At 49.0% G+C, this 112,422-nt stretch overlaps 6 protein-coding genes across 8 annotated transcripts; 2 read left to right on the top strand and 4 right to left on the bottom strand.

The window, feature by feature from the left end:
* Positions 1-395: 395 nt before the first annotated feature.
* On the bottom strand, positions 396-18,594 carry ADCK5 (aarF domain containing kinase 5). Its single transcript, XM_033155978.1, has 15 exons — positions 18,522-18,594; positions 12,620-12,723; positions 12,025-12,174; positions 11,190-11,265; positions 10,490-10,690; positions 10,171-10,311; positions 8,972-9,085; positions 6,967-7,098; positions 5,620-5,703; positions 4,148-4,229; positions 3,645-3,723; positions 2,590-2,681; positions 1,601-1,859; positions 1,246-1,362; positions 396-809 (listed from the first exon to the last, which is right to left on the bottom strand). Exons 1-15 carry the CDS (start codon positions 18,537-18,539, stop codon positions 695-697), a joined length of 1,764 nt encoding a protein of 587 aa, XP_033011869.1. The 5' UTR covers positions 18,540-18,594; the 3' UTR covers positions 396-694.
* Positions 18,595-21,657: 3,063 nt separating this feature from the next.
* Positions 21,658-31,079, bottom strand: MFSD3 (major facilitator superfamily domain containing 3). The gene is made up of 6 exons (XM_033155976.1): positions 31,006-31,079; positions 27,040-27,739; positions 25,568-25,715; positions 24,426-24,532; positions 23,466-23,575; positions 21,658-22,105 (listed from the first exon to the last, which is right to left on the bottom strand). Exons 2-6 carry the CDS (start codon positions 27,716-27,718, stop codon positions 21,938-21,940), a joined length of 1,212 nt encoding a protein of 403 aa, XP_033011867.1. The 5' UTR covers positions 27,719-27,739; positions 31,006-31,079; the 3' UTR covers positions 21,658-21,937.
* Positions 31,080-33,789: 2,710 nt separating this feature from the next.
* Positions 33,790-58,244, bottom strand: RECQL4 (RecQ like helicase 4). Its single transcript, XM_033155975.1, has 24 exons — positions 58,054-58,244; positions 57,910-57,943; positions 56,421-56,530; positions 55,340-55,483; positions 53,758-54,869; positions 52,846-52,945; positions 51,287-51,416; positions 49,495-49,626; positions 49,094-49,243; positions 48,676-48,768; positions 47,317-47,453; positions 45,669-45,752; positions 45,251-45,439; positions 44,965-45,147; positions 43,857-44,058; positions 42,365-42,642; positions 41,452-41,589; positions 40,224-40,380; positions 39,217-39,346; positions 37,936-38,102; positions 35,695-35,881; positions 35,216-35,369; positions 34,403-34,511; positions 33,790-33,977 (listed from the first exon to the last, which is right to left on the bottom strand). The coding sequence occupies exons 1-24, from the start codon at positions 58,135-58,137 to the stop codon at positions 33,856-33,858; spliced, it is 4,326 nt and encodes a 1,441-aa protein (XP_033011866.1). The 5' UTR covers positions 58,138-58,244; the 3' UTR covers positions 33,790-33,855.
* A 2,988-nt stretch (positions 58,245-61,232) lies between these two features.
* On the top strand, positions 61,233-78,380 carry LRRC14 (leucine rich repeat containing 14). Of its 2 annotated transcripts, none has more exons than XM_033155974.1 (4): positions 61,233-61,335; positions 71,148-71,502; positions 71,634-72,272; positions 76,974-78,380. In XM_033155974.1, the coding sequence occupies exons 2-4, from the start codon at positions 71,180-71,182 to the stop codon at positions 77,542-77,544; spliced, it is 1,533 nt and encodes a 510-aa protein (XP_033011865.1). In that variant the 5' UTR covers positions 61,233-61,335; positions 71,148-71,179; the 3' UTR covers positions 77,545-78,380. The 2 variants fall into 2 exon arrangements, with proteins under 2 accessions (XP_033011865.1, XP_033011864.1); XM_033155973.1 differs by lacking the exon at positions 61,233-61,335 and adding an exon at positions 62,169-62,191.
* A 909-nt stretch (positions 78,381-79,289) lies between these two features.
* IQCN (IQ motif containing N) lies at positions 79,290-84,907 on the top strand. The gene is made up of 3 exons (XM_033156162.1): positions 79,290-79,571; positions 80,713-80,797; positions 83,211-84,907. The coding sequence occupies exon 3, from the start codon at positions 83,212-83,214 to the stop codon at positions 84,742-84,744; it is 1,533 nt and encodes a 510-aa protein (XP_033012053.1). The 5' UTR covers positions 79,290-79,571; positions 80,713-80,797; position 83,211; the 3' UTR covers positions 84,745-84,907.
* A 2,233-nt stretch (positions 84,908-87,140) lies between these two features.
* Positions 87,141-111,884, bottom strand: LRRC24 (leucine rich repeat containing 24). Of its 2 annotated transcripts, none has more exons than XM_033155971.1 (5): positions 111,760-111,884; positions 92,085-92,259; positions 90,923-91,201; positions 89,784-89,952; positions 87,141-88,646 (listed from the first exon to the last, which is right to left on the bottom strand). In XM_033155971.1, the coding sequence occupies exons 1-5, from the start codon at positions 111,792-111,794 to the stop codon at positions 87,628-87,630; spliced, it is 1,677 nt and encodes a 558-aa protein (XP_033011862.1). In that variant the 5' UTR covers positions 111,795-111,884; the 3' UTR covers positions 87,141-87,627. The 2 variants fall into 2 exon arrangements, with proteins under 2 accessions (XP_033011862.1, XP_033011863.1); XM_033155972.1 differs by having other exon boundaries at positions 92,085-92,256; positions 111,760-111,883.
* Positions 111,885-112,422: the final 538 nt, after the last annotated feature.

Here is a 112,422-nt window from a genome sequence, read left to right as displayed (position 1 = left end):
TGGGGGGAGCAAGAGGAAGCACAGTCACCAGAAGCAGAATCGTAGCACAGCAATGCAGGAGTCACAGCTAAAGCGGCCACCCAACCTGTGTGTAAAAACCTCCAACGAAGGAGAATCCACCTTCTGCGGCAGACTGCTCCACTGCTGAACAGCTCTCACTATCAGAAAGTTCTTCCTACAAGACTGTCTGTTGGGTGAGAATATGCTGCCAAGCTACACCCAAAACTCTTCGCATCCAGAGAAACCCAATTTGCTTTGTCATCAGATGAACTCCTCGCACACGCCTCCCTCCCTGGTCTCTCTCTCTCTCTCTCCCCCACTCCATTCTATTAAATTTCATGCTACGTGTGGGGAAGATTCCCCATCAGAGTTTGAGCCAACAGAAGATGCCAACAGAGGATAAAAACTGGGCATTTATTATCACAAGCTGTTTGTTGAAAGGAGGTGGGAACGTGGCTCCCATTCAGCCCTGCTGCTAGCAGAATCTGAGGTGCAGGAGGGCTGCAGCCCTGCCTTACAGATGACTGCAGGCAAGTCCTGCATTTCTCACCGATATTTTTTAAACAGAAAAGAGGGAGAGCGCCTTGTCCTCCTCTACAGGCATGAAAAGCACCTGCTGTAGGATCAAGTTGGACAGGCCTCCAGCTTCCCTCTGCCCTGGAGGCTGCGATCCCGCCTGTCGTAGCAGCCCCTCTTATGCCTTCAGGAACTCGTAGAACTCCCCCGGCTTGTTGCTGTCCTCCAGGAAACCAACAAATGCCAGGAAGCGCAGGACAGAGGTAGTGAGCCTTATGGCGGTGACCTGGAACCTGGTTTGGTTTTTTTAGGGTGGTGGTGGAAAGAGAGATAAAAAAGAAGTCAGCCAGTAACTGAGCCAGAGTTTTGAAATTCAGCATCCCTCATGAAAGCAGATGATGCTGGACTGTGACTCCCATCATCGCCTGCTGTGCTGGCTGCAAGTCTCGGTCCAACAACAGCTGGAGAGGAACAGGGTTGGTTATTTAAATTGACTGAAGGTGGGTAAGCGGCGTTTCCATGCGCTGCTCTGGCTCTCCAGAAGTGGCTTAGTCATGTTGGCACCATGACCCGGAAGCTGTACGCCAGCTCCCTTGACCAGTAACGCGAGATGAGCGCTGCAATCGTTCGCGACTGGACCTAACGGTCAGGGGTCCCTTTACCTTTTTAGGTGTCGTTTGCCAGGGCTCCCAGCCCAATATTTGGGAGGCACACAAACATCCCCCTTACCTGAGCGAAAACTCAAACACGAAGATGTTCCAGGCCACGCGGATCCAGCGGATAAAGAAGATGTTGTTGATCCCTCCAGATCTTTGGCTAAGCATTTGACTCCAGCATCTCACCGCACTTTAAAAGAGACAGACAGACAACAGAGTCTGAATCCGGGGGGGGGGGGGGTGTTGCAGGGAGCAAGAATCACGCAGGGCATAAAGACATTAAGAGGTGGTTCCTGGATCAGGCCAAGGGGAGCCCATCTAGTCGAGCCTCCTGCTCTCACAGTGGCTGAACTAGATGCCCGTTCTGGGAAACCTGCAAGCAGGATCCGACCACAAGAGCCCCTCCTAGCAGCTTCCCACCCCCTCACCTCCGGGCCATGATGTAGTATCGGTCCACGGGGGTCCCCAAGGCCACGTTGATGCCCCGGACGGTGTTGATGTTGCGGAAGACAAGCAGCATGGAGCGGGGCAGGTCCTTCAGCACCTGCATGATGCGGTCAAAGCGGTTCTTGGCCATGTCCTGCATGTAGGCCGTCTCCTCGCGAGTCAGCACGTTGGACAGCACCAGCTGCGCCATGTTGATTGGCCGCTGCAGCAGGATCTCGCAGAACAGGAAGTAATCCTGGGCTGGGAGAGGGGAGGGGAGGGGAGGAGCTTAAGTGCCAAGGGCCACGCCCACAACAAGCACAGGGCAACTGCGCAAAACTACAACTAATCCAGAATGCTGCAGCTAGACTGGTGACTGGGAGCAGCCGCCGAGACCACATAACACAGGTCCTGAAAGATCTACATTGGCTCCAAGGTTGTTTCTGAGCACAATTCAAAGTGTTGGTGCTGACCTTTAAAGCCCTAAACGGCCTCGGTCCAGTATACCTGAAGGAGTGTCTCCACCCCCATCATTCTGCCCGGACACTGAAGTCCAGTGCTGAGGGCCTTCTGGCGGTTCCCTCACTAAGAGAAGCCAAGTTACAGGGAACCAGGCAGAGGGCCTTCTCGGTGGTGGTGCCTGCCCTGTGGAATGCCCTCCCACCAGATGTCAAAGAAATAAACAACTATCTTAACTTTTGGAAGACATCTGAAGACAGCCCTGTATTGGGAAGTTTTTAATGTTTGATATTTTTTTTATATGTTTTACATATGCTGTAAGCCGCCCAGTGTGGCTGGGGAAACCCAGCCAGATGGGTGGGGTATAAAGAATATAATAATAATCATCATCATCATCATCATCATCAGCAGCAGCAGCAGCACCTCCCACTTCAAAGAAACACAAAATCCATGGGGAACATGACCCTCAGCCAACGTGTGTGCATGTGTGTAAAAGGGGAAGGATTCTAGTGGCTCCCAGTTGCCCCCTCACCTTTCACACCCAGCTGCTTGGAGTACATCTGCATGCCTGCGTTATCGTGCAAGATGATCGCGTGCCACAGCTTGCACAGCGCTTCCCGTTCGCTGGAAGGGACGGAGAGAGAAAGAGGAGGAAAAACACAGGCCTGACATGTCTCGTTTTGCAGGTCATGGGTCTATCTCATACAGGTTATCGTTCCATGTTTGACTCACGCTACTTGTTGAATGATTCATTAATCCAATTTGTTTAGATATAGTTGTATTTTTATCCATTCCATGTTTTCAGTGTTTCCAGGTCTTGACTAGCACATGGCACATTAGTATGTTTGTGATTTGAATGGTTACTAGCCCATTTCTATTCTACAGGTGAAACTCGAAAAATTAGAATATCGTGGAAAAGTCCATTTATGTAAGCAATTGTTTTCATTAGCTACTGGAGTTTAATATATGAGATAGACTCATGACATGCAAAGTGAGATATGTCAAGCCTTTGCTTGTTATAATTGTGGTGATTATGGCATACAGCTGATGAGAATCCCAATTTCAACTTTGGTGTTTCCATCAGCTGTACGCCATAATCATCACAATTACAACAAGCAAAGGCTTGACATATCTCGCTTTGCATGTCATGAGTCTATCATATGTTTCACCTTTTAAGTTGAATTACTGAAAGAAATGAACCTCTCCACGATATTCTTCATTTTCCGAGTTTCACCTGTATATTGCCAGAAGAGCTGGTCTTGTCTATGAGCTTGGCAGCTCAAATAGTCTAACGCAAAACAACCCAAAATCCTGTAATGGACGTTGGTACCACTCACTCTGGGATACAGCTATAATGGAGAAAATCACACACAGGTTTTGAAACAGCACTAGATCCTAACTCCCACCTGCTGTTATAAAACGCTCTCTCTGTTTTTATATACATTGTAAAGCGGAATAAAAACTTATTTAGCTCCGCAAAAGATGGGACGACGATGACGACACACACACACACCACATCCAAGTGGGATGCTGTTGCACCAGCCCGATCCCCACCCTGAAATTACTCGGGGCCTTGTGCCGACTTACTTCTCGTGAAGGATCTCGTACAAGCCGTGATCGAGGAGGATGAGCTGCACCTTTCCGTCAGGCCCCTTATGCACCAGCACTGAGAGAACGGGGGGGGGGGGGGAGGGAGGGAGGCAGGTGGTGAAGATGCTTCTCGCCTCGGTTATGGACCATGTTGTCCAGGAAATGGGGGGGGGCGCGAAAAGGGCCCCAGCAACTAGGTCTGGCCTGCTTCCCAGTTTCGGTTCTTTCCCACCCTCAGAAACAGGTAAGCCTGCACAAGCTTCTTAGATAAGGTCAGAGCACCGGACTCCCCCCCCCCCCAGAATGCCCCCCTCACCAGCATCCCCATCTCCCCCTGACCCCACACTCTGTACATGTATCTCATCTCATCCTTTGGCCAACAGCCACTACAAGCAGTCGGAGCCGGGAAGGGAAGAGCCCCCCCGGAGGGGCAGCTCCCCAATTCAGCCCACATGCCCCCAACTAAGCCTGCCCTCTTCCCTGGCTGCAGCCCTCAGTACCGTTTCCTGGGTGGGGGTCGGCATGGATGAATCCGGTGAGGAAGATCTGCTCTGCAAACGCCTGGACCAACTTTTGTGCGGCCTGCAAGACAACACAGGAGGGCAGGGGGGTGGGAAAGCCCAGGCTCATGAGCGCGGACAACCCAAATATTAAGAGGCAACCCCTCCCTCAACTTACCTAGGGGGGGTGGGATTACCTGGTGGGGGGTGCTAAGAGGCAAGGGGGGGGGGCAATGGAGCTGCAAAAGCCTTTCAGACTTTGGAAATGTTGCTGGATCAAGTCCATCAATTCTGTTGAATTAACTGAACTAAATAGTTTTAACTGTCTTCTGAACGAATGTGCAATTTGCTTTTCTGAATCTTATTGTGCGTTCATCTTCCTTGCTGGGTCCTGCAAACTGCTGTTCTGGACAATGCTTCTGATAGTGTGGGGAGCAAAAGGGATGAGTTATGGAACCAGGGGGGGGGGGGCGGTGGTCCCCAAAAGTTTGGGAAGCACAGATTTGAATGCAAGAGAGATTTAAACAGATGGGGAGGAATCATCGCTCAGGGATGGGGCCCATTAGCCCAAATGCAGATGTTCCAAGGTGGAACCCCTGCCGCCTTCAGTTGAAAGGAGTCAGTGGTGGGGAAGACCCAGGGGGCTGCAGCTGCCCATCAAGAAGAGACAAGAGCCCAGAATTCTAGGATTTGAAGGAGGAGGAGCGTAGCATATGCAGTATTTTTCCGTGTATAAGACTAGGATTTTCTTCCTTAAAAATAATGTCAAAAATTAGGGGGTGTCTTATACACAGGGCCATCTCCTCCCATCTTCTTAAATCTGAGTCCCCCAAAATAGGTGTCTTATACATGGGTGGCGTCTTATAGACGGGAAAATACGGTAGTTTGGAGCTGGAACTTCTGCGTCCAGAGAAAAGGGTGGTGAAAAGGACATAATCCTGCTGGATCAGGCCAGTGGCCCATCTAGTTCAGCATCCTGTTGTCACAGCGGCCGACCAGATGCCTCAACTGGGAAACCAGGGAGCAGGATTTCCAGCCACTGGGATTCAGAAGCAAAGCCATCCTGGCCGGTAGACTTTGATAGCCCATGCCTCCACTGTGAATTTGTCCAGTCCTCTCTTAAAGGCATCCAGGTTGGTGGCCACCCCTGCCTCCTGTGGCAGGGAGTTCCACAGTTTAGCTAGGCGGAGTGAAGAAGAGATTTCTCTTATCTGCCCTGAAGCTTGCAAGACCCGCCACAGCTTCAACCCATCAGGGGAATCCACACTGGCCTGAATGGTTGTGGCGGCAGGAAGGCCGCTTCCTATTTCCGCGTGAAAAACGTATAAATACACGCCCCCCCCACTCCCTTGGAGGCCGTGAAGCGGAGATGCCGCTGTCTCTGGGGTGGAGCATGAAGGAGGCACGCTGTTCCACCCAGCGTGGGACGGAGCCTCTGCTGTCCGCCTGGCGCTGCCCCTCCGCCCACTTACGTCCTTGGCGTGCAGGCCTCGCCTCTTGATGCCCTCCATGTCGTTGACTTTGCAGCCGTCGTAGAAATCAGCCGTCAGGACCCTCTTGGGGCAGAGAGAGGGAGGAAAGAGGACGTCAGATGTAGCCAGAGAGCCACAAAACACAGTCCCGTTTTGCTGTCCAACCTGAGCCATGGACTGCTGAGGCCCCAAGAGGGAGAGAGATCTGATATTATTAATTATTATTATTAATAATAAATTTTCTGTTTCACAATTTAAAATACTAATTTTACACCCTCAACATATCAATGACTTCCCTTCTTCTCTTTCCACAGTTCATTTTACACATCATAAATCCCTGCATATTTTACAAAAACTGTACCATTCAGTATTCCATTATTGCATCCATCAAAACTTATTGACCCTGTTGGATTTATCTTAATGCTGCCACGTTCTCGGCTGTACACAGTTATTTCCCATACAGTCAATAAACGTAGTCCAATCTTCTTTGAACGTATCTGATTTTTAGGCCCAAAGCCATTAGGGGAACGGGACTCGCTGGCGACCCTCGAGCAAGGGCTTTTCCCACCTGCCTCGCCCCACCTCCCATGAATATTTGTGGTGTAATTGCGATGGCTTAAAGTGTTATTATTCGTTGCACGTAAGACACTTTGCGACTCGTGCAAGTGAAAAGCAGCATAGATACAGAAAATAAAAATAAAAATTGTATTTCCACAGAAAATCAATAATAATAATAATAATAATAATAATAATAATAATAATAATAATAATAATATGCCACCCATCTAACTGGGTTGCCAATCAGAGAATTGGAAGGGTACCCCAGGGGTCATTTAGCCCAACCCCCTGCAATGCAGGAATCACATGCAAATATTGGCTCAGGTGTTTGTGTGGACACTACCTGGAACCCCGAGAAGATGTAACGTGGGAACAATGCGAAGCTGGTATTTTCAACACACACACTTTAATGCAGAAAATGTACTTGTCTCAGCTGGGGGGGGGGTTGTGTGCACAGAGGGCAGGCTTCCCCAAGCTGGTGCCCTCCAGTGTCTCAGGCCACAACTCCAGCAGGGCTGCCTGATGCTGATGCAAGGTGGAAACCAAAACCCCTGGAGGGGCACCAGGTTGGGGATGGTGGGGATGCTCTTTCAGCTGGCATGGGGGAGGGGGAAGAGAGTAGGAATACAGTGTCCCCCCAAATGATTTCACTCCCTTTGGCTGGAAGTGGCCACGTTCCTTCATCCGTTTCTCTGCTCCGCCCCACCTCCAGCCATCAGCGGCTCTTTTACACACAGACACCTCCCTCGCCGCCACATGATGACGCCGCCATGCGCAGAGAAGACACACCTTGCTGCTTCTCTCCCAGTACACCCGAGGAACCACCACGAAGTCAAAGTGCTTCAGCTCCTGGGCGCAGCGCTCCGAGTTGCGCCCCTCATTCTCGAAGTCCAGCTCCTGGGCCAGCGTGTCCTTCAGGTCCTGGGGGGCCAGAGAGGGAGCTTTCAAAGGGGACGGAAGAGTTCCTTGCAAGGACACAGAGGGTACCAGGGTGCCCTTCTGAGACCGACAACCTGCCCCCCCAAAAAAGGACGCTCACATTATGCAGCGGAAAGTCTTGGGAAGGGAACCTATGAGCCAGGAGCTGGGGGGGGGGGTGAGACCAAGACACTAAAATCTGGGGCACCCAGCAACTGATTCTACCTCCCCTTACTCTCCCCGCTCCGGATCGGGTCCCTTGGCTAACTAAGACGAGGCCACAAGCGCAAGATCTAGCACCCGAGAATCTCAGCTTCCAGCTAGAATCACAGAATCATAGATTTAGAAGGGACCCCCGGGAGTCATTCATCCAACCCCCAACAATGCAGAAATCCCAACTAAAGAATACCCGGCGGACGGCCCTCCAAGCTCCGTTAAATAACCTAGAACGAAGGAGGCTGAGCTTATATATCGCCCTCCGAGGAAGTCTGCTCGCAGCTGAACAGCTCTTGCAGCCAGAAAGTTTTCTCTAATGTTTCGCCGAGACCCGCAGGCAGGATCTGAGAGCAAGAGCAACTCTCCCTGCCTGCGGCTTCCAGCAAATGGCATTCAGAAGCATCTCTGCCTCCGACTGCGAAGGGACAACACGGCCGTAACAGCAAGGAGCCACTGACAGCCTCGCCCTCCATGCATTTATCCAATCCTCTTTTAATCCCTGTCTGTGCAATGCTCTCCCCAGAGAAGCTCTCCCGGCGCCTTCATTCTACACCTTTAGGCGCTGGGCAAAAATGTTCCTTTTCAACCAGGTCTTTGGTTGGTCTCTTTGACATCCTATACCCTTTTAAAACGTGGCTCTTTTCTGGGAGGGGGGGGAGGTCATTGGGTTGTTGTTTTTATTCCGATTACCGTCATACCTAGGGTTACGGCCACTTCAGGTTGTGCGATTTTGGTTTGCGCACCGCGCCGAACCCGGAAGTAACAGAACGGGTTACTTCCGGTTTTCAGCAACCGCGCTTTGTGCATAAGCGCCAAATTGCATCTCACACACGCGCGCGAAGACGCAGCGGTGCAGGTTGCAAACGCGCCTCCCGCACGGATCGTGTTCGCAACCCGAGCGTCCGCTGTATACATGCTGTGATCTTTTCTGTGAACTGCTCTGAGACCTCCGGGTCTAGGGCGATATATAAACTCAATAAATAATAAAAAGCTATCCAAGCTGGAGACCGTCACTATAATAATTTAATAAGAATTTATTATTTCTACCCCGTCCATCTGGCTGAGCTTCCCCAGCCACTCTGGGCAGCTCCCAAACAAATGTTAAAACAATACAGCATTAAATATTAAAAAATGTCCCGAAACAGGGCTGCCTTCAGATGTCTCTTAAAAATAATAATAATAAGAAGAACTATTTAAGAAAATAGGAGCCTGCTGGGGGCCCATCTACTCAGGCATCCTCTCCTCACGGGGGCTGACCAGATGCCTGTGGAAAACTCTCAAGCACAACCTGAGCAAAACAGTATTTCCTATTGTTGTTCCCTATTATCCAGAATTCAGAGGTAGACTCTCCCTGGGCATGGAGGCTCTGCCATCCCAAGAGACCTCCTTAAGAAGAACCCTGCTGGATCAGGCCAATGCCCCATCTGGACCGGCATCCTGTCCCCACAGTGGGCCACCAGATGCCCCAAGGGGAAGCTTGCAAGCAGGATTCGGGTGCAAGAGCCCTCTCGCCCTCCTGGGGCTTCCAGCCTTCAGAAGCCCTGCTGCCTCCAACTCCGGGGAACATCCCTTCCAATTCCACCGCCACCCCCCATGGCGATCAGTGGGGGGAACAGTAGGGGAACCCCCCCCCCCAAAGCTAAGAGCCCAGCATGGCGACCTTCAAGACCCAACTGAACCCAAAGCTGGGGTGCATCAGCTCCACGATCTGCAGCAGGAACTCCAGCGTGCGAATGTCTCCGTCAAACCGGTCCCGCAAGTCAATGTATTGGACCTGCAAAGAGGCGGAAAGGGAGAGCCTGGGAATCTGGGGCGGGAGACCCCCAGAGCCGCCCCGCAAGGCCGAGAGTACAGGGGTACCCTTGGTTCCCAAACGCCGAAAACACGGAAGTAAGTGTTCGGGTTTTCAAACATTTTTCTGAAGCTGAACATCTGATGCGGCTGTCGGCTATTGTTTCCGGGGCGCATACACCAATCAGAAGCTGCGCCTTGGTTTTCGAACATTTCAAAAGTCCAACGGACTTCCGGAATGGATTCAGTTTGGCGCTTTTGTTTTTGCTATTCATTTTGCGTTTTTGTTATTGAGGCTTTTCCGGTTATTTTGTTTTTGTGACTGTGCGGACCCCAGTTCAGCTCCTGATTGATTTGATTGTGTGACTGCGGAAAAGGATAAAAGCCCCCCAACCAAACAATGACTGTCATCAGTGCAGATAAGAAAAGAAAGTAATTTTAATTTACATCATCTACAATACCGTCTTTTTATTTTATAGTACGGTATATTGATTATTGCTTTCATTTTATGGATCAATGATCTCGTTAGATAGTAAAATTCATTAAAAAAATTCCTTCCAGTAGCACCTTAGAGACCAACTAAGTTTGTTCTTGGTATGAGCTTTCGTGTGCATGCACACTTCTTCAGATACTCGTGCATGCACATGAAAGCTCATACCAGTAACAAACTTAGTTGGTCTCTAAGGTGCTACTGGAAGGATTTTTTTAAAAATTTGTTTCAACTACGGCAGACCAGCACAGCTACCTACCTGTAACTAGAACAGTTTATTTCAGTTATTGTTATGCTGCATTCTTATTGAAGTTTAGCTTGTAAACCATCCAGAAAAATATTGATATACAGCTACGTAAAATACTACTAATAATATGCTATAATACTTAAGGAGCTGTTTTGGGGGTTGTTTTTAGAAGTCTGGAACGGATTAATCCATTTTGCATTACCTTCTATGGGAAAGCGCGCCTTGGTTTTGGAACGCTTTGGGTTTGGAACGGACTTCGGAACGGATTAAGTTTGAGAACCAAGGGACCCCTGTGATGGGGGAGGAGGGAGGGTGCAACAGAGCCACGGACCTTGACGGCAACCGGGGTGCCGTCGGGGAGCTTCGCCTGGTGCACCTGGGCCAAGCTGGCAGCGGCGATCGGCTGGTAGTCGAATTCCAGGAACAGCTGGTCCGCCCTGGCCTTGAAATCCTCCAGGAAAAGCTCGTCCACCTGCAGCCAACGACACAAGGGGAATGCGCACGCTCAAGCCTGGGGCGCTAGAGAGGTTGCACATTCTACTTCTTTATTTCGCAAGATTCATTCGCGAAGCAACTGAGTGAAGTGGCCGGGCTCCGTCTCCCACCCAGCCGAGCCCGCGGTGGGAGGAATGGCAGCAAACCCGCTTTACCTCCTTGTAGCCGCGGGTGAGGGCGCGGTCCTCCAACGTGCGCAGGGTGTTGATGTACTCCGGGGGCAGGAGGTGGTTGAAGGCGCACAGGCCTTGGCCCAGCTTGACGTAGAGGCCCCCGTTCCGGATGGCGCCGCGGACGATGCTGTCGGCCGCCCGCTGGTGGCATTGCGAGAGGACGGCCTTGTACCCTGGGCTGTTCTGACGACAGGGAAGAGGGGGAAAGGGGTCAGAAACTGGCGGCCCCGAGGGTGGGGCAGGGGGGTACGCCCAGAGCCCTTTGGACACGGCGGGTGGACTCCCAACGTCTTGGAAGCCACCTTGAGATCCTTTGGGGCCAAAAGGTGGCATGTAAACCATTAGATAGACTGTAGCTCGGCTGTTCAGGTGCTGATAACGCCAAGGTTGCAGGTTCGATCCCCGTGTGGGACAGCTGCATCTTCCTGCATCACAGGGGGTTGGACTGGATGACCCTCGGGGTCCCTTCTGACTCTACGGTTCTGTGATTCTAGGACTCCCCTTGCCACCCGGTTCCCCTGCATTCAGCATCCGGCAAGGAAACCCTCAGGGTGATGAATCCAGCTCCCCCTGCCCCACTGAGACGCGACCCTTATGGGCCTCTCAAGGCTGCTTGGCAATGAGCTGGCTGGGTTCCTTTGAACGGCTCAGAGCTTCAGAGAGAAACAGCAGGGAACTGTACCTCGTCCAGGCCCCGCAACGAGACGTGGTGCGTCCACCAGTAATCCAGGGAGATCTGGATTCCCAACTGCAAGGACCTTTGCAAGAGAGGAGAAGGCAGTTATGTTCTGCACCCGACAGAATAAATGGGTTTTTCTTCTGGTCCGCTGTTAGGCCTTAAACCTGAGCAGGAGAAAGGTCTGTCCAAATTCAGGATTCTAAATGGGATGGGCTATGGTCAACTGAATCATATTAGGTCAGTCTCAGCTTACGTGAGTGTGTGTCTTTGAAAATCCTACAAGGATGGCACTGCACAACACGGCAACCGGCCCACATGACATCCCAGAACTGCTGAAAGGGTTGTGGGAAAATAGGCACTTTTCTCAGCTATGGTGGGACCGCCCACAGGGATTCAAATTCCGGGCAATGGGTTTTCGAGAAATGTCCGAAATGCTCAAACATCCCACGGCAACTTCACCGCAGCTCTGTTTACTGAATCTTATGGGATAATCAGCTGAAAGGGTTCAGCTCTCAGAAACTATTGACATGGATGCTAACGGCTGCCGGAACCTCAATCGCCCCCAAATGGGGGGGGGGGGAATTCAGGACTTGTGACTTTCGCTTTTGGCATAAATATATGTGGACCTTAGCATCAGCAACTGAAAAAAATAACTCAGGGCCACTCACTCTCAGCCAAACGTCCCTCCCTTGCAGGGTTGTTGTGAGACTAAAGGGGGAAGGGGAGAACAAGGCATGGCCACCTTGAGCGGGAGGATGTAAATGCAACAAATAAATGAATTAAAGAAAATCCCTCCCTCCCTGGGAAAGGGGAAAGGAAAGAGCATGTCGTCAGCCACCTGGTAAAGCGCCCCAGTCCCTCGACCAGCAGCCTCATCCTTCGCCGTTCCGGCTTCTCGGCCATCCCATAGCGGATCCCAGCTGCGAGGGGGAGGCCCACAGACAGTCCCAGGAACACCTTCTTCACCAGCCCCCTCTGTCGACGAGAGCTGCAAGGGGGCAGCAGATGGGGAGAGGCGTGAGCAGAGACCCACAGCACACACACACACACACACACACACACCCAAACACCTGGCCCTCATCCTGCACGGAAACCTCCCCTTCCCCATCCACTGAAAAGCAAGCACATTAAACAACACTTCAGAGTTGGAAGGGACCCCCAGGGATCATCTGGAATCATAGAATCTTAGAGTTGGAAGAGACCACAAGGGCCATCCAGTCCAACCCCCTGCCAAGCAGGAAACACCATCTGCATTGGAGGGGGTTGGACTAGATGGCCCATGGGGTCCCGGCCAGCTCTACAAATCTGCGATGGCTTTGGCCAACCTGGCAGCCTTCAGGTGTTTGGGACTACCAACATATGGATTCCTAAACATGCGTAGGATGCCGAGATGGTCAAGGCTGCCCCCTCCTCCCCTTAAATCCCAGGTATACCTGGATGGCTGGGAATCGGAGCGCTGCCTGCACTGGGGGGCAGAGATCAGCCAAGGGCCCTTCTTGCGCCGCAAAAGCAGCAGGTGAAAGCGGCAGATCTGGACCTGAGGAATCGGAGGAGAGAGAGGGGCTTAGCATGGCTGGGAGTCCCAGGGAATGAAGGCACAAACCCCTGGGCAGGGTCAGCCCAAGTTTGGGGGCAAATGTGGCAGCAAGCAGCGTCAAACCGGGCTCCCAGAAGCCGAAAGAAGAGCCTGTGCTCTCGGATGGAAACCTGCAGGCACGCTGGTTAATCCTTTTGTGTATGCAACGACAGCAGCAAGAATATTGCACACTCGAAAATGCAAAGAGGATGTTTCAACGAAGGAAGGACAGCCCATGGAAAGGATGGATTAAGCAGAACCGGCAAAGCCAGCAGCAAAAACCAGAGGTCGAAATGACGAAGCGTTCTTTTTTTTTTTTAATTCCACTGAAAAACGTTTATTAAATAACTTTGTATATTTACAATAATTACAATAATAAACACCATTATCATATAGTACTTTCGTGTGTCTTATTACAACGAAGCGTTCTTTGGGGAATGGGAACTTTTCGTAGAGTATCTAAAGAACTATTGTCACTGAATGAAAACAAGAACAGGACTTGAAATAGGAGCAACGGTAGAACGACAAGGCGGCTAATAATTTAGGGTGTATAAATGGAGTATTGCAAGTTAAAATATGCAGCATCGGTGGATAAATATCATGGAGGGGGCGATGGGAAGTCAATGGAGAAAGTACAGGTGAAACTCGAAAAATTAGAATATCGTGGAAAAGTCCATTTATGTAAGCAATTGTTTTCATTAGCTACTGGAGTTTAATATATGAGATAGACTCATGATATGCAAAGCGAGATATGCCAAGCCTTTATTTGTTATAATTGTGGTGATTATGGCGTACAGCTGATGAAAACCCCCAAGTTGAAATTGTGAATTTGGGGTTCTCATCAGCTGTACGCCATAATCATCACAATTATAACAAATGAAGGCTTGACATATCTCGCTTTGCATGTCATGAGTCTATCTCATATATTAGTTTCACCTTTTAAGTTGAATTACTGAAAGAAACGAACCTTTCCACGATATTCTAATTTTTCGGGTTTCACCTGTAAACATCGGCAATGGCAATGTGTGTCAACTTTTGAAAACTAAAAGAAACATTGATTTCAATAGAAAGGAACTTGCTGGCACAGGGGGACATGGAGACAACAGAGGGGGCGGGAAATGTCTTGGCCTTCTGTTCTCATTCCCTGGGATGGAGGCAGCTACCAAGGACAGTGGCCTTTATATCAGAGAGAACATCTGCAGGACAACAGACCAGGCCAAGGACAGGGCTAGGCCAGCCTGCAGCTGCCGCCTTCCTCTCCCATCCGCAAAGCGCCTCTAGAAAGCAGATAGGAAGCAAAGCTACGGAGCAAAGGTCCCTCCGCAGATGCGTAGGTGACGGCGATGCACAGACAGGCAACCTGCACGCTGGCGTACAAAAGGTGTTCAAAGGTTGGCAATCCTTGCAATCCTTGGAAAGAGAGGCAAACAGGATTGCTCCCATTTCACAGATTGGGAAGACTGAGGCAGAGAGAAGAGAAGCTTGCCTAAAGGCACCAATGGAGAATCCGGAAGAGTTGGGACTCAAGTGGCGCCTTTCCCAAGCTCACACCAGGTCCCTGAACCACACACACACACCCAGACGCAGTTTCCCAAGAGCACTCTGGGCACTTGGGCCTCCTCACATCAGCAAACGACTGTTTTGTTTCATTTGGGGCATTTATGTGCTTTTTGTCATCAGAAAGGTTCTCTGAGTAGCTTACGAAAATTAGCTCTGAGACAATCCTGGCCCACAGGTTCACCATCTTAAAAAAAGAAAAAAGACACGACACAAAAGGAAAAAAGGAATGGGCAGGAGGAGGAAAAGAGTTGGATGAAGCCCAAACACTTAACAATCACCGTTCTTAAAAGCTGCAAAGTGAAGGCACAGGCAGAAACCATAGCTATGGATTATGCTTTGAGGGAAGTCCGTAGCACCAGTAGCCAAGCAGCCCTGCAGGGAAGGCCTCTCTCTATACCCCCCAAACGGTGATGATGATATGTAGGAGGCAGAGAAGCCCACCTCGGAGCCCGTTCTGCCCACCTTCCTATTCTGCCACAAACAGCCCCGCAGGTCCTGAGGATTTGCAGTGGGATTTTTACTGTTTTTTTAAAATGCAGTTTCTCAATACTGTACTGGTAAGATACACTTTGGAACTCCTTGCCTCTTGATACCAGCCAGGTGCCCTTCATTGTACTCATTTTGGCACCTGCTAAAAACATTCTTGTTTAGAAATGCCTAGCCAGATGTTTAGAAAATTGGTGAGAGTCTCCACCTGTTCTTAGTCTACTGTTATTTTAACTTTCTGACAGTTTTAAATTATGGTTGTTAATTTTTCTGTTTTCTCTTTTTGTTCTTGCAATCAAGCAGTATATAAATTTCATGAAATAAGCAAAATATGAAATAAGCTGATTTGGAAGGCTTTGTATTATTGTGCCCAACTATTTATTTATTTTATTTATTAAATTTTTAGGCTGCCCTTCTTTCTAAGGATCACAACCGGGACTTTAAGGAAGAACGGGAACTTTTTACAAAATACAGTATCTGAAAAAAAACAAAGAGACTTAAATTCATTGGCAGGGTTTGAATAAACATACACAGACATTTTATGGGTAGAATGTGGATAAGCAGGGAAATGATACGTACAATTTTTATAACATGCAGAAATAACATGAATAAGTAAATCAGAGAAAGGAGCTGAGGGAAGTCCGGGGAGGGTGGGAGAGGGTGGGGGGAAAGGGGGAAAACGTAATAATAATAATAATAATAATAATAATAATAATAATTTATTATTTATACCCCGCCCATCTGGCCGGGTCTCCCCAGCCACTCTGGGCGGCCCCAACCAATAAATAATTGGATGCAATACTGAAAAATTGTATGGATTTAAATTTTGCTTAATAAAAAATATAAAATACAAAAAAAGAGAGAATCTTCCTGCTGTGCTGGAAACAACCAGGTCAAGACCAAGATTGCAAGCTCTTTGGGTGGCCCTTTCTCCCTCCAACCTCACGCCCCCAGTTTGTCCTTGCAGGCAGGAAAGCAGCACAGGGACAAGAGGGGTCCTGGCTCTCCCCACGCTGGGAACATCTCAAGGCTGGAAGAAACCACAGCTGAGACAGACGAAAGTATCTAGCAACCCGTTGCCAAACTTTTTCAGACCACCCTGGGTTCCATTCACTCATCCCCACTGCCCCTATAATTATTATCGTTTACTAAACGTGTTAGTTGCTTCATTTTTCCCAGGGCAACTTACAACCAAACAAGCATCGTTCAGAACGGTTGGTGCAAACACAGCAGAATTCAAAACAGGAAGAATTAATTGCACATTTATTCAAAACCCAGCTCCAACTATTTCATTCAACAAAACTGATGAACCTGATTCGGGGATACCAGCTTTTCAAAGTCATTTGCACTTCTTGCGCACGCACCCTCCTGCCACCCCCTTGCCACTTAGAGCCCCCCCCCCACAGTAAAATCCCACTGCCCAAGGGGGCGCCACCCACCCACCCCCCACTTTGGGAAAGGCTGGTGTCAGCGCAAGTTTTGGGAAGGAGTTGACCAAGAAGTTCTGAACATGCCAAAAAAGATCTGAGCGGCAATAAGCAGGAGAAAAGTGCGGAACCAACAGGCGGCTTGGGAAAAAGTAACTTCACAACATCTGTGAGGTCATTTGCAATCAAATTCCATATGGGGGGGGGGAGGAAAAGGAGCATGCCACAAAAAACACATTTGTTTCCATGCGCAGCACACAGAAGGGGCCACCGCATTTCTGCCAACGTTTCCAGCTTCCCCCACTCTGCCAAGGGTGTTGTGCCACTCGCGGAGGAAGAGGAGGAAACCGCAAAAAGCCCCCCACCCCCACCCCCCAGTCCTCTGCACCAGCATCCACCCAGCACAGCCTTCATTGGGCGGGCAGGCGGGGGGGTGCAGCACCCACACTGAGAGGGGCCCATGGGTGCCACACTGCCCTGGGCAGGAGAGAGGCTCTGCTGTTATATTAATAACAATAAATATTATTTATACCTGGCCCATCTGGCTGCGTTTCCCCAGACACTCTGGGCAGCTTCCAGCAAAATATTAAAATACAATAATTCATCACAGGTGGGTAGTAGCCAGGTTGGTCCGCCATAGTCAAAACAAAACAAAATAAAAAATAGGGGTATGCACACGAAAGCTCATACCAAGAACAAACTTAGTTGGTCTCTAAGGTGCTAAAGCCCCACACCCCCACCCCCCAGTCCTCTGCACCAGCATCCACCCAGCATCCACTCTAAGGTGCTTTCTTGGGTTCCATGATCACTGCAGATGGTGACAGCAGTCACGAAATCAGAAGACGCCTGCTTCTTGGGAGAAAAGCAATGACAAACCTAGACAGCATCTTAAAAAGCAAAGACATCACCTTGCCGACAAAGGTCCGTATAGTTAAAGCTATGGTTTTCCCAGTAGTAATGTACGGAAGTGAGAGCTGGACCATAAAGAAGGCTGATCGCCGAAGAATTGATGCTTTTGAATTATGGTGCTGGAGGAGACTCTTGAGAGTCCCATGGACTGCAAGAAGATCAAACCTATCCATTCTCAAAGAAATCAGCCCTGAGTGCTCACTGGAAGGACAGATCCTGAAGTTGAGGCTCCAGTACTTTGGCCACCTCATGAGAAGAGAAGACTCCCTGGAAAAGACCCTGATGTTGGGAAAGATGGAGGGCACAAGGAGAAGGGGACGACAGAGGACGAGATGGTTGGACAGTGTTCTTGAAGCTACTAACATGAGTTTGGCCAAACTGCGGGAGGCAGTGAAGGATAGGCGTGCCTGGCGTGCTCTGGTCCATGGAGTCACGAAGAGTCGGACACGACTGAACGACTGAACAACAACAAGGTGCTACTGGAAAGAATTTTTGATTTTATATTTTGTTTTGACTATGGCAGACCAACACGGCTACCTACCTGTAACATCCAAGAACAGATCCTCACTGTGTATCTGAAGAAGTGTGCATGCACACGAAAGCTCATACCAAGAACAAACTTAGTTGGTCTCTTAAGGTGCTACTGGAAGGAATTTTTGATTTTATATTTTGTTTTGAATAATTCATCAATTATGTTACGAAGGGGGGGGGGGCAAGCATCTGAGCCTCAACAAGGGTCCAGAGAGCACCAGGATCGGGGGGTGGGGTGGGGGGTAGCTAAGACCCCACCTCCTTTTTTCACTATCGCACTGTTCTCTGTTCTCCTTGTTCCCCAAACACATGAGCTGGTTAAGATTCTCCCTGCAGGAAAGAAACAGGGCTGCCCCCCCCCCCAGCCAGGAGTGGGGTGCCCAGAAAGTACCGTAATGTGCAATGCAAGGGGCACTCCTGCCATGCTTGCAGCTGGGAACGGGGGGGGGGAGGAAGGTGCATAAAGGAGGGGAAAGCCCCCCACTCGCAAGGAGAGGGGTGGCTAGATATGCCATTCAGTGGGGCAGATGGAGGGGCCTGGAAGGGGGCGGGGTAGGGTACCGTAATGCGCCGCGACGAGCGCACTCCGTAGCTGAGAAAGTTAGGGGACCCTACCGTAATGCCCCGGAGAGAGAGGGGGGGGGACCACGGGATTTACCGTAACTCAGCCCGAGAGGGGCAGCCTGAAACAGACCGGTGGGGGGGGGGAAAGCCGCTTCTACCGTAATGCTCCTAAGAGACGCCCGCGGGCAGAGGCTGCCGTAACGACCTTGCGGAGGGAGAGGACGGGGAAGCGGGAGGGGGGGTCGGTGGGAAGGGGGGGGGCCAGCCGAGGGTCCTCCTCACCGTCCGCTGCAGCTCCATGGCGCCCCTTCCTTCCTGCCCGCCCGGCGGACGCCCAACCACCGCCGCCGCCGCCGCCCGCCCGCCCGCCAGCTGCTACTACGACCGAAGCCGCCGAGCCTTCGGGCCGCGCTCCCCCCGCCCAGCAGCGCTCCGATTGGCTGCGCCCGGAGAGGGGGGCGTGTCCACGCCTCGGCGTCCTATGGGGAGGAGCCTCGCGGGAGTGGGCCGATGAAGCTCCGCCCCCTGCACGCGACGTCATGACCCCACGGGGGGGGGTTGAGCTTCGGCGCCGGCGGAGCGCGGAGGACTAGCGCCTTGGAAACCAGGGTTTGAGTAAACCCGTTAGAATTAGGGGGGGGGAAGTGTAACAATTGGGGAAAACAACAAAAAGTAAGATGTAATTGGGAAAGATAGGGTATAAAAACGGTAAGAATATAAAATATATTTTAGTTGAAGGGTTTTAAAATTAAGGAATCAAAATAAGCAGAAGTAGAAAAGACTTAAAGAACCAGAAGAGGAGGTTGGGGGAAGCCAAGGGAGGGGGTGGCGGGAGATTTGGATCTGTGAATTTTCATTGTGTTCATGGTGGTTTTGTTGAATATAAAATTGTAAAACCCAATAAAACTTTTTTAAAAAGAAAACAGCTGGGTTCGAATTATGATTATTGTGATTATTATCAGTGCTTTTTTCCCTAAAAATAATAATAATAGGGGTATACTCTCATTTTGACTCAAGAAAATCACCATGTTATAGTTCAAATTAGGGAAAATATATACAGTAAATGGGCAAAAGTACAAAGATTCACAAAATGTTTAGGGGTATGTGTACCCCTGCATCCCCCCCCTCCCAGAAAAAGGCACCGGTTATTATTTAATGGTCAGCGTTGGCAGACCGGATGCTCCCAGTGGGAAGCACCTTTTTGGCGGCAGCTCCCACTCAGAAATGGGGAGCAAGATGATTTCTTCACTCGTTCACTTCTCACCATTGACACACCCCTCAACTGAGCAGAGCTGTGCGGAAAAGAAAAGGCACTATAATAACAATAATAATAAAGATGATGGTGATGTTGATAATACGGGACGCGGGTGGTGCTGTGGTCTAAACCACTGAGCCTAGAGCTTGCCGATCAGAAGGTCGGCGGTTTGAATCCCCGTGACGGGGTGAGCTCCTGTTGCTCGGTCCCTACTCCTGCCAACCTAGCAGTTTGAAAGCACGTCAAAGTGCAAGTAGATAAATAGGTACCACTCCAGCGGGAAGGTAAACGGTGTTTACGCGCGCTGCTCTGGTTCACCTCTGCCAGCAACGCGAGATGAGCACCGCAACCCCAGAGTCGGACACGACTGGACCTAATGGTCAGGGGTCCCTTTACCTTTACCTTTTAATGTTGATAATTATAATGATAATTTCGCAAGCCTACTTTAGAACATCCGAAAGTTGGACTACCAAATGAGATTAGAACGACCTGAACTCTCTGAAGCGGCTGCGTAGGTTTGGGTGAACAGGAACGCTTTGAGCCAGTGGCATTCTGGCAGGTGGAGGAAACCTCGTTGCTCCTACAGCCGTTTGGAAACGGACTGCTTTTAATTATAGGGCTGATGCCGCGCTGTTCCTATTGTAATTATCTGTCTGGTTTTAATGGAGCATATGTGTGTGTGTAAAATGGCTTTTAAATTATCGTTTTCCCCTGTATTTTAAGCAGTTCTTATCTTTCAGCCACCTTGAGTCAGGGAAAAAGTCAGGTATATAATAACATTAACAATAATAATAATCACACAAGATTATTATTAATCTGAGCCCTCTCTCCTCTGTGGCTTCCAGCAACTGCTACTTAGAAGAGTTTCCTTCTCTGACTGTGGAGGCAGAGCGGAATCATTGCGACTAGTAGCCATCCATAGCCCCTCTCCTCTTTCAGGCCCTCCAGCCTCATCAACTGGATCACCTCTGCCTATACGCTTCTGTTCTTTCGTATGCTTAGAAATCATAGAATTGTAGAGCTGGAAGGGACCCATGAGGGTCATCTAGTCCAACCCCCTGCAATGCAGGAATCTTTTGCCCAACATGGGGCTTGAACCCACAACCCTGAGAAGACGAGTCTTGTGCTCTACTGAATGAGCTGTCCTTGCCAGCAATGCTATCTTCCATAATGGTTTCTGCCAGGATGCCCTCTGAATTCCCCCCCCCCCTTTTTAAATGATGTTACTTTCTTGTCCTCAAGTTCAGGGTCAACCTAATGGTTTTTGTTAGCAGACCAGCAGTTTCATGTATGAGTTCTTAAAAACCTCTAGAGTGGATGCCATCTGGACTAGGTGATTTGTCCGCCAGTGAGTGGCCTCTCCTTTGTCCGCCAGTGAGTGGCCTCGGGTCTAGTTAGGCCTGTGAGTGGTCGCCCATTCACAGGCCTAACTAGACCCGAAAGGCTTCAGAGGTTGGCACACCGGGTGGTTCTGAGCAAACCATGCCCACCTTTCTGACTTGACATCCTATATGGCAGTTATGGGAAACTTGCAAGCCCTGGCTAAGTGGAAGAAGAGTCGGAAGCAGACTTTAAAGTGTTCCTGAATCCTCCTTTGCAGCGGTGGCTTGAATTCAAGACAGAAATGCAAAGGGGGTGGGGGGTGGGAATATTCCATTGCAGGCGCAACCTGAACTCAAGACACACCTGCAAATGAAGAACTGGAAGTGTACTTTGGAGTCTTTCCTCTGACATTTGGGTCACCTGGCGCTGTTGGTGACCATCAGGTGATTAACAGGTGGGGAGAGATGCTGTGCCACTCAAGAGGTCCAGCTTTTGGGTCCCCCGTTGAGGCATCTGGTTGGCCTCTGTGAGGACAGGATGCTGGACTAGGTAGGGTTTGGGCCTGATCCTGATCTCATGATGTCCCTTGGCATTATCCAGGACTCAGAGGGGCTTGCTGCTCCAGGACCCAAGCAAAGCTGGGTTCAAGAAGCCATCTACCTTGCATCCCAACCCTAGGAGCATTTCCTCAGAAGTAAATCCAACTGTGTGTTTTTTTTATTTTAAAAAAGTTTATTTATTTGCTCTCACACCCTGCTGCAGACAGCGATCCCGCCCTCCTTCACTTCTCCGTCGCCGACAATGAACATTGAAGCATTAACTGACCTCAGGATTCGGTCTAAACACAATTCTTACTGGGGCCCAGTTTGTGTGTTTAGCCTGAACGAAGAATTGTGGACTTTCCCCGGCAAATAGAAGTAGAGTTCCTGAGGCTTTGAGGGAGGTCCTGGCCAAGTCAGCTCCCTCCATCTCTTCCCCCTCACAAAGGGCTGTGAGATCCCTGAGGAATCGTGGCTTACGGGGCTGAGGAGACCTGGAAATCCCCCTTGGCCGCCTCTGGCCCACAACGACCCTGCTTCCTGTCAGGTTCTCCTCTTCCTCCTCCTGGTGGCAGCAGCCATCACCTTCTGGAAGAAGACAGTATGTAGGCCACAGAGGTGCTGGAGAGGGCGAGGAAAACGCTAAAGGCCCCGACGAAGCCCAGCCAGTCCACCAGGCTGCCTGCCAGGCTGCTGAATACCAGTTTGCCCAGCACTTCCAGGGTGGCCAGCAGGGAGTAGTGAGTGGCCTGCGGAGGAAAGAGGGGCATCGTAAGGAGAGCAGGGGATCCAGGCCACAGAATTGTTCCCCTCCCCATTTATATTTGAGGAGAGCCTAAAGCAGGCATAGGCAAACTCGGCCCTCCAGATGTTTTTGGCCTACAACTCCCATGATCCCTAGCTAGGGATCATAGGAATTGTAGTCTCAAAACATCTGGAGGGCCGAGTTTGCCTATGCCTGGCCTAAAGGCTCATTTCCACACACCCCTCTTGAAGGCACAGCAAGGGAGGAGCAAATGTTAATTCATTTGTTCGTTTGTTCCTTACCCTTCACCCGAAGGTCCCAGGGCATTAAAACACAACCTTAAAGAAAAAAATTAAATGAATTGCCATCCTCTCCCTCCGCTCCCTGCTAAGAGTCAGCAGAGAAAGAAGGAAGAGTCCCTCCTTGAAGAAGGGAGAAGCAGAAGCCCCCCCCCACTTGGAGGGTGGGGAGGAAGAGACTCAAGGAGGCAGGGCCTTCTCAGCAGTGGCATATAATAATAATAATATAAGAAGAAGAAGAATTTATTATTTATACCCCGCCCACCTGGCTGGGTTTCCCCAGCCACTCTGGGCAGCTTCCAACAAAATATTAAAAACAACACAGCATCAAACATTAAAAACTTCCCTAAACAGGGCCGCCTTCAGTTGTCTTTTAAAAGTAAAATAGTTGGCAGTGGAGTTGTGGTCCCCCGCCCCTCCTTAAGGAAGCTAAGCCCGGCTCCTTCCCTGCTAGACTTTGCATGTCAGGGCTTCTTCCAGAGGCCTTTTCGGATCACCTGGCCGCTGCTTCTGCATGCAAAGCATGGGCTCTCAGGATTCATGTCTGGCACAGTTTCGCCTATGAGGTTCCTCAGCCCTGAACTAGAAGGTGGTTAAGGCTAGAGATAGAATCCTAGAGTTGGAAGAGACCACAAGGGCCATCCAGTCCAACCCCCTGCCATGCAGGAAACACCATCAAAGCATTCCTGACAGGTGGCTGTCAAGCCTCCGCTTAAAGACCTCCAAAGAAGGAGACTCAGGATGGGAAGGCCTGGAAGAAAACTGGGGAAAATGGGGAGGGGACCAGGCCCCCCCACCCCCCACCCCAAAATTGAAAACAACTGTTTGATATGGTTTGAATATTCCACACACAAACATTTTTCTGGGGGGAAATGGGTTTGGGGGGAAACGGAAAAAGCCTGCCCCCCCCCCATTTTTCTAGGGTTATTTTCCAGGCCTTCTCATCTCCAGTTAAGACATTACTAGTTCATATTAAGTGAATTGGCTATTTAAAGAACCAAAGCAAACCAACACATGTTCTTTGGGCAAGGGGTGGGGAGCAGAACGTAGAGGCAAGAGTTCTACCTGTAGGCTCTCCTGGGCCTTTTGTGCACACTGCATCATTATGCTGAATGTTAAGGTGGTTACCAGGCCAGCGATGAAGTGCTGCAGGAAGATGCTCAGCAAAGCTGCCACTGGAGAGAGAGAGAGAGAGAGAGAGAGAGAGAGAGATCTGTTAGTCTAGAAGCAGCAAACAGGGGCAAGTGTCTGGCTGGCTTCCAAAAGCCCGAAGAAGGTGTGGGTTAAGGATTCAAGAGCTACAGTCTCTTTACCTGCTGCTGGGCCTGAACTCTTAAGGAACTCAAGAGTTTCCATTGCTTAGCAAAATTTTGGCCTTCCTGGTTGCAAGTCTGCATGTGCAAATTTGTGGAAGAAGAAGAAGAAGAAGAGTTTGGATTTGATATCCCGCTTTATCACTACCCGAAGGAGTCTCAAAGCGGCTAACATTCTCCTTTCCCTTCCTCCCCCACAACAAACACTCTGTGAGGTGAGTGGGGCTGAGAGACTTCAGAGAAGTGCAACTAGCCCAAGGTCACCCAGCAGCTGCATGTGGAGGAGTGGAGACACGAACCCGGTTCCCCAGATTATGAGTCTACCGCTCTTAACCACTATACCACACTGGCTCCAAATTTGTGGAAGGATGGTGAGAGAGGCTGCATCTAAGACAGGCTTCCTCAAACTAGGCCCTCCAGATGTTTTTGGCCTACAACTCCCATGATCCCTAGCTAGCAGGACCAGTGGTCAGGGACGATGGGGATTGTAGTCTCAAAACATCTGGAGGAAGCCTGATGTAACAGCATTCCCTCTGCACTGCCATTAGAAAAGGTCGTCCTCATTTAAGTCCCTCAAACTGCAAACTGCAAACACTCAGATTCAGGGTGGGGAGAATAAACCACAGTAAACACATTTGTGACTCTTGGATGAGATCCGAAGTGAGACTGAAGCAGGAGAAACAGCTGCTGTGTTGGGCCGCTTTCAGCTCACCTTCAAAGACTGATTTTTTGTCCTCATAGGCAACCAGCAGGAGTGTTTGGAAGACCAGGCTGAAGAAGCGGAATACCATCAAGGCCTTCAGCATAGAAAAGGGGTTCCTGGGGAGAACAAGGAACAAAGGAAAGTCAACAGGGATGGCAGAAACTCTCAGGAACAGCACAAGAAGAGGTTCATTGCAGGGCGGCAAGGACAGAGGCTGAAGTGAAAAGGCTATGAATCAAATGCAGAGAAGTCAGGCTGCCCTGGAGAGAAGACCCTGCCTTCAGCATCCTGGGGCACCTGTTCCATGCAGGGCAAAAGATGTGCTGCGGAAATGTTTGCTATTTCTAATTGAGTGCAGAGGAAGTCAAAGGATAATAGGTAGCAGGTGGGCGTGTTTTCAAAGGCATTTGCAAATGGCCATTCAACCCTCTGAGGATCCATAGCTAGTTTTTTGTTTTTGTAAAATGCTTCTGGTCCTTGAGGCAGCAAAAAGATACAGATTTTGCCAGAGGGCAAATCAGGCATTCCTGATTCTCTTTTCTCCCCACTTCTCAGTGTATGGCATTCTCATAATTCTGCATAAATGGGACAAAGCACGGCAGGAAGAAAGGGCCTGCTGGAAGTGAATCATAGAATCATAGAGTTGGAAGAAACCACAAGGGCCATCCAGTCCAACCCCCTGCCAAGCAGGAAACACCATCAAAGCATTCCTGACAGATGGCTGTCAAGCCTCCGCTTAAAGACCTCCAAAAGAGGAGACTCCACCACACTCCTTGGCAGCAAATTCCACTGTCAAACAGCTCTCACTGTCAGGAAGTTCTTCCTAATGTTTAGGTGGAATCTTCTTTCTTGTAGTTTGAATCCATTGCCCCGTGTCCGCTTCTCTGGAGCAGCAGAAAACAACCTTTCTCCCTCCTCTATATGACATCCTTTGATATATTTGAACATGGCTATCATATCCCCCCTTAACCTTCTCTTCTCCAGGCTAAACATACCCAGCTCCCTAAGCCGTTCCCCATAAGGCATCGTTTCCAGGCCTTGGACCATTTTGGTTGCCCTCCTCTGGACATGAAACGTTGTGCAGAGTAAGATGAAAAATCACATGGAGAATCCAGAGCATGAAACCCCATTTGAAGGCTGATGGCGCTTACCCCTGTTTTGACATCAGATAGCCTCCAAGTGAGGAGCCTATAATGGAGATGATCATGGCCACAATCCCATTCCAGAAGCCAAGCTCCTGTGGGGAAAAGGAATGGTCCAGGAGGAAGAGGGGAAACATGGATATCGCCCCTTGTTCACCTGCAAGGAGAATGAAGGTTCAGTTTCCAGCAAAGCCTGCCCTGAGCTGGGGAACCTCAGCTGCTGCAAATATTAGGAATAGGAATAACATTTACTATTACAGACAGCAACCACTTTGCGCAGGGACTCTATTCCTGGCCCCTACATGTGTCAGTGGGGCAAGCATAAGCCTGCCCACCTTGTTATGCCCCACCCCATTCTGCCCTCTCCCAGGTCCAAAATGATGCATGCGTTGGCGTTCACACGTCAATCAGACACATGTGTTGCAAGAATCACATGCAAAATGGTCGCTGCCTGCATGGGTGAATACAGCCTTTCAGATAGCTTGGGCTAGAATCATATAGGGCAGAGTTTTCCAAACTTTCCATGTTGGCGACATACTTTTTAGACATGCATCATTTCGCGCCACAGTAATTCAGTTTCACTAGCAAACCGGAGGTTAAACTAACCGCTTTCCAACCCCAGGAGGAGCGCGGGGAACGTTTGCGCGACATACCTACGCACTGCAGCAGACATGCTAATGTGTTGCGACACACCGTTCGGAAAGCTCTGATATAGGACTTTACAGGTCATAACCAGCACTTTGAATTGTGCTTGGAAACAGGCCAGTAGCCAGCAGAGGTGTGTCAGACACACAAGCTGTAGAGGCCTAACTGCCAGAGAAACTATCTCTGGGGGTGGGTCACAAGACGCAGGCTCACTCGGTTACTTAAAAAGCACATGACGTAAGACAGCCTCCTCGTGGCTGATGGGGGTTGCAGTCCAAAACATCTGGAGGTCACCAGGCTGGAGAAGGCGGCAGAGCTAAGAAGCTGAAGGTGCTTCAGAGGAGGTGCATTCAAAACTATAGTGTCCTCGCTCTCACCTCTCACACCTGAAACGGCACCAACTTGGAAGGTCTACATCAGGCACGTCCAACAGGCAGATCCTGATCTGCCAGTAGATCAATGGACGTCTGTGGTAGATCACTGGCTCCCCCCAAAGAAGCTCAACAACTTTGGCTCCCCTTAAAAAAAGCTCAATTTTTCCCCCTGCACCCCCCAAAATGGGGCTTTCCCCCTCCCTAAAAAAGCTCACCAACTTTGACCTGAACCCCGAAAAAGGGGGTAGATTGCTGCCAGTCTTTAACTCTGTAAGTAGATCGCAGTCTCTTGGGAGTTGGCCACCCCTGGTCTACATCATGTGACTTTGCTGAGCTGCACACAATACCCCCATGTTTACCCTCTCCCCAGTAGCCTGGACCCCTTTCCCAAAGACACACTAACGGATCAACATTTTGGCTCCCCAGCATGTTCTGTAGCTGCTAGTCTTTAGGAGGACTCACCCAACTTATAGAGGAGCACCAAACCAACAGTCCAAAGAGTGTCCGGCACCACGAGAAGCTCTTGGAGGAGGATCCAGGGGTTTAAGCTTCTGTACCTGACCCAACTGTGTTGAGGATCGAACCTCACTTTCAGTTTTAGGTTAGCATTCCAGGTGACTCCAATGGCCACAACGTAAACAAGGGCCAGGCCCACAAAGAGTGTCTGCCAGCCCAGATGATGGAGGAAAGTGAGCAGGCCCCCTCCTGCCAACGTGGAGCCCAGCTTGTAGGACACGACCTGGATGGTGTTGCCGTACCCAATCTCACGCTGCGTAAGCAGCTGGATGGCCACCGCGTCCACTGCAACGTCTTGGATGGAGGCGCAGAAGTTCATGAGCAGGAGGACGACGGCCACCGGGAAGAAGTTTGTCTCGGGGGCCATGAGGGAGCAGGCCAGGCAGGTCAGCACAAAGCCATACAGGGTGAACAGCAGCCATGACCTCTTGCTGAAGTACTGGTCCACCAGGGGTGCCCAGAGCACCTTGAGAACCCAGGGCACATAAAGCACCTTAGACAGGCTGATCTTGGTAAAGGAGAGGCCCAGCGTGCGGAAGTAGATAGGCAGCAGCCCAGACTGGAGCCCATATGGGATGCCTTGGACAAAATACAGCATTGCGAGTACAGCATACTTGGCGTTCATCCTTCAGGAGCTGCCATCCACCTGCAGGGAGCACAAGCAAAGATGGGCAGAGTTCGACAGGCTGGGGAAGGAGGGATCTGTACCTTCACATGCATCCAGGAGAAGTGTAGGTATTCAGGACCAGAGAGAGAGTTTGCCCACTGGTAGTTGTGGAAAGACCTCAGAGGCTAGACATGTTATACACAAATAATCAAAATGAGACGGCATGGATTTAGCTTTCTCTGCCCAGCATAATATTTTGCAAGTTATGGGCGCTGTTAGAGAGGCACAATGATTTTCCAGGTAGCATGACTTCACAGAATGGAATCGCCCTGGTAGATGAAAAACGGGACTTGAAAACGTTTATTGTTTTTATTTAAAAAAATACCTGCAAGCTGCCTCTGGCCAGTAACCTCCAGATTGCTAATGAAACTTCCTGAAACATAATAAAGTCACAACAACTTTATACATATATTTCAGAAAACCCGTAAGATCTCTTCTTGTATCTTAGCTTTTTGATTGGCTGAAGAAGCCAACACCCTCCCCCACGCTGCTCTCCTGTCATTGGTGGAAAATAAATTACAAAGGGTAATTTCAGTCTTATTATTATTGTTTTACTTCTGATATAATTGATTTCATACCCTTTAACATGGTAAGGTGAAAATTGGGTAACACTGCATTTTAATATTGCTTGTAACCTACCTAAAGGCTTTACTACAATCAACTGGTATATAAATTTTGTTAAATGAATAAAATAAGATTTGGGGTCTTTTTTTTACATATTCTTGTTTAGCTTTAAATGACACAATATGGTACTGGAATCGTTTTATTTTACCATGGGCTGTAAGCAGGAAAGGCATAACAGACCTGGTGGCTTTCACGTTGCCTACATAACCAACATAACCAATCTTCAATAAAAACCATTAATCATCTCCTGCCTACCTTCTCTGTTGGGCACAACAATGTATTCAAAACACCCACTTTTCCATGAGATTTTACATGTGCTCAGTCCTTAATGTATATAATTTTATCAGCAGTTAGCATTTAATCCTTAGAGTATGCTAATAGAATCTGATCAGAGTTTTACAATAGGATAGAGGTATATAAATTTATGGTGCTGGAGGAGACTCTTGAGAGTCCCATGGACTGCAAAAAGATCAAACATATCCATCCTTAAAGAAATCAGGCCTGAGTGCTCACTGGAAGGAAAGATCCTGAAGTTGAGGCTCCAATACTTTGGGCACTCATGAGAAGAGAAGACTCCCTGGAAAAGACCCTGATGTTGGGAAAGATGGAGGGCACAAGGAGAAGGGGACGACAGAGGATGAGATGGTTGGACAGTGTTCTCGAAGCAAGTAACATGAGTTTGGCCAAACTGCGGGAGGCAGTGGAGGATAGGGGTGCCTGGCGTGCTCTGGTCCATGGGGTCACGAAGAGTCGGACACGACTGAACGACTGAACAACAACAATATAAATTTATGCATGATATGGAGAAAATGGGTAGAGTTTTTCTCCCTTTCTCAAAATACTAGGAATGGTGGACCTCCCATAAAATTAAATGTTGAAAGATTCAGAAAGCATTTATTCATGCAGCGCACAGCTAAACTACGGAATTTGTTCCCACAAAAGATAGCGAAGACCACCAACTTGGATGGCTTTAAAAAGACAATTACACAAATTCATAGAGAAAACGGCAACCAGCGGCAACTAGCCACAAGGGCTATGCGCTGCTTCTGCTGTTAAAGGCAGTGTGTCTCTGAATAACAGCTGCTGGAAGCCTCAGGAGCAGAGCATGCTCTTGCATTCAGGTCCTGCTTGCAGGCCGGCTTCCCATATTGGGCATCTGGTTGGCCACTGTGAGAAGAGGATACTGGATACATTAGATCTTCTTATGCCTGTAACCTAGGAAGCTCCTTTCTAGCATATCAGAATATTTGTTTGACCAGCCCAGTGGAACTGGCACTGTTGCAGGTTCCACAAAACACCCGTTCCACGTTTGTAAGAACTTGATCTTTTAGTGTGGTGGCACCTACACTGTGGCACTCCCCAACCTATTGACATCAGGCAGGCTCCTTCACTGTACTCTTTTCGGTGCCTGCTAAAAACATTGTTTAGACAAGCCTACTCAGATGTTTAGAAAGTAGGTGCGAGTTTTTATTTGTTTTTAGTCTGCTGTCATTTTAGCTCTGTGAAAGTTTTAAAATATTGTTGTTAATTTTTACTTATTGAGAATTTAATTGCTTTACCTTTTTTTGTAAACCACTTTGAGGTTTGGCGGTTGTTTTACAATCAAGTGGTGTATTTTTATTTTTATTTTTAAATACATACCGGTACATACATACATACATACATACTGTCCTTTCTAACAGTCCTAGATGCTCAGGACCCTTTTTTAAACTGGGGTTGCCATATTTAGGAACTGTGCCTGCTAAAAACATTCTTGTTTAAACAAGCTTACCAAGACACTTAGAAATGCTGATATGTTTTTTAAACCCCCCCTCTTTTTTCAGGGGGGCATCAAGGGTAGCCAGCATGATGCCCTCCAAATGATGCCGGACTCCCTACTCATACCAGCCCCAGCCAAGCTGTAGTCCATCATCATCATCTGAGGTGCATCCCGTTGGCTCCCTGTGCTTCAAATTGTTTTAAACATCCTTTCAGTCCATTAGAAAGGACTCCCTTAACTATCTGCCATCATCAATCTGTCATCTTTTCTTTGCGTTGGAGTCCGGTGCTGGTGTACTTATTTATTCATATTCATTTCTTACGTCTCATTTTTAAAAATCTATTATGTGTTCTCATTTTGCATGTTTACGTTGTGAACTGCCCTGTGATCTTTGTGGTATGCAAATTTAATAAACAACAAAACTTAATAATTTTGTTATTTTGACTTTTTGTACCTTTTATGCCGTTGTTGTGTTTTTTTATTGTTTTAACCTTTTATCGTAAACCACTTTGAGGCACTGTTGTTTTGACAATTGTGCAGGGTATGAATTCAGAATAGCTGCATAAATGCTAACGAAGTTCGGGTTTGGGGGTTCTCCTGCCTGCCAAACATACACAGAAGCTCACAGGTCTGCATTGTGTCATCCCCCTACTCCCAAAAACGAAGCTTCCCCTGCCGCCCCTCCCTCCCTGGCAGCATCAGCAGCATCCCAGAGGCGAGTGGTCCAGCATCCCCTCCGTTGCCATAGCAACCCCTCCCCACCGGCCCTCCCTGCTCTTCCGCGCTTCGGCCGCCAGAGGGCGCCGCTGAGCCGCCCCTTTTCGCCCCCTCCCTCTCCTTCCCCGCCGCTCGCGGGACCCACATAAATGTCCAGCCGCTCCGCTCCGCGTTTCCACGGCGAACAGCGAGAGCGGAAACGCCGCCAACGCCGCCTCCCTCAGGGAAACGGAACAAGGCCCGGACCACGAGCGCAGGTACACTTCCGGTAAAGGAGAGAGAAAATGGGCAAGCGTTCCTTTCAGACCGGAAACGGCGCTCCGTCGGTGGGGCTTCGCGGCCCTTCTAGGTGGTGCCTCTCGGTTGACTTCGCTTGGCAAGGGGCCGCGACATTTCTCCCTAAAGGGCACAGTCTCTCCGAGACTTCCGGTTGTCGATTGAAAGCGGACTTTGGCACGGGATTAGAGTGGCGCCGTTCTATCCTTTTTACCTCTCTAGCGGTGCAGGATTCAACCCCAAAAAGCCGCTCCCCTCCACTGTCTCCCGAGACAGACGGATGCCAACAACGGCGTAGGCCCGCTCTGCTTTGGAGAGGCCGAGTTCGACCGAGTACCGGCAGTGTTCATAAGGACTTCATTGAAACTGTGTCCCCCTTGGCTCAGGGGACCATAGAGGTAGAAAACCTCAAGAAGAGGTCATCATCCCGTTTCAGCACTTACCAAGCTGCATCCAGCGCTGCCAATAAAGGGAACTATAGAGCAGCCTGGGTTTCTAGATGTTGCTGGACTACAACGCCCATCATTCCTAGCCACCTTGGCCAGTGGTAAGGGATGATGGGAATTGTAGTTCAAGGACATCTAGGGACCCAAGCTTGCTGTGTGTCCTTTATTGGCTGCCCTGCACCTTCAGTTGGGAGCCGGGAGCGCCTCCCCAGTTGCAATGGGATTCCAACCCCCCTTGGCTTGGAGGCAGTTGCAGGCTTGCACATGTGCCTTTTGTTATAAGAAAAAACTGCTCCTTTTCCCCTTATGGGGTACCAAGAGACTGAGCTCGTATAGAGTCCTTATGTAGATTCTGTATCGGTAGGAGAAAATAATAGAGGCTGTTCTAAGAAACTATACCTCCCCAAAAAGGGTCACAGCCTCGTAAGGAGGTCTGAGCCCACTTGGAGGAAACCGCAATTTTCTAGGTTCAACCTCGGTCGGGAAAATGACAGAGACCAACTCAGCATATAAGGAAAACAAGTTTGATCCTTTATTATAAAGAAAAAAACTGCAGCTGCAAGATCTCTGCCTCCCCTGTAGCTCAAGACCACCCCCAAAAACATCATACATACATCACAGAAGGAGGCAGTCTACAAAAGAAAACCTGTCTGCCAGGATATCTGCTAATGGTCACTGACTGCTTTTACCTGGGCATCCTGGCCGTTCTTTTGTGATGGCAAATACTCAGTTCCTGAACCCAGGTCACAGGCCCCCCCTATTCATACACAAATACACCCTTAAGACAGGATTTGTGATCAAAGAGGCAATGGGGAGGCTTTCCCATTTCCTTCCTCCTTGCAGAGAAACATTTAAGGTCAATTTGGGAGAGTCAAAATGGTTTCAGGATTGCTCTCCTGTACAATTTCAGACACGTGGTTTAAGTACTTATGTATGTGTTTGCCTTGTAAATTTATGAACATTTATGTATTTGAGTCCTTAAATTCTTATAACACTTTTTTCACAGAATGAGGTTGAGAGAAGTGCAATTCTGGCTGCCTCAGTGGGGGAGACGGGACGCAGTAGCACTCACTCATTCCATCCACCTTGCTGGGGGCCTACCTGCATCAGGCACCTGCCTGTGATCTGGGCCAGCTGATCATTACAGAAACCTGTATAGAAACCAGTGTGTGAGTTTTCCTCTTCCCTCCTTGTCCCTTTTACCTTGGGTGTTGTGGGTTTAATTGTAAGTCAGAGGATAGGGACTGTCTTGTTTTGATGGTATGGAAGCTGCCCTGGGAACCTTTTTGGCTATAGAGTGGGACTCAAATGCTCTAAATAAATAATACTACTATTAAATTCTTCACCTGATCAGTTCCTGCTCAAATAGATGGGAAGGCTGCATATAAACTTCTTTGTATATTTATTAAGGCAAATGTACAAAAAGGATGTGGGGGAATTGAGAGAGAAATCAGTGCTAAATTAAGACGGTCAGTTCACGATCAATTTTATAACAATGCAAGAATTCCTCAGCTTATTTAAAAATACGTTAAAGGCCCCTGCATACAATGAAATAGGTTTATTGCAGGTGAAGAGGTGGCAGCAGTCAAACATTTAAAGCATTATATTTCTAAATACCATATAAAAGCAAATCCTCACAATTCTTTTATGGAAGAGGATCTACCTATCAGTTCTTTAAGATCATGCTTGCTGACGCCAGTCCCTCCTGTGTGTCTCCCAATTGTATGTGCATGCTCTACCCTTAATCATGGGTCCTCCTTTTTATACATATTTTATTATTATCGTTATTTATGAATGGCACCCTGGAGGAAGGAGGGAAGGCATCCATTAACACACTTCAAGATTTGCAAAATATGTAGAACTCCAGATAATAAATAAAAATAATAAAAATTCTTAGAAGAAGACTGAACACTCTTCCTTGCGTTAAAAAAATATTTAAAAATCAGGAGAATTTTGTAAAAAAAAATCAAACATAAAAAGGAAGCTTTGCATACAACATTGGGAAAGGCTTGGAGATAAAAACAAGCCATTTCCCCCCAAACCTTTGCTTATTTCAGGGCAACAGAGAAGTCCATTCAGATGCCCAGCTTTCCATCTGCCTTGCAGAGAAGTTCTACAAAACCTCAAGGGGAGCAGGAGGTGCTATTTTGGCTCCTGGGATGCTAGCTGGTCAGCTGCATCTTGCAATTAAGAGCAACCTGCACACAGGCCTGAGGGAACCCAGAAGCTCTGCTCTGGGGTTTCATCCCTGGAGATGGCAGCACAGCCTCAATTCAGTTCCAACGGATGATCTCTTCCGTGGCCATGCGTATAATCTTGTTGAAATCAAAATGTATGTACTTCCTCCAGAAACGCCGGTCTCTGCCATAAACCTGGGCTGGGTAGCGTGGGCTTCCTGTCCAAACGAAGAAAACTCAATCAGCCAACAAAAGAATTGCAAGTGCTTGGTCATTTCTCAAAAACAACAGAGCAATGCCAGCCATTAGAGGGCCCAACAGAGCCCCCAGCTAGGCCTACATTGTTCACACAGAGTTAAGGATTACCAGTTTTGTTCACTTTGCAGCAGCCTTTGCCAAAGTGGTAGCCTCCAGGTGTTTTTAAGGCTACAACAACCACCAGCCACGTCCAGGGAGTTGTACTCCAAAACATCTGCAATGCACCAGGTTGGAAAAGGCTGTCCTATAGCACTGTGGCAAATGTGATGCTCAATTGCCTTTGCCCTTAAGAGACCAGATCGTGAGCGAGCAGAAGTGCCCTCGGGAGGTTTTGGTGGATTTCAGCAGAGCAGACCACGGAACAGCTGGAGAATGACATCCTCACCTATGCCGTGGAAGATCCTGGCCACAGCCCTGCCAGTGAACTTCTCGTCTTGGCGGATAGACAGGAAGTTGCGGACGTCAGCTCGTATTTGCTCTTCCCAGTCCCGGAGCTGAAATTGGGAAGCAAAGCATACTGGGAGTTTAGTTACCGATTTGGACATGTTGAGCTGTTTTGTACCAAGTCAAAACACTGGGCTCATCTTTGCTCAGCATTGTGTACTTGCTAATTGGAAGTATCTCCAGAAAGGAGTTTTTCCCACCTCTGGCTTAAAAGGGAGAAGAGAGCTCACTTCTTTGCACAGGTAGAAAAGTGGGCAGGGTAAAGCTACTGATTATCTAGCTCAGAACTTTCTGGAACTTTCCAGTCCCTTGCTGCCTGAGCCCTTTTTAAAACGGGAGATTTCTGCCTGCAAAGGAGGTACTCTGCCACTGAGTTATGACCCTCTCCTTTGAAAAATAAGAGGCGTAGCAGGATTAGAACCCTCCCCATCTTCAGAGCAAGTCCCTAACCACACATCAATGGAGAGCACACAGTTAATATGAACAAATCTGCCAGAGGTTCCCCTACCCACCCATCGTTATCTCAGGAGGTATTTAGAAAGCCTACTCAGACCCACATATAGCATTATGGAACAGATGAGGACCATGAAGTCCCAGGAGCATTGCAGGATTAGGGTACAGGAGACAGTGGCACATTTCCACACATGGTGCCTGACTGTCTTGGAAGCCACAATCTGGAGAAGCCCAATAGACACGCCTGTGTCAATCTATGCTTCTGTGCCATTAAGAGGAGGAGCAAAACATCATCTCTCACTTTAATGTCTTGGAGATCCTCAGCGCCCTGCTCTTCGTTTGGGAGTGCATCATCTGTATCCTTCTCAAAATAATCCATCAGCAGAGACTTCAGCTGGGCGCTCTTTTCCTCGCCCCCGTGGTCGCAGCACGAGGCACAGGCGCGGAAAGCCACACTGCTCAACAGACGAGGGAGAGAGAATACTTTTCTTTTTGCAAATCTTTCTTGGCTGCAAAGGGAATCTTTGTACGAGTTAACACTTTATTATCCCTTTGGAAGGGGGCTGTGCCTCCCACCCCTCCTCAGCATCCAGCCAGTCTGTGACAAGCACCTGTTGTGTCCATTAAACGCAAGGTGGTTCTCCCTCCCTGTTAGAACAGGAGCTCTTTCTCCCCCCCCCCCCCCCCCGGCCACCAGACTGAACACATCCTTCTTTCGCCCAGCTTCTCACATGCAGCAGAGCCCACCTTTTAAAGTGGCGCCAGTTTGTGCCTACCCACCTCTGAAAGGCCTGGAAGCAGGCCTGCAGCTGGGAAAGGGCAGCTTTTTCGCGGCCCGTCACTCGCTGGTGCAGGAAGTCACACACCGAGTCCAGCTCATCATCGGTGAGATCGCTGTAGGAGCGCAGGTGGAAAGCGAACTCGCTAAATTCTACGAGGATCCCGCTCTTCCTAGACACATGGGAACCTGTGCCGCAAGAGAAGGGGAGAATTAAGAAGAGGCCTGCAGCGGAATCAGGCCACTTGGACCAGCATCCAGGTCTTGGTGACCAACCATGTTCCCCTTGGGGGAGGACACAAGCAGGGCATAAGCAGGGCAACATCACTCTCCCCACTTGCAATCCCCAGCACCCAGAGGCTACCACTTACGACACTAAAAGTAGAACACAGCTGCTGCGGCTAGTAGCCACTGACAGTCTTACCCCCCTGAGCCTGTCTACCCTCTTTTAAAACCATTGAAATTGGTACACCCTACGGAGAGCTTTCACCATGGCCCGTTTTCAAACTATCCCTACGGCCTATCTGTCAGGCAGATTTGCAAAAATCCCGGTAGAGCACTGTATATGTCCTTGTCACATGAGAACCAGAGAGGACCTCACGCATTACTTGTTGTACTGTCCCATCTATTCGGCATTCAGGGATGTGATCTTACAAACTATTCCCAAATCAATAGTCAACTCTGAGGACCAAGTAAAATTTCTGCTGGTGGACACTGACCCACGGATTTCCCACATGGTAGCGGTCTTTGTGGCGAGGGCTATGAAAACTAGGGTAGGGTTCACGGATGATGTAGTGAGGGCCCTCCCATTGCTCTCCTAACCTGTTGTTGTATCCTCTTTCCTGTATGGTGGGGGGATTTGGGTTTTGTCTCCTTTGCTGGGACAGCGCGGTAGGAATTTTAACTTATTTTAATAATTTTATTGTTTATCTTTTAAATAATGTTATATGGTATTTTGTGTAAAGGCATGGACCTCACAAATTTAATAAACTTGAACTTGAACTTGAAATTGGTAGACAACGCTAGCATTTGTAGCAGCCCGCAGTTATGCACTGGGCAAAGAAACCATTTCTTGTGTCCGAGTTCTGAATCTTCCAACGTTCAATTTCACTGGATGGTTAGGTAGAAATCATGCAAGACCCATTATCAGGGAGGCCGGCGCCATGTACGCCACAGGGTAGCCTGGCCACAAAATCGGCAGGAACCGAATGGCTGAATGGTAGAGTGAAAAACAACTCCAGCTAAGGTGCAAGGAGGGCTCTGCATGTATAGTAAAAATATCCTGGTTGTGGAAGCGTTTTCAAGGATCGTGGTTAGGTGAAGAGATGGTGTAGCAACAGGGGTGGCAGGTGGTTGGCTAGGAAATAAACAGCCAAAATGACACACATTTCCTCTCTATGGTGAGTGTTAAGGGATACGCTCTCACATTCTTTTGGACTATGTCTGGCAAGGCATTGTGGAATAGTCTGACTGTGAGGATCTGAAAGGGTTACACACAGATCTAGCTACGCCGTCCCACAGGATCTGACGTTATGTTTTACTTTGTACATAGGACTTCTGTAATTCTCAGACCGAGTGTGAAGGTTGTTTTCGTTTTTGCTTGTATCGGAGAGGAGTCATGAACGCCTCATCTCCTGGCATTTGATTTATGCTACGCTGTAATAAATCTGCTTTGCTGACAGAGAAGGAGTCAGTGTACGTTTGTTAAAGACTGCTGTTTTTACAAAGACGATATTGCAGGAGGCTGTGCTTCGGAACGCTGTGCATTTCGACTCTGCTGGTGAAAGTGAAAGTATTTTTGAACTGCGTAATCGGGAAGCCTACCGGACCCATTTTGGTGATTTATGGCTTCTGAACGCGGGGGTTTTATTGCTCCTGACCCCTCGCAACACAAAACTGACTAACTGGGAATTTGGTGTGAGCCTCCACCTTAAGCCCCCAAAGGGAGTTTTCTCCCACTGTTGGGTCAGATATTAAGAGAGTGAGGATTGCCTTGGAATCACAAGTTCCTCCATCCTTGTCACTCAGAAGGCCTTTCCCTCTAAAGAACAGCCCCCCCCCCCCAAAAAAAATCCCCAACCTTCCAGCCGAGATTAAACAAGGGATGAGCGGCCGAGAAGATGTGGTTTCTCTGCTTCCTTCCCGAACCAAGACTGGCTGGGGGCTTAGGCAGAAGGCCTGGCTCTCTGGGACAGCTGTTCCCATCCCAGCCCACTTAGGCAGGCTTCCCACTGACTGGCTACCGTTCTGAGTGCTCCACTGCAGCTGACGGAGAGCTCGTTTCACCGGCAAGACCTCCCATCCCATGGAGTCGGCCAGCTCAATGACGTCAAACTCCACAGAGCTGGCATGAGCAAGGTCCACCCCTTTCAGGCGCTGCTGGGCCAGACAGACGGCAAGAGGAGGGCACCTGGGGGAAAGGAGAGGAAGGGGTCAGCACGTGAGAAGTCCGTGTAGGCCTTTCTCACTCCATATATTTTAGGACTGTGAATTGTTTTAGCTTACTTTTAATATTGTGTTTTTAAGTCGCTGTAACTGGACCTGAGACAGTTTAGGGTGAAAGGCAGGTAGGACAGCTACCTAACCAGGTTCACCTAACTCGTCCTATTTGTGGAAGCCCTTTGCAACAGGGCTCTCCTCCCCCTCCCCTGCATGCCCTCTGAAATTAGCTCTGGGTTGGTTGAGACAACCCCCATAGTAGTGTAGGGGAGCAGAAGAGGGTCTATCATTTCATCTGGCAAGCATGGATTCAAGTACAGATGGAACGATTGGAAGAGTGCAGAGTTCAAATCCACCCCTAATAAATTATCGTAATCATCAATGGGACAGCCTCAATTCATCCAGCGAAATTGATTCAAGAACGCAAGGAATACCCAGCTCCAGTTAGGGCCCTGTATGTACTCCCCCTGATCACACCAAGCTGCGAGCATGAAAACTCACACCTGGCACAGAACGTAGGAGGCTTCTAGCCCTCATGTTTTCCAGCTGAGCTGTCACTGCAGCAATCTGTGTCACTCCTGGGGACACCTCAGAAATGGATTGGAGGACAGCTGTGCCAAACTCCAGGGGGCTGCAAAGTTCTTTATGCTCCCTTTTCTGGCCTAGCAGGGGGTCAGTTATTATAATTCTTATTATTTCGATTTACATCCTGTTTCCCCATCAGGAATGATACTCTTAACAGCCTGTGCAAAAACAGCTACACAACGACAAGCGATTAGAACAGCAAAACCATATGTGCAGGCACACAAAGACAAAACCTACAATTTATTGTATTATTACAAGTGTGAGAATGAATCAGCTTCATGAAAATGTGCTTTGCTTGACTCCTTTAACCAGGCAACAAAATCCTCAGGTTTGCTTTAAGGCTGAGGGTGTCAAGCGACCCCCCACCATAATCCAGACTCTTCCCTTGGGTTCTTTCTGGGTCCCTTAGAAAGCTTATCCACGTGCCATCCTTTCCCAGTGCTCAGTTTCCCCCAGGTCCCTGCTCAGAGCGATGCAAGAAGCCACCTTCCCCTCCGTACCTTTGAGCCACTGCCCGCAGCTGCTGAGGGCCGCCGTAGCAGACCACCCGGCAGGAAGAGAAGGTGGGGTGCAGGAGCTCCACCCACTGGCGGGGGTGCAATTCCAGGTAGCACAGAAGCGTCTCTATACCTGAACCAAGAAAGAAGAAAACACTCAAGCTGGAAGGGGGCATCTACTGCTGCTGCTGCGCATCCATCTCTGGTGAAAATCCTTTCATAGAACCATTGAAATGTAGAGTTGGAATTAACCCCAAGGGTCATCCAGTCCAACCCCCTGCAATACTCAGGGAATGTCTGGCCCAACGTGAGGCTTGAAGCCACAACCCCAAGATTAAGGGTATCATGCTCTGCTGACTGAGCTATTTCACTCCAAACAAAACCCCATTTTTTATGCCTTCTGTTTGCAAAGGAATCAGAGCCAGTGTTCATTTAAGCTTGATATAAAAAACAGTCTAGCAGAGAGCGCCACTGGCACATCTGCCCCCCCCCCCCATATTTTGCAATGACGCAGAGGGATTGTGGGCAGACTGTGAGAGGAGATCCACCTGGGCCCAGGGCAAGGAGGCCCCTGGGGGCGCAAGGAAAAAGGCAGGAACTCCATCCTGCTCCCTTCCAAGCCCCTATTAACCGCCATGTGGCCCAGCAGTGTTGTGCAGTGGTTAGAGCACCCGGGAGAGACCAGGGTTCAAATCCCCCATGAAGCTGACTGGGTGGTGGCCTTGGGCCAGTCATTGTGTCTCACCCTAACCTACCTCACAGGGTGGCTGCTATTGTGGGGATTAAATGACAAGGACCTGGGAAAGACCATGGTTCAAGTTCCCCACTTGGCTAAGAATGTCTTAGTGCATGAGTGTGCCAAAGGCTCAGAACCAGCAAGAGGAGGAAGCTGGGCAGCCACCAGCAAAGACACAGGGCAAGGGGTGGCTCAGCAGTTATGGGGCAGGGGCTGGCCCTGCCCTCGTCCTCCTTTGGGAGCAGGAAGTTAACCACCGGTCCGGCCTCCTCACCTTCCTCTCGGAAGTCCAGGGCCTCCACAGTTTGCTGAATAGGGATCGCTCGCTCGTGCTTGTAACAGACCCGAGGACGGCCATCGCCAGGATCAGGCTGCTCTTCGCCGCTCCCTTCCAAGGCAGCCAACATCTCCGCATCGCCCACTTCACTGCCCTAGATGTAAAAAGTGGCTTTACTGCACACAGGAGAGACCAATGGCAGACCGGCAGCAGGGAAAGGAAGAGACCACAAACGGGATTCAAATGACAAAAAAGGAGATTCCGACTGAACATTACAAAGACCTTTCTTTGTAATATTATTACAAGCCGAGCTGCGAAAGCTGCAGCAGCGAGGCCAGCATGACTATGTGTCTGTTTTTATCCTGGGGAAAGCCACCAGTTCTACCAGCTTTCTCACACACGTGATGTTTTTGTACTTTACTATTGTACTTTACTTTCGTTTCTGGCTCAGAGATGCCGGACATGCTAATGCACAGCTCTGACTTAATGAGCTGGAAAGCAGAGGCATACTCTGCATTTTATCTGCAATAAAGTAGTTTTAGCCTTAATGGCTTGTGTGTGTTGTTCTTCACGCTGGGGAACAATCGCATATTATCAATGTGCCCCTGGACTCGAGTAGCCAGGAGTGCACGAAGGCTTCGTACCAACCTGGGGGTCAGTCTCACAACTTGCCCCCGCGGGACGTTTGCTAACAGGCAATAGCTCTTTGACAGAGGAAAGGACTCCCTCTGGAGGTAGTGGACTCTCCTTCCTTGGAGGTTTTTAAGCAGAAGTTGGACGGCCAATTGTCATAAATGCTTCAGTTGCAATTCCTGCTCCCTTGGCCAGTAATGCAAGATGAGCGCCGCAACCCCAAAGTCGTTCGCGACTGGACCTAACGGTCAGGGGTCCCTTTACCTTTACCTGGCCTTGAGGCCTGCACTTTGTTAAAGAGGAAATGTTAACTTCTGGTATTGCAATTTTGCTTGTTTACCCTATGATAGAATTGAGTTGTTTATTGATCCTCTTTACACAATTTTGTAATTTTTGTATATTGTTTTGCTCTGCTTACTTATATAGCTTTGTGCCCTGCTCTGGGATTGAAAACATTCAATCAAGAGTGGGCAATAGATACTGCAAATGAAGAAGTGGCGGCGCCTGCCAGCACTCTTGACCCTGTGGGCTATCAGGAAGAGAAATGCCACCCCCAGAGATCTCTGCCTTCCTCTCTTCTCTCTCTCCTGACCTTGCTGAGCTCCTGCTGTTTCTCATGCAGCTCCCGGCACTTGCAGGGAGGGAAAACCTTCTGTACGAGCCTCTTCACAGTGAAGAAGTCAACCGTGTCAGCATAGATGTGCCGTCTCAGCTCGTGCAAATCCTCACCCTAGGGAGAGAGAAGGGCAGCCGTGTGACCTTGTGGGGGAAGGGGGAAAGGAGACACGAGTGCAGAAGCGGCTGCCACCAGGCAAGGCACACCCACAAGGACCAACCCGAGCAGAGTCCAGCATTTGGGATGTCAGTCAAGTCCAATATTCTAAGGGAGGACCAACTGCCACTGTGTCAGTTAGCTTTGGCTGTAGGTCTGTAAGGCTGCTGCTGCTGCTTAAAGATGTGCTAAGAGACTCACTAATATAGTTTATATATTTTGTTCTGTAACCTAAATATGTACATGAATGAATCTGTCAGTAAATTATTTTTGTTGTTGTTCAGTCGTGTCCGACTCTTCGTGACCCCATGGACCAGAGCACGCCAGGCACCCCTATCCTCCACTGCCTCCCACAGTTTGGCCAAACTCATGCTAGTCGCTTCGAGAACACTGTCCAACCATCTCGTCCTCTGTCGTCCCCTTCTCTTTGTGCCCTCCATCTTTCCCAACATCAGGGTCTTTTCTAGGGAGTCTTCTCTTCTCATGAGGTGGCCAAAGTACTGGAGCCTCAACTTCAGGACCTGCCCTTCCATTGAGCACTGCATTACTTTACTTTGGTTATTAATCAGATGCATGTGTATCTTTATTTTGAGGGGGATGAAGGGATTGACAATCAAGAAAGGACGAAAGACTCAAACGAGTCAGCAAGCCGTTTGCCGCTGTGCAGGTTTAAATAAGGAACGTTTAACTCTGCAACTATATTATATAAACATTCCCACACAGCAGGCCTTACCTCTGGGTGCAGGAAGAGGTGGCATTGGGCTGGTTTGCCATCTCTGCCCGCCCGCCCAATCTCCTGCACGTAGCTCTCAAAGTTCTTGGGCATGTTGTAGTGCACCACGCCCCGCACGTCCGACTTGTCCAGCCCCATGCCGAAGGCCACCGTGGCCACCACCACCCGCAGCTGGCCGGACATGAAGTTGTTCTGCACCCGGCGGCGCTCAGCGGCAGACATGCCGGCGTGGTAGGCTTCAGCGATCCACTTCAGGGGGCGCCGGATGCTCTTTTTGGCTATGAGGAAATTGGGATTTAAAAAAGAGAGAACAGGAGCAAGGCTCACTTGACAGGGCTCCGAGAGGCTTTCGGTCCAGAACTGCTCTCCGGCACTGGGAACTGCAGCTTCTTCCTGGAGAAATCCAACAAGTGCAGCTCCCAATGGCAGCACAAAATTTTGTTTTTTTAAAAATAATATAATAATAAACTTTTATTTATATCCCGCCCTCCCTGGCCGAAGTCGGGCTCAGGGCGGCTAACATCAAATATATAACATTAGTATGAAATCGAACAATAATTAAATTACCTCCTAAAAACAGGTCAAAATCAAATCAAAGTCTAATTAGATGGCTTTCCGCAGGGTTAGGGTTGGGAACAGTGAATGCTCAATGGCCCAACTGTTTACGCTGATCTTATATGGGCCTGTGAGAATGCTGGGAGGCTTAAAGATATCCGATGTATGGTAAATATTATTCGAATACTATCTAAAGTAATATAGACATTTTCTTATTGATAATATAGCAAAGAGCTATGGAACAGTAACCAAGCAAAGTGATGACAATAAGTGTTAACCGCTTTCTTTCAAAGCTTTTTTTTTTATTTGTAATTGGAATATTTACCGTACATTTCTGTAAAATACTGTGTAAATGACAAATAAAAAATATATTCACAAAAAAAAGAAGAGAATGCTGGGAGGACTCTTTCGTATTAGTTCTTATAGAAAAAGAAAAGGGGAGTCAGGCTGAGCCCTGACCAAAGGCCTGGCGGAACATGAAGTTGCCCTGTTTGACTTCTGCATGCTGCGCTGCTGTTAAAGGCTGCTGGCGTGAGTAACCTGAGACAGCGCCCCTGAGTTCGCTGCCCCATTGCAAGGATTCCTGGGGTGCATGGATATTTCGGTGTGTGCCTGAGTATCTCCTTCGGACATGTGGCACTATTTTTCTCTTTGGCTGACTCTGAAGCTTGGGGTTCAGTGCAAGGTAGCCACTCTGTAGCTGGAATTTAGGTGGTAAAATTTAGTAATTTTAGTTATGTTTTTACAGGGTATTTCAGCTTTTAAAAAAAATTGTTATGACACACTCCAGGCCTCTGGAGTGGAGCCAACTATAAATAAATGCATTTTCAGTTTGGCCTGAGAAGTGGAAGAAATAAACCACCAGCTCTCCTGTTTTCTGACCCCACCATTTCCCAGCCTGCCTCTCCCAACAGGCAGCCAAGCCACTGACCACCACCTTTTGCTTTCTTCCTCTTGCTAGCAAGGCTGCTGCTGTCCTCCTCCTGCTCCTCAGCATTGGGGGGTTCTTTGAGCTTCACACCCTGGAGGCACGTGCGGATAAGGGCTGCGATCCGGACTGTCTCCTCGCGGCGTGTGCAGTAAACTATGACTGAGTCTAGGCTCCCAAACCTCTCCCCTTGCAGCAAGGTCACCAGGGCCTGGAATCAGAACAAAGTTGCCAACTTTGAGGCGCAGGACTGCCTCCCTAGATGCTCGAGGGAAAGTGACATGCATTGCTCAGCATGGAAGAAGGGAATGCCAAAAGACCATCACCGGAGAGACAAGGGACCCTCCCAAGACTCCACAACATATACGATTTTCTCTATTGTCATTGTCACATACAGAACAATGAAATTGAAATATCTACATCGGACATGCAAAAACCAACAAGCCTACTACCCTGAAAATGCCTGTCGACTCATTCCCCATCCTGCCTATGCATAATTAAACTCCTAAACTTTAATACTCTACCTGATTAGCCCCCTAAAAACTCTGGTGCCCTACCACTAAAAACAAACACTCCCTTAGTGACTGCCTTACACTGCATTTAAAATTGCTTTTGGATAGAAACTGTTTCTCAGGCGGCTAGTCCTGGTCTTTATAACCCTGTACCTTCCAGAAGGCGGAAGCTGAAAGAGATCGTTTCCGGGGTGCGCACTATCCTGCAGCTTTCTGATGGCACCTGGAGGCATAGATTTGATCCAAGGTGGGAAGAGGGCACCCAATTATTCTCTCCGCAGTCTTTACAACCCTGGACAGCATTGTTCTTTCCCTGGCCGTGCAACTCCCAAACCACAAACAGAGTCCATAGGTTAATACACTCTCAACAGTACAATGGTAAAATGCCATCAACAGGTCCTTTGAGAGGTTATATTTCTCAAAAAAAATGTAACCTTTGCTGTGCTCTCTTCATCAGGTCTTCACTGTTTTCTCCCCAGGTTAGGTCATCTCTCAACATATGGCTGGAAATCAGCAACCAGAAAGACTTCTAAAGATGGAGCCACCCAGCCACCCACACTCTTCCACACAGTAGCGATAGGCGGCAAGTCAGACCCCAGACTCACCTGGTCCTTGTCTCTGTCTGCAGAGACAGAGAGATGCAGGTTTGGAGGGACAGCCGCAGAACGCACAGCAATCCCCTTGGCCTCCGGGATGCCCAAGTGATGAGCCACATCCCGCGCAGTGGAGAGGGTGGCGGTGGCTGTGAGGCCCAAGAAGCAGCGCACGCCCAAGCGGTCCCGAAGAACCTGCCGGAGAGAAGGTGTCACCTAGCCAGGCTCTGCTGCTCACAGGTGTTCCTCGTGCACACACCTGCGTTGCATCTTGCTTCTGTGCGCACAGATTCCATACCTTGCAGAGGCGAAGGTAACAAGGGCGGAAATTGTGGGACCACTCTGAGACGCAGTGTGCTTCATCGATGCAGGCAAAAGCTACTGGGGGCAGCTGATCCGCTGGTGGGAGGCAACTGGATGCCGAGACGCCTCCCCCAACCAAGGCCTCGGGGGACAGCAGGAGTACATGAACCTTCCCAGCCTTGACCTGCAAGCATGGAAAGCCGGCAAGTCGTGAGCCATAATTTCCCATTTTAACATTTCTTTTAAAAAAGACTACAGGTAGAAAAGGCATGTTGTGCTTTGAGCATTTGACAGCATACCACAAATTTATTACTGTTTACAAGTTGCAAACCGGAGGCTGGAAGGAGCCCAGGACACCCTAGAATTTTGCAGTTACATCAAGAGTTACGTAGCATCTGCATCAGTCGCCTCACCTTGTCCATAGCAGCCTCTCTCTGGGTCTTGGACATGTTCGAGTGTATGCAGACGGCTTTCAGGCACTGGGGAAGGCCAGAGACCTGCAAAGGAAGCACAAAATGTGTGTCACTGAAGGAAGAACCAATGGTGGACACAGAACAGTCAAAAGAGATGGAGATCCCCTCAAGCCACATTCAGGCTCCCAGAGCTACCTCCTTGAAAGCTATTCCTCCTCTGTAACTTCCTCCGAGGGGGTGAAATATGCTGAGGTTCACGCTAAACTTACTCCCTAATGCTAGGATCATGTCATCCAACAAACTTGTTGGAGGAGGGAAATGATTTGCAGGCAGAGGATCTAATATCTGAAGGAGCGTCTCCACCCCAATAGATCTACCCGGACACTGAGGTCCAGCTCTGAGGGCCTTCTGGCGGTTCCCTCATTACGAGAAGCCAAGCTACAGGGAGCCAGACAGAGGGACTTCTCGGTAGTGGCACCCGCCCTGTGGAATGCCCTCCCACCAGATGTCAAAGAGAACAACAACTACCAGACTTTTAGAAGACACCTGAAGGCAGCCCTGTTTAGAGAAGCTTTTAATGTCTGATGACGAGGATGAGATGGTTGGACAGTGTTCTCGAAGCGACTAACATGAGTTTGGCCAAACTGCGAGAGGCAGTGAAGGATAGGCGCGCCTGGCGTGCTCTGGTCCATGGGGTCACGAAGAGTCGGACACGACTGAACAACAACAAATATTGTGTTGGAAGCTGCTCAGAGTGGCTGGGGAGGCCCAGCCAGATGGGCGGGGTGGGGTATAAATAATACATCATTATTATTATTATTATTATTATTATTATTATTATTATTATTATTATTATTATTTATTTTCTTGCTTAAGAACCAGGAACAAACTAGACTGGAGTTGGAAATCTTTTCAAGGAAACCTGCTTGCAAATAATTCGAAATTATATTCTTAGAAGCTGAACTCAACATTTGTTCTTACAGATATACCGCTGCATGTGAACGCCAGGCCAGAGAGTCCATCTACCTGAATATTACCTCCTCTCACGGGCAGCAACTCAGACAGAGGGTCTTTCCCAGCTCTGCTACCTGCCATTACGACTTTAAAAAACTGACCAAGAAAAAGTTGCTTTATTGAAAGGGAGTTACTGGGTGGTTGTTTTTATTTTGATTATATACTTTGTGGTTTTATATTTTGATTTTGTTCTGTCAACCACCGGAGACCTCCGGGTATAGGGTGATATATAAATTCAATAAATAATAATAATAAAGCAGTTTTGTGTCAAAAATTGGTTTGTTAAATAGACAAGAGCTGCCTGCAGTGTCTGGCTGAGGCCTTGCTCCTCCGCTGTCGCAGCCCAAAGCAATCACAGCAGAAGACCAGAAGCACACTGCTAAGGTCTGGGAGGTGGAGGTTGAATGCAGAAGGCCCCAGGGAGGGCTAGGAAATGTCCGAAAACCAGGGGAACCGCTACCAGTCCTTGTAGACAACCCTGGGCCAGATGGACCCATGGTCTGCTTTGGATATAAGGCAGGTTCCCTGTGTTCCTAAATCTAGAGCCTGGAGAGCTCCCCCCCCCCAATCCCTGGACCACAAGCAAGGAAATGACACCACCCTCCTCCAAATCCAAAGGCACCAGCAAACTTACTTGGTCATCCATAAGCGATACCAATGGTGAGATCACCAAGGTGATGCATTTGGACCTCTTGCTGTACAGGTACGCAGGGAGCTGGTAACAGAGAGATTTCCCCATTCCTGTGGACAGGACCACCAGCGTAGAGAGCCCTAGAGAAGGGGCAGAATTAAGAGCAGCAGCAGCAATCTGCATGGGCTGCCTACAGCAGTGATTCCTGCACTGCAGGGGGTTGGACCAGATGACCCGTTGAGTCCTTTCCAAGTATAAAATTATATTGTTGGTGGCATCCGTCTGCAATGGACTGCGCGTACGGGGGTGAAGTCAAACCTCCTCGGAGCACAAGCCTGGGCTGTGTGTCTGGAGGTCCTGGGCTGCCCAGACAACAAGACCCCCTTCTCGGACTCGCTGACGGGGTCCAAAGGAAAGCAGAGCAAGACGTTTAGAACCAGCTGAGCTGCAGGACTTGCCAGAAGGAGGCGTATAAGACGTCACCCAACCGCCTTAGGGACTCTGCTCCACATTTGTGTAGGGTTTACTCTTTAGCCCTTTCTTCTCCTGAAGATATCCCGCAAGGCAGCTGATGTTCAGGATCAGTTTTCCTTCTCCTAGATGGGCTACCTTCCTAGGTTGATGAGCCCTAACTGTCCCTCACCTATCTCTGCAGCATGTGCAGGAACTGCCTTCTTGACTGTTGGACCCGCTCTCGGTCTCGTCCACTCAATCCACTGGAGCCTATCTTCGCATGCAGGGGAAGTCATACAATTTGATGACTCCATGTTATTGGGCCCAATTCAAGGTGCTAACATTAATGTATAAGCCCTTAAGCAGCTGGTACCTCTCCCCATATCAACCAGCCCCTATATAAATCCAACCCTTCAGTGTTGCTTGGAAGTTGCATCTGGCAACAGCCTTCCCCCACCTAGTGCCCTCCTGGTGTCTTGGACTTTAACTGCCATCAACCTAGTTATAGAATCCTAGAATCATAGAGTTGGAAGAGACCCCAAGGGCCATCCAGTCCAACCCCCTGCCAAGCAGGAAACACCATCAAAGCATTCCTGACAGATGGCTGTCAAGCCTCCGCTTCAAGACCTCCAAAGAAGGAGACTCCACCACACTCCTTGGCAGCAAATTCCACTGTCGGACAGCTCTCACGGTCAGGAAGTTCTTCCTAATGTTGTTCTTCCTAATATGGCACAGCCATATTGTAGTTCAAAACATCTGGAGGCCACAGGGTTAGAAAAGGATGCAGCAAGACCACATCTGGTCACCAGCAACAATTGCTTGGCTGCACATCCAAGTAAACTGCATCCCTTTTTTTCACTCTGCATTTCCTGCAAGATGAGGAAGTGTCTTGCAAACAACCCTTCTCACCTGAGAGTATCCGCATAATGGCTGCTTCCTGTCCTGGCCGGAAGGTGGCGTAACCCAACTCAGCCAACGCTTCCAACACTTCTGGAGGGGTCTCTGCATAAGACACAGAACAGAGATCCAGTCAGGAAAGGGGCAAGGCCTGTCCCCCGCACACTCATGGAAGCATCAGGAGAAAGAGACGTAGGCAGAACTTCTGCAAAACCCCTTATCAGTGAGACTGAAGCCTGTCCACAAAACTGGCAAGAAGCACTTTAGGAAAACCTCACAGCAACTGTTAAGAGTGAAGAACACACAGGGCCTTTTAACTGGGGATCTGACGCACAAATTCTGCTGCAAGTTCTGCCTCACCACAGCATGGAGGCTGGTGACAACCAGCCTTCGGGGGGGGGGCAGCAGAGGCACCCTTTTGGAAACTTACCTCTCACCTTCCCGTCCTGCCCCAGTTTGTAGAGAGGTTCTGTTGGCAGAGGTGGCGGGAGAAGTTCCAACACGGGCCTCTGCACACACAGGTGAACCTCTTCCTCCTGAGCAAGCTGCTTCAGGTCTCCTTGGCTGCTCTTGCTTTTGGCTGGCGAAGAAGGAGGGGGGGGGAGGAGGAAGAAGTATGAATATTATTATCTTTATTATCAATTAATTAATATACCAGCTGGACCGTAGTGTCTTTGCACCAGCTGCAGCCTCTATACCAGCTGCGAGGAAAGCCCCAAATTATTTCTTCATCTTGACACCATGGCGCTTGTATCTGCTTACAGAAAAATGCCCCGCTAGCACAGCGGCAACTGACCTGTGACAACTTCTTCCTGATTTGAGACCTCTTACCTGAGACCTTGCTGTAGGCAGTGTTGGTCATCCGAGCCACTTCCTCCAAAGTCAGCAGTGGCACCTCCTCTTCGGCAGCAGAGCCATCTCCCTTCAGTTGGGGGTCAGCAGCAGAGAGCTGCTCAGTAGCAGCTAAAGGAAGAAGAGATGCCGCTTTGGAGCCATCAAAATAATGGGAGGGAAATGCCTTCCCCTTTGGGAAAAGGCTGTAGCTCAGGAGTAGAGCATGTGCTTTACATCAGGGGTGGCTGAATTCTAGTTCAGGTGCCTGCTGTGCCCCCCAAACAGCAACTGCTTTTGACCACACAAGACCACAAATTCTGGTAGCAGTGGGGCAGGCACAGCCCAGCACACTGGTGTAGATGCAAATCACCTTTTCCCTATTGATCAGTTTGATCATTTGACGAGGGAAGACAAACAATGCCATCCCCCCTCACCCCATTTGCACATTTCAGTCGGGGGGGGGGTGTGTTCCTGTGTTTTCATGCAAGAACATGGAGTGGCCATATGATGAAATATTGACAAAGGGTGAAAGAAGCCCATGGGCCAAAAAAAGGTTAGCCCACCTTGCTTTACATGCAAAAGGTTCAATCCCTGGCATCTCCAAGTACAGTGGTGCCCCGCTAGACGAAAATAATTCGTTCTACGAGTGTCTTCGTAGAGCGAATTTTTCGTCTAGCGAAGCGGCAATGCAGCGCGGAGGTTTTTGCGCGCGCAAAAAAAAAACGTCTTGCGGGGCAGCCTTCCGCTAGCAAATGCTTTTCGTCTAGCGAGGCATTCGTCTAGCGAGGCATTCGTCTAGCGGGGCACCACTGTAGATCTGAAACCCTACATTGATGCTGTCAGTCAGCATGTGGACAATACTGACCTTCCTGGTCTAAGGCAGCCTCCTGGGTTCCTCCTCCTTCTGCAAATATGGCCAGGGACTTGCCCTTGCATTGGCCCAGGTTGCCCTGAGCTTTGGTACAGTTGCAGGAAGACCAACTAACTACAATGACTTATTATGTCCCATCCAGGAACTGTGGCAAGTGTTGGCTTGTTTCAATGGAACTATAGCTAAGAATATTACCATCAGCTTGAACTTGGCTTGGTTCACTAAACAACCACATGCCACTAATGAGAGGTCACCAACCACACATCACTAGCAGCCAAGGTTAGCTGACAAAAGTTTCCAACCTCCATCTTGCAGCTGAGGTGGAGGATGGGCAAGAATCTGAGGCTCACACACGCAAAACTAAACTATGGGTTTAACATTAACATACAAACTCAGCAGTCATTATCTGCTAGATGTGCTAATCCTATGGCCAGAAATAGTGTCTTCCTTAGAACACATTCCAAGAAGTCACAGGACAATTGAGGTAGCCTTCATGTCCTAATACAGTCTCAGAAGCGGTTTCAAGTCAATTAAAAAACCCAAACGAAACCGAAGGAATGGCCAGAGCTGATAAAACACCTAAAATCACCTGAGGATTAGCAATAAAAAATATCTTATGGAGTCAACACGACAAAGTGGTCAGCTGCTTTATAACGAGGACTTTTTCCTTCTCTTTGTGCTTGACAGCCAGATCCAAGACTCTGCTGACAGGTTTCCTAATAAAAGGGCAATGAGTGTTTGTAGACATTGCAGGAAGTTGTGCAAACTCTGCAGCTAACTCCTTCTGTCTGCCTTTTTGTGAAAGTCTTTGTAGCCATCCAAAACAAACTTGACATGTCTTGTTCTCTTAATGCAAAGCATGCCAATACCTGGTCTTTATTTTGTGATAATCTGGCCATGACAGCCGGGTGGCCTTACCTCTCCCCTTGCACTGGGAAGCCCAGTGACCAAGTTCTCCACACCGGAAGCAAGTGTCAGAGCCTCGGTCCAAGCGCCTGCCACCTCCTCCAAACTGTTCCCCCTTTTTCTGCCACTTCTGCTTCCATACCTGTCAAGACACCAAAAAGACGTGGGCTAAGTCAATGGGCGCCTCTCCTGCATCACTACAGGAGGTTGTGATCAGGCTGTGTGAGTCATGGGCTGGCCGAGGACCCAGCTGACGGCTCCCGTGGCTTGTGGGGGAATCTGTTAGCATATATTTGGCAGGAGGGTGCCCCAAAGTGTTCTCGTACCCGTTATCCCCATGGTGGGAGTAATGAGCTCATCCCCTCTCTGACGGGCTCTCCAGGCTTGGCAAAGCCCTGCCCTGGTGCCACTGAAGAGTGAGAATAGCTCCATCTGCCCTAAAGGGAAGGGGTCAACGGCCACCTTTCAGGAGCTGGAGACACACCCACCCACCGCCCAAGTCTAGGAGGAGTGAAATGAGAAGGGAGCAGAAGAGCTCAGCCCACCAGGAGGAGCGAGAGGCTGCGGGAGCACTCATAGCTTTAGTGATCTCTTACCACCAAGAGGTGTGCCTTCATGTACTCAGATCTATAAATTTATACATCCGCACACTGATGCACAAGCCCATGAGAGGTGGTGGGCTCTCCTTCCTTGGAGGTTTTTAAGCAGAGGCACGATGGCCATCTGTCATGGATGCTTTAGCTGAGATTCCTGCACTGCAGGGGGTTGGACTAGATGACCCTCGGAGTCCCTTCCAACTCTACGATTCTATAACAACTGTGACCCCCACCCATGTAGAAGTGCAATGAGGCAGAGACCCACCCACCCCACACAAACAAATGAAGAAACGGCAAAACCGTTGAGAGTAGTTCTCATTTCCCAAAATGTTTTAAACATATTCTTCTTCATGTGAAACTAAATACAAAATTGAATTCAATTTCCTCCAGAGCAAACAGGCTACTTCAACAGTTGGAAGTTCCACTCAGATACAATTCATTCCAATTCTATTTTAAAAGGCTGTAAATACCACTAAAGCTATGGTTTTCCCAGTAGTAATGTATGGAAGTGAGAGCTGGACCATAAAGAAGGCTGATCGCCGAAGAATTGATGCTTTTGAATTATGGTGCTGGAGGAGACTCTTGAGAGTCCCATGGACTGCAAGAAGATCAAACCTATCCATTCTCAAAGAAATCGGCCCTGAGTGCTCACTAGAAGGACAGGTCCTGAAGTTGAGGCTCCAGTACTTTGGCCACCTCATGAGAAGAGAAGACTCCCTAGAAAAGACCCTGATGTTGGGAAAGATGGAGGGCACAAGGAGAAGGGGACGACAGAGGATGAGATGGTGGGACAGTGTTCTCGAAGCTACTAACATGAGTTTGGCCAAACTGCGGGAGGCAGTGGAGGATAGGGGTGCCTGGCGTGCTCTGGTCCATAGGGTCACGAAGAGTCGGACACGACTGAACGACTGAACAACAACAACAACAATTCTATTTTACAGGATGTAAATACTGCTGAGTCAAGAGGCAATTTACCTGCTTGCGGAGCTGCCTCCCTTTCAAAGCGTACCCTTTCACGTGAGATTTCCTCTTGAGATTGATTCGCACAAAGTTGCCATCCTTCTTTGGTGGTGGCCTAGAAAGAGACAAGATCCCTTTATTGTAACGGTTCAAAACAGGGTGCCTCATGTTCAGTTGATCTCTTGCACAGTCACCGGCAAAAAGGCGCAGACTTAAGCACCAAAGCAATCCTGATTCCCACCAGCCCCTAAGGAACTGTATTTCTTAAGAAGGTTCTGAGATCTCTCTTCTCTCTCTCTAGGTGAACACAAGTCCCACAACCAGATTTTTGTAAGGGTGAAACGTCCTCAAAGTGGAAAAGGAAGGGTGACACTGTGGTGTTAATAAAACAAACCATGCAAGCTGTCAGCATGAAGAAACACTGTAGGAAGGTACTGCGTGAAATAACTATTTTATGTGACAGTAACTTGTAGAATGCAAAATCAGGATAGGGACATCAGGAGGGATGGACTGCACAAACCACTCACTTTCTAGTACAAATCTATGAGTGCATACCGAAACAGAGGAGAAAATTACAGGTGGGTAGCCGTGTTGGTCTGCCATAGTCGAAACAAAATAAAAAATAAAAAATTCTTTCCAGTAGCACCTTAGAGACCAACTGAGTTTGTTCTTGGTATGAGCTTTCGTGTGCATGCACACTTCTTCAGATGCACAAGAAAGCTCATACCAAGAACAAACTCAGTTGGTCTCTAAGGTGCTACTGGAAAGAATTTTTTATTTTTTATTTTGTTTCGAGAGGAGAAAATATTAGATTAAGTTGTACTTCGAGGATGCCACTCTTTCTCTTAAATAGCAACTCTCCAGGCTATTCCTTGGTCATACAAGAGGAGCAAGAATCCCCAGCTCCAGCAAGCTCCCTGGACATACCTGCAGGCCAGGTTGCTGGATCTCTCACTCCGTCTGGGACACTCCTCCCCATCGACTTCCCCAAGTAGGTTTTCAAAGCAAACTGGCGTGCCTGTTCCACTTTTGTCTTGCGCCTCAACAGTGTCCTGACCATCAAAGTCATATTCACTGGGACCTGGCTTTTGACTAGCACCACACAGTTTTTTGAAGCAGCTGCCCCCCGCTACCTCTTCAGTTCTCTTGCGCTTTACGCCAGAGGTGCCACTTTGGGACCTGTCCTTGCCATCTTCTCCGTGGGCTTCAGGATCCCGTTGCCTCTTCTTGCAAGAAGCTTTTCCTCTCTCGGAAGGACGACTCTGCTGCCTATCCTCCACTTTGCAGAAAGCACCACTCAACTGCGGCGAAGTTCCCTCCCGAAGCTGCATCTCGGTTTCCTGAGTGGCATCATTTGTGCAAATCTCCAGTTTGTGGCTATGCTTGAAGGCAGAAAACTCAGCTTTGCCCACAGTGAGTGCGGCGTTTGCTCCTGCTTTGCATAGAGTCTCACCTGCTGTATGGTTAGCCTGCCCACTGGGCTTGCAGTCGTCTCCAACACTTTGGACCAGGGGCTGGCTCTCCACCGCATCTCCTTGACTGTTTCCCCTGGGAGAATTCCAACACTTTTCCTGTTCCTGCTCTGCAAGGTGGGGAGGAACACCCCCTTTCCCCTGGGAGTTGAGTCCTGGTGAGCCCTGGCCTGGATCTGGGATAGAAGAGCTGTCTCCAGGGAGCCCCCCTCTTGCCTGCCATTCTACCCCTTGGCACCTGTCCAGCCAACCAGGATCCAGGCTACTCAGCCGCTTGGTCAGTGTCTGCTTCAGCTGCCGAAACTTATCCAGCGGTGGTGGCGGCCTTGGCTTTGGGTCAGAGATGGGGAGCTTCTTAGGAATCAGCCCTGGGGATGAAGGTGGCAGGAGGGTTTCCAGTTCCATGGGATCGGGGCAAAGCAGCTGATCTGGGCTATTTTGTAACAAAGGAGCCTCGGGTGGTTTGGGAGACACAGCCTTTGTGGTGGTTTGGTGCAAGTCCTTCTGCACTGCTGTGACTGACTTCCTCCTGGGGGTGAGGGATTTCCTTAAAGTTACAGGGCGTTCCTGAGATCAAAAGTAAAATTCAGTTAGTTTCCAGCAAGTGAACCTACCTATATCCCCAACACTTTCCCCTCTTACTTTATACCAGAAAAGAAAACCTTTGAAGCTAAGGACAACAGACAACCTTCCCTTCCCTACTGGGAATCTTTGTGACAGCAGCCAAAATCTCTTGGGAAATGCATGTTCATGTGTCTGCAAGGTCAAATTATACAGATGAGTAATTATTTAGGTAAGGGAAATGAGCGCAGACTTTCCAAACAGCCTTATCCCTTCGTCTGGCTCAAGGTGCTCATCAAGTTTGCAGACATCATTGAAACGGAAGGAAGTGCAAAGATTAGATCATATCGCAGGCATAGTTTAAATGGAGTTGGTCCTTTTGTTTCCTCAAGGGTCTTCAGCCTTCAGAAGCTACCCTGTCCCTGCACTCAGCCTGGGCTCGAGGCTAGAATTAGTCACTCACCAATCACACAAACCTTAATAGCTGACCCCAAGTTGCGTTTCAGCTTCATGCCAAAATATTGTACAGAAGCCTGCAGTGTGTCTTGATCCTGCGGGGTCAGTTTAGGAGCCATATTTCCTCGATTCAGGTGCGTACCCCAGCAATCCGACTCAGGTACCTTGGAACAGAGACGAGGGGGGAAATACGGGCGGAAGTTTTAGAGGGTAATTACAGCATGCAGAACTAATGGTGTTTCCTGCTTGGCAGGGGGTTGGACTGGATGGCCCTTGTGGTCTTTTCCAACTCTATGATTCTAACGTTTGTAAATTTTAGTTGCAAATCGTTCCTCTGTGCAGCGCTACGTTTACATATCAATATTGTAGTTCGTTTTCCATGCAAATGCAATCATTCTCCAACTATTCATACTTATATTACATTTATATCCCACCTTTCCTCTAAGGAGCTCAAGGTAGAGTTCATGGTTCTCCTCCTAACTTAATCCCCACAACCATGTGAGGTAGGTCAGTCTGAGAGTGAGTGACTGGCCCAAGGCCATCTAAAGGAGAGCCAGTGTGGTGTAGTGGTTAAGAGCAGTAGACTCGTTATCTGGGGAACCGGGTTCGCGTCTCCGCTCCTCCACATGCAGCTGCTGGGTGACCTTGGGCTAGTTACACTTCTCTGAAGTCTCTCAGCCCCACTCACCTCACAGAGTGTTTGTTGTGGGGGAGGAAGGGAAAGGAGAATGTTAGCCGCTTTGAGACTCCTTCGGGTAGTGAAAAGCGGGATATCAAATCCAAACTCTTCTTCTTCTTCTTCTAAAGAGCTTCATGGCTGCGTGGGAATTTGAACCCTGCTCTCCCAGGACCTGGTCCAAGCCTCTAACCACTACACCACACTAACACCTTATTGCCTTCTGAAAACAGTTCAGCCCCAACACAGCTTCATCTGGTTCACATTTAGAGGCTGTAGGTGACAAAAATGGAGATGGGGGAGGGGGTGTTAACAGGCGGCAGGGGTTTTTGATCTGATAATAACGAACATGGGCTCAAGCCTTTCCCCTGCAAGGTCGGTGCCCACAGACATCACAGCTGCAAAACACGAAGTCCCTTTGTTACCTGTTCTGCTACTGGCAGCTCCTGAGTTTCTTTCTGGCAGATGGCTTCAGATTCAAGGAGGCCTTGGTGTCCTTTGGTTTCTTTCAGTGCCTTGTACTCTTTGTACAGTTCTATGCACAAATAGCAGTTCAGAATGACTTCTAAGCTGATGAGGAATTACCTGCCCAAATCAACTCTGGGGTCTATCAAACCCAGCATACACACTCTCCCTCAGGTAGTAGTAATATTCAGGTGTGACAGTTCTAGATAATGATTTGAGAAGAGCCTTCCTGTAGGGAGGTCTTGTTCTGATAGTTTATGTTTAGAAATTCACCCACTGGGTTAGGCATTGAGGCCTGCAGCTTGAGCTGAACGAAACCACAGTAAACGTTGCAAGGGGCTGAGATGAAGAGATGGAGAGCTTCAATGCACAAAGTCCCCCCCCCCCCGATCTGACAGGCCATGGCTCTACAGAGCTGCTGCTAATCAGGAATGACAACACTCTACAGATGGACTGTTAAGGGAGCCAGCCACAGTACCTTTCTGCAATCATGTTTCCATGTGTTATAAGGGGTCAATTTCACAGCTACTGGAAAAGCATATTAAGTAAATGGAAAAGCACTTTGTACACTGAAAACCCCTACACAAATAAAACACATTTAGATGACAATGGCCCAGTACTGACTATATAAGTGATTAAGGCATGTCATTTCAATTTTTGGGGATCTTGTGTTGTCTGTGTTTGGGGTCTTGCCTGAGTGTTGGGGTCAGTCTGTCCGTGAATTGGAGCCTGTGTTACATCTTGAATTTCTGAAGCAACAGGAATACTTTATACCTTATATCTGTATCTGCAAAGCTTACAAACTATATGTCTATATATCAATGTCTGGAACTGTTTTACCGAGCCTAATCTTCTACATCAGTAAACTATTTTGGACCTTAAGCTGCCTCTGTGTGGTAAATGGAACTGGGGGCAACTTCTGCTACATGGGTGCCTCACCTCAGATCCCCAACAGTAATTGTTATTCAATTAGGGTTTCTCAGCTCAGCATCAATACTTTAGATTTGCAATGCTACCTTGTTTTTTTATAATGTTTGTATGCTATTGTTTAACCTCATTTATCTTCTTTTCTGCAATGCTTCCCACTGAGGCATTTGCAGGGGAAGGTGCTGGAATAGAGAGGTTGCCCTGAACCAACCAAGCTCTTCCTACCTTAAGACAATGTGTTCTTAAAATGAGCAGTGACAATTATTCTGCTGGTTGAATTTTTGCGTTTTAATTAGCAGGAGTTACAGGGTTTTAGAGTTCTAGGCTCTCCTTACCACCATAGGGAACTGGGAAGCATACATGTGACTTTGGGGAGCAACTTATTTGCAAAACTTGCCAGCTGATCTAAACTATTCCAAAAATTAAAAGCTGTCCCCTTGATTAACCTAAAGCTGGCTTGACATCCCTTCCACCACCGCAGTACACAAAAACAAGTATGCTATGGAGAAGAGTCACACTTACTTCTGACCTCTTCAGGAGCTGTTGCAACATCAGCCTAGAAAACAGGTGCAAATTTGTCAGGATAATTTTAGAAATGTGAATGGCTACAGACATGCTGTCAGCAATAACTCAAATGTCCATCCTAGTCTACAGTGTTCCAAATACCTTGCCAGGTCTCCTCTGGTGCTCCTGAAAAAACAAAACCTCCCAGTTTTTCAGCAGGAGTTTAACCTTGCTACATCTGTCCATCGCTCCCCAAGACAGGCTTCCAAAAACTGCACAAGAAGACAGAAGTTTTAGGTGAATATGTTCCAAAAGAACCCTTCAGAGCTGGGTTGGTAGCAGGCAGGAGGCCCCACTGCCCATTATGCACCCAACAACATGCAAGTCCAGAATATGTTACACGGCAGGCAATTCATAATTGGAGAATGCAACTTTCAGATTTAATATTGTTCATGAATTATTAATATTTAAACAGTGTAATAAATATAGATGATATACGGCCCTCTCAATGGCTGCTCCCAGACAACTCTGGAACTCCCTCACTAGAGAAGTTAGACTGACTCCCTTCTTACTGTCCTTCAGCCAGCAAGTGAAGACATTCTTGTCTCAACAAGCTTTTCGGAACTGGCTGCTTTTAAGGAAATGGCTGGTGTTGTGCTGTTCTTATTGTAATTATCTGTGTGCTTTTAATACATCTTATTAAAACGTCTCTTCAACCAGGCGTGTTTGGCTGATTAACAGTCTAAGGCTTTTAAAATGTGTTTGTTTTACTATGTATTTTGTATTCTCATTTTGTGTTTTTTCTGATGTGAACTGCCCTGGGGCCTTCGGGTATATGGTGGTATATAAATGTAATAAATAATAATAATAAAGAAACATTTAATAATAAAATAAATTATATATCTGTTTAATGGTTTTTAATTATTGCTCCCCCCCCTCCATGTTTTAGCTGTTTTTGTTTTAGCTGTAAACCTTAGGTCACAGTCAGGGGACCCCCTCCTCAGGAAAAGAGTGGGATATAAATAAACAGTGCTGCATCGTTTTTATTTATTTAAATAACTGTCACTTTCTATTGTTATGAGAATATAAGGTCTAAGATATAAAATAAATGTTCATAAATGTACCAGGCAAACATAAATATATAAACCACATGTCTGAACCAGGACAGGAAAAGAGTCCTAAATCCATTTTGACCTCAAATATTCCTCTGTAGTTTGGATGGAAATGGGAGAAGCCTCCTGTTGTCTCTGTGCCCACAAATCCTGCCTTAAGGGCACAATGGTGTATGAATAGGGTGAGCCTGTGACCTGGACTCAGGAATTAAGTATTTATCATCACACAAAAAAATGGCCTGGCTGTCCAAGTAAACCCATTAACACAGGCATAGGCAAACTCAGGCCCTCCAGATGTTTTGAAACTACAATTCCCATCATCCCAGAGTTTGCGTATACCAGTCCTGCCAGACAGGATTCTCTTGTAGACCGCCCCTTGAGTGACGTATGGTGGTCTTGAGCTACAGGGTGGCAATTTCAAAAGTCTATATAAGGGATTGCACACCAATGTTCGGGGTTCCTCCTCCCTCCTGCGTGGGGGGTGTGAGCACCCTGTTGGAACAGTTGAATAAAGATCAGGCTTACTGGCTGCTTTGCTTCTCAATATTCTCTGGTTGGCCTCTTTTATTTTCTCCTACAGATAGAGAACCTACATAAGGAGTCTATACGGGCTCTTGGGTACCCCCTAAGGGGAAAGGAGCAGTTTTTCTTATAACGCTATATTCCAAAAGGGAAGAGAATGTACATTGCTTCTCTGCCAAAGTATGCTCCGGCACACATTGAGGTCTCTCTCATGCCTGCACCACATGCGAACTAAGTCAGAGGAAGCTCTGTGGGAACATAACTCTTTGGGGATTCTTAGCTGGACCCACTAAGGCTGCCGTGATAAAGTTCCCATTGGGATTCCCCGCCCCCCACAATGAAACAACACAACAATGTGGCAGTCATCACCATACATGATAAACATAAGAAAAAGAGGAGACATCCGCCCCGAAGAGGGGCACTGAAAGGGACCTAGGCATCCGGGGATCCCTCCCTAGGCTGGAAGGAACCCAGGCGTCCGAGCACCCCCTCCTCGGGACACTGGAAGGGACCCAGGCGTCCGGGCACCCCCTCCTCGGGACACTGGAAGGGACCCAGGCGTCCGGGCACCCCCTCCTCGGGACACTGGAAGGGACCCAGGCGTCCGGGCACCCCCTCCTCGGGACACTGGAAGGGACCCAGGCGTCCGGGCACCCCCTCCTCGGGACACTGGAAGGGACCCAGGCGTCCGGGCACCCTCTCCTCGGGACACTGGAAGGGACCCAGGCGTCCGGGCACCCTCTCCTCGGGACACTGGAAGGGACCCAGGCGTCCGGGCACCCCCCCCCCTCGGGACACTGGAAGGGACCCAGGCGTCCGGGCACCCCCCCCTCGGGACACTGGAAGGGACCCAGGCGTCCGGGCACCCCCTCCTCGGGACACTGGAAGGGACCCAGGCGTCCGGGCACCCCCTCCTCGGGACACTGGAAGGGACCCAGGCGTCCGGGCACCCTCTCCTCGGGACACTGGAAGAGACCCAGGCGTCCGGGCACCCCCTCCTCGGGACACTGGAAGGGACCCAGGCGTCCGGGCACCCCCCCCCCTCGGGACACTGGAAGGGACCCAGGCGTCCGGGCACCCCCCCCTCGGGACACTGGGAGGGACCCAGGCGTCCGGGCACCCCCTCCTCGGGACACTGGAAGGGACCCAGGCGTCCGGGCACCCCCTCCTGGGGACACTGGAAGGGACCCAGGCGTCCGGGCACCCCCTCCTAGGGACACTGGAAGGGACCCAGGTGTCCGGGCACCCCCTCCTCGGGACACTGGAAGGGACCCAGGTGTCCGGGCACCCCCTCCTGGGGACACTGGAAGGGACCCAGGTGTCCGGGCACCCCCTCCTCGGGACACTGGAAGGGACCCAGGCCGTCCCCCTGCCCTCCCTTCCAGGCCGAGGGGGGACCCAGGCGTCCGGCCGCGCTTCGTTACCTCTGTCTCCTTCCCACCGCGCCGCTCTGAGGCGACTCTCTTCTTCCCGCCCGCCGCGCCGACCAATAGGCGACGGTTCTACTGCTCGAGGGGCGGCGCCTGCTACGCCCCAATCAGGAGGAGCCGTTGGGGAGGCAAGGAAGAAAGGGAGGAAGGAAGGGAGCTGGTCTCCTTGGAAACCCCATGGGAGGGAGGGAGGGAAGAGAGGAAGGCGGGGCGGCGACGGCGCCACGTCCGCGCGTGCGCACCACGGGCGCGCGGCGCTACGGCGGCTGCGAAGGGGACGTCCGGCGGTGCGCGCGCGCAGGAGGGTCTCAGGGCCGCCTCGGGATGGCCTGAGGGAGCGTCAACGAGAGAAGGAGCGAAGAGTGGTCGCGGGGGGCCGGGTAAGACTACTACGGCGGGCGGGAGAGAGAGAGCGCCCGGTACGGGGGGGGGGCCGATGAGGGGGCAGGAGGGATGTCGTTGCCATGGCGATGGGAGGGGTCCTCCGTGACAGGAATGCGGCGGTGGGGGGAGGGGCGTGGCGGCCAAGGGGGGGAGGGGGAGGCGGGGGAGCCGCGCAACAAAAGAAAGGCCCGTCCTCGCCTCAAAGGGATCGTCTTTCTTTAAAAAGGGGGGGCCAATGGGGGGGCGCCGGCTTCCGCCCCTGCGGCCCACGGAGCGGGGAGGGGCAGCCGCGCGGGGGGCGACGGAGCCCGATGGGTTGGGTCGGAGCCCCCCCCCCCCTCCTGATCGGATTCTCCTCGCGGTGGGGCTTCCGTGGCTCTTCAATGCCGTCCATTCCTCATCGGCCAGGAGAATCGGGCTCCGTCTCCCCCCTCCGCGGCCTTGGAAGCAGGCGGCCCCCGCGGCATCGCCAGGCTGGGGAGGGAGGGGAGCCTCCTCCCGGCGGGACACCGCTGCCTGTCCGTGTAGGCGACGCGGGTCTGACTCGGTGTCACAGCTGCTGCTGCCGGCCGTCGCAAAGCGGCTGGACGCAAAAACACGTAGCATAAGAACAAAGCAAGAAACCCCACCCCGCGGTTTCAAAGGCCCCACGGGTTGTATAATATCAGGCGGAGGCCCGGGAGAAGAGGAATCGTGCCTTTGCCCGGCGCCTAAAGGTGTCCCCGGGAGAGCAGCCCACCAACCGGGAGCCTCCCTGGGTGGGGGGAGCATCACACAAGCGCAGAAAAGGCCCGATCCCTATTACCGCAGCTTCCTGTGTTCCTCTGCTGCACGCCAAAATGGCTTCTACAGGTAGAAAATCAAACCATTTTATCAATGTTGCTTTCTTTTCTTTTCGTAAATAGTTTTTATTAATTTTCACGGATAGTAAACAATAAGGATACAAAATCAAAAAAAATCCTTCCAGTAGCACCTTAGAGACCAACTAAGTTTGTTCTTGGTCTCTAAGGTGCTACTGGAAGGATTTTTTTTTATTTTTCATTTTGTTTCCACTACAGCACACCAACACAGCTACCTGTAATAAGGATACAAAAATCAAACCACAATCTTACATTTTAACTTCTCATAAGGGATCCTACTATTTTACAAGTCTTGTTTTGAGGTTCTTTAAACCTCAAGACTTCCTTCCACCCCCTTCCACTGGTTCTTTACATCTGACATCAGTCTCTGCATTGTGTTATCATTTCTATCCAACTGTTACTCCTTAACATTTTCTAGTTCCTTACTGCTCATCAGTGTTGCTTTCAATGCTGTAACCCACCCTGGGACCTTATGGCAAAGGGCAGGTAATAATAAATAAATAAAAATAAGAATGCACAATATCAAGTCCATTGGGGCACTAAAAGCATTAATATATAAGTAGCTGTCAAGTACTATCTTAGAAGAGGCAAAAGAGAGAGAAAGAAATCCTTTCTGTCATGGTGCTGAGGCACCCTGGTTTGCCAACAGGTTTCCTCTCATCTCCCAGAGATCATCTGCCACCATCACCAAGGTGGTTTCCATTCTGAAACCAGGCTGAAAGCCAGCCTGCAATGAATCCAAATAATCAGTGTCATCCAGGACTGTCTGAAATTGGAACAGCACGACTAATACTAATGCCTTAATTAAGAACAGTAAATTTGACACTGGATAATTGTTCAGGTCAATAGAGTGGCACTATATATGGAGCTAGGGACCCAGGTGGCACTGTGGGTTAAACCACAGAGTCTAGGGCTTGCTGATCAGAAGGTCGGCGGTTCGAATCCCTGCCACGGGGTGAGCTCCCGTAGCTCGGTCCCAGCTCCTGCCCACCTAGCAGTTCGAAAGCACGTCACAGTGCAAGTAGATAAATAGGGACCGCTCCAGCGGGAAGGTAAACAGCGTTTCCGTGCGCTGCTCTGGTTCGCCAGAAGTGGCTTTGTCATGCTGGCCACATGACCCGGAAGCTGTCTGCGGACAAACGCCGGCTCCCTCGGCCTATAGAGCGAGATGAGCGCCGCAACCCCAGAGTCGTCCGCGACTGGACCTGATGGTCAGGGGTCTCTTTACCTGTATATGGAGCTGGAACACCTCTTGCCTTCAGGGCAGACAGAAGCACCCAGATTTGACAAACTCCCTACAGATAATTGTAACAATGGACCCCTCCCTTCTTTTTGGCAAATGAAGTAATAATGGAAGCTTTCAAGTTTGTGATTTCAAGAGACTGAGCATGCTACCCCTTCCTTTTCAGTTACCTATGCTGATTAGATCTGATTAGTTACCTATCAGTTACCTATGTTGATTAGATCTCCTTTGTCTATATCTAAATGGAGTGTGCATCCATTGCACTAGCAACACTGAAGCCTGGGCTGTGTGTCTGGAGGTCCTGGGCTGCCCACACGACAAGACCCCCCTCTCAGCCTTGCTGGTGTGGTCCAGAAGAAAGCAGAGCATTACGTTTAGTGCCAGCTTGGCTGCAGGAGTTGCTGGAGGAAGACATACAAGGCGCCATCCAACCATCTTAGGGACTCCACTCTGGATTTGTGTAGGGATTACTCCTGAGCCTTTTTTTTTCTCCCAAAGATATACCTCAAGGCAGCAGCAGTTTAGGATCAGATTTTATCTTCTAGATGGGCTACCTTCCCAGGTGGAGGATCCCCATCCACCCCTTACAACCCTCTGCTCAATGTGCAGAAAAACAGCTTTGTTAACTGTTGGACCCCCTATTGGTTTTGTCCTCTCAATCCACCAAAGCCTTTCTTTGCATCCAGGGGAAGTAGCTAACTCACCAAGGGTTTGAGACCCATCAGCTACCCTCATCTGATTTGGCAGGCTGGGTCCCTTCTACCTCTACAATTCTAGGAAGTAGATGAGGTTAATTAAAAACAAGGCTGGGGGGAGGGATATAGTCGGTAGAACTGGATTCATTCTTTTAGTCTTCAACATTTGTGGTTGCTGGAAAAAAATGAAAGCTTTCCCAAACTGCAAGGACCTAAATACCAGTAAATAGAAATAAGAGGGGAGGGAATCAGATCAGAGCATAGCTGTCAACCCTCCCTGCTGTTCCCCACAGCTATATACATAGCTGTCAACCCTCCCTGCTATTTCCCAATGCTTTAATAAGGGAATTTCTCACAAAAAGGGAAAGGTTGACAGCTATGGATCAGAGAGTGGATGTTTTTGCTTGATGGAAGTCCTACTTTGGGCTACAAATTTAAATTGTAACACTTCTTTGTAAAATTGTTTGCGTTTCTAATTAAAATCCAATGATTGTCTTTCAGCTGGCTGAATATGCTTTTTTAGAGAGAGAAAATGCTCAGTGTGTTTTTCAAGTTTATTAAGAAACCCTTTCCCCTTGTTCTTCATTAAAAACTGTTCCAGGATGCTTACCCTAAAAATCAAAATAATCCCTATTGTCAGGCATAACATAAAAGGGAAGAGGAGGAAGAAAAAGCACTTAGGCTTTGGTCATTGATCTGCTGGAATGGAAACAGGTAGCCAGGTGGAATGGCTGCTTCAGTCTGAAGTGCTGAAGGCAGGTGGTTTCCCAGCAGTGCTGTTTGGGCAATCCTGCTTCCCTCCTCACCCTCTGCTCTGCAGCCTAATGGCATGGAAGTTGATAAAGAACCTCTGAGCTCAATGGTTCTTATTCTCAAGACAACATCCCTAGCCATGCTCCAAAAACCTTTAGTCTTGAAGGTGCCATAGCACGCTTTGTTGTTCAGTCGTGTCCGACTCTTTGTGACCCCATGGAGCAGAGCACGCCAGGCACGCCTATCTTCCACTGCCTCCCGCAGTTTGGTCAAACTCATGCTAGTCCCTTCGAGAACACTGTCCGACCATCTCATCCTCTGTCATCCCCTTCTCCTTGTGCCCTCCATCTTTCCCAACATCAGGGTCTTTTCCAGGGAGTCTTCTCTTCTCATGAGGTGGCCAAAGTACTGGAGCCTCAACTTCAGGATCCGTCCTTCCAGTGAGCACTCAGGGCTGATTTCTTTAAGGATGGATAAGTTTGATCTTTTTGCAGTCCATGGGACTCTGAAGAGTCTCCTCCAGCACCATAATTCAAAAGCGTCAATTCTTCAGTGATCAGTCTTCTTTATGGTCCAGCTCTCACTTCCATACATTACTACTGGGAAAACCATAGCTTTAACTATACAGACCTTTGTCGGCAAGGTGATGTCTCTGCTTTTTAAGATGCTGTCTAGGTTTGTCATTGCTTTCCTCCCAAGAAGCAGGCATCTTTTAATTTCGTGACTGCTGTCTCCATCTGGAGTGAACATGGAGCCCAAGAAAGTAAAATCTCTCACTGCCTCCATTTCTTCCCCTTCTATTTGCCAGGAGGTGATGGGACTAGTGGCCATGATCTTAGTTTTTTTGATGTTGAGGTTCAGACCATATTTTGCGCTCTCTTTCACCCTCATTAAAAGGTTCTTTAATTCCTCCTCACTTTCTGCCATCAAGGTTGTGTCATCAGCATATCTGAGGTTGTTGATAGCACACATACTAGCCAAAAATCAGCATTTCCCCATATTCTGATGTTTGTACCAGAAAACAAGAGTGTCTGTGAGAAGTTGAGCTAACACAGGGTTAATAGCTCACAGGATATGACATACTGACACGGGGTGGGGGAGCAATTTTGCCCTACATACAGGCAATCTTTCTTTGTTCTGTGCTTACTTTCGTTTTTCTGATTTACAACGGAGATGTCATGGGTCCTTCTCCTAGAAGATGTTGTTTTTCTTTGCTGTAATAAAGGCTTTTTAGACTAGAAGAAGCATGGCGTGGAAGTGATTTATTTTCCTACAGACAAGCTGCTGTTTGCCTTTGCTGTGTGTATCTCTGCTGGAACCGACAGGCTGCGAACAGAGTCGCGCAGAAAGAAACGTACAGGACGCCATTACTGTCGGTGATCATAAATCCAACTGGACTGTTGGACGGGTCATGGTTCACCGACCCACAATAACTTTTTCACAGGTTATGGCATAGCGACACACAGCAGCAGAAATGTCCTGAGGATTGATGGCCAGGGCGGAACATCTGTGAGGAATGGAATGCTGCAGCTGGCAGCTGGAAGGCCAGTGTGTGTGGTCCTGCTTTGTGCTCTATCTGTAAGGCACAGGAGCAGTTGTACCCCGCTGGGGAAAGCAGTCTCCGGGCGTTGGACGCTGGAGAGCCTTCAACAGACGTGTGAGTAACACAGAGGTCCCTACAAGCCCCAAGAGAGATGGCTGCTGCTGAACCCCAGGAAAGTTATGTGGTGCCATTTACACGCTTGAATGCAAGGAACTGGGGGGACTGGTCGAAGAGGGTGCATGTGTGGTTGGAGGCAAAAGGGCTGTGGGAATGTATGTTAGCCCCACCTCAACCAGCAGCCCCTGGTGCCAATGCAGCTGCGCTTGCTGCAGCAGAAACTGCCCTGAGACGGGATAAAAAAGCTGTTGCACTTTTAGTGCTGGCTACCAGGGAAGACCAGATGCCCCACATTGATGGGTTGACCATCGCCCACAACATCTGGGTGGCACTGGAACGCGTGAATGCCAGAACTACGGCTGGGGCCAAGATTCATGTTACAAGAAGTCTCTGAACTGAGGCTGCAGCCCGAAGGGGACGTCCGGGAACGTGTGACCAGGATGGTGTCTAGAATCATAGAGTTGGAAGAGACCACCAGGGCCATCCAATCCAACCCCCTGCCAAGCAGGAAACCATCAAAGCATTCTTGACAGATGGCTGTCAAGCCTCCGCTTAAAGACCTCCAAAGAAGGAGACTCCACCACACTCCTTGGCAGCATATTCCACTGTCAAACAGCTCTTACTTTCAGGAAGTTCTCCCTAATGTTTAGATGGAATCTTCTTTCTTGTAGTTTGAATCCATTGCCCCGTGTCCGCTTCTCTGGAGCAGCAGAAAACAACCTTTCACCCTCCTCTATATGACATCCTTTTATATATTTGAACATGGCTATCATATCACCCCTTAATCTTCTCTTCGTCCAGGCTAAACATACCCAGCTCCCTAAGCCGTTCCTCATAAGGCATCGTTTCCAGTCCTTTGACCATTTTGGTTGCCCTCCTCTGGACACGTTCCAGCTTGTCAGTATCCTTCTTGAACTGTGGTGCCCAGAACTGGACACAGTGTTCCAGGTGCGGTCTGACCAGAGCGGAATACAGTGGTACTATTACTTCCCTTGATCTAGATGCTATACTCCTATTGTTGCAGCCCAGAATTGCATTGGCTTTTTTAGCTGCTGCATCACACTGTTGACTCATGTCAAGTTTATGGTCTACCAAGACTCCTAGATCCTTTTCACATGCACTGCTCTCAAGCCAGGTGTCACCCAACCTGTATTTGTGCCTTTCAGTTTTCTTGCCCAAGTGTAGTACTTTACATTTCTCCCTGTTAAAATTCATCTTGTTTGCTTTGGCCCAGTTCTCTAATCTGTTAAGGTCATTTTGAAGTGTGATCCTGTCCTCTAGGGTATTAGCCACCCCTCCCAATTTGGTGTCATCTGCAAACTTGATCAGGATGCCCTCAAGCCCATCATCCAAGTCATTGGTATTTTTAATCGACTGAGACAGTTGGATGTGCCTTATTCTGAAGAGCAGAAAGTATATATTGCTTTCTTCGCTGGACAAAAGCTATGAAAATCTGTCTTTGTCTCTTGAGGTGATGCCTGCTGACCAGTTTAATCTGGATTTTGTGTCGGGTCGTTTATGTGACGAGCAAGATCACAGGCAGAGAGATAGAGGGCACGCTGCCGAGACGGAGGTTCTCATCATCACATGGCAGCTCCTTTAGCCCTAGTGGGGAAAGATGAACATTGCAGTCACCAAAGGTGGATTATAGACAGTGGAGTGAGTCATCACCTAGTAGCACCTTCTAGTGTCCAGTTGCTGCCCTTTTTAAATGCTGAGCTTGAAGTCTACGTGTTGCCTGGTATGAAAAAATGGTTTCTGTCTGTTTCTGCTCTCGACAGGGATGGTTTCAGAGTTAGCTTTGAAAATCAGGTATGCACCATTTCAAGGGGTGGATAGCCACTGGTACAGGTTCGGAGCCAGAATGGGCTGTACGTTCTTGAAACAGGTAATGACACCTCTGAGGAGGCACAGTGTGCTAACATTCCCACTCATGATTCCTGTTTGCACCTGTGGCATAGAAGAATGTCACACATAGGCTGGGGTTACGTGAAGAAGGTACCTGAGTGTGCTGAAGGATGCCAAAGGAAAGCATGTTCTAAATTCCTCGACTGCAGGGCTTGTAAAAAAGCCAAGGTCCACACGTACAATTACCCCAGGTCTGAAAGGGTATCTCAGCGACCGCTCCAGCTGGTGCATGCGGATCTCAGCAGTCCGATGCCCACGGCCAGCATGGGTGGCTCGAGGTATGCTCTTTGTCTGACATGACATTTCTAGGATGACCTGGATGATTCCTCTTAAAGAAAAGGGTGAGGCGGCGAACGTGGTTAAAGAATGGGTGTTAGCGGTGGAACTAGAGTTCTCCACCAGGGTGCGTGCTTTTCAGACAGATCGTGGGACGGAATTTACAGGGTCTGTTTTGCAGAACTTCTTCCGCATGAAAGGTTCGCCGACCCACAATAACTTTTTCACAGTGTCAGTAATTCATTTATATCAGTTCATATATACAGTAGTACTTTGCTAGACGAAAGGCATTCGCTAACGAAAGGGTGACTCGCAAGACGAATTTCCCTATGGCCGCGACTTGCAAAACGAAAACGTTTTGCGATTTCCCCCCCCCTGTCAAACCGCACTTCCTTTGACCGTGCTTCGCAAGACGAAATTTCTGCTGTACGACAGCACTCGCGGAACGAATTAATTTCGTCTTGCGAGGCACCACTGTACTTGAGAAGGGGGAAATCCTAAAAATTTGGAAGGGGGAAGTAATGTCAAGTGCAGCCATAATTTGTGGACCCCTTGAACCACCCCTTCCTTCAAGGAATCATTCATAACTTCTGGTATAATGCAAGTGGTAGCTCTTAAACCTCAAATCAGCTTATCTCTGGGTGGCATATTTACCCATAATAATCTGAAAGGAAGGCATCTTGGTTGCATTTGTCTCTGACCTTCATAACAGTATATTTCCGAGCACAATTCAAAGTGTTAGTGCTTACCTTTAAAGACCTAAACGGCCTCGGTCCAGTATACCTGAAGAAGCGTCTCCACCCCCATCGTTCTGCCCGGACACCAGGGTCCATCGCTGAGGGCCTTCTGGTGGTTCCCTCGCTGCGAGAAGCCAAGTTACAGGAAACCAGGCAGAGGGCCTTCTCGGTAGTGGCACCCTGTGGAACACCCTCCCACCAGATGTCAAAGAGAACAACAACTACCAGACTTTTAGAAGACATCTGAAGGCAGCCCTGTTTAGGGAAGCCTTTAATGTTTGACGGACTACTGTCTTTTAATATTTTGTCGGAAGCTGCCCAGAGTGGCTGGGGAAACCCAGCCAGATGGGCAGGGTATAAATAAATTACTACTACTACTACTACTACTATTATAACAGTGGTGTCTAGATGCAAGCACTTGGTTGACAAAGTGTAAAAATGACATTGACCACAGCTGGCTCAGGTACGTGGTTGATTCCTTTTGCCTACTTGAAGTAGACCCCCTTCTCACTTGAAGGAGCTCTGCTGGCTGGAGGAGAGGCTGGGCTTCACCACCATCATAACCACAAAGCTGGCTCTTTAGTGGGCTCTAGTCTGTGTTGGGGGGGGCATACTTTTTTTTTTAAACTCTTCTGCCATTTGTGCACTAGTGATCAACCCAGCCGTTTCTTTGCCCTCAGAATAACACGGCACTAAGATGGCTCTGTGTTTGGGGTGAGGACACTTGGGAATACCAATGCCATCTCATTTCCAAGACATGCACATATCAGTTTATCTGTATACTGCTTTTCCAACTTGAAACAATGCTTATGGCGGTTTATAACATGTAAAAAATTACATAATTACAAACAACAAAAGTAGTCCTAATAAACCTCCAAAAGTACATAACCAAAGTGGACAAGAGAGCCTAGGCAAGACCCTCAGCCATTAACCATAGGAAAATTCCCCCAGAGACAGCAGGAAACCACACATGATCCATGAGTCTCTGAGAGCACACTGTCATGCTTCACCCCGTGAGTGTTGGAGACTGCATACAGTCCAAATCTGACACGGTGTTGGAGCTGGGGTGGGTGTTCATTATTGTGGCAGCTGGTGCAGTATGGGAGTTCCAGGATCGTATCCATCGTCATTTTTGAAACTCGTTGAGTAGCCTTGCACAAGTCAGTTTCCGAGCCAATTCTTCCGTAGAGGTAAAAGGTGTAGGGAGGCCTTTTTAATATGCACTGAATGTTTGGAACTGAATGAGAGATAGCCAAAATATTGTCATGCCCCATAAGTACCCACTCAACATTTTGATTGGCAGAACTGGCACAGCCCATTCTGCATTTGTAAGAAATCAATCTTTCAGTGTGGCAGCACCCATATTTTGGAACTGCCTGCCTGTTGACAGCAGTCAGGCACTTTCACTGTACTTCTTTTATCGTCTGCTAAAAACATTTTTTTGTTTAGACAAACCTACCAAGATGTTTAGAAAGTTGCTGTGAGTTTTAATTTGTTTTTAGCCTGTTGCTATTTTAACTTTCTGAATATCTTCAATCAGTTATTTTTTCCTTATAATGTTATTTTATCTTTTTTGTAAACCACTTTGAGGTTTTTTTATGTTCAAGCGGTGTATTAATTTTATGAAATAAAAAGAAACCCAATAATAAATCTAACAGAAGCTATTCTCTCCTCAGCTTTCTGGCTTGCCGTCTGCTCAGTCGCTGCCATGAACTCCCTGGTGTTCCTCTGCTCTCAGAAGGTTGTCTCTGACTTTGATAGCTTGCAAGATGCCTTGGCCTTCCTCCCGAAGGAGCTCTACCCCGTCTTGTTCAAAGCGGCCTTCATGGACAAGAGGACCCTATCCTTGCAGCTGCTAGTGAACACCTGGCCCTTCCCAGTCCTAAGTTTCCAGAAGCTGCTGCGGAAATGCCAGCACTGCGAACGTGCCCTGATCCGGGAGAAGCCCAACAAGTACTGCATCCAGATGGTTATTTCAGGAGTTGTGACATACCTGGTCAAGCTGCTGGAGAACCGGCGTGGCAGTAAGAGGTATGTGATGGTCCATGTGGCCCTGCATGTCTCCCAAAGGGTGTGGGCAGAGGTGGGCAGGGAGAGCTACCGGGGTGGGGTGGGGGACTAGGGTTGCCCTAATGGCTGTTCTTGTTTGGCCTCCCTGGCAGCAAAGCGCAGCAGCGGCTGCAGATTCTCGACATGACCGGCCTCCAGGATGAAGGGCAGGGCCCAGAGAGCATGAGTCTCTGGTCCCGGACGGTCACGCTGGCCAAGGCTTGCCTGGACATCTCCAAGCAGCAAGGCAAGTGGACGAGGCGGACGTCCAAGCGGAGAAAAAGCCCCTACAGCAAACCCCCGGGCCCCCCAGCCCTCCCGCCCGTCTCCGTGGACGTGTGGGTGGACCTCTTTGTGAACAGCACCTCCTACGGAGTCCTGAAGGACGCCTTGCAGATCAACAGCTACAATGCCCTGCGGCTGAGGTGCCGGGACTTCCGGGCAGAGGAGCTGTCCATCGCCAGCACCGTGGGGCTCCTGGAGTTCCTGGACCCAGTCGGCGTCCGGCAGGTGGACCTGAGGTTCAACAACCTGGGCCTCTCTGGCTTGCGAGTGGTCCTCCCGCACCTGACCAAGTTCACCAACCTGGCGAGCCTGAAGCTGCCCTACAGCAACGTGGATGTGAGGCGCCTCACCGTGGGCATGGAGGGGAGCCTGCAGTACTTTGCCAACCAGCTGAGCCGACTGAGATGCCTCAAGGAGCTGAACCTGGGATCCTCCCGGCTATCTGGCAAGCTAAGGCTGCTCCTAGGGTAAGCGGCTGAAAAGGGGGCTGGGGATGTGTGAGAGCTTCTGCTAATACCCTACTTTGTCACACAGGGCATCGTTGTTGTTTGGTATCGCTTCTGTTTTCACATGAGCAATAATACCAACAATAAAGAGAAAATAACAAAGCAAAAAAGGAAAGAAAAGCTATGAGGAGAGAGAGGGGGAGTGGTGGTTGTTGTCGTTCAGTCGTGTCCGACTCTTCATGACCCCATGGACCAGAGCACGCCAGACACCCCTATCCTTCACTGCCTCCCGCAGTTTGGTCAGACTCATGTTGGTCGCTTCGAGAACACTGTCCAACCATCTCGTCCTCTGTCGTCCCCTTCTCCTTGTGCCCTCCATCTTTCCCAACATCAGGGTCTTTTCCAGGGAGTCTTCTCTTCTCATGAGGTGGCCAAAGTACTGGAGCCTCAGCTTCAGGATCTGTCCTTCCAGTGAGCACTCATGGCTGATTTCCTTCAGAATGGATAGGTCTGATCCTCTTGCAGTCCATGGGACTCTCAAGAGTCTCCTCCAGCACCAGGGAGTGCTGGAGGGAGTGGTAGTATTCCAGTAACAGCTTTATAACTGTCCTTCTTAAGTATATTATTCAAAGATTTATTACAAGATTTCCTAAACAGGGCTGCCTTCAGATGTCTTCTAAAAGTCTGGTAGTTGTTTTTTCCTTTGACATCTGGTGGGAGGGCGTTCCACAGGGCGGGCGCCACTGCCGAGAAGGCCCTCTGCCTGGTTCCCTGTAACCTCACTTCTTGCAGCGAGGGAACTGCCAGAAGGCCCTGGGCTCTGCACCTCAGTGTCCATGCAGAATGATGGAGGTGGAGACTCTCCTTCAAGTGTACTACTACTGATAACAATTAGTAACCTCGGTTACTAATTAACCTCGGGTTAAGTACGCTTCAGGTTAAGAACTCCGCTTAAGAACAGAAATCGTGCTCTGGCAGCGCAGCAGCAGCAGGAGTTCCCATTAGTTAAAGTGGTGCTTCAGGTTAAGAATGGACCTCCGGAACGAATTAAGTACTTAACCCGAGGTACCACTGTATTACTAAAAGACGGGATAGACAAATTCATGGAGGAGGGGGCTATCAGTGCCAACTAGCCATGATGGCTGTGCTCTGCTTCCGCAGTTGGAGGCGCAATGTTTCTGAAGACCAGTGCCTGAAAGTCACAGGAGGAGTCCGTGCTCTTTTCTTTGAGTCCTGCTTGCTGGTTGGCCACTGGGAGTACAGGACGCTGGATTAGATGTGCCACCTTTGGCCTGATCCAGCAGGCTCTTAGTTCAGCTTTTGAAGCATCCACCTTACAAATCAAATCAAATCATTCTTTATTACGGTCAAAGACCAGCTCTTAAAAAGGAGGTAAAGTAAAAATAAATATAAATACAGCGGATCCCTTTGACGAAACACTTTCTGGGGATGTTACATATATAAAACTCTTTGAACAAGATTTAAAAGAAAATTATTAATTGCATTACAATGTTAAAGATTTAAAATAGTGGCTGTAGAAGGCTGAGCCCGGCTCGCTCGAGATTCCATTGAGGAGAAACTTAGATGGGCTGAGAAGAAGGTCTATATCTGCAAATTTGGACACAAAATCTGGCAACCGCCCTGGTAATCATCGGGTCTTTACCTAACAGGAGCAGGTTGTATAACTGCTTTTCTGGGAGGCTTGCAAACCTCACCAGTATGGGGTCCATGATCTCCCTTCGAGCTTCTTCATATAGAGGGCATCTGAAGAACAAGTGTTCAGGGCTTCCTATTTCCCCTAGTGGGCATGCGCAGAGTCTTTGGGCGTATGGGATTTTTTTATAGAGCCCCTCCAGCACTGGTGTGGGCAATGCCGCACTTCTGGCAAGAGTAAACGCCCTTCTTGAGTTTTTTGACAGGAGAAAGGAGAGGTAAGGTGCCGGGGCAGCTATGTATCTCTCGATTTCTCCTGTTCTGTATTCAGGGCATCTTGAACAGTCCTGTTGTCTTTCAATGTCACTGAGTCGTTGTCTGACTGTTACTTTAGCTTGCCTTGGATCCATCTTTAAGAGGGCTTGGGGGGAAAGGCCCATGTTCTGGAGAGAATTCAGGACCGCTAACTGCCACCCGGACTGAAACTGATCGCAAAGGATCAGTGGTGCAATCCCTTGGGGTTTCAGATTTAGAGCCAGCCATTTATAAATTGATGTTAGGCGTATTGAAGCCTCCACACTCATCATTCCCGTTTCGAGTCTGATCCATGCGTTGGATACGCATTTGGGGACGTGCAGGAGGGCTCTGAGAAATTTAGATTGTACACGTTCCAAGGGAGAGAAAGAGGAGGAGGACGGGCCTAGAAAGGTTCCGTAGAGGAGCTGAGCCAGCGCTTTGGCCTTAAATAACTTAAGGGCCGCCGGAACGAAGAAGCCCCCCTGTGTTCTGTAGAATTTGAGAATACAGTTTGCCATCCACCTTACAGTTCATGCATTCAGAGGTTCAGTAGGCAGACCACGATTTAAAACTGATTAGGAAGATAGGTAGCTGCCTTCCCCTGAATCAGACCCCTCATTCATCTTGCTCTGTATTGTCTACACCAGGGTAGCCAACCTGGTGTTCTCCAGATGTTGAGCTCCCAGCACCCATCAACCCAGCCAGGGTATTTTGGGAGTTGGAGTCTGGCAGCCACTGGAGGGCATCACTTTGCCTTACACTGAGTGGCAGCAGCTTTCCAGGATTTCAAGCAGGATATAGTCCCAGTCCTACCTGGAGATGCCGGGGATTGAACCCTTGGACCTTCTGCATACAAAGCAGATGCTCTGCTGCTGAGCTGCAGCCTTTCCCTGCTTTTCTTTTCCACCTCCTTAACCCTGCTGACTCCATGGCGCAGCAGCCTCTCGAGGTGAAGCATCAGCCTGGGCAAAACTGGGTTGGCACAACACATGAAAATTCAAAAAAAGAGAACACAAATACACATGTGGTTTGCTCCGCACGTGCTTGTGTGGATTCTTGGTGCTGCATGCTGGCCCCTTTTTAAAAGCAGACTCAGTTTCCAGGCCCCAAAAGTTTGCAAGTTGTGTAATTAGCAGTGGTTATTTATAGCTATCAGAAGTTCCAACCCGCAAAGAAAAAAGACAGTGTAAAGAAGGGATTTCAGCCCTCCATTTCCTTTTCCAGAATACTCCATGTCATTCTCACCTCCCTCTGGTTTCTGTTGTGTCCCTCTGCCCCACCAGGCACTCATCCCGCACTCCAAGGCCCGTAAACATGGTCATGCCTCATTGGGCTGTTTAGAGAGTTCTCTCATTCATAGTTTTTTCTAAAGAGGGGGGCAAGGTTGGTGCTTCTGCAGAATTTGGAATGCATGAAATCCACTGATACAGTGGTACCTCTGGTTGCGAACGGGATCCGTTCTGGAGCCCCGTTCACAACATGAGCAACACGTAACATGAAGCGCAGAATCTGCGCATGTGCGTGATGCGGTGCTTCTGCGCATACGCAAAGCGCGATTTAGTGCTTCTGCACATGCGCGATGCGCCAAACCTGGAAGTAACCTGTTCCAGTACTTCTGGGTTCGGCGCATTCGTAACCCATGCCAAACGCAACCCGCAGCTATCGTAACCTGAGGTATGACTGTACCTTGATCTTACGCATCAGTGGTGCCCTTATGGCTACCTATGGAGGGAAAAACCGTCCGCACACATTGATGACATTGGACATCCTTCGAAGGCCCACCTGTTCACGCAGCCTGTGTGGGGAGGTGTGTGAATGATTGATTATTGGAGCTCCTTTTCCTGGACTGTTTTTCTGGGTATTAACTGGACTTCTCAGTCAGTGTTCAAAACTCCCATCGTTCTAGGCACATTTTGCGACAGGGAATTTCATTACTGCGAGCAGTTTCTGAGCTCTGCGCACAGTACTGAGCCTAAGATTTCAGAGTAAAACTGCAGAGTGGAAGGAAAGGAGGAGTTTTTCTGCCTCCCCACTTCCAACTACTCTCTGAAGACTGGAGAAGAGACCCTCTTAACAATATTAGGGGGGGTGGGCTGGGGAAGGACCAGACCATGTGAAAAATGAACATAATATGTAACACTAATGTCTCACAACAAATTAAATTGATCTGCAGAGAACACAACTTGAAAAAAACGTATTTTTGTAAACTAAGGAATTTTTAATAAAAGTATTTTTTTGAAATGAACATAATATTTTAGCTGCAGTTTATTCATTTTCAGCTTTCTATTCATGTTATTTAACAAGCGCGCCTAGACATTGCGTCGTGGTTCCCACAACCTAGATTTAGGGTGCCATTTAGCTCCTAGCTCTCATATCTCAGTTTCTAACACTGTTCTCAGTGTTTGACTGTATTTACTAAGCTGACGTTTTGTTTTGTGAGATCTTGCATAAAGAGCAGTGTGTAAGTTGGATAAGTGAAGAAGGATCAACACTCGGAGAAGGAACTGGCCGCCGATAGTGTGAGTGGTCTAGACCCCCCCCATAAGTCAAAAGGCTCCTAGGGCACTTATGCTAAATAACAAAATAATTCCTGTCCTCAGGCTTGCATTCTAATATGACAAGACACAAAAGTAGAAAAGGAAGGAGAGAGAGAGAGAAAAGTTGCTAGTTTGCAAGTAAAAATGCTTCAAATGTTTGAAAGTAATCAGGGGCTGAATCAGCTGGAGGGCGTGTTGTGAGTGTGTAACGGTGCCCCTTTTGCTGTCTCCACAGTGACCTGCAAAGCCCTTTGGAGAGCCTGGAGCTGGCCTTCTGCTACCTTCTGCCCAATGACCTGGCCTACCTTTCCCAAAGCCTCCACACTCCTGCCCTGAAGAAGCTGGACCTCAGCGGGAACAACCTCTCTGACTGCCTCCTGCAGCCTTTCCAAGGCCTGCTGATGGAGGCCGCCCCCACCCTTCTGCACCTGGACATCATGGAGTGCCGCATGATGGACACCCACCTGAACGTCCTCCTGCCGGCCATCTGCCGCTGCTCGCGGCTCCGCTACCTGGGCGTGTTTGGCAACCCCATCTCGGCCAAAGGACTGAAGAACCTCCTTCACAAGACGGTGGGCCTCTTGGACTTGAAGCTGGTCATCTACCCCTACCCGGTGGACTGCTATGGGGATGACCTGCCGTGGCCCCCCACTTCCTCCAACCTCCTCAACGGCAACGTGGACGAGGAGAAGTTCTTCCGGGTCAGCAACGAACTCCAGCAGATGCTGCTGAGCGCCAATCGGGCAGACGTCACCTGGACCACGAACCTCTGCCGCCACAATAGTCTGGACTTCTTTAGTTTATAGCCCCACGCGCATCTCCTGCCAAGAGACAAGGAATGGGGCTTGTCCTCTCCTGCTGCCACTTGCCTGCCAGTGCTCCCTGTCTCGCACCATACTGCAATGGACCAGTGCTGACTACCTTACCTGCCCTGGTGCATCTCAGCCAGAAAGATCCACCTGGGAGAGCCTTGCACACAACACCTAGAGTGGTTGCCTGTGCTCTCTTTGCAGCAGAGATTGAGAGTGTGTGGAGGCGCCATAGTCTTGCTCTGCTATTTCTTCCTGCCAGGAGAAGGATGCAGCTGCCTTTGCCTGCTTGTCCTCAACCTTAAAGGGGCAGGCGGGCAGGGGAGCCTTGCATTCCTGCCAGTCAGTGGAAAGAGTGCAAAAGAGTGCAGTGCAGTGACTGTGGAAGGAGAAAACAGGCAGGCAAGTGGTGGCCAGGAGAGAGGAGTGAATGAAATCTGCCATGGTGTGGTGGCAAGTGGCAGATGGGTATTTCTGTTATCATAGGAGGGCCAGCAGTGAATGCCAGGTCAAAGCACGTGAGCCCTTTCTGGTGCATGTAAGAATACAGGGGGTTAGGTTTTGGATTTTTTTTTTCTCCCCCAAACATCTATTTTGTAACATCTTAGTTAGAGCTTAGCAAAGTGGATATTACCGCCTCTCCTTCTGTGTGTTGATGGGATTGCCGGAGGTCAGTTGGGTGGGTGCCTTTGAAACGGTTTGGTCCTTTTCATGAATTGACGGGAAGTTTGTCAATCCAGAATCTGGAAAAAAGGCCTAAATATTGTAAGGGCCGAAGGAAGGGGAGGTGAGATTATATACAGAGAACTTTGGGACCTGAAATAAAAGACCTGAGAGCAACTGAGGCGTCTGGCGTCTGCTTATGAAAAGGGTTCAGCTCACATAAATGCAGTAAGAGAAGTGTTCCCATCAGTGGGTTAGATGCAGTTCTCCTGAAAGCCCCGTAACATCTGGCTTCTGGCTGTGGGGAGAAGTGGATGTTGAAGCGAGGAGGGGATTGTAATGTACCACGGCAGGGTCTGATTTTGTGAACAGCTTTTGCATCTTGCCGGCAGCCTTTGCCAACGTGGTGTCCACAAAATGTCGCTTGACTACAACACCCATCAGCCCCAGCCATAACGTTTTTGTGGCACTTGCTATAGTTTCATGCACACAAGTAAACAGAGTGTCACGGAGCCACCACACGAGCAAATTGGGATGGGTGCTCAGTAAACGGGTTGTCCGGAGGAGCTTGGAAACAGTAACAGATAAAATCAGCCCAGTGCTGAAAAGGACTAAAATTATGGAGGGTGGTAGGCATGAGTTTAGGGCTCAAAGGCCAGGGACCATCAAACCATTTTTGGTGTGAAGCCTAAACCTTGCCATAGTACCTCCTGAGCAGCCCTAGAGAGGAGGGCATCCCTACGACCAGTGAGAAGATCTTTAATGATTGCTTAACGTGCAGATGTTGAGCCAGTGAGAGTTCTTCCTTGTCGTTTCATCTTCCTGTCTGGATTTTTTTGCTTCTGGTGCTGCCATTCATGCACAATACCCACAAACCCCTTCTGCACTCATGCACACACAATGTTTTGATTTTCACCCCTGCCCCCAGCTTGAGATGTGTTGATGCTTTGAGTCTATCAGTCTTTCCACATTGAGACGGAAGGCAAATCAAGATCTCCAATGCATTGTTTTATAACCCTTGCAATTTGCCAGCAATTGAGGCTTAAACCTTCCCCGGCCTGGAGCAGCACTAGGAAGGATCTCCTCTCCAAAGTGTGTTTTTGTCAAGGTGTGAACGGACCACACACCTGTGAAGAATCCAGGAAGCAGAGATGCTCCCACTCCCAACTTGGGCTGCCAAAGGCTCCCCCCACCCAACTGCCTTTGATTGGCTGCCCACAGGCCATGATGCCACAATTGTAGTGATGTCAGCATGTGATGTTGGGAGCCCCCAGAATTCCTCGGCCCATGCAAGAGGTGGCTGGAAGGTCCTGCAGAAGGGAGAGAACAGGTGGTGCATGGGAACTGCCGTCTGTATATAGGTATGGCATGAAGGGGCTTCCTGTGGGGGCAGAAGTGGATACGGTTTACCTGGATTCAGGGCAAGGGAGCACCACTGTCTTCCCAACTTGGCCACCCGCCATTTTACTTCTCCTTTGTCAAGTTGTGCACAGTCTGGCCTTCCCAAAAACCCATAGCCAGACCTACTGGGCACCCAAACTCCCCAACATCAGCCGCTCTAGATATGCAGAGGTTCAGCATCCCTGTGGCTTGCCTCTTTGGTTCCCAATGGGCTCAGTTTAAAACTATAATTAGTTGAGAAGTATGGGCTAAAATAAAATAAATATTGGCAGGTTCTGGGTTCACCTTCCTTGGAAGGGAGTTTTGGCGGCGAGGTTGGACAGTTCCTGTCTGGGGAGGTGCAGGGTTTGGGGAATGTGTCGTTATGCAATCGCCTCACCTCAAAAAGGATATTGTAGAACAACAACTCTGTGAAGAAAGGTTGCAGCATTTGGGACTTTTTAGTTTAGAGAAAAGTTGGAGTCAGAGGCAAAGTTTAGAAAATGCTGCCTCCCTCTCCTAACACCAAAACTCGCAGACATCCAATGAAACTGAACGTTGGGAGATTCAGGACAGATAAAAGTCCTTCCTGCAGTGCAGAGTTAAACGGCGGAACTCCCTGCCACAGGAAGCAGAGATGGCTCTGCTCTCCCTTCACAGTTGGAGGTAGCAATGCTTCTGAATGCAAGTTGCTGGAAATGGCAGAAGGGGAGAGTTTCCCTTGTGCTTGAACCCTTCTTGCGGGTTTCCTGCAGGCTCCTGGCTGGCCACTGTGAGAACAGGAGGCTGGGCTAGATGGGCCACTGGCCTGATCCAGCAGGCTCTTCTGACGTCTTTTGAAAGAGGAGGGGCTATTTCTGTTTCTTAAACAAGACTGCCCAGTCTGAGCTAAAGTAGCAACCGGTTGCTTTTCTTGGGAAGTTGATGGAGAGAGTTGAGGCGAGGCAGCTGCAGGAAGCCTCGGATGAAATGGATTATCCAGGCCAGCCTTCCCCAACCTGGTGCCCTCTGGATGAGGTGGACCAACGACCAAGCCTCACACCAGCCTCAGACAGGCTGTGACAGTTCATACGTGTTTGTGTGTTTATCTTGTGATGCTGTAAACGGCTTCTCTCGCCGTAGGGTATATCCAGCCCTATGCCTAACCGGAGGCAGCTGCAAAGAGGCACGATCAGGGTGGCAGAGCTGACATGGTTGCCTGAGAAAGGTAATATCCAGACCCCTCCCTTTTACCCCTGCCCTTTAAGCTAGGCCTTGGGAGTATGGAGGGGGGAGGGAGGCAATCCGGTCCTCCTGGCCTCTCTCTCTGGCCCTTGAGAAACTCTCTCCAGGCTACACCTCCTCCCCCCAGCCAGCAAGTTTGTTTTCTGCTGCTCAGAAGGGAAGGATCCTAACCAGTGGATTCAAATTGCAAGAAAGATTCCGGCTAAACATTAGGAAGAACTTCCTGGCGGTAAGAGCGCTTTATAAAAAATAATGTAATTATAACAATTATTATTATTCAGCTGTAGAATGGGCTCCCTTGGAAGGAGGTGGGATGGCCCCCTGCCAGGGATTCTTTAGCTGAGATTCCCGCATTGCAGGGGGTTGGGCTAGATAACCCCTGGGGGTCCCTTCCAAACTCTAGAATTCTATGATCCTCTTTCCCCAGGCCAAACACCTTGCATCTCATCTTCCTTGAGGGCTTTTGCCTGGCTGGAAGGTGAAATCAAATTCAGAGGTAATGCCTCTGGGTGGCCCTATTCTACAAAGTTAAAATGGTTATGTTCCCTTCTCCACCCACTTTTGCTTATGACCCCACCCACCACTAGCATTCGGCCCTCGGACAGTTGTCCAGGAGGGAATGTGGCCCCCGGGAGAAAAGGAAGTTCCCCCAGGCCTACATTCTGCAACAGGCAAGCAATCCGCCAAGCACTAGCATCCTTACCCGCAGGCCAGCCAAGACTCCATTCCTTTCCCTTTCGCTCATCCTGAAGGTTGCCAGTACTTCTGTCCTGGCTGACTCTTGTAGCTGTGTCCATGAGCACGTAAGGAGTGGAACTGTTCCCCTCCTGGCTAGGTACCAGAATAGATCGGTGCCAAGCTGCAGGGTAGCAGCGGGTGGAGAGAGAAATAGCATTATTTCTTTCATTTATGTACTCCAAGGTGCATCTAACAGTGGAAGCATAGCATTATAGCACCAGGTCATCTAGTCCAGCCCCCTGAAATGCAAAAAAATCACCACCAAAGAACCGCTGACAGGTGGTCTTCCGACCTCTGCTTTAAAATCTCCAAATAAATCACCAAGGGAGTCTGTTCTACTGTCAAGCAGCTCTTGCCCTCAGCAGGTTTAGTTGGAATCTCCTTTCTCGAAACTTGAATCCCCTGGTTCGGATCCCACTGGCTCCATCTTCCATGTGATGTCCTTTCTGGTTTTTGAAGGTGGCTATTATGAAAACTTTCAGAAGGGAGCGATCTGAAACCTCCTCAGAGGTACTAAATACACAACGTTGTTGTTTTTAAGTTGCTGTGTATCTTTGGAGCTTTTTTTTAAGCTCCTTTTTGCTGGGGTGAAGGAGGCAATCTGCATGCGCTCAGAGACACTGAGTCTGTATTTATTGAAAATATATATATTTATGGCCACTTTCCTATTGCAGAGAGCAGTGCCCAAGTGTGGCAAAGACTTTTAACACTAACGGGGAACTTTTGGGAAAATTGTGTGTGTGTTTGTGTACTTCTGGAAGTGCATCCACACACATGGCAGAAGCTGAATGTTGGGGAGATTCAAGACAGATAAAAGAAAGCCCTTCTTCAGGCAGCTCAGTGTTAAACTTTGGAACTCCCTCCCACAAGAGGCACTGATGGCCACTATCTTGGATGGCTTTAAAAGATTAGAGGAGAGGGCTAGCTATGGCAACTAGCCACGATGGCTATGCTCTGCCTCCATGGGTCAGAAGCAGTGATGCTTCTGAAAGCCAGTTGATGGAAACCACAGGAGAAGAGAGTGTTCTTGTGTTTGAATCCTGGTTGTGGGTTTCCCATAATGGGCATCTGAGTGGTTGCTGTAAGAAAAAGAGGTTGACTAGATGGGCCATTGGCCTGATCCAGCAGCCAGGCTGTTATGTCCTTATGGAACCTCCAGCTCCAGAAGCAGTCTATCTAGGTTCTTTTGGTCACTGTGAGAACAGGATGCTAGACCAGACGGGCCTCTCCAGATGTTGTTAGGTAGCAGAAGGCTTGGCGATGGGAAGGGGAGGAGAGTGTGAGAGACCAGTGAGTTAACATCAGAGGGCAAATTTCAGGGGAGATGTAGAGAAATTATAGTTAGGGGCTGCGTGGTGGAGGCCTTTGAAACTTGAAGCTGAGGTGGATGGGAAAGGAAGCCATTCTGAGGAGCTTTGAGGACAAGAGTGGCACATTTACAGTGACGGGGCGAGGAGGAGGAGGTGAGATTAAAAGCCAACAGAAACGTGGGCAATTCTGGGGCAAAGAGGTCACAAAGAGGTAAAGGGTATCCCCCTAAAATGCAGCAGTGTGGAGGAGACAGTGTGGAGGAGACCCTGGGACCTCACCAGAGGCCCAAAACGGGGCAGGGATTCTGGCCACTGCCTGATGCCTGCCCTTTCCCCCCCCCCTCCCAGGATGGAGACCTATGAGGACCACCTTTGGTGCCCCTACAATTCCCAGAGCGCGGAGGACGAGGACGATGATGAAGGGCCCTACCACGACCCCCACCTGGCCAGGGTGCGGGCTCGGAGCACGAGCCGCTCCCGCCACCGCTCCTCCTTCCTGGTAGACGAGCTAGACATGCTCATGGACAAAGCGGCCACCACCATCCAGGCCACGTGGCGAGGCTACCTGGCGCGGAGGCGCATCCTTCGGGAGCACGCTGCCGCCTCTGTCATCCAGGCCGCTTGGAGGCACTTCATCACCCGGGAGTATGCGGCCCTGCAGCGGGAGCAAATGCCCTCGTGGCAAGGGTACGGGCAGGAGCATCGGGTTGAGAGGAGGAGGAGCAGGAGGAGGAAGAGTAGGAGGAGGACGCCCTCCCTGGCCTCCTTCAACGAGAGGAGCAGGTCCTGGGGGGGCCTGGAGATGGACCGGGAAACAGCTACGATCATCATCCAGGCACACTACCGGGGCTACAAGACCCGGCAGGCCCTCGCAGAGTGCAGGCGGGCAGCCACGACTATCCAGGCGCACTGGAGGGGCTACCGCACCCGGCAGGAGCTGGCGCGGATGCCGCAACGCCCTGCCCACCGGCCCGGCCCAACAGGGACCTACTACGGGCAGCCCAGCTACATGCCGGGGAGCTCTTCTTGGGTGGGCCCTTACCCCAGGAAGCACTGGCGCAAGTGTCTTGTGGGAGACCCCGAGGAGTGGGCGAGCAAGGTCCCTCGGACTCAGTCACACGCGAAGGAACGCACGGGGGAAAGCAGGCGGGAGCACCTGGAATTCCGGGAAAGGGAGCGCCCAGGAGCCAGGGAAAAGGAGCGCTCGGAACCAAAGTCGTGCCCCCGCTGCGGGAGATGCACCACTGTGCGTGTCCTGGTGGGGGTTGGCAAGGGCCCGCCCTCTGAATCAGACATGGACGACAGCGAGTGCGAGGGGCATGTCCGGCCTGCATCTGCCAGGAGGAAGAGCCCGGCCTCCAGGTCGAGGGGGTCACGGTCGCCTGCCAGGCCTCAGCCTTACGGGTCCCATGTGTCCTACCAGATGGGCCCCAGGGCCTATTACCCCGGAAACCAGAGCATGGCGCCTGAAGACCAGCCGCGAAGGCAGGGCCGGGATCCCGGAGGCCTGAGCCAGCGCTATTCCACGGGGCATGCGGCTGCCCGTCCCACGCGGGACCGCAACACAACGCGGAGCCTCTCCTCCACCAGCCTCAGCCAACAGGGAGCACCGAGCGCAGGGACCTCTGAATGGCTTTATGAGAACTACTGTGCCCGCCGGATGGGCGAGGGCCAGAAGCGGGTGTTCAAGACGCGGAAGCAGATGTGGCAGGTGGCGCGGGCGGCTACCCTCATCCAGGCCTTCTGGAGGGGGTGGAGGGCACGGCAGATCTTGCGCCAACAGCAGGAAGCTGCCATCAAGATCCAGTCCGCCTACCGGGGCTACAGGACCAGGCTGTACCTCATCGAGGCCGGAGTGCTGAGTGAGGGAGACACCGAGTGACACCCTGCCCTTAAGAATACGGGGCCCAGTTGGAGGAGAGGGCAGGCTGGTGGCTGTCACTGGGTGGCTGTTCCCACTGCAGCCTTTTCCTTCCTAGTACAAGAAAACGAGCTTACATCCCAATAAATAAATCCTAATTACAAACCCTTTGGAAAAGTCATGCTAGCGTGGTAGAACCTAGAATTTCAAGTATTGGTGGGAGGGAACTGGAACTGTCAAAATGTGGACCAATTGCATTCTGCCAAAGCAGGGACAGGAGCCAGGCCCTGAAAGTTGACAGTGACCCATCAAAGTAGCTTGGATGACATTTGCTGGCTGTGAATGACCCTTGGGGCCCCTTCCAACACTACAGTTCTACGGTGCCATGAACGTTGCAATTCTACGTGCACTTTCCGGGTGCCAATTACTTGTTTTTTATATGATGTAAGTCACCCTGGGTCCTTCGGCTGAAGGGCTGCTGGCGGTGATAATGCTTTAAGCAGAGGCTTGACAGCCATCTGTCAGGAATGCTTTGATGGTGTTTCCTGCTTGGTAGGGGGTTGGACTGGATGGCCCTTGTGGTCTCTTCCAACTCTTATGATTCTATGATTCTAACAGAAGTTAGATTCCCACAAGACCTGGAGAGCCACAGGCCAGCTGTACCCAAGAAGCCTGTTTTTAGGGACTGCAATGCTAGTTTTTGCCATTGCAACCAGAGTGCTTTTCCCACTGTAGAGGGAAGAACTGCACCTAGGCCAGGCAGTTGCACCCTCCAAGTATCCTCTCATGACCCTTGGGGTGGGAGACAAGAATTCAAAGGAACTGCCCAGAAAGGGTGATAGACTAGCAATTTTAAAGGTTTGCCCACAGACTGCAGGGTTCCTTCCTTCCTTGGCAGGAGAACTGGTGATAGATGCAACAGTGGAGAAATCCAGGTGCTACAAGTTTACACATAAGTCACAACTGATTGCTGCATTTATACTGGAACTTGAGGGTGGAATCTTTGCTGCGGCACAAAGCAACATCAACACTGAGTCTCGTGGCACACTGAAGACTTTACAAATTCATTGTGGCATATGCCAGCCTTTGCCAACCTGGTGCTTTGTACTCCCAACAGCTCCAGTTGATGGAAGCTGTAGTACAAAACACCTGGAGGGCAGCAGGTGGGTGAAGGCTGCCCTGGGCTGATCTTCCAGGGTTGAAATGGGCAAGCTGTTTTATGGGGTAGTTAGCAAAAGCAGGCAGTTAAATTCCCTCTCCCTGCTGTATGATATTCTGCATGTGCCATTTTTTGCTCTTGGCTCTCTGGCCTAGATGTGGTCTGATCCAGAGGGTGGGGGAGAGCTGGAGTAGCTGGCCTTCCTCCCTTCCCGGCACTCTGAGTCCAGGGAGGAATATAGTCAGCAAAACAGACCGTGCTTTGCAGGGATTGGCTCCCTGGATGTTCTGCATGGTCTTAATCATGCTCTGCCTAAAATATATTATCACAGGATCAGGAAAATGTGAAAAATAGAAATCCCCAAAGCTACACCCTACCCATAGGCATGCAAGGAAATGTGTGACTGCAACTCGTTTTGGACCACAATTTTGTGTCAGCGCACACACTTTTCACAAGAGGGATGTGCTGTAAGAATTTATATAATAAATAATACAAATCAAATACAGGTCCTTGGCACCCCCGGCACCAGCTACATTTTATTGGCTCCTCATTTGCTCAAATCGCTTTGCGATGCTGCCATTTATTTCCATTTTCCGGGCAGAGCCTGGTGGCACCTCCCCATTTCCTGTGGCTTTCAAGGTTCCTGCAAAACCAGAGTTGCGTAGCACCAGAAAGGGGGTGTGGGGGTGGCGGCTGTGCAGGTGAGGGGTGGGGGTGTCTACCCGTGGGACTTACAAATACAGTGGAGCTGTTCAACTCATTGTGATTGTCACAGTATGTTTTCCTTCATCCTTAAAACAAAAAACAAACACCAAATTGGAAAGCAAAACGCCACACTTGTCCTCCGGCCAGAGAAGCTCTCCCTGTTGTCGGAAAATGTGCCCCCTGTCTCCCCCCCCCCCCCCGCTGTGTCTCCACAGTGTCACTTGAAGGTCAGGGGAAGGAAACAGGGTTGTCAAGACTGCACAGTGTAGGACATTTATGGACTTCTATCTCCATCAGCTTCTTGTCAAGAGACCGAACTTACACATAGGAAGTGGTTTTTCTTTCATTCACTGAGTAGTCAAATTCCTTCTGTTCAACCACAGGGCACACATTGGAGGGTAAATGGGGGGCGACTGGGATAAATCAAGGGGTGCGGCCTGTTGCTGTCTGTCAGTGGCCACCAGCTCGATACCCCTGCAACCAGAGCTTTTGCTTTCCAGGGGGAACTCACTGGAACTCAGTTCCGGCACCTCTCGGGTGGGCACCATTGCCATTCTTAGAGAACGAGGGAGGTGTTCATGGTGAGTTCCGGCACCCCTTTTTCTAGAAAAATAGCACCGCCTGTCACACTTTCTGAATGGACCTTCCTATGGAGACCTCTTAAACCGCTCTCCTGTCTTTGCGGAGAGCATCCGGGAAGCTCCAGAGAGACCATGGGAGTGCTTCCTCCTGAGGAACGGTGCCGAGAGGGTGAGATACACTTCCACTTGGCAGCCACAGGGAGTGAGATTGCTCCCAGGGGAGAGGCTTAGAAAGAAATACCCCGTCTCCCCTGTGGGTGCCACTAACGGTCACCGAAGCATCGTGGACTCCTCTCCTGCATCACCTTAAACCGCAGAGAAGGCAGACCTATCGGGAAGGCCGGGGCTGAGGTGAAAGGTCAAGGAAGCAGCTCCCCTAAGGGCGGAGGGGGAGTCCACCCACCCCTAAGGTTTCCTGGGCACCTTGCTTGTGGGCTCTCCCCGCCTCCCCAAAATCCTTCAGCAGTGGATTTCATAAGCAATCTGAGGCTGGAACATGAGTCCCTGGTTGACAAAGAGCTCGCTGGCTTCCGGGGGGCCATCTTCTTCCCCTTCCAAGGTCTGGGTGGCTTGATCCTGCAGCTGCTCGGGGAAGGCCCCCACCAGACCCTGGGGGTCCTTGTAGGTGGCAAAGAGGGGCTTGTTGCGGTCGATGACAAACATCTCATGGCCCCTCTCGTCCCGGTACTCCTCCAGCTGGGCGAAGGTGGTAGGCCCATCCGAGTAGTCGTTGACATAGAGGATGTTCTCCTCCTTTTTGGCCTTTTTCCGCTTGCGGTGCTTCCGGTAGATCATGATCACCAGGAGGAGGGCCACCAGGGCCAGAAGGGAGATGGCCACGGCGATGGCCGTCTGCGTGGCCATGCTGAGGGCGTTGAAGTCCATGCTCTCCATGTCGTAGAGGGGCTCCTGGCTGATGTCCACCGAGGCCGGGTAGCCGCGCGACGTCTGCTGCTGCTGCTGCTGGGAGAGGTTGACCATGAGGTGGAAGAGCACCCGGGCCGTCCCGCCCGGGTTGGAGGCCTCACACTCGTACTTGCCGGCGTGGGCCACCGTCACGTTGTTGAGGAAGAGCATCCCGCTGCCTGTGTCCGACTGCTCAAAGCGCTCCCCCACACTGCGCTCACTCAGGGCAAAGGTCCCTCCTGGGAGCCGGGAGCCACCGGCCTTGGCACCCCCAGCCCCCCGCCAGTGCGCCAGCTTGCGCCATGTCACCAGGGGCTGCGGGTAGCCCGAGGCCTGGCAGGAAACGCGCAGGTCGTCGCCCAGCCGTGCCGTCACTTCCAGGGGCTCCACCTGCACGACCGGCGGGATGCAGATGAGGCTGTTGCCGGAGACGTCCATCAGGCTCTGGTAAGCCAGGCGAGGGGGCTCCGCGCACACTGTCTTCTTGTCCTGGGGGCTCAGGAGCCGCTGACCATCCTCCTTGATCCAGGAGCTCAGCCAGTGCAGGGAGCAGTCACATCGCCAAGGGTTCTCTGCCAGGAGGAAGGAAGGGAGAGAAAGGGGGGGGGAGGTTCTGGTTACAAGTCAGTGTCACCCCAGGAGTCTCCCACTGCCTCCCCACCACTCTCCATTCCACAGCCCCATGCAAGAGCCTGCTGGATCAAGCCAATGGCCCACCCAGACCAACATCTCACAGCAGCCGACCAGATGCCCCTATGGGAAACCCGCAAGCAGGATTCAAGCACAAGAACACACTCCCCACTCCTGTGGTTTCCAGTAACTAGTATATAGAAGCATTGCTGCCTCCAACTGTTGAGGGACAGCCTAGCCATCCTGGCTAGTAGCCATTGATATCCCTCTCCTCCTCCTCCTCCATGAATCTGTCCAACCCTCTTTTAAAGCCTTCTAGGTTGGGACGCCATCCTATGGCAGGGAGTTCCGTAGTTTAATTACAGAAGGAAAAGCCAGGAGGTCTCCTTGCAATACCCAGATTACATTATTTTCCTATGGGATTTGGAGTGGAATCCCAGAACGCTCCTGCTCCCTCCCACAGTTGTAAGGACGCCTCCATAATACTCAGTCAAACTAACTGAGGCTTCACCCAAATCCTGGAAACTGTAGCTGCTTGTAGGGCAGGCGTGAGGAACCTTTTCCAGCCCATGAGGCCACTTCTATTTTTATTTCATAAAATTTGCACACGGCTTGATTGTTGAAACAACAACACTCAAAGTGGTTTACAAAGAGTATAAAACAATAAAAATTACCAGTAAAAACAACTCTTTTAAAACATCCAGAATATAAAATCAGTAATAAACTAAAAACAGGATTAAAACACACCTCGGCATTCTATGTGTCTAAAAAAGAATGTTTCTAGCAGGTGCCAAAAAAAGTACAGGGAAGGAACCTACCTGATGTCAATAGGCAGGGGGTTCCAAGATGCAGGTGCTGCTGCACACAAAAAACCACCATTTCCTACAAATAAATCTTTGTGGCTCTTGCAGAGATTTCCTCCCAGCCTGACATGCCTGCATCCCTCCTGCCTACCCCAACTTTTCTACCTTGGGGGCAATAAGAGAAGTGGGCACCAGAGGCCCCCTTTGAAATGGCTGAGCTAGCACGAGCACTTCTGGCCTGCAGGTGGCGCCAGAAGAGCTGCCAGCATGGCTCACCTGTCAATCGCAGCACCTGAAGACTGATGAGGGGCCGGAGAGCCACCCGGCTGATGGTGCGCAGATTGTTCTTGCTGAGGTCGAGCAGCGCCAGTGAGGTCAGACCGGCCAGCGCCTGGTCCTCTAGAGTCTCTATGCTGTTCTCCTGTAAGTGGAGCTCTTGCAACCTCTGCAAAAAAGGAGAAACAGATGGCACATTAGATAGAAAGCAGGCCTGGTGCCGTTATCCACTTCTTTCTTGTTTTGGTACCACTGCTGTTTGGGGCTGTTTGTTCCTCCTTCGTTTGCCCAGCCCATGCAGCCCCATGCAAATTGGTAGCCCTTGGCCAGGAGTCCAACCCCCTGCAATGCAGGAATCACAACTAGAGGATCCAGGACAGATGGCCATTCACCCTCTGCTTAAAAACAGCCAATGAAGGAGCCCACAGCCTCCCAAGGGAGACCGTTCCACTGTCAAACGGCTCTTACGGTCGGAAAGTTTCCCCCTGTCTTGTAACTTGAATCCACTGGCTTGGGTCCCAGCCTTGGGAGCAGCAGAAAACAAGTTTACTCTGTCTTCCATGTGACAGTGGTCTAGGTGACATTGAAGATGGCTAGCAGATCTCCTTAAAGTCTCCTCTTTTCCAGGCTAAACATACCCTCCCTCCTTCAACCATTCCTCCTAACACTTGGGGCCCTTTGCCATCGCTTTACCAGACCCTTTACCATCTCGGTCACCCTCCTCTGCACACCTTGCAGCTTACCAATATCCTCCGTCAATTTTGGTGCCCAGAACTGGACAGTTTAACAGTCCCTGCTGTTCCTAATATTAATGACAAGTACTTGAACTTACTTTTAAAATTTACACAACTGACTTTGTAATGCAGCATATTTCCATAATTCTCTGTTGCATACAGTAGGAATTAGCTAAGATTCAGCTCCTTCATTCATCTATTTGCACTAAGCTGCTGCAGAACAGGGATGAAAGTGACAGAGTTGCTCAAACCCTGGCCTATACTGAGCCTCAGTTCCCTCATCTGTAAAATGGTAACAGCAGGGTCCTAATGCAGAAAACATGTCTGTTTCTGGGAGGCAGACTGGGGGGGGGGGCACCTTGATGGACAATGGGCTCGCTTTCAGGAATCCCTCCTGGGTCTCACCTCCAGGTCACAGAAGGTGAAGTCGGGCAGCCGGGTGATCTGGTTGCCCGCCAGGTAAAGGACTCGCAGGTGCTCCAAGCCCTTAAAGATGCTGCTGTTGATGAGGTGGATGCGGTTGCCATTGAGCGCCAGTTCCAGCAGCCGGTTCTGGTTACGGAAGGCGCCTGGCTCCAGGGCTGAGATGGTGTTGTTCTGCATGTAGAGGTATTGCAGCCCCGAGAGAGACGCCAGGTCTTGCTGGTGAATCTGTGTGATCCCGTTGTCCTGAAGAAAAACCGTCTGCAGTGGGGAGAAAGCCAGGGGGTGGAGTGGGTGGGATGGATGGATGCCATCAGTTAAATCCTGAGCTCAACGTAGTGTCAGCTCCTGGAAGAACAACAATCCTACTTTCTTGTCTGACTTTAGATTGAGCCTCACCATGTTCTGATGTCTATGTACTACAGATCTTTAATAGCAAATCACCACCTGATTCATTTTGCTTCTTTATAAAATATTTTGATTACTTAATAAAGCTCTAAAAAGAAGAAAATAGTAAATGAGTGGGCATGGGAGAGGATGCGCTCTTTCATGTGCGCAGGTTGCATTGGGAGCCCAAAGGCTTGGTGGTGGTAGCAATGTGTCTGCATGCACACACTTTGGTTTTTTATATAAGCTCTCCATTTTATTGGTTTAATGTATTTGTTCTAGCTCCACTTCCCAAAGCTGGCTGCAGCTGATTAAAAACAAATCCATACCAGGTACGTACATACCGGTACATACGCACGCACGCACGCACACACACACACACACACACTGCCACCACCCAGATTCAAATACACCAAATTGGCAGTCTATTAAAAAGCAATTCTTGACACTTGCATGCACGTTAAGAAAGCATTTCTATATTCTTTTACAATGTTGTAGGTTATATTGGCTCAACACCCAATCAGTCATTGTGTATGCTACTTCTACAGAGATTCCAATTTTGGTGTTTTCGGAAAGACACCGTTCATTGTTCTTATTGTTAACATTTGAATTTATTTATTTTTGAAAGCAAGCAAGCATTTGCACTGAATGGATGACAGTATTGTGAGGTAGGTTAGGTTGGTTGAGAAAGGAATCCTGGCCCTAATGGTCACCCCAGAGGTGCTGGGAGTTGGGCTTCCTCCCACCTGAGCCTTACCTGGGTGGAGGGATGGATGCTGCCTGGGATCTCTTTGAGGCCCAAAGAGCCACACTCCACGGTCATGCTGTAGCAGCGACAGGTGGCTGGGCAAGTGCGGGCCTGGAGTGCGAGGAGACCCAACAGCAGGAGGGAAACAAGCGTGGGCTCCACCGGAGCCATCCTAGAGCAGCTGCTGACAGGTGAGAGAAAGAGAGAGAGAGATATTGAATGGTTGTATTTCTATGCCGCTTTCCAGTCAAATGAATCCCAGAGTAGCTTAACAAACAATAACAGAACAGAACATCACAGGTACAGCATAAATCACATAACAAATGTTCAGTAAAACAATTACAATCTGTAAAATGATATTAGCAAACCAGCAACTAAAGAAATAAGCTAAACATCACCGCTCGGGGGCAAGGGACAAAGAATTAAGATATTTACAAGAAGAAGAAGAAGAATGGGTTAAAGAAATGGAGCCGCCGAAAGAAGATGAGTTGGATACCCTGAAGCTCGCTGCAGGGAGTGTTCTGAACTGTGCCTGGATCTGTGGTTATTTGGGAAAAGACGGTAATTGGGAATCTGGCTCTGGTGTCTCCAGGAAAAAGACATTGGACAGAGGGGGAGTGGGGTGAAGTATTAAGTAAAATTTAGAATGGTTTGTTATGGTATTTTGAAATCGGAGGGTGAAGACCGTTAGTTTTATTTAGCTTTTTTGTTTTTAAATAAGAAAGGAGATATTTGAAGATTTATGTTACTAGCAGCAGGTTAAAGGATAGAGGAGTAAGAATGTGACAAGAACAATTCATGAAGATTTATGATGATGTATTATTACAATGATGTATTATTAGTAAAATTTTAAATATATAACTGTGTTTAACTTTCAGAAGAAGTGGTTAAAAAATAGATCAAGGATATAAAACCGAAGGTGAAAAGGCAGGGGAAGTCAATGGTCAAGATTGGGAAATAGAAATTTTTTTATTTTTTTTTAGGAAAGACTCAAATAAGAAAACTTGGCAATGTTTGTATCTGTTTTATGAGTGTATTTGCTTTGTATTTATTTAAATGTAGGTGTGGGTGTGGGTATATGTTGTTATAAGGAAAAAATGTCAATAAATTCTTATAAAAAAAAAAACATCACCATTACAGTGCAAGCCATATTACATGATTAACAAATCAATAAGGCACTCATAATCTATAAAACAGTATTGACAAAATAATATAAACACTATTAAATTCATAGATACCCCCCCCACTTCCATGACTCATGAGTCCCTGTCAGGGAAAAAGACACAATTTAAATAAATATATAACAATTGTAATATTTCAATCTATTTGGTTCATTAAAATACACATACACATCCATCATACAGGAGGAAGCTGTCTAATAGAAATACCTAAAACAGGAACACACCACAGAAAATCCACAATAGGTTATAGCAGAGGCTCAACAAACCAAAGAAGAGAAATAGAATCACAGAACTGTATCACTATTGTATTATTTTATCTCTCCTCTCTTCATGAGAGTTAAATATGTTGTACATTGAGTTTTTCCCCCTCCGACAATTTATCTTCACAACAATCCTGTGAGGTAGTTTAAACTAAGCAAATAAATAATAATAATAACAACAACAAACAACAACAACAATAAACAGCTGCAAAGACCTATCCCTCCAGATATTGCTGGACCACAACTCCCATCATCCATGGTTATTGGGGACTGATGGGAGTTGGAGTCCAACATCCGGAGGGCCAAAGGTCTCCTGCCCTGGCTTAAGACATTCCCCAAGGAGGACAACAAACCCGGTGTCTTGCCAAAGGCTTCAAGGTTTTGAGAAGTGATTTGAAGGAGAAACAATTTAGAAAATTACTCAGTAGAACTTTTCCTTATCACAACTTCCCCTGGGCTGGGTTCTGGAGGAGGTGAAATCCCGCAAGCAGCTTACATTGCAAATAATGTACTTATATGGAAGTTGCGGAATCTCATTTTTAGAGCTGGTAGGTGCCGCCTTTGCCAACCTTTGGAACGCTTGCTGGAAATGTTTCCATTCCTCCATGCCTACACAGGCAATTAAGAAGACATCCTTCCAATTCACGTCTGCTTTTAACTTTTTATTATTTTAAAGGTATTTTTATTTATCATTTTATATTATAACAATTCAATTTAAATGTATATAATACAACAAATTAGCCAAGAATAACAAAAAACAAAACAAAACAAAAGTGAGTTTGTTTTCTGCTTTCCAAGCATTTCTGTGTTTCTTTGATAAAGCTTGGAAGTACTGAGACATATGGCATCTTTTAGTCAAGTAAGTCCCTTCCAATATATTTTTAATGGTTTTTATTGTATGGGTTCCTGTTGCCACAATATGGCACAGTGGTATATATCTTAATTAAACAGGCAGACATGTCCTGGATACATTGTTTGCCCTGCAGGATGAAGGAGGGCGATGTGCGGTTCCCCTAAGAAGACTCCTCCATGATCAGCCCAAGAGTCCAGCATTCCTTTCTTTCCAGTGACCTACCAGATGCCTAAGAAAAGACCACAAGCAGGAAAGGCACACTCCTGTACTCAAACACTCTTTCCTATCCTCCCCAGCAACTGGGAGTCACAGGCAGGCTGCCTCTGATCCACAAGGACAAAAATATATATCATTGTGACTAGCAGCCATCAACAGCCTTCCACTCCTACAAGAATTCTTCCGATCCCCATTTGAAGCCGTCCAAGACGGTGGCCATGCACATCTCGTGAACTCCAAAGTTCCACTATGCACTGTGTGATTCAGTCCTTGCTCACCCTGGGATTTGCTTTGGTATGGAATCCTAGAGTTGGAAGAGACCACAAGGGCCATCCAGTCCAACCCCCTGCCAAGCAGGAAACACCATCAAAGCATTCCTGACAGATTCTTTGTGGCTGGCCCTACAGCTTGTCTACATGCATGGCGATGACCACCATGTCAACAAAACAGGGGAGGACCTCTTTGGAGAGAGACCATCTGGGGTCTTTGTCTTAGTGTGGGCTATTTCCCCTCTGGGACGATGTCCCAGTGGATCCCTCTGGGTTCAGCCGTCGGCTGTAACCAAGGTGCCGAAACCATGGCAACAAGCATCTAAAAATACAGGTACCAGTGGATGCCGCTGATGTTGCTGGGTCTTTGCCGCCAGGTGGAAACTGCTTGCAGAGCTGGACTGGGGTGAAGCCAGAGTGAGGACTTTGCTGCAAAAAGGAGGCCGGAGAAGTAGAACAGACTCGCCTTGCACCTCCTGGCATCTCGTCTCAGCGCGCCACCGTCTCATCTTCCCTACTGCCCCTTAGCTGGGGAGGGATGGGTCAGTGGCTCCTAAACCCATTAGAGGCTTTGAGCAACGTCACCAACAATCAGGAAAAAGCACTATGGTGCTACAGGAATCCTAATGAGAGATTAGGGTGAGGCGGCAGACACGCTGTGTGGGGCAATGGTCTTAAAGTCTCCCCTGGCTCTGGTTCCAGAGAAGAGGATCCAACCAGCTGGGTGAAGATAGGAAGAGGGGGGAGAACAGATGGGGCTATGGATGCTACCCTCTGAGATTTGGTAGGTTGTTTGTGCATGCCAATCTCTGGATGCAGCTTCCTCTTAATTTCACCATCAGCCTCAAAGCTCCTGTTCTTGCATGCCTGTCCATCTCTGCTTCGCCAACCCCCAGCTATGGGTCTATTTTGATACGCAACTTTGCACTCAAGCAATCTTCTGCTGCAAAAGTAATTATCGCTGCTTTGGTGTTATAACAATGGTTTAGTATTCATGCGCCGATGCTCTGGCAAATGCACATTATGTTTTGGATGTGCATTGTATTGATATTTCACACTGCAGTGATTATACATGTATCCATTGCATTCCTGTTATCTTTTGAATCTCCTCTTGTTGACCTCGTTTTTCTTCAGCACATCTGGTTTTGTGGTCTGTGCCTTGAAACTTCTGTGTGGGAGCTCAGTGCAACTTGGCCAGATTGTAAGCCACGGGGGAAAAGGCTGTCATAGTTCAGTGGTAGAGCACCTGCATTGGATGCAAACAGTGCCAGGTTCAATCTCTGGTGTCTCCTCCAGGGAGGGCTGAGCATGTTCTCTGCTTGAAGCCCCAGAGAACCCGTACAAGTCAGCACATAGGAAATATTGAACCAACAGATGGGCACACACTGTGTACACCATGCATTTAAAACACATCCTGGGAACAGTACTTTGTTAAGTGTGCTGGGAATTGACACTCTGTAAAGGGTACACTAGAGAGGTAAAATTTCTGGAAATTTTGAAGCTTGGAAAAAAACCCGTTTTTTCTGGGGGGGTTTCGGGGGGAAACAGAAATTTTTGGGGAAATTGGGAAAAAAAGCTACACGAGCACTTCTTTTTTCTTTTCCAGATTGAAAGTCATTCTGTTACTTTAGAAACATAAAATATAACTATGGACAATTTTAATGGGCATAAAATTATCACAACTAGCATATTAAAAATATAGTTTATCCAAACAATTACCCGGTATTACAAACAGAATTTACTTTAAAAATAATATTTATTTGTACTTGTAACAAATGGAGCAACAATCTCCTGAACTGTTTACTAGTTTATGTGGAACAAAAACAAAACAAAACAATTTTTAAAAATCCAGAAGTAACAATTATTCATATTTCCTCTCCACAGTGTTTAAAAAAACATTCTTATAAAAAGAACTGAGGAAGGAAGTGGGACTAAGTTTCAATGAATGGGCATGAAATTTAATCAGAATCATTTTCTGAGCTGTAATTAAGTATATACTTTCAGGCCCCTTTTGTTGCTCTATATTTTCTTCCAGTGCTTTGAGGCCTAGTGAAGAGGAACAGAACCAATGCATACCACACGCATGCAAAAACAAAACTGAAACCTTTTTCTTGTCTGGTGACAACAGCACCTCCTAAAGGAAGAAAAGTATCTTGTTCTTGCATTGGAGAGTTCAGTTTGTAACCTAGGACTTGCTTGTCCTCACAGAAATTAGAATAATCTGATATACCATACATATTTTTTAGAAACAATTTATAAAATATTTGAACCCCTTATCTTAAAATATTTTATTCATCATGTTAAAATAAAACATTCCATAATCTATTTTTTCAAGTTTTTGGGGAAAAACAAAAAAGGCTTCAGGAAAAAAACAGGGGGAAACGGGTTTTTTTCCAAATTTTTCCAGTTTTTTTCAGGGCCTTCACATCTCTAGGGTAGACTACATTTCTCATGGGGGAGAGTAAAGTGCTTTAAATGTATGGTGTGTGCATAGCCTCAGTACAAGGTAGCTTCCTATGACTCCAGGCCTCTTTGATGCCAAAGCTAATACGGCCAACTCTGCTGTGATTACACATTCATGGAATAAGCTAGTTTGGAACACAGCCCTGCTTGCAATGACAGGGACAGCCTCTGCCTCCTTGGCGGCCTCTCTCCCTTTCTCCAAATCCTTCCATATTCCCCTGTTCAGCCTTTTCTACCACACTGTTGTTATTGCAGCAACAATCATTGTCAAGTGAGTCGCAGTTGTGCAAGAACTGAGCCTTTTGGGGGTGTCCTGACTCACAGAAGGGTACCCTGCTGAATTGGCCCAAAGACCCACCTAATCCAGCACCCACAGTAGCCAATCAGATGGCTGCAGGGGCACCACAAACAGAGCATGAGGGAATACCCCCCACAGTGGTTATAGAAAGGCCTGCCAACTCTGGATCCTGGAAGGAGCAAACAACCGTCACCAACAGCTAATGTTATGATAGGCTGCATCAATAGTGATCAGATCAAGGGAAGTAATAGTACTGCTCTGTTCTGCCTTGGTCAGACCCCACCTGGAGTCCTGTGTCCAGTTCTAGATGCCACAACTTTAGAATGATATTGACATGATAGAAGGTGTGCAGAGGAGGGAGACCAGGATGATCAAGGGTCTGGAAACAGAGCCTCATGAGGAATGGTTGAAGGAGTTGGGTTTGTTTTCTGTTACTCGAGAGGGCAGGGCCCCAAACCAATGGAGGGCTCTCCTTCCTTGGAGGTTTATAAACAGAGTTTGGATGGCTATCTGTAAGGGATTCTTTAGTTGTGATTCCTGCGTTGCAGGGAGTTAGACTAGATGACCCTTGGGGGTACCTTCCAACTCTACCATGATGAGGAGCCATCGGGTCCCTTTTGCTGCTCAGACACTTGCACAGCTGAGGTGGTGTTGCTCTTCCCTGCTAGCCTGAAGGGTCCCTTTTCACTGCACTCTTCTGTTCCATTTCTTGCTCAGTTAATTGCCTCCCGCTCTCTTTAATGCATAATAAATAATGAGCAAGCAAGGCCTTATTAAAATTTCATCGGGAGTTTGCAGCCGCTGCAAGAGATTGGGGTAAAATGGGAGGGGGGGTGCCCTCCATCTGTTCATTCACAGAGGCAGCTCGGCCTCCCAGCAGATGAATTAGAGAGAGGGGCACCCAGCTATATTAATCAGCCATTACTTCATGAGAAACCTTCATCAGGATCTTGCTGGGATGCTGGAGGGAAAGGATGGAGGACAAGAAGGCAAGCATCCTCCTAATGCCACTCTATAAATCCAAAGCACGTCCATGGTGTCAAATACTGGCTGCGGGCGCAGTCCTCTCTGCTGCCTAATTGCTAACAAAAGGGCACCCTGCAGTGCCTGGAAGCCAAAGCCCCTGATTTCTTTTCAGTACAGCAGCTCAGCCACAAAAACCATAAGGAGAGCACCTCTGAGTAAATGCAGAGTGTCGACTGAGTGAATCCAACCAAGCCTTATGAGGAACAGTTAAAGGAGTTGGGTATGTTTAGCCTGGAGAAGAGAAGACTGAGAGGACTGAAACCAATGGGTTCAAAGTACAAGAAAGGAGATTCTGCCTAAATATTAGGATGAAATTTCTGGCTTTAAGAGCTTTTCAATACTGGAACAGACCACACTATTTAAAGCACATTCCCTGCCACAGAAAAAGAATAATGGGAACTGCAGCTTTCCCTCAAAGAACTAAAGTTCCCAGTGCCCTTAAACTGCGGTTCCCAGGATTCTGGTTGGGGGATGCTTTAAGTCAGCGTATGGTGGCAGGCTCAGTCTAAGAATGAAGTAATGGACTGAACTGAGAGAAGTTGCTCACTAGGAACTCTCCAATGTGCTGAAGCAACCAACCTGCCTTCCTCTGTGGGCTAAGAGCAGGGCAGCAGCTCTTGTCAGGCTGCTGCATAAGCGCTCCAGGCCTTTGCTCAGTTGCAAAGCTTTGCTGCAATGCCAGGATCCTTTGAAACATGCTTTGAAACAGCACCCCCAGGGCAGCACTTTGCAAAGCCAGCCTGGAAACATATTTTTTTTTTGGCACTCAGTACCAGACAACTCTGAGGGCGAGGGCATCCACAAAAAGCAAACCCAACAGGGAAACCTACGTTGCATTTACATAGTAATAAGCTCATCCCAGGGAGGACAATTTTTCTTGTGAACGCAACCAGCGTGTGGCTTGAGGGGAGTAGCAGGGAGAGAGAGCATGTGAGCTGGGAGGCTCCATGCAATGGGAGAAATGGGAAAATGCAAGTCTCGCAAATGGAAACATATGTTCAGAATTACAGGGAAATGCAGGTCTTTTCGCTTTGAGCACACTTCTAGGTGCGCTGCCTGATCCCGCAGAAGTGGCTTGCTGAGGCTCTAGCACAGGCATGCCCAACCTGCGGCCCTCCAGATGTTTTGGCCTACAACTCCCATGATCCCTAGCTAACAGCACCACTGGTCAGGGGTGATGGGAATTGTAGTCCAAAACATCTGGAGGGCCGAAGGTTGGGCATGCCTGCTCTAGCATGTTTAGAAAGTTGATAGAAGTTTTAATGTGTTCAGTTTATTGCTATTTTAACATTCCCCAAGTCTTTAATGGTTGTTGTCCATTCTTATTGATAATTTCATTGTTTTATCTTTTCTGGCAAGCCATTCTGAAGGGATCTTTTTATAATCAAGCAGTGTACAGAGTTTAGAAAATAAGTAAATAAAATAATCAGTAAGTAGGACAGACTTTGACAACCTGGTTTGGGGCTAAAACTCTCACCAGTATGTTGCATGGGCTTAGAAGGGGCTATAGCCATGGGGCCTGTCATGAAGATAACTAGGGAATTGGAAGAGGGGAGGTGGAGCTGGGTGGGCTACTGGTCTGACTCATGCATTGTGGCAGGTTGAACTAGATGACGGTTTGTGCGTCACCCAGCTCTACATTTCAATGATTCTGTGCCTCATCTGAAGGCTGCCCATGAGGCCACCTCCTTAATGTGAGAGAAACATTCTCGCTAAACTGAAAAACAAAAACTCTAACACCCACTCGAGTGCCAACAGGAAGTTGCTCTGCTCCTCACAGGAAGTCCCCTTCTATTTTGTCATCCAACATTCCTTCCTCCAGGACACGGGTTCAAAACACCTACTTGGTTATGAAGCTCTTATGGTGGCTGAGGGCCAGTCAGTCTCTCTCTCTCTCTCTTTCTCTGCTTCAACTTTTAAGTGGTAGTAACAGCAATCTACCTCGGGATATTGCTATGAGAGGCAGATATGCCACAAAGACTGGACGACACGTGGGAAATCAGGAGCGCTTATAAATAGGACGTAGCTATAATGTGTTTTTAAATTATTGTAATCCGCTCTGATCCTCAAAAGATAGGGTGGGGATTAAATAATATTATCAGCCTCTTAATAATGAAGGATTATAAAGGATCCTCCTTTGAGATTATAATGGATCAAGCAGGATGGTTCACCATAAAGCTGAAACAAGAGGGGGGGACCCCCAAACCTGACTTTGAGGCCTGGCATGGCAGAATTGTGGGGTAGAGAGAGGTTGGCATAGATAAGGAAAGAGGGGCTTGTTGGGGTTGAGCCATTGTGAAGTTTATATAATAATCAATGGCATGCAGAAAGAGGCTAGAGAAAAGTTTCTCTCTCTCGCAACACCAGAACTGAATGTTGGCAGTTTCAGGACAGATAAAAGAAAGTCTTTCTTCACACAATGAATAGTTAAGCTATGGAACTCGCTCCCACAGCAGACAGTGATGGCCACCAACCTAGAAGGCTTTAAAAGAAGATCAGACACATTCTTGGAGGAGGAGAGGGTTCTTGATGCTGCTAGCACTCAGAAGAAGAGTTTGGATTTGATATCCCACTTTATCACTACCCGAAGGAGTCTCAAAGCGGCTAATGTTCTCCTTTCCCTTCCTCCCCCCACAACAAACACTCTGTGAGGTGAGTGGGGCTGAGAGACTTCAAAGAAGTGTGACTAGCTCAAGGTCACCCAGCAGCTGCATGTGGAGGAGCGGAGACGCGAACCTGGTTCACCAGATTACGAGTCTACCGCTCTCAACCACTACACCACACTGGCTCTACACCACTGGAGGTGGAGCATAGGATGGCTATGCTCCACCTCCATGGTCAAAAGCAGCAATGCTTCTGAATACTAGTTCCTGGAAGGAGAAGAGAGGGCTGCTCTTGTGCTTATGGGTTTTTCCCATTGGGTAACGTTACCAGATTTTTTTCAATGAATCCAGGGACACTTTGCAACTTGAAACAGGGACATCCGGTGATCTTACCATTGGGGTATCTGGTTGGCCATTGTGAGAACAGAATACTGGGATGGATGTGACATTGGCCTGATCCAGCAGGACTCTTCTTGTGAGAGGGGATCACTTCCATTTTTCCAGTGTTGACAACATTTAGCATGGTATTCTGGGCTGGTGGACTTCTACCAAAGCAAGCCAAGGGCCTTGGACAGCTGCTCCACTTACACAGATGGAGAGACTGCCACAGAAGCATGCTGGGGCGCAATGAGACTTCTTTCTGAATTGGGTCCCCTCTGCATTTAGAGAGCTGCAAATAATTCTAAAGCAGCTTAATGGTACGGGGAGGATTTGAGAGCCAGCCTGCTAAGGAGACGGATTAGCCACCAGCAAGAAGCAGGCGTCCTGCTGGGACACCTGGCTTCCTAGGAAGGGTAGTGGAACAACACAGCTAAACTGAACTGTCTATCACAGGCAGGAAGGACACACAAGCTTCAAAAAGCCTGGAGTGTCAATGTGGAAGCCAGGAAGACATGCCTGTGAGCTCCTGGGTTAGGGCCTCCTCCCTTTCTGGAGGAAGAGGGAAGATGTTAACACTTTTTTCACCCAAGTTTTCAAGTTAATTGGTAATATATATACTGAGACATCTATATTTATCCAAGTATTTTCATTTTTAAGCACATATTGTAACTGGGAACAGAGGTACCAGTCTTCTACAAAGCCAGACACTTTGTCTTATCTAACTCCATACTGTCTACACTGAGAGGCAGAGGCTGATACTTACCCATACTCATCGGAACATTAATATATTAGTGGTCTGCCTTATACTCATCCATTAAGTAGGCTTGTTCCTTTTACTATGTTAGCCACCTTGAAGAACAAAAATGCAATGAATAAGCTCAATAATTAATAAATAATAATACACTACCAATGCAGAACAAACCAGCAGCTGATGCAGCAAGGCATCGGCTACAAGAAAGTTCTCCTACGCAACCCCCATGAAATAAGCGGGAGCCACACAACAGCATCCCTCCAGGGCTTGCAAGAGAGAACTATGGATTGTAGGTCCAATGACATCAGTAGCTGAAGAGGTATAACAGGAAGGCGTTCCTCCTTCCCTATGTGAAAAAGCATGCTACTGTTAAATAGCAAATAGGTATACACGTTGAAAAAGAATGTATATGAGCTGAGGATGTTTGCTTGATGGGATCCTGCATGTTCACCTATGTGAAAAAATGCAATATAAGAACATAACTATAGAATCCTAGAGTTGGAAGAGACCACCAGGGCCATCCAGTCCAACCCCCTGCCAAGCAGGAAACACCATCAAAGCATTCCTGACAGATGGCTGTCAAGCCTCTGCTTAAAGACCTCCAAAGAAGGAGACTCCACCACACTCCTTGGTAGCAAATTCCACTGTCGAACAGCTCTCACTGTCAGGAAGTTCTTCCTAATGTTTAGGTGGAATCTTCTTTCTTGTAGTTTGAATCCATTGCCCCGTGTCCGCTTCTCTGGAGCAGCAGAAAACAACCTTTCTCCCTCCTCTATATGACATCCTTTTATATATTTGAACATGGCTATCATATCACCCCTTAACCTTCTCTTCTCCAGGCTAAACATACCCAGCTCCCTAAGCCGTTCCTCATAAGGCATTGTTTCCAGGCCTTTGACCATTTTGGTTGCCCTCCTCTGGACACCTTCCAGCTTGTCAGTATCCTTCTTTCATTTCACTTTTAAGTTGTATACCGCTATATTAGAAAGGCTATATTACTATACACAAGGTGGTTTATAAGCTGAGGGGAAAAACAAATATACAAGATCACACGTTGTATAGCAATCAGATGCAATACAAATAAACCGTAGTAAAATATATAATTATGAGTATGTATGTAAAGCAGCATCACCAACATGCTTAGAGATGCCCCCCCCCATCCTCTTCAAGCCACTGGGCATCTCTTATTTCAATACGACAGCCCATATAAATGCATTAAATGTTCCAACTTGCCCACCACCCAGCACTGCTGAACTATGCTCCACCCCAATCTCATGCTGTCAGGTTTGTTTGAAACCAGCTTGGTGGAGGAGATGCAATCTCTTCTGGTGTATCTGGGGGCAGGAGAAGGGAGGAGAGAATATGTGGGGCAAGATGTTCAGCAAAGGGACCACAACAATGTTGGCGTATTTATTGCTGGCTCTTCTGCCAAGCAGGTCTGCTGTTGCCATGGAGCAGGCAACTGGCTGCAATGCCCACTAAGTTGGGAGACATCAGGGGAAGGGGGTGGCAGTACCGATGCCATGCTAAGCAGGACCCCTAGGGCGCAATTCCCTCACTCTGCTGTCACGGTGGCAGGCTCCTGTCAGACCAATTTAGGGCGTTTCACAACAGAGGCTTGAGGATGCATTTTATCCTCTGGAAGGCTGCATTTGCAAATGTTGTTTGGTATTAGGTAAGAAAAATAAAGAGAAAGGTATCTACATCTAATGTGCATTCAAACTAATGTGGGTTTTTTACATCCACAGTACAGTCTGCCCTCCAACGACCCCCTGTTTACCAGGGGCAGCCTCTGAATTTTCTGGTTATTGTTTAAAAAAATCCCAGTGTGCTGCCAGTGTGCACTAAAGTTCTTTGCATTTCAGGCTTCCCACCTGGATCTCTAGAACTTAAGTATTTGGGGGGAGGGGAGAGAGACTCATTTTTATTCCCTGTGCATACAGCTGCAGCTACCCTACATATGCAACTAGATTATTTGCAAGATTAAGCACTCATTTTTAAAAAACAAAGAAAAGCTACGGTCAGTATAATATGTACATCAGCCAGAGAAAAGCTTTCTGACAATATTTGGGGTGGCTGTGAAGGGGTGTGTGTGTGTGCGCGCGCGCATGCACACTCAAGCAACAACCCTTGTTGTTCCAAGGGTTCCAAGCACCCCAAAGCCGTCCTGGTTTTCATCTGGAAAATACTGGAGGGTATTAATTATTGAATATACATATTATCATTTTTCTTCTGAACAGTGTCTCCCCTTCCCCAGAAAGAATTGTGTATTGGAGCAAGCCATTCCAGGCTCATGGTCCCTCCAGACATCCTTTCCATTGTGCACTCATGATGATCTGCACTCAGGATGGTATTGGGGCCGTTAGACAAGATTCTGCTTTCAATAATGCTTGCACCTGCTAAAGTTTTGGGGTGGAGGTACTGCTTCATTTCCAATCGGTGCATGTCCCTTCCTGCAGAAAACCTGTAACTTTTTACCCCACAAATTGGGTAATTTCCCACACACACTTTTGTTCCACTGTAGACGGGCCATTCCGTGAAAAATGAGCCTGATAAGAATGCTAGATGAGCACTGGACTTTGGTGAGGAAGATTCCAAACGTGCAGTCTAACCATTTTTTTAAAAGCTAAAGACAAAAGAAGTTTATTTTATGGACCTTCTTTGCAAAAGTCCACCCATGTAGTCTTCACAGAAGTGTTCAAATTAAAAGTTTTCTGATGATTGTCCCACCCGTGACAGCATTTTTTCCTTAATTTTGTATCATGAAATTTCTTAAACTTAATTCCTGATTGCATAGTTGTAACCAATAAACATTGATTTAAACAGATTTGCTGAGTTTATCATTGAGTCACCTCCCAACTCACAGAGTTTTTCCATAAATCAAACTTATCTCAAGCTCCATGTCCTTTTTTGTCCCACCCGTGACAACACTTTTAACATTTAATAAAATTGTCAAAAATATCCATAAAAATAATAAAACATTAGTTAAATGTTCAGTATCTTATTAAGAACATAGTTTAAATTTTGGTTGTTAATTTTTATGTATATTTACATTGTTACACATGTGTGAATACCAAAAAACATGGTCAAAGTGTCCCACCCGTGACAATGGAATGGCCCAGACACAAGACGCCTGCCTTCCAGGAGGCAATAACGTGGTAATGTTGGGGGAGCATCACAAGACAGGACAGTGTGTGGATGGTTCAGTATAAACTCACCACCACTAATGCACTATTATTGGATCAATGGCATGTCACAGAACTCATACTCCAAAAGGCAACGGTCTGGAAGGGCCCTTCTATCGCCGTCTCCGTGGGGCAGAGTATGCATGTGTGCTGATACTGTTAGGCACATCATGTATATTGATAGCACCATATAAATGATAAAATTGACACTGTGGAGTATTATTATTACACTGTAATTATTAATTAAATTTATATACCGCCCTATACCTGGAGATCTTAGGGCAGTTCACAGAACAAAGTAAAAATATAAAACCACAAAACAGATAAGCAAAATAAAAAGAACAATAACGCCCCCCCCAAAAAAATCGCACATTTAAAAAGGACATAGGATGTAAATCGGATCAAACAATTTGTTGTTGTTGTTCAGTCATTGAGTCGTGTCCGACTCTTCGTGACCCCATGGACCAGAGCATGCCAGGCACGCCTATCCTTCACTGCCTCTTGTAGTTTGGCCAAACTCATGTTAGTAGCTTCAAGAACACTGCTTCAAGAACACTGGATCAAACAAATGCCTGGTTAAAAAGGAACGTTTATGCCTGGTGCTTAAAAGTGTATACTGAAGGCGCCAGGCAAACTTCCCTAGGGAGAGCATTCCACAGATGGGGAGCCACTGCAGAGAAGGCCCGTTCTCGTGTTGCCACCCTCCGGACCTCTCAATTAGGAGGTGCACAAAGGAGGGCCTCAGAAGATAATCTCAGGGTCCGGGTAGGTTATTATGGAAAGAGGCAGCCCTTGAGGTATTGCGGTCCCAAACCATTCAAGGCTTTATAGGCAAAAACCAGCACTTTGAAATGGGCCTGGAAACTAAGTGGTAGCCAGTGCAGTCGGACCAAGATCATTGTAATATGTTCAAACCGTCTTGCAACCTGGCCGCTGAATTCTGCACTAGCTGAAGTTTCCGAACCATCTTCAGAGGCAGCCCTACGCAGAACGCATTGCAGTAATCTAACCTTGAGGTCACCAGAGCATAGACAACAGTAGTTAGGCTATCCCTGTCTAGATAGGGGCGTAGCTAGGCCACCAGCCAAAGCTGATGGAAGGCAGTCCGGCCCACTGAGGCCACCTGAGCTGCGAGCGACAGCAAAGGATCCAGGAGTAACCCCAAGCTACGAACCTGCTCCTTCAGAGGAAGTGTAACTTCATCAAGAGCAGGTGATCTCCCACCCATCTGGTCTAGGGAACTACCCACAAACAGTGCTTCTGTCTTAACTGAACTGAGTTTCAGTTTGTTGGCTCTCATCCAGACCATTACTGAGGCAAGACACTGGTCCGGCACTTCCACTGCCTCACCTGCAGATGTAAAGGAGAAATAGAGCTGAGTGTCATCAGCATACTGCTGACAATGTATTCCGAACCTCTGGATAACTCCACCCAGCGATTTCATGTAGATGTTAAACAATGTGGGGGATAGGATTGAGTCCTGCCAGACCCCACATTGAAGGTTCCACAGGGCTGAAAAGCATTCCCCAAGCAACACCCTCTGGGAACGACTGTCCAAGAAGGAATGGAACCTCCGCAAAGTGGTGCTACCCACCCCTAGTTCGGACAGAAGGATACCATAGTCGATGATATCGAAGGCTGCTGAGATGTCAAGAAGAATTAACAAGGACTTGTTTCTCTTGTTATCTCTCTCGACAAAGGTCATCATACAGGGCAACCAAAGAAGTTTAAGTGCCAAACTTTTGGCACAGCATCCAACTTTTGTCAGAAGGAAAACAGCACCACCTGTTTTCACATTAAAACATCACTCTTGCTATAACCAAACGCCACAAAAAAAAGTTTGCATTCAGTGAATCCCTAAATACCACAATTTCTCATAATGTATAAATATGAGCATAGCCTAGCAGTGGTCAGATCCAGTATTTCAGAAGTGGTTAACTTCTTAAATGGGAGTTCAAGGAGTGCACCAAGGAGGCAGCAAGACTCTCAGACTCAGGTTTGGTCTCCACATGGAAGTGATCCAAACCGCTGTTTGGAGCTGTAATATTTGGGGGGACTTGCAATGAGGCAGTTGTGCTCCCAAGGGTTCCTTGCAATGTGGCAGAGAACTTGGCAGGGTGGGGAATGAGAGACTCTCTCTCAGGTCACCCACAGTAGCAGCCTAGCACACAGATATCAAACATGGCAAGCTTTATAAGAAACCAAAAAAAGTTGTGCTGTCACAGGGAAGCTGCACCTGTTGGATTTCAGTTTGCTGCACAGGCTGCCAGAAAGAAGCTGCTGTTCCCAGTGCTGGAGAGCTGTTCTGCAACAAAAGCCTCAATCCTTTTTTCCTTTTCTTTTTGGCAGGGTGTGTACATGTGTCTGTGGTCCCAGCCTTTGCTGTATACACAAGGAAGCACGGCACTCCCTGTTTGTTACAATAGCTCCATCATTTGCTGTTGAGTAGCTATGGCAACCTGTGTGAACCAAGGGAAGGCAGCAGACAACCACTCACAAGACTGTGCAAACATTGCCTAATCAATAAAGCTGGCAAACAGGGGCTTGCAAATTGGGATGCACAAGCCCTTCATTTAATTCTCTTTTTCTAAGAGGGTTTCATGAAAGGAGTACAGGACAAACACTTATTATGAAAGGAGTTGACCCTACTCCCAAAGCATTATCTCGAGTGAACCTTATCAGAGAACATATCACAGTTCAGAGGCTTATCAGAGAACACATCACAGCTCAGAGCAGGGTGCTTGCTTCACATGAGCACAGGCCCTGGGTCAATCATTGCTATCTTCAGGTCTGGGAATGTCCCTTTCCTGACACCCTAGAGAGTCTGCCAGTCAGCGCAGACAACACTAAGCCAAATGGACCAAGGGTCTTAACTTGGTACCAGACAGCTTCTTGTGATCCTGGAACCCAGCCCACTTTTCACTCCCCTTCCCAGGATGCCTCTGTCCACCAGAGACAGCAAGTTTTTCTTTTTCAACAATGGGAGACATCCTTCTCATGAATTGGGGGAATGTGGCTCCCCGGTGCAGAGTGGAGCCTATACAGGGGCCTTTGTCATCCCCTTGGATGTTTTGGGCTACAATGCTCACCAGCCCCAGCCAGCATGTCCAGTGGTCAGGGATGATGGACGCTGCAGTCCAAAACATCTGGAGGGTACAAAGCTGCTGAAGGTTGCTGTAAAATGTTTCTGAAGGGATTTCCCTCCCCTGGAACAACCTTGGCTTTGCATACATTGTGCTTGATCTCTCCCTAATTCCATCTCTCCTCCTCCCTTTCCCCACTATCATGTTATTTATTAAATGTGGTCATTAATGAATACACATACCCAAGGACTTGTGTGCATGCAATATCTCTTAAAGGAGTGGAAAAACCCACCAAACAATTCGCCTGTAAAACCAAGAGACAACTCTCACAAACAAGCCCACAAATGTTACTAATCCATAATAATTTGGACTACAATGTGTGGCTACATGCCTGCACTGAGAACACCAGGCACCCTCAAGATAACAAAAACTTTCCTCGTTTACCTGGATGGGGGCCTTCTCACCAGCCCATAAAGGTGATGGGGGGACTTAAAGAAGCTGGATTCCAAAGTAAGTGTGCAGGTCCCAAACCACATCAGACTTCATAGATTAATGACATCGCGTTCAACAGTACCAGTGAAGGATGGCAACTGGCCCAATGGGTGCAGGGGGGGATGGGTAGCAAGGGGAGCCCCTGTATGCATCCTGAGAGGTGCACCCCACCATCCCCGGAGTTGCATGCTTAGAGGTCTGGGTTCAAATCCCAGTTCAGACCTGGCCGGGGGAAAGGGTAGTAGCATCTTTTGGGGGAAGCACCTACATCTCTTTGGACACAGAAGGTCGCAGCCCCGGCATCAGGGTCAGGGATTGGGGATAGACCTCTCTTGCTACCAGAGACCCTGGAGGAGCAGAGGAGCCCTGCAGATGAATGGCCTGCCCAGTCTCCCCACAGAGGGGGAGATGTCTCCAGCAAGCCCTGCTGCTAACAGGGGCGGGGAGACAATCCATCTTCCACCTTATAGGGTGCTTGCTTCACATGAGCACAGGCCCTGGGTCAATCACTGCTATCTTCAGGTCTGGGAATGTCCCTTTCCTGACACCCTAGAGAGTCTGCCAGTCAGCGCAGACAACACTAAGCCAAATGGACCAAGGGTCTTAACTTGGTACCAGACAGCTTCTTGTGATCCTGGAACCCAGCCCACTTTTCACTCCCCTTCCCAGGATGCCTCTGTCCACCAGAGACAGCAAGTTTTTCTTTTTCAACAATGGGAGACATCCTTCTCATGAATTGGGGAATGTGGCTCCCTGGTGCAGAGTGGAGCCTATAAAGGGGCCTTTGTCATCCACTTGGATGTTTTGGGCTACAATGCTCACCAGCCCCAGCCAGCATCTCCAGTGGTCAGGGATGATGGGCGTTGCAGTCCAAAACATCTGGAGGGTACAAAGCTGCTGAAGGTTGCTGTAAAATGTTTCTGAAGGGATTTCCCTCCCCTGGAACAACCTTGGCTTTGCATACATTATGCTTGATCTCTCCCTAATTCCACCTCTCCTCCTCCCTTTCCCCACTATCATGTTATTTATTAAATGTGGTCATTAATGAATACACATACCCAAGGACTTGTGTGCATGCAATATTTCTTAAAGGAGTGGAAAAACCCACCAAACAATTCGCCTGTAAAACCAAGAGACAACTCTCACAAACAAGCCCACAAATGTTACTAATCCATAATAATTTGGACTACAATGTGTGGCTATATGCCTGCACTGAGAACACCAGGCACCCTCAAGATAACAAAAACTTTCCTCGTTTACCTGGAAGAGTTATTTCTTCCCTAGAGATGGCAAAACAATCAGCTATTTACAAACCAGCAACAGATAACGGGAAAACAAGCAAAAAAAATCCCAACGACACCCTCCCCATTCAATTTAAAATACTGTACTGAATTAAAGTTACCGTAACTCCACACACCAAGTGGAAACCCAAGCAAAAATGCCTGCCTGAGCTCAGAAGGCTGCTCTTAAGAAGACAATATGTCTCTGCATGTCTTTCACCCTTTGCATGTGGTGCAAGGATGGGGGCCTTCTCACCAGCCCATAAAGGTGATGGGGGGACTTAAAGGAGCTAGCTTCCAAAGTAAGTGTGCAGGTCCCAAACCACATCAGACTTCATAGATTAAAGACATTGAGTTCAACAGTACCAGTGAAGGATGGCAACTGGCCCCATGAAGAATGATTGCGAAACCCTTTTGCCAAGGCTCAATGGGTGCGGGGGGAGGAATGGGTAGCAAGGGGAGCCCCTGTATGCAACCTGAGAGGTGCACCCCACCATCCCCGGAGTTGCATGCTTAGAGGTCTGGGTTCAAATCCCAGTTCAGACCTGGCCGGGAGGGAAAGTGTAGTCGCATCTTTTGGGGGAAGCACCTGCATCTCTTTGGACACAGAAGGTCGCAGCCGCGGCATCAGGGTCAGGGATTGGGGATAGACCTCTCTTGCTACCAGAGACCCTGGAGGAGCAGAGGAGCCCTGCAGATGAATGGCCTGCCCAGTCTCCCCACAGAGGGGAGATGCCTCCAGCAAGCCCTGCTGCTAACAGGGGCGGGGAGACAATCAATCTTCCACCTTATAAACCTTGCTGGATCGGCCCCATCAGCTGGGGGGGGGGAATGGATGGATGGAGAGAGGATGCTCTGATCCTGGAGGCTGCCCATCCTGGCATGCCATCGATGCCCTCCTGCCTCCCACCCCGCCCTCCTCCAGAGCCCAAGCGCTGCCCCCTTTCGAGGGGGGCCGTCCCAAGGAAAAGCGCGCGCGCTCACACTCACACACACACAACCACCACCCTCCTGGAGCAACTGGGAGAGGAGAAGGGAGACCTTTCGGGGGCCGTTTTGCCTCCCACCCAAGGACTCTGAGCGGCTGAGAGGCGGCCCCTTGTCGCGCGGCGGGACCTTGTGGCGGGGAGTCCCAGAGGCCCCATGCCTTGACAGACGCCCCCGCCCGTTCCCGAGTTACCTCAGGGCGAGACCCGCGGGTGGTTGGGGGCCGCCGGGCCCTCCGCCGCTGCCGCCTCTCCCTGCACGCAGGCGGGCGGGCAGGCAGGTAGGCCGCCCGGCTCCCCTCAGCTCCCCCGCCCCGAGACCGGACCCCGCCGCCGGCGAAGGTCACCGGGGCTCACCTGCAGCAGCGCCGCCGGGCCCCTCTCCATGGCATCCGCCGGCCGCCCGGCCTCGCAGCAGCGCCAGGAGGAGCGGCAAGCCGAGGGAAGAGCGGTCGCGGGGCTGAGGGGGCGTCCAGAGGACGAGGGGCCGCCCCGCCACAGGCCCTGCCACAGACGACGACGCCGCTCGCCTCGACGCGCTTCTGCCGCCCGTGCGCGCCCCGCTCGGCCTTTTAAGCCGCTCGGAGGCCCCGCCCCGCGCCCGCCGCAGCCAACCACGCCGCGCCGATGTGACGTCAGCCGGGCCGCCGCTCCGGTTGGGCGGCCGCCGGCGACGCTGCCTGGACGGACGGACGGAGGAAGCCCCGCCCACCCGTCCCGGAGGGAGGAGGAGAGGGAGGGGGCGGGGCTGCGCAGGGCACGTGGGCAGGTGAGGGGCCACCCAAAAACCCCGCCGCACCTTTGGGTGGGAGGTCGTGGAGGGACAAGGGCATCATCGCCCCAGGGAAGACCAGGAGTGGCACCATGGGGTGGAAATGATTCACAATGGTATTTAGCTCCCAGTAGGCTTGCTAAGATTTGCAAGACAGAATCAGAACAAAATAAAAAATAATTTTTTTCCCCCTTCCAGTAGCACCTTAGAGACAAACTAAGTTTGTTCTTCGTATGAGCTTTCCTGTG

This window comes from Lacerta agilis, chromosome 7 (genome assembly GCF_009819535.1).
Source record: "Lacerta agilis isolate rLacAgi1 chromosome 7, rLacAgi1.pri, whole genome shotgun sequence".
NCBI lineage: Eukaryota > Metazoa > Chordata > Lepidosauria > Squamata > Lacertidae > Lacerta > Lacerta agilis.
This window is presented reverse-complemented; position numbering and strand designations above follow the sequence as displayed.

Excerpts from the sequence above, each read along its gene's own strand:
- ADCK5 (XM_033155978.1), bottom strand. Across the intron at positions 4,230-5,619 it reads GAGGCCTGCACGCCAAGGAC|GCCGCACAAAAGTTGGTCCA; the intron begins GTAAGTGGGCGG and ends GTTGTCTTGCAG. Across the intron at positions 1,363-1,600 it reads TACTACATCATGGCCCGGAG|TGCGGTGAGATGCTGGAGTC; the intron begins GTGAGGGGGTGG and ends TCTCTTTTAAAG.
- RECQL4 (XM_033155975.1), bottom strand. The coding sequence starts at position 58,137 with ATGGACAGATGTAGCAAGGTTAAACTCCTGCTGAAAAACTGGGAGGTT. Across the intron at positions 41,590-42,364 it reads ACCTCTTCCTGCACCCAGAG|GGTGAGGATTTGCACGAGCT; the intron begins GTAAGGCCTGCT and ends CTCTCTCCCTAG. Across the intron at positions 35,370-35,694 it reads TGCTTCCAGGCCTTTCAGAG|TGTGGCTTTCCGCGCCTGTG; the intron begins GTGGGTAGGCAC and ends TCTGTTGAGCAG.
- LRRC14 (XM_033155973.1), top strand. Across the intron at positions 71,503-71,633 it reads AACCGGCGTGGCAGTAAGAG|CAAAGCGCAGCAGCGGCTGC; the intron begins GTATGTGATGGT and ends CCTCCCTGGCAG. Across the intron at positions 72,273-76,973 it reads AAGCTAAGGCTGCTCCTAGG|TGACCTGCAAAGCCCTTTGG; the intron begins GTAAGCGGCTGA and ends CTGTCTCCACAG.
- LRRC24 (XM_033155971.1), bottom strand. The coding sequence starts at position 111,794 with ATGCCATGGAGAGGGGCCCGGCGGCGCTGCTGCAG. Across the intron at positions 89,953-90,922 it reads TCACCTTCTGTGACCTGGAG|AGGTTGCAAGAGCTCCACTT; the intron begins GTGAGACCCAGG and ends CCTTTTTTGCAG. Across the intron at positions 88,647-89,783 it reads TCAGGTGCTGCGATTGACAG|AGAACCCTTGGCGATGTGAC; the intron begins GTGAGCCATGCT and ends TCCTCCTGGCAG.
- MFSD3 (XM_033155976.1), bottom strand. The coding sequence starts at position 27,718 with ATGAACGCCAAGTATGCTGTACTCGCAATGCTGTATTTTGTCCAAGGC. Across the intron at positions 23,576-24,425 it reads CAAAAAATCAGTCTTTGAAG|TGGCAGCTTTGCTGAGCATC; the intron begins GTGAGCTGAAAG and ends CTCTCTCTCCAG. Across the intron at positions 22,106-23,465 it reads AGGCCCAGGAGAGCCTACAG|GCCACTCACTACTCCCTGCT; the intron begins GTAGAACTCTTG and ends TTTCCTCCGCAG.
- IQCN (XM_033156162.1), top strand. The coding sequence starts at position 83,212 with ATGGAGACCTATGAGGACCACCTTTGGTGCCCCTACAATTCCCAGAGC.